At 38.4% G+C, this 132070-nt stretch overlaps 4 protein-coding genes, 4 long non-coding RNA genes and 1 pseudogene across 10 annotated transcripts; 4 read left to right on the forward strand and 5 right to left on the reverse strand.

Moving 5' to 3' along the window:
* Positions 1 to 48351: 48351 nt before the first annotated feature.
* LOC136245619 (uncharacterized) lies at positions 48352 to 49674 on the forward strand. 2 transcript variants are annotated; one of them, XR_010696017.1, is made up of 6 exons: positions 48352 to 48920; positions 48974 to 49010; positions 49061 to 49111; positions 49164 to 49224; positions 49279 to 49419; positions 49476 to 49674. It is a non-coding gene; the product is annotated as an uncharacterized lncRNA (long non-coding RNA). The 2 variants fall into 2 exon arrangements; XR_010696016.1 differs by having other exon boundaries at positions 48356 to 49010.
* Positions 49675 to 54906: 5232 nt separating this feature from the next.
* Positions 54907 to 56167, forward strand: LOC136245620 (uncharacterized). 2 transcript variants are annotated; one of them, XR_010696020.1, is made up of 7 exons: positions 54907 to 54996; positions 55075 to 55433; positions 55496 to 55587; positions 55637 to 55684; positions 55739 to 55789; positions 55839 to 55923; positions 55978 to 56167. It is a non-coding gene; the product is annotated as an uncharacterized lncRNA (long non-coding RNA). The 2 variants fall into 2 exon arrangements; XR_010696019.1 differs by having other exon boundaries at positions 55075 to 55428; positions 55477 to 55587.
* A 7865-nt stretch (positions 56168 to 64032) lies between these two features.
* On the reverse strand, positions 64033 to 65637 carry LOC136245326 (uncharacterized). Its single transcript, XM_066036808.1, has 11 exons — positions 65517 to 65637; positions 65077 to 65145; positions 64963 to 64991; positions 64855 to 64905; positions 64749 to 64802; positions 64595 to 64678; positions 64458 to 64544; positions 64363 to 64401; positions 64228 to 64263; positions 64139 to 64168; positions 64033 to 64080 (listed from the first exon to the last, which is right to left on the reverse strand). Exons 2-11 carry the CDS (start codon positions 65081 to 65083, stop codon positions 64033 to 64035), a joined length of 465 nt encoding a protein of 154 aa, XP_065892880.1. The 5' UTR covers positions 65084 to 65145; positions 65517 to 65637.
* A 247-nt stretch (positions 65638 to 65884) lies between these two features.
* On the reverse strand, positions 65885 to 66998 carry LOC136245327 (uncharacterized). The gene is made up of 3 exons (XM_066036809.1): positions 66698 to 66998; positions 66239 to 66499; positions 65885 to 65982 (listed from the first exon to the last, which is right to left on the reverse strand). The coding sequence occupies exons 1-3, from the start codon at positions 66861 to 66863 to the stop codon at positions 65885 to 65887; spliced, it is 525 nt and encodes a 174-aa protein (XP_065892881.1). The 5' UTR covers positions 66864 to 66998.
* A 174-nt stretch (positions 66999 to 67172) lies between these two features.
* Positions 67173 to 72926, forward strand: LOC136245328 (uncharacterized; annotated as a pseudogene).
* A 6329-nt stretch (positions 72927 to 79255) lies between these two features.
* LOC136245672 (zinc finger MYM-type protein 1-like) lies at positions 79256 to 82154 on the reverse strand. Its single transcript, XM_066037161.1, has one exon. It carries the CDS (start codon positions 82098 to 82100, stop codon positions 79482 to 79484), a length of 2619 nt encoding a protein of 872 aa, XP_065893233.1. The 5' UTR covers positions 82101 to 82154; the 3' UTR covers positions 79256 to 79481.
* Positions 82155 to 83234: 1080 nt separating this feature from the next.
* LOC136246022 (uncharacterized) lies at positions 83235 to 87080 on the reverse strand. Its single transcript, XR_010696212.1, has 4 exons — positions 86813 to 87080; positions 86126 to 86191; positions 84725 to 84851; positions 83235 to 83435 (listed from the first exon to the last, which is right to left on the reverse strand). It is a non-coding gene; the product is annotated as an uncharacterized lncRNA (long non-coding RNA).
* Positions 87081 to 104579: 17499 nt separating this feature from the next.
* On the forward strand, positions 104580 to 105348 carry LOC136246081 (uncharacterized). The gene is made up of 3 exons (XM_066037525.1): positions 104580 to 104609; positions 104664 to 104692; positions 104743 to 105348. Exon 3 carries the CDS (start codon positions 104758 to 104760, stop codon positions 105301 to 105303), a length of 546 nt encoding a protein of 181 aa, XP_065893597.1. The 5' UTR covers positions 104580 to 104609; positions 104664 to 104692; positions 104743 to 104757; the 3' UTR covers positions 105304 to 105348.
* A 4264-nt stretch (positions 105349 to 109612) lies between these two features.
* LOC136246145 (uncharacterized) lies at positions 109613 to 110737 on the reverse strand. Its single transcript, XR_010696259.1, has 2 exons — positions 110499 to 110737; positions 109613 to 110442 (listed from the first exon to the last, which is right to left on the reverse strand). It is a non-coding gene; the product is annotated as an uncharacterized lncRNA (long non-coding RNA).
* Between the last annotated feature and the right edge of the window lie 21333 nt (positions 110738 to 132070).

The following is a 132070-nucleotide window of genomic DNA, read 5'->3' on the forward strand; positions in this document are numbered from 1 at the left end:
TAACCGGTTGCCTTGCACCAATAGGACAAGTGCTTGTGACTTTTGAAGATGATGAAGGAGCTGGTACAATTTCAGCAAACACATGTGGAAGACAAATTTCACTATCAACACATATTGAAGACCAAAGTTTGTTTATAGCTGCCATCAAAGCTTTAATTCAAGACCAAACTTTTACAATGTCATGACCCAGTTGTCACGCTGTTAACACTTTAGGCCACTAATATTTTAATGGGCATGTAAATATACACGTATATGTATGATTACACTGTTGTCATGTACATACTTCAGTGCATAGCTGCAAATTCTCATAAATCAAATCTAATTATCACATACTTGAAATTAATTGTCTGCAATACATATAGTGTTGAACTGCCAAGTCATCAAATGGGGTATCAGTATCAATCATGGATAGGAAGTCTCCTAAATCATCATCAGGAGCGACAATTGTCACTGTACTGGTATCATCTTCTACAATAGGTCCTTCAGGATCTATCCCATAATCAGCCTAAAATATTTTCTTCCGGAATCATACTGTTAAGCATAATTTGATGGGGTGACCAGTTCCTAGCCATTCGCACAGGGTGTAAATTCCATGCCCTAGAAAACTGTCAGTGCTTTGTTAATACATGGCAGGTAAACACAATGTAATACAAACAAATCTATTTCAGATGCAGGGTCAAGAATTCCAGTTGCTTCCATTGAATAAAACAGTTTGTGATAAATAGAGCATACACACTTATACACATCACGCCAGAGACGCTCTATGCACTGGTTGTGCACAGATGAGCTTGCAATATGACTTCCTCTACCTGTGCCCCTTACTGCAATCATGTACTGGAAGACTTGTATGTTCTTACCCCCTTGTCTAATTGAACCCTGTTTGGGATCCATACTGTCCTGTAGCCTGCTTGAACAGTCTGAACTGTGAGAGAATGATTGTTAGTGGCACACTGCAAATAGACTATCATGCGAGAGTATCCATCAGTACCTCCATGCACCTTGGATTAAACTGTGGTGGCCATCGATATGCCATAGACTGTTACCGTGCTGCACAGAATACGTTTGTCTTGTCACAACTTGATGCCAGTGAACATGCCTGTGTATTGGGTCAGTTCTGGCTACAGTTCTGGCTACACACCTCTCAATCTTCTGCGTTGCACTATTACACCTTTTTGCCTCAGATACCACTGTAGTAATTGCTGTCCACAATTGGGGTAATTTATCTGCAGTTCCCTTAAAGTACTATCCAATTCATCATCAGAAATATCAGTAAATCTTTAAATCCCTGCTAACTTGCAGCGAACTTGCAATCTCATCTCATGTATAACCACTACTCCTTAAGAGTTCCACTGTTTCTAAATTCAACAAAATGGTTGGTCTTCCCCTAAAACTGGAATAATGCTGAGTTGTGGATGATGGAATACAGATTGTTGGAATGGTACAATCATTAGACATTTTAAGTCATAAGTATAAATCGGGTCGATTTTTGTCTTTTGGATCCACAGCATGTATGAAAGTTTTGAAACAAAAGGCACACCATACATTTGTACCTTTTATACTGTTTACCAAAATTAAGATTGTGATTGGTGATAGAAGAACAACTTTATCCAAGGCCATGGATTGCCCCTCCAAGAAAGGAAAGCAATCGTCTACAACCAAAGAAAATGCTGAAGGAGACTCTGCCATCGGAGCAATTTACTAAAAGGGGTCTATTAAATGCGAGCAGTACAAAGACTGGATACTACAGATTGGGAATATTTTAACAATAGGTGACGCCACAATTAAAATTAAATGGATGGAGGGTAGTTCCAAAAAGGCAAATAGTCAGCCTGGAAGCATGTAGGCAGGCAAGAATTACCTCGAAGATCAATAATCAGAAGCATCAAATTCAATGCCAACATCGAGTTGCAGGAAACTGACACCCTAAATTAATGCTGACTATGAGGACATTGAATATCTGTTTGTCACTATTTAGGTATGGTAGAGTAGTTGTATTTGAACAAAATGGTTTGTAAGTCAAACCCCTGATCTACTTAGGTTTAGTTATAACCTTTCTCAGTGCTTGTTTTTCCATTCTTGCAACTCTGCATGGTTATTGTCTAGCAAAATTCATTGTCTTTTTAATTTGTGACCGGATCTGCAAGAATCCCATAATGTTCGTGCTCAGCTTTTAGCACAACCCTCAAATTGGTGAATTTCCAGGATCATTATTGGGGCCAAACAAATATCCAAGTCAGTTTAAGTGTCATGCTTTTAGTATTTTCCCATTACCACCAGATTTTAAGTGTATTGTATTTAACACCCACCTGTTAGGTTTTTACATCAGTGACTTGTTTGTAGCTGAACTCTCTAGAGAGTGTAGCCGAACTTTCCAGAGGTCTCTCTCTTAATGGAGTTAAAGACCTCATGATCTGTGGGTTTACATTTTGTGTAAGACACCATGATTTGATTTTATCCAATAGTTATAGATAATTATATAACCCTTTGTTACCTGAATTATTTTTATAAAATTACAAAAAACTGAAACATGTGCAAGTTATTTTTCAATTAACACTCAACATATGGACCATTGAAAGACCTTTCTTTACCCTACTCAAGCATCTAAAAAGTTTCACAGTAGCACACAGAACTCACGCGCTGCAAAACGAAGGAACTCAGCCTGTCTCAGACTGTTTCGTCTTCATCACGCGAAAATAAAAACCAAGCCTGCTATGTGAGATAACATCATACTCTCAGGTGGCTTATTGCTATGTGTGATAACATCGTACTCTATATCAATCAACTCACATTCATGTGAGGACTCTTAATCTTTATTCCAATGGCATACCACCACCAAAACGAAAGTTATCACAGGTATGCATGTTTTATACTTCTTGTGTGTATTCCAAGCAGGGTTGGTTTCCCTGGCTACTTTCTTGGTTTCACACGATATGCCGTTCAAAATGCCTAGGCCCCTAAATAAAATGACAAGTGGTTTCAGCTCTTTAGCCCCCGGATTGAAGGTGCTTTGGATGGATTTCAGTATACATGTGTTCAGAATCGCTAAACTGGCTTTTCCATAACAAAGGGTTAATACACCCCCAACATTTTTCACAAAGGTGCTAACACAGGGCCATTGGTTACAAAATTACTTGGACACCTGCAGTCTCCTTTACAGGGAATTTAACACTTCTTGCAATTTCGTATGAAATGCATAGTGCTCGTGCATATGCATGCACGTTGTTATTGGCGGCAAAGCAACTATTTATAAAGCTACATACTGAAGCTAGCTGTATGATGGCGACTTCTTGTGAACCTAGATGATCCAGTGCTTATCATGAAGATCTTAGATGGAGGATGATATGGCAGAGATTTACCCTGAATCGTACGCTTGCAGAAATTACTACAAACCTTTGTGTCGATCAGGCAAACCATCGATTTATTTGACATGACTATACATTGCCTCTAGATCTTCCCTGCAGCATAGCCACCTCTTCTTGAATTGCTTTCCTGCGTCAAAATACCCAGTACCAAAGTCAATAGTGTCTGGTACTTGCTCACTACACTTCTCCATCAGTAGTACTTTGATCGCTGTTATTGATGTAAACTGTCCACCAAAATTATGGATTTGATGGGTAATGGTGCACTTTTCTTGGGTACCAATTTTGACACAGGATCGGAACAAATCATCAGAAGCCTACAAATATATAAATTTTATATCTGTGGGAACAATAAAACACAAAAAATACATCTACAAATATATATACAACACCCACCTTAAAACCACTATAACATGTTGCTTTATACTTGCTTTCCTCTCTTGTTTATAATGTAAGCAGAGGGCTACATTAATGGTCTGTGTATGGGTAAACTGTTCTCATTGCTGGGAAATGGAAATACAATGACAGGAAATTCCAGTAATACATATAAACTGAAGCCACTCACTAGGGAAAACAGCTATAATTATAACCTGTATGCTGTGCGATAATGAAAATACCTATGTCTCAATAATGAAGACATTTTATCTCGATAAGGAGTGATCTGCACAAAACAATATAACTATACACTTTCATACATTAGTACATAGACCATCAAGGGATAGTTTAGCAGAGCTATACACTAAAAGTAATTTAAAACAGTCTATAGTCATAAATATGTCATCCAAATACTTTAGGAATTTACAAAAACTTAAAGAAGCTCACTATTATCTGGAGAGTAAAAAACTGTTTTCTTTATTGCTATAATAGAAAATCATCTCGATAGGTATATTATATCCCAAACCTAGTATACACTTGACCTTGTCAACATGATTAAATTATAACATACGTGCATGCTGACCTAGCTATATACCATACCAATCCATGCAGTTTTGCCCTGAAACAACATGTTATAAAATTGAAGTAGAGTGTTAGGTTAAAACTAAGGGGAGCTTCTTTTGAAACATGACAGCAATATATACTAATAACTTCTTAGACCCATCTGGCATTCGGTGTGCCAACACAGCACCGATTCCAAAAGCAGACGCATCACATGCCAATATCAATGGAAGTTCTGGGTAGAAATGTAGAGGACACAGGCATGTTCTTTGATTGCTCAAAAGCCTTTTCTTGTGGTCTACTCCATTTCCATTTAATATCTTTCGCAAGGAATTGGTAAAGAGGTTCAAGTTGTGTTGACAAGTTTGGGAGAAACTTCCCATAGTATGTCAACAAGCCCAAATATGATTTCAACTCGGACACATCTGTGGGGGTTGGTGCCGACTTAATGGCTTCTAATTTGTCTGGTAAGGGGTGTAACCCTTCTGCATCAATTTTATGGCCCAAATATGACACAGCTGAAGCCATGAACAAACACTTGCTCTCTGACTCAACCGTTTCAGTACTTCTTCAAGGGACTGTAAATGTTTTTGCTCGTCCCCACCCATCACTAATATGTCATCGAGGTACGGTACAGCTCAACTTTAACTTGACACATGCGGGCTGCATGCACGCACTCAGCTAAATAATCGCCCGCAGGTTTATCAACCTTCGGGTGCGTGTTGCAATACGTAAGCCCATAGCTACGTGTATGACCTGTCATGGGCCTGACCTGCAGTTCTTCACGCGAGCATACCCGCTGCGCTGCGTGTACGATACGTACGTAGCAGAAGTTGTGTGTACGTCCGCAGTTAGCTGTTACAGTATTTACAATGCCTCGTATTGATGTTGAAACGAGACAAAGGGCAGTATTGTTAAGGTGGAGTGGCTATTCTATTGCTCAGATAAGAGAACGACTGAAGGAGGAAAACATCACGATTAGTTCATAGGCACTATTTAACCTAATGAAAAAGTACAACGAAACGGGAAAACTGATGGATTTATATCGAAGAAAGCACCCAAGAAAGCTCACTAATGAAATGAAGTCATTTCTATCACAAGTACTCAACGATAACGACGAGCTCACAGCAAGTAGAGCCCGCTCCATGCTAATCGAGAAGTGGCCCACTCTGAATGTATCACTGCCAACTATCAAGCGAAATTGTCAGAATTAGGATATGTGTGCACTAAACCACACTACTGCCAATTATTACGTGGGGTGAGCATTAAATTGAAACAGCTAATTATGTAATCAATAATTTAGTTACTTCACCATTATTTCACCTAAATATCTCCATAAAATTATGTACTAATTGTATTCCTTTTAGTTGAACAGGAAGAAGAGGCTGCTGTGGTGCAAACAACAACTACAAGCAGAAGAATCATTTGATGATGTATTATTTACAGATGAGTCAACAGTCCAGTTGGAACATCACAGTCGCTTGTGCTTTAGAAAGCGCTTTAACCGTAGGGTGTTAAAACAAAGAGCCAAAGATCCTGTTAAAGTGCATGTTAAGAGAGGGGCAACTAACATCATCATGTTCACTGGGATAATAAATGCAGAACAACTGGCAAGAGTGTTTGAAGTAGGATTATTACCTTTTTTAAGAGAGCAGTATCCAGATGGACATCGCCTGCAGCAAGATAATGACCCTAAGCATGCTAGTGGTCTTATCGACAATTTCTTCAAGGAGCATGGAGTAAATTGGTGGCCCACTCCTCCTGAATCGCCTGACCTTAACCCTATCGAAAACATATGGGGATCCTTGAAAACTTACTTAAGAAATATTTACAAGCCTAAGAATTTGGAAGAGCTTAAACAAGGAATACAGCAATTTTGGGTAACCCTGACACCTGAAGTCTGCACACGTTACATTATGCACCTTAAAAAGGTGATGCCTAAGGTAATAGAGGAGAAGGGAGGACCAAGTGGATATTAACTTAACTATGAACTTTGTTTTAACTACTGTGATGTGTGAGTAAGTACTGTATGTGATGTAAATGCATGGCAAGACTTCTGATTGAGCAAAACAACTTTTTTTAACCATTAACAAAATTGATTTAAAATGAAATATTTTGAGTACCTGAATCAAAGTACAGTTAATCACAAAAGCCAGTCCAGTATCATTAATACATTTCTTCCATTCATCGTCGATGTTTGACAGAGGGCATTCATAGAACTCAAAAATCCTTGTTTTGATGTACCTAATTATGTTCGGATCAAGCCTTTCCTTTCCACGTCCAGTTACGTTAGACCTAAGCCTTGTTGGAACATCAAACAGCCTCTCAACTAGTAACGCAGCAAAGTTGTACCGGTTTCTTGATTTTACATAAATTGGAGTAATTTCTGTGGAAGAAAGCAGCTCCGGACCATTGTATTGTATAGGTTCAGTGTTCCCACAGTTGGTGGCAGAGTGACAGCTAGCACTTTGCTGAAGCTCCATGCTATTATCACTGGAGAACGCATTTTCAAAATCAAAATCAAAATCATTCAGGTCAGCTCCCATAGGATTGGAAATGTTAGGAGTGGTAATCAAGGGACTATTTGGATAATTGGGCATTCTTTGTTGAGCACCTACAAAGTTAGGCGCAATTGGTGGGGGGTTGACTGATGGCAATGAAATCTGTTTATTTGGTGAACTCGACAACTCATATGAGAAACTAGCTGGTGGTGGAATGATTGGTGCCCAACTATTCGACATACTGGCTGGTAGCGGTGACATCATCTGGTACCTCCCTGACACGTGTGAGGCTGCCTCAAGAACTTGAATACGTTGGTTGGCATTCTTCAACATTTTTTTGATTTCTTCAAACTGTTGATCCTAAGATACGAGTATCAGAAACAAAAATTAAACATGTATGTTGCTCCTTTCATCAGGTAATGCAAAATGCAAACAGTACAGTAAACAATAGCCTATGCAATAAACTATAACATTAAATTATCAATAATCATCTAATCCCAAATCATTTTATATAGCATTAAACGAATAGAAGCAAACAATTTTGCTTTATATGTAATGTAGTGTTGTGCAGCCACTAAAGGTGGCAGGTACACTGATAATTTTATCAGTTAAATTAAATTGTCAGCACATTTAGAAAATCATGCTACAGCAAAGACGACTAGTGATGTACCAATAAGAGATATTGCCGATTAACTGAGCTTCGCAAACAAAATTAATGATTGACACACAGAATTATTCACAAGTTAACCTGGTTAGATAGGTGACCTTATTACAGTATATGCACACTTTACATTGTGTATATGTGTGATGTATACATAAGTTCAGACTATGACGTCACTGGTTGGCAAACACCCATATACTAGCCAGAGGGAAAAGAATTTTCACAAAAATTGTCGGCCAATAGGTTAAAGAAATAAGGAAGAACTAAGAACCAAGTTGTTTTGAGACAAAGCTTACGTGCTCAAAGACTTGCCAACTATGTGGCGCGGTGCAGCTCTGCGCTAAGTAGACAGTGTGCACTTATGTATACATGTATGCACATTTAACTGCAGGTTAACTATGGTAGTAGGACGAGTATGCCTGGCTCTGCAAGCCAGGAGGGTACGAAAGAGCCAACCTCTTGCAATCATTCTTAAAATTTGGGCACGCACTTCAAAGCCTGGACTAGCAGCCAGCTTAGTTGCAATAAACAAATTCAATAGTTGCTTTCCCCTCCAACCCACCTTGTTTCTATTAGCCTTCTGGTTAATGTGATATATGTAGTTATGGTTGCTCTTACAGTGGTGTGTGATATGGGGGATCACCTTCAGTAACTCTAGGATCATTTTATTAATGTAGTTGGCTGTACTTACAATTCAATAGGGTTGCACTGTGTTCAGAACTGACTCATTCACTACAGTACATGAACCACAAGAATGGTAAAAGTGTGTAATTGGGCTGGCTATTAGGAATTTGAGCTCTTATTTGGGGATATTGAGCTTTAAAAATTTCATTCCAACATTCCAGTAGTCCATTCCACTGTTTATACACTCCCTCATCACAAACATGCGATTTCAAGGGTACAATAGATGCTAATAAAGTGCTAACTTGTTAACAAGTTGGTTTAGAGGTAGCCACAAACCACACCCCAAGCAGACAGTGATATACAGTAGAAACTGTCTTAATTACCACCTGTATTAAAGACCACCTCTGTATACCAGCCAACTTTAAATTCAATAATTGAGAAACTTATATAGGTTCCACTGTACAATATAGGCATTTACTGTACCTTGAGGTCAAAGTGAAAAGTGCACTTTAAAAAATCCATATTGAATGCATATTGAATGCATTGCTGCACACTTCAAAGGCTGCAGGTGTACTAAATGTGCCTTTGATTCCAGACAGCACATTTCAAACAGTAACAAGCTAACCAAAGGAGTCATTTTATCACATTCCTTTCACCAGACCACTGTCAGACATGCCAACTCTCACGCATTAGGCGTGAGTCTCACTCTTTGGCTAGTAATCTCACGCTCTCACGCCTAACCCTCTGTTTCTCACTCTTTCAGCTTAGTTCTCACGCATTTCTCATGCCTGATCTACTTCGTAATTAGCCCTGTGCTTAAAATTGGGCAGACCTGTGCTTATTTTTGTACTTAGAACATGCGACGACCTTTTTTTTTTTTTTTTGGTCTTCACTACCAAAAATCCTGGAGCTGCACTTGAATCTGTTCCACATTGCCAGTAGTGTTTGAGGTCTCACTCCTAAAATTGTTCAGAGGTTGGCATCTCTGCACTGTACTGTTTATGAAGCCATTCAAGAATCATGACCTACTATTAACACAACACATTGGTATGACCTAAACAAGCACATCAGGGGTGGGCAAATTAACCTAAAAGCTATCCATAGGCTGTATTTTTAAGCAAGCAGGTGGCATTAATCAACAACAATAAGCCAGTTCAAGCGCTGCTATGCTCATGCTGCATGAAAGTTCTACTCGTGTGGTACTAGTTTCTCGCCCACACCTTTCAGATTGCACTGGCTGCGATACTTTAACTTGGAGATACAATACATTCATGTAAATAAGGGGCAGTGTTAAAACCTAGAACAGAACAAAACCAATTGGGCATGCATTGTGTTGTATAAATAACTCTAGCTAAATGTTGCTGCTACATTCTTTATGAAACATTTCTAAGTAATGCCCAATACATGAATATGTAAATGGTATGACATCATGTACCTCAATTATGTAGTAAATATTTTGGATAAACTGAGCTAAATGTAGAAACAAAGAAATTTAGCATACTCGTGTATAGTTAAAGTGTAAAGGTAGGAGAAAACATGATAGGTACACAGAAGTGTTGCGCGAAAACTCGGCTTGATTCTATTCTCTGCAATTTCCGGTTTTACTACTACCACAACTATATTACAGTACTTCCAGTGCCAGACCTAGAATCTGGCATTATCAGCCTAGGAGGAGCTTTTCCAACCCACAGTTCAAAATCCTGTTGACATTTACACCTTATACACCCCCTGTATGAAACTATATTCTCACTTACATACCTTTTTCTTTCCTTTTTTCTGGTGTTTCTTTTTGTCCAACTTCACAGCTTTGTCATTCTCTTTTCCTTTTACATTCCTCTATTGAGTAAAATTATACATGGAAGTATGCAAAACAATCGACACACACATTACCTTTGCTTTTGGCTTCTTTTTGCTGGCAACATCAGCTCCATTTTTTTTCCACCAACTTCCTTTTTCTGATTCTTTTCTTAGTATCGCCTACATAATTCAACTATACTAGAATGATCACATAACTAATCTTTACCTGATTTTGCTTCACCATCACCAGCATCATCCACACATCCTGCAGTGAATGCATAATTATACACTTATAGCAATGTGGGAAGAGGAGCAACATTAAACCAGGCATGCATCCACAGCCGGCCAGCCCCTCATTTCCTGAAATTTGTTTGGGTAAATCATGCATCTGCATACATGCGTGGATGCGTGTGGCCACATCCATGTGAGTAAAAGGTTTTATAGATGCGACTGGATTTGACAAGATCTGGCTTCCACGCACAAAGCATTGTTAGTAGATATGGCAGTTTTAAGTAACCAAGCTATTGCAACTTCCCATTGCCTAAGGGCGTTCGTTAAAACCCGGACTGGACCGGACCAAAGGTCAATTCTTCTGGTAAGCTATTTACCACAATAATACACTACTGTCAGAGGTCAAATTTGGGACCTCTATGGCATACAGTCAGGTTTTCGCTCAGCAGGTCACAATTGTTTTGATATTGGTTGTAAACCTACAGTTTCACAACTCTGGGAAATCCATGTGTGTCATGCTGATACATACCTGACCCAGGTTCCAGGGCTTTCTCAGATTGTTGTAGCCCCTCATTGTCAATATCACTTTCTGGTCCATCAAACTTCTCCTGCTCCTTAGCACAATCATCCATAGACCCTTCAGAGAAAGATAAAGTTGCATTTTAATTGAAACGGCTATTTAAATGTTAATGTGGCAGTAGTACATTTTTGTACCCCATGGCTCATCAACATAATTATGTTGGTCAGGTACATAAATAAACACATTGATACACTAAATTAATAACCACAGCAATACATATTAGCTAAAATCCAACATATACTTGCACAAAATAATACCTGAAAATATGAATTTCCCAGGATACTTCTTGTTATCTGACCATACTATGAAACATGTGGTTCCTATGGACCCATCCACTTTCTTTTCAACCCGCTTTATCGGAACAATTGAAGACCGCTGCTCTTCTTCAAAACGGATCAAAGCGTGGGTATCTATATGAAAAGCACAACAATAACCTCACAATGCTTTTAGTCGGGTGAATGCGTACATTGAAAAACTACGCTGCAAAAAAAATCCGCTTCAGTATATAGCCGGACTACAAAGCCCGCTAATGGTAAAGATAATTATGTCTTCCAACCAGTAAATTCGAGTACCAAGCCTATGCAAACCAAATAAACAATGCCCATTATTGAATTTTTTGCCGCATACACAAAAATAAACAGCATCGTATAATGAAACGAACGTAGTATAACAATACAAAGCAAGGAAATGTTTTACCTTCTTCCCAACGAACAGAAACTGTGCCTGCATGGTCGAATGCCTGAATTCCAGAAGGATGCGAATCCATCTTCAAATGCTGGCGAGCACATGCGCATGAAAGAATAAGAATCTTTGTAAGCACGTGACCACTTTATTGTGTGAATCATTCAGCGTACACGTACAGTAAGTACCGCTCGAAGTAACAAGTTGTGCTTGTTGCATGATATTATTTGATCTACGACGTACGTACGTATATAGTGAAACATTTAGGGCACTGATGGGTGCACACGCCCTCGACAGGCACGCGGGCAAGGCACACTGATATAGAGATCGGACCAGCTACGGATTTCACCCGTGCGGGTACCCGCATTCATTTAACCTGCGGGTTAGTCTGTTACCTTCAACATTTTTGTCTGTGGTCCACGTGCGTGCATCAAGTTAAAGTTGAGCTGTACCGTACACTATGACCCCTGGGATGCCAGCTAATAAACTGTCCATTTCTGTCTGGAAAATTTCAGGAGCTGACGAAATGCCATATGGCAGACAGGTATACTGATACAACCCTTTGTGAGTATTTATCACTTATCACTACATATTTTCTGGAATCTGGGTGTAGGGGCAACTGCTGATAGGCTTGGCTCAAGTCAAGCTTTGTAAATTGCTTCCCTCCCTGAAGGGTAGCAAACAAGTCATCAACCCTTGGGAATGGATGTGGCCACCGGATTAACTGTCATGCGAAAATCACCACACAATCGAACACTTTTACGGCCACTTTTAAGCACAGCCACTACAGGAGCAGCCCAATCAGCATATTCCATGGGTTCTACTATGCCTTCTACAAGCAGTGTCTATCTATCTCTTTCCTCAACCTTGTTCCTCATAGCATAGGGTAATGTGCGGGCCTTACAGAAACGTGGAGTGGCTTGTGGATCAACTTCAATTTTGGCTTGTCGCCCTCTAAAACTACCTAGTTTCTCACTGAACACTTCGTTGTACTTTGCAACCCTGTGCTAGGCATGTAGTGTATTTTACACCAATCTAGTCTAATTGACCCCAGCCAGTTTCTACCCAACAAAGTAGGACCATTCCTTTTACCACAACCAAAGGTAACTTAGCTGTTTGACCCTCATATAACACTTGAACGTCCCTTGTACCCACCACTGGTAAGGGCTCTTTAGAGTATGTTTGTAATTTAACCTGACACATCAAGTTGTGTTGCGGGCCAAACCTTCTGGTGATTAGCCTCTTCTGGTGAGTAGCCTTTGATCACGTAGCTTACAATCAGCTATTTTATTTCCACAGAGTCCACAACTATAGCAACCATATTTTGGCATCGTAAGTGTCCTTGCATTGGTCTGATGACTGTGTCTTGCTTCGGGCCAGCAGCCCCATGTAAACTAACTATGTCACACTCATGTCGTGGTGCCCTCGATTCTTTTCTGCTTCTTCGCAGCCTTGAGCGATCTCTAATCCTTGCTTGTAAGTCAACGTAGGCTCTGCCAATAACTTTTTCTGGATGCCGTCATCATTTATTCCAATAACTAATCTGTCACAGGTAACCCCCTCATATTGTCTGTATTTCCTTGCTGGAGCATCTAAATGTCTTGGCATTATCTGATATCAGAGTCACAGGTAACCCCCGCCTGCCAATGAAACGTCTGAAAGCTGAGAGAAAGTTGTTTACATTCAGGGCACAAGTCAATTCTAAGTGCATTGTACGAGTAGACGCACAAGTAAAGAGACACACATACATTTTACTTAAATTGTCCACACCCTTTTCACTTCTGACATACAACGGACCAGCAAAATCCAGACCAGTATGGGAAAATGGTGGGTCATCAGAAACTCGGAAATCTGGTAATTGCGGCAGTGGCTCAGCTCCATACGCTGGACCTTCTTGCTTTTTACAAACAACACAGGAACGTAGAATAACCTTCACAATTTGCTTTCCTCTTAAAATCCAATACTTTCCACGTAGTGCTGTCAGAGTTACACTGACATAACTTGACGGTGTGAAAACATGACTAGTAACTTGATAAATGGATGTTTGGGAGGTAGAAAAATTGGTTTCTTCTCATTGAAAGATAAGGTGGAGTTATTAACTCTTCCCCTGCATCTCAATAGTTGGTCAGAATCCGAGTACAATCCAAACTGATCAATGTACAAGGGTTTGCTTTGGCCTACTGATTGATTAAATACTTTAACTCCATGGAAAATGACTGATGTTGGATGGAACGCATCCACATAATTTCAGCCCTATTTAGTTCTGTTGCTTCTAGCAAACCACCATGGGAGTCAACACTAAAGACACTCAAGGCTTTGCCACTGACCAATTCAACAAACCGAAGTACTTGTGCTGTCACACGCAGCAAATGATTGAGGTTACTGAAATCCTGGCAATTCATAATGTGGTCTAAGTTAACAGGAGCAGGGTCTACAACTGTAGAAATCACATGAGTCTGAGGGCAAGAAATCCTTGACAGCTCTGAGTACACCACTTCATCGAACGGTGGATCACGAAGCGTGGGCCACTGGTCATTGTTTAGCTTCAAAAATGGAGGTCCTTCCCACCATGCAGTACAATTCACTAATTTCCTTGCGTCCAATCCATGTGAGGGAAAATCAGCTGGGTTGACCGTCTCCGGACAATATCTCCACTGAGAGCCTGCAGACAGTGATCGGATTTCATTTATTCGCCTGGATACATACTGTTTCCAATCACGATCATTCTTTATCCAACACAAAGTGGCAGTAGAATCTAACCAGTAAGTGACAGGAATCTTCACTGGGAATTGCTTAAGGACAGTATCCACAAGACGAGTCAAAATCAAGGCTCCAATAATTCGAGGCGTGGAATGGTTTGCTTCTTAAAAGGAGACACTCTTGTTTTGGAAGTGACTGGGCAAACAGATACACTACCATCATCATAAACAGTACGCAAATATACAACAGCTGAATAAGCATTTTTGGATGCATTACTGAAACCATGGATCTCACTAAAGCTCTGGCACACGTCTTTCTTGAAATAACATCTTGGTATCTTTACTTCATGGAGGATTTTCAATTCTGAAGCCAGTGTTTCAAAAATTCTCCCACTAATGGCTGATCCCATTCTAAGCCCTCACAACACATTAATTGAAAAAGAATCTTTAATCTCATTACAAAGGGGCTAAGAACACCCAAAGGGTCAAATATACTGGCAGTGATTCGCAGTAGAGATCTTCGACTGGCTGGAAGTTTGTCAACCTGCTCCGCCAACTCTGAGGGGTTGAAAGTATCATGGTTACTGTCCCAAACAATACCCAAAAGTTTGAATTGGCCAGTATCATCAATTGCAACAAATGTAGATGAAACTTGAGGTATTGGCTGCTGTGAGCAAGAATTATTCTCATCCTTATGCTGGCACTTTGCCTGGATCATTGTAAGCAATTCTTGTGAATTGGAATGCCATTTTCGTAAGTTGAAACCAGCTTGTTCCATGGTTTGTTTGGCCACAGTATATATGTGAAATGCATGATTTACAAGTAGCACCCCCTTATACTAGATCGTCTACATAAAATTAATTCTTAATTTTGGAAGCCAACTCTCCATATTGGGGTACTTGTCTAAGTGGTTCGAAATGACAGAACTCAAAATTGCTGGTGATGGCTTCAACCCAAAAACTAAGCAAGTGAATTGGAGCTCCAGCACCTCACTTCCAGCATCAAAGGGGTTTTTAAGCCACAAAAATCGCAATTTGTCTCTTTCTCGATATCTGCTTTTAAAGCTACTAAATTCCATCGAAATCTAACTCTAACATCAAAGAGTTCAGGTATCAAATTTGGTCTAGTCTTAAGACAATTATTCAGTGAAATAGGATTGGTTTTTGTCTTAGTTGAGCCATCAAAAACGATGCACACCGACTCTGGAACGATTCCATTCACATCCTGTCGTAATTGCTCTTGTAATACAGCACAATACTCTCGTAAAAGTTCAGGATTCTTTAATAATCATAGGTGAAGAAGCCTCAGCCGGTGCAAACAAATGGTAAAATGATCAGGAACAGCACAGTGACCCTCCTTCCACGGTAAACCCACTTCGTAGTGACCTTGACCAAAGCATAATTTCTCCAAAAAGTCTGCGTTGATTGGTCGTCCCTAGAATCTGGTACTATTCCTATAGATCCAGTGTCCCAAAATTGTCGTAGCATGGTCACAAGTGAGTCGTTAACACTACAAGGCAATTCATTGTTGGCCACTATTGCATTACAATGTGTAGAACGTGAATCTGTAAGGTCACACAATGGCCCAGATACAAGCCAACCCAATTTGCTACTGACGGCTACAAGTCCCGGTTCACTTTCAAGTACCTCCCCCATCACCACAGTCCAATAATAGTCTGATCCAATAAGTAGATCTATTGTGTCATCAGTAACGTCACAATTCCCATCAGCAAGTTCAAGCCCTTCAAGATGCTGATAACGGTCAGAGTTAACTGTGAGCATATCACAGACGATGTGTAAGCGGTAATACAAATCTCCACATCACTAGAGGGCCTTCGGATACGAACACGGACAAAATCACAGGGCCTTGCATCAAAAGATGAACTACCAAGTGTTTAATCGCAGTCGTTCCCGTTTAATTGGTTTCAGTTTCAATTTTGCTTGCAACGTTTTGGTAACGTATGAAAGCTGGCTACCACTATCTAATAGAATACGAATTGTAGCTTGATTACCCTCACCAATTGCAACAGCACGGGAAGTTTGTAGAACACAACCCTTTGTCCAGAATTAGGATTGCTAGTGGTACTGGAAGTAGTGCTAGTAGGGTCCTCAACATGTCCTTGGGGTGATGGCAACTCGGGCTGGACAACTGATTTATGGGGTGAAAATGAATGCTGGCAAAAAGATTGATGTCCTCTGCTTCATTGACCAATTTAGTCACTACTCCTCCTTGGATAGCTCGTAAACGTTCGAGAGACTCATCTGCCATCACGACGTGGTGATCGATTCTACAGTAAGAAAAAACAACAGTGAGTATTGAGCAAATGAGCTTGCCTTTGCTGGTACCGTTTGATGCTTTGCCATGGTACCACGACTGAGCAGTTATTACCAGTAGCAAAGGCTGCCCTGAACATTCGGCAATGAGAGACGTCCTGGGGTAGCTAGCTGGAGCTCTAGGGATCAGCGGATCGATTCGTGAGTCGTTTCCACACTCTAGATGGTAATCGGCCTTGATCAGCAACGTTGCCTGACCACTTTGGTTCTCCTTTCTTGTCCCACGTTGCGCGCCAGTTGTCATGATTTTGTTCAAGCGAATGCTAATCAAGGTGAGAACGTTCACGCCGTTGTTAACAACAGAACAATAGCTGTTACAATCATGTGATATAACTAGTTACATAATTACAAAAAAATACCTAATAGTTTATTACATAGTTTAAATAAAGTTCTAACACTGAGTAATGGCTCAATTAAAACTTGCATAATATTTTCATTGTAATATGTGTAATTTTACCCTTTTTTAAAATTTCATTTTTCTAAATTGCCAACTAGATGTAAACGTTGCTGGAATGGATAATTTAACTGTCGTTTACACAGCACTTAACCGGTTTATGATTTAGGCATACTTGAATAACAATTTTACCACTTAGTAATCCACTTATGCTGTGGCAGATCCAGAAAATTAATTACTTGTGTTTTGTGTATGTGACATCTCTGGTACACAAAAACACTAGTTTATGTATCCGACACTCATAATTAACATACACACACACTGTGATTAACTCTAGCAGTAATCATCTTACTGAAGAATAAAGCAGTATATTACAGGTAGTATAAAAGCCAGAATGGAATGGGGCACCTGCCAAGTGGGAAGAAAAATTTAAATGGATTTTGCACCATTTCCAACTGGCACACAGTGACTAGAATTGTGCTATAGAGTTAGTTTCCTTCTATCTAGAAATCGCACTATCAGAATTTCTCCCACCACGTGTTCTTTCCAATCTATCAAATTCTGTTCAATCCTGATGTAATATTTTCATGTTATAGTTGTGTCCAAGCCAGTGAGGATGGTTTTCTGAAGCACTGGCAACATGTTAGTGGCTGTGAATTATGTGTTCACATTGCTTGATAGCAAAAATGCATTCTTGTAGTGGGCATTAAATAGAACTTCGAGCAAGTGGTATCTGCCATGCATACAAGTAGAAGAAAACAAACTTTAGCATGTTTCTAGTTGGTATGTGATAGTAAGAAACTGTGTACAATCTACAAAAATGATTTATTTTACTTGCAGCGAGCTCCGTTCCATTGTACTACCATATAGTATTGGGTGCCTAGAATTGGAATGAAGTACATATGCTCGAGGGTCTTGTACATCTTCCAAACTTCTATTTAGTGCCCACTAATGCAAAACAGAACATAGGGTTTAGCCTAGTTTTTGTGTGATAATGCATGTTAACTTGTGGTTAAAACAACTGTCAAATATTTGTGACCTAATTTTATAAAACCATCGATAATCGCACAGTTTCAAAATGCATTTTATTTGTTCCAGGGAGAGAGGAATGGACTAAGTTTCAGCTTCAGAAGTTAAGCAGCATTGGAAATACAGCACTAGACAGCCGGACGAGCGAATAATATTAATATGTACAGAAGCTATCGAGAAAAGAATCTACAGGCGCTTACATAAACCATCATAACTTACTGATACAATGGCGTACGGAATAGAATCTTCGCTCATTGTGTTCGCCATGAATTTGTGCATCCACCAAGGTATAGTTTCCCCCCAGGCATGCTTCTATACAATATCATCTTCTGATAGGCCTTGCACATCTGAGGGCATTAATACCCATATGGCATCTGCTAATGCTGGCAGCCTTCATTACAATTTTGAGTCAAATAATGCAGGAGGGTAGCTGGATTACTCATACTGAAATATTTCTGGTAATTGCTCGTTGCTCATGCTGCTGTAACAAGCCACTGGAAGAGCACTTGAGGATCAATATAGCTCATGACTAACTTTGATAGCACTATTTGAGGGCATTGTTACTACTTGATTTGTTTTCTTAAAGGAATACTCTGCTACACATTTGCCAACCATTTCATTTACTATTGCATTTCCAACAGATTTGGCATCCTCAGCATTGATTGTGTTCTCAGCAGTATCTCCTGTGACAGTGTTATGTAAATTGGGATCATCACTGAAAGGATTTCTTTCACCAAAAAATGACAAAAATATCTTGATGTCTTTCAGGTCTCTTTCTTTTCTTGCTCGTGTTGCCTCACAGGATTTCTTTCACCAAGCAATGACAAAAGTGTCTTGATGTCTTTCAGGTCTCTTTCTATTCTTGCTCGTGTTGCCTCTTTGTGTGGTCACTTGTAACTCATGAAGCTTTGTCATATCCTGTAGGTACAAATGCAGTGACTTGGTATTATGACTACTTGCTACCAAATAGGGAAGCATTATCATGTAAGGTTTGTAAATGAAGTTTCAAATTATCTGTTCTTTCTACCTTTAAGAACCTTCTAAGTATGTCCAATATCTCTATATAATTGGATCCACAATTTTGAGTTCTTTGAGGTCATCAAAGAGTCCGAGCTAGCAAAATATCATGGAATTTTTGTAAATCAGATGATGTTTGCAGTTCAGTAGGTGCAAGGTAGCCTTCTGTGATGTCATCATAAATTTCAGCAAGTTTCTTTACATTTCACCTGGCTGTTTCAGTTTCCACTATCATCAAACTCTTGTGGCTGTTCCAGATTGTTGTTCTCTTGTGATCTGACCATCCTGGTCTCTTGGATTGAAGTAAGAGTGACACTTTCCAGAGAGTAGACCTGCATCAAATATGCCAGCATAATAAAAAGCATAATAGGCAAGTAAATAGGCAGATGTGAGGCTTTTCTTCTCCGCTTCTGTTCCACAGGGCCCCCTCAAAGTCCATTCCAGTTATGCTGAAGGGTGGAGCAAGCTGTGTTTGTGACATAGGTAGTGGCGGAGGATCTGGTATTAAATAGGGCTTCCAACATGCCTTCTTACAGGTTACACAGGTTCTAAGAACACTCCTAACATGTCTGCATATTACAGTTCGGTTTACTCCACCATGCAGTTGAGTAATGTGAGTGGCCAATGCAATCAAGGTTGTTAGTGGATGTCGTGATGGCAACAAGTACGGGAACTTAGTGGATTTGTCGACAGGTATATTATGCATTCGTCCACTGCAGCGGAGGTAGCCCCTATCATCAAGAAATAGTTGTAATTGTTGTACTAGTGGTGGGCATTTCTTGTTACGTGAATTAGTTTTCAAGTGTTGAATTTCTTTTGGAAATTGTTGCTGCTTACAGTTGAATATCCACTTGCATTAAGCTGTATTCAATTCTTGCACACTCAGTGGTCCTGTTTGCTTGGTTGTGGAATCTCTCAGGTTATTGATAAATCTCAGTGCATAGCCAGTGATATGTAACAATTTAGTTCGAATTGTTACATTTTAAAGAGGCTAAGCCCCTCAATAATCTCTTTGACAGGGGTTACAGCTGCCCTTGCCCCCCCTTCTTTGCCGCCCCTGCTATAAATGATGCTGTAAAATCCTGTACTTTCCTATACATTAGTGTCTCCCTATGGGGAATTGTATTTCTCGACTTTTGATTAACGTATTTCAGTAAACACTGGATGACTTAATTTGGTAAAGTGCATTATGAAGTACAAAACAGTGGCTACTGCATACTGCAAAATGCAGCTTGTGAAAGGGGTGTAATTTGATTAGTAGAAGAAATTGCTCGGTTGGAAATCTCTAGTATAAGTGTAACTTCTTATTTTTAAAGAGACATAACATGTGACCTGATCTGCAAAAACCCGACACAATCGCGCATTTTTCGAATTCCTTTTTATTACACATATATAATCTACTTAGCCAAGTGTACCATCTGGCAAAGTTTCAGCCTCATATGCCAATAGCTTTAGGAGCTACAGCCCTACAAAGTAGCAGCAACAGAAAAATCGATTTGTACAGCAAGTATACGGAAAATAAATTACAGGTGCCTACAAAAATGGTTGTAACTTACCAACGGATTGAGCTACAGAGCTACAATTTTCACCATCGAGTTTGCCATGAACAGGGGAATCAATTACTGGGTAGGTTTTTCCTTTACTCATCTTTCTTCACTCCATAAAAATGCGGAATCTGTGAAGAAAATTGATCGCGTACGATCACTTGGACATGACATAAACCAACACTCATAACTTCCGTATCCTTGGGTCTACTGCAACAAAATAAAGATTACCAAACTCCTCTTGAGCAGGCGAATAAGATGATATCCAGGGTTTTATTGTTTGTCTTTCACTAAGAAAGAGGCGTTCAAAAAATTTATGGAATTTTTTCTATACTGTGCAAGTATTTCACCCATTGTATTCAATACTTTATACTGTAAATTTAGGCTTGTACGATTGTGTCAGGTTTTTGCAGACCCGGTCACATATTGTTACCATAAGACTGTTATTTGCACATGCATAAAAAATATAAGACTGTTTGTTAGTCAAAAGTTGTTGGGATCCACAGCAGAAATAAGTTGGTTTCTTCAGGTAAATGAAGTCGTTTAATGTTTCGGTGAGAATGAAGCTTCCTGAGAAAAATAGTTGTGAAGCAATGCTTCTAAGTTCTTCAAATTGTGCAATCCCAGGGTTTAATTTGTCCATGAGGTTGATGGTGCTGTATTGCCTCGAATTAAGGCCGGTCTCGTATAAATGCCTGGTCCCATTTAGTTGCCGGGGTATACAGTGTCGTTACAAAAATAAATGCCAGGTCTCCAATAAACGTCTAGTGCAGTCATTATTTTAACCAATTCCAGGCGGTGTTATAAATGATAAGTAGAGAATGTTTTGTAGAGTTTCTGTTAAGCTTGAATCTGAATTATGCTGAGGGAAACATCAAGGAGAGTACAACACCAAGGTATGAAGTTGACTCATGAATGCTGATAACGTATGTAAACGCCGGTGTTGTATAGTCACCTGGTCTCATTTAGTAGCCAGGGTAACAGTTGCTTGAAACAAATAAATGCCCAGGCTGTAATTCCAGACAATACGGTATATGGCAAGTCTGTAAATTGGGAGAATTTTGGATTAGATCCTTAATGCCTTCGCCATCAGTGCTATATGCATTAAGTATGACATGTACAAGGTTACCATCTTAGTCACCAGGAATCGTTGCTCCAGCAGCCTGGTTACAAATTCACCATTACTTGACAGAACATTAATGGAATTAAATTTCCCACTGAAAATGAAGCACCTCAATTGAGAACATGAATTAATCATTACATTTAGATTTTCTTGCATAGATGGCTGTAAAATACAGTGTTCAATGGCTGGAAAATGCTATAGGATTCCCAGTGCAATGGTGTCATTATTTGTAATTTGCAGACTTTTTAAAGTTGTGCAATGTTGATCAAATTCAGTACAATGAGATGAGAACATATGCTCCTCAACAGCAAGATATATATCAAATTCACCCATAATACTGTATAGCTGTTTACTCTTAAAAAATTAACCAAATTCAGTCCTTGCAGGTTGCATTTTTGTGTTATAGTTTTTAATCCTTTTTAAGTTTCCAATATACTCTGTATTTCCAACTGGTGCAAGTTAGAACAATTTGTGGCTAATTGTTCCAGATTGTTTGACTGCAATAATTGATATTGTGATGCATCAAAAGTATGTCACAAAGTTAAAAGAACCTGTAAGATAATCACTGCTAATAATATTATTAGAACTAACTGTGTCCATTACTGCCCTCTGTAGTAGTTTACCACCACCAAACAAACCAATCTTGTTGGGATTAGCAAATGGCAGAGACCACCAAACTGCAACTGAAAGTGTGGTAGAGCCAAAAAAAAGATTCATAGGCATCTTAAAACTCTTATATAGATTCAAAGAATGTTTGCAACTTCCCAGTAAATTGGGATTTAATTGATGCCACTTATCAATCAAGACACACGATAATGTGTCGTGCGGCCCAAGAAGCCGGCGCGCCACACCGTGAGTATATTGACAGGAAGAACGAAAACGTCATTTTCACACCTTTGTATCTCGGTGATCACTTATCTGATTGGAACCAAATTTGCTACACAGTTGCCCGCCAGCCAAGGGAGTCTACATTCCAAATTTGAAGGAAATCGCTCCAGCCATTTCCGAGATACGAGCTGCCAAAGTTTCGTTTTTTTTCTTCTTCGTCTTTTCGCACACTTGCAAAAATTTCTATAACAAGCAAACGCGTACTCCGATCGCCTTGAAATTTGGCACACAGAAAGGGAGTCCAAAGGCGAATCCTAGCATCAAATTTGGTACAAATCCGATGAATGGTTCAGGAGTTATGACCGATTATTCGCGTAAAACAAAATCGATTTGTTGTCACGCCTACAGGGTAAACCGCTTCATGGAATGAGTTGAAAATTGCTATGTAGATGGAGTAACCATCGTAGGAGTGCCTTTTGGTGGTTTGAAAGGAATCGAGATAAAGACCACGGAGATATGACACAAAACCCAACCTGTGTCATAATTACGTGATCGATTTTTATGAATAAAAAAGTATTAGTTTTCACGCCTACTAGGCAAACCGCTTAGAGCAATGAGCTGAAAATCGGTGTATATCTGGAATAATCTTCATAGAAAGTTCTTGCAGTAGTACAGAAGAATCGGATTACAAACCACTGAGTTATGATTCGAAAGCCAACTCCGTGTAGCAAATGCGAGATCGAGATACTCTAATAGAACAGTCACCCTAATAGAGCATTCGGCTAATTTATTTACTCCATTATAGAATTTTATTACATCACAAGTTATTCTGTAGGGAGTTCAGCTGCAAACAGTTAATCTTATAGACAGTTCAGCAAGAAGACAGTCACCATGTGGAGAGTTAAGCAAATATATCACTATAGAGATTCAGAACATTACGAGTCACACTGAAGAAAGTTCAGCTATAAACAAGTCATGCACTGTGTAGAGAATTCAGCCACAATTAAGTCACTCTCTAGAGAATTAAGTTACACAGAATTCAGCTACACACAAGTCACTGTGGAGAGAGTTCAGCTACAAACAAATTACCCTTTAGAGTGATCAGCTACAAACAAAACACTTTGCAGGGGTGTTCAGCTGCAACAAATCAACCTTTAGAACGATCAGCAATGAACAAATCAACACAAATCTACCTGTAGAGAGTTCAGCTACAAAAAAATCACCCTGTAGAGACATCAGCTAGAAACTAGACACAATGTAAGGAGTTCAGCTACAAGCAATCAACCTGTAGAGAGTTCAGCTAAAACAAATCAACCTGCAGAGAGATCAGCTACAAACAAATCACCATTAGAGAGTTCAGCTACAAACAGATTACCTGTAGATAGATCGGCTACAAACAAATCAACCTGCAGAGAGATCAGCTACACACAAATCACCCTGTAGAGAGATCAGCTAGAAACTACACACAATGTAAGGAGTTCAGCTACAAACAAATCACCCTGTAGAGAGATCAGCTACAAACTAGACACAAAGTAAGGAGTTCAGCTACAGGTAAATTACCCTGTAGAGAGTTCATCTACAAACAAATCAACCTGTAGAGCAATCAGCTAGAAACAAATCACCCTGAAGAGAGGTCAGCTACAAAAAATCACCCTGTAGAGAGATCAGCTAGAAACAAATCACCCTGAAGAGAGGTCAGCTACAAATAAATCACCCTGTAGAGAGATCAGCTACAAACAAATTGCCCTGTAGAGAGATCAGCTACAAGCAAAACACCCTGTAGAGAGTTCAGAAACAAAGAAACCACCATGTAGAGAGTTCAGCTACCAACAAATCAACCTGCAGAGAGATCAGCTACACACAAATCAACTTATAGAGAGATCAACTACAAACAAATCACCCTGTAGAGAGATCAGCTAGAAACTACACACAATGTAAGGAGTTCAGCTACAAATAAATCACCCTGTAGAGAGTTCAGCTAAAACAAATCACCCTGTAGAGAGATCAGCTAGAAACAAATCACCCTGAAGAGAGGTCAGCTACAAAAAAATCACCCTGTAGAGAGATCAGCTACAAACAAATTGCCCTGTAGAGAGATCAGCTACAAGCAAAACACCCTGTAGAGAGTTCAGCAACAAAGAAACCACCATGTAGAGAGTTCAGCTACCAACAAATCAACCTGCAGAGAGATCAGCTACACACAAATCAACTTATAGAGAGATCAACTACAAACAAATCACCCTGTAGAGAGATCAGCTAGAAACTACACACAATGTAAGGAGTTCAGCTACAAATAAATCACCCTGTAGAGAGTTCAGCTAAAACAAATCAACCTGTGGAGAGATCAGCTACAAACAAATCACCTTTTAGACAGTTCAGCTACAAATAAATTACCTTGTAGAGAGATCGGCTACAAACAAATCAACCTGCAGAGAGATTAGCTACACACAATTCAACTTGTAGAGAGATCAGCTACAAACAAATCACCCTGTAGAGAGATCAGCTAGAAACTAGACACAATGTAAGGAGTTCAGCTACAAGCAAATCACCGTGTAGAGAGTTCAGCTACAAACAAACCAACCTGTAGAGCGATCAGCTAGAAACAAATCACCCTGAAGAGAGGTCAGCTACAAAAAAATCACCCTGTAGAGAGATCAGCTAGAAACAAATTACCCTATAGAGAGATCGGCTACAAACAAATCAACCTGCAGAGAGATCAGCTACACACAAATCAACTTATAGAGAGATCAACTACAAACAAATCACCCTGTAGAGAGATCAGCTAGAATCTACACACAATGTAAGGAGTTCAGCTACAAATAAATTACCCTGTAGAGAGTTCAGCTAAAACAAATCAACCTGCAGAGAGATCAGCTACAAACAAATCACCTTTTAGACAGTTCAGCTACAAATAAATTACCTTGTAGAGAGATCGGCTACAAACAAATCAACCTGCAGAGAGATTAGCTACACACAATTCAACTTGTAGAGAGATCAGCTACAAACAAATCACCCTGTAGAGAGATCAGCTAGAAACTAGACACAATGTAAGGAGTTCAGCTACAAGCAAATCACCGTGTAGAGAGTTCAGCTACAAACAAACCAACCTGTAGAGCGATCAGCTAGAAACAAATCACCCTGAAGAGAGGTCAGCTACAAAAAATCACCCTGTAGAGATATCAGCTAGAAACAGATCACCCTGAAGAGAGGTCAGCTACAAAAAAATCACCCTGTAGAGAGATCAGCTAGAAACAAATTACCCTATAGAGAGATCGGCTACAAACAAATCAACCTGCAGAGAGATCAGCTACACACAAATCAACTTATAGAGAGATCAGCTACAAACAAATCACCCTGTAGAGAGATCAGCTAGAAACTACACACAATGTAAGGAGTTCAGCTACAAATAAATCACCCTGTAGAGAGCTCAGCTAAAACAAATCAACGTGCAGAGAGATCAGCTACAAACAAATCACCTTTTAGACAGTTCAGCTACAAATAAATTACCTTGTAGAGAGATCGGCTACAAACAAATCAACCTCCAGAGAGATTAGCTACACACAGTTCAACTTGTAGAGAGATCAGCTACAAACAAATCACCCTGTAGAGAGATCAGCTAGAAACAAATCACCCTGAAGAGAGGTCAGCTACAAAAAATCACCCTTTAGAGATATCAGCTAGAAACAAATCACCCTGAAGAGAGGTCAGCTACAAAAAAATCACCCTGTAGAGAGATCAGCTAGAAACAAATCACCCTGAAGAGAGGTCAGCTACAAACAAAACACTTTGCAGAGAATTCAGCTACAAACAAATCAGCTTGTAGAGAGATCAGTTACGCACAAATCAACCTGTAGAGAGATAAGCTAGAAACAAATCACCCTGTAGAGAGTAGCTACAAGCAAAACACCCTGTAGAGAGTTCAGCAACAAAGAAACCACCATGTAGAGAGTTCAGCTGCAAACAAATCACCTTATAGAGAGTTCAGCTACAAAAAAATCACCCTGTAGAGACATCAGCTAGAAACTAGACACAATGTAAGGAGTTCAGCTACAAGCAAATCACCCTTTAGTGAGTTCAGCTACAAACAAATCAACCTGCAGTGAAATCACCTACAAAAAAGCACCTTGTACAGAGTTCAGCTACAAACAAATTACCCTGTAGAGAGATCGGCTACAAACAAATCAACCAGTAGAAAGATCAGCTACACACAAATCAACTTGTAGAGAGATCAGCTACAAACAAATCACCCTGTAGAAAGATCAGCTAGAAACCAGACACAATGTAAGGAGTTCAGCTACAAGTAAATCACCCTGTAGAGAGTTCAGCTAAAACAAATCAACCTGCAGAGAGATCAGCTACAAATAAATCACTTTACAGACAGTTCAGCTACTAACAAATTACCTTGTAGAGAGATCGACTGCAAATTAATCAACCTGCAGAGAGATCAGCTACACACAAATCAACTTGTAGAGAGATCAGCTACAAACAAATCACCCTGTAGAGAGATCAGCTAGAAACTAGATACAATGCAAGGAGTTCAGCTATATACAAGCAAAATCACCCTTTAGTGAGTTCAGCTACAAACAAATCAACCTGCAGTGAGATCACCCACAAAAACGCACTTGTACAGAGTTCAGTTACAAACAAATCACCCTGTAGAGAGATCAGCAACAAAGAAACCACCATGTAGAGAGTTCAGCTGCAAACAAATCACCCAGTAGAAAGATCAGCTAGAAGAAGTTACCTTGTAGAGAGTTCAGTTACAAAGAAACCATCATATAGAGAGTTCAGCTACAAAGAAATTACCCCGTAGAGAGTTCAGCTAGAAGAAGTCACCTTGTAAAGAGTTCAGCTACAAAGAAACCATCATGTACAGAGTTCAGCTACAAAGAAACTACCTGTACAGAATTCAACTACAAACAAATTACCCTGTATAGAGATCAGCTAGAAGAAGTTACCTTGTAGATAGCTCAGCTACAACAATTCATCCTGTAGAAAGATCAGCTAGAAGAAGTCACCTTGTAGAGTGTTCAGTTACAAAGAAACCATCATGTAGAGAGTTCAGCTGCAAACAAATCACTCTGTAGAGAGTTCAGCTACAAAGAAACCGCCATGTAGAGAATTCAACTACAACAAATCACCCTGTAGAGAAGAAGTTACCTTGTAGAGAGTTCAGCTACAAAGAAACCACCTAGTAGAGAGTTTAGCTGCAAACATATCACCTGTAGAGAGTTCAGCTAGAAACAAATCACCCCGTAGAGAGATCAGCTGGACGAAGTCACCTTGTAGAGAGTTCAGCTACAAAGAAACCATCATGTAGAGAGTTCAGCTGCAAACAAATCACCCTACAGAGAGTTCAGCTACAAAAAATCAACCTGTAGAGAGTTCAGCATCTTTTCACAGGAATACTTGGATGATTCTACCATTAATGTTAATTTGTAAGGTGAAGCCATTAGGTGTTGCTCAATTATCCACCCACCTTAGTATAGAGCTCTCCAAAAGATAATCTGTGTATGTTAGTTGTTGAAGTGTGGGACATTTTGTGTTTGCTGGAATATCTTCATCTAATTCATTCATTGGAATAGCCAAATCTGTCAGCACACCACACCATTGTATGATATTCTGAAGTTGATATGGCAAGTCATCTGGAAAAGTTATCTTTGTCATGTACTTGGTACACTGCTTGAAAAAGGTGTTCGCTAACTTATGTTTTCTTGGTATTGGTAAGCCACCTCTTTGGGCCATACAAATTCCTCAACACTGCTTAAATGTCTAATTCAAGCCTTAGTTTGTCATCAGGTATCTAAATATGAGAAGATCTTTTCTTGCAGCTCAGGCAGTAATTCTGAAATGGCAGACAACAGTTTTTCCATGTTGACTTGTGTCTTGGTGCAGAGATCCAGCTCTTTTATATGCAAGTTTCTTGCCAGTTTAACTTGCTGATCATGTAAGTCCTGGTGAAGCCATGTAATTCAATGTGTTTACTGGAACTGCTAACACCTTTAAACTTCTGACTTTGAGAACAAAAAGTTGGTTGTTATGCAGTGGTGGCCTTTCTATAGAGGTGATCACTATAAAAGTATGTGTCACTGCCAAAAATCACATGATGGAATACATAGAATTGCTGGTGCTGTATGACCTATTATCTATGCATTATTTGCTACATATGCTGTTTTTAACAAACAACATGTTTTTCTGTTAGCACTAAATCACCTGTCAAATGCCACCACCTGGTTATAAGGCCATGCTGGTACATCATGCTGGATGCAAAATTATGAAGTTTTGATTCAAATAGTGTGTGCTGAAACATTTGTGCTTGACCACAATATAGGTAAACAAGTTTTAAACACAGTAAAATACACTGTATTCCAGACCCTGCTAAAAGTACATGATCCTGGTGAGGTGTCCTGATCTCAGGGTTACCGGTTACCAAAAAGCCACTTTTCTTACATGCGCAATAAAAGAAGTATAACATCCATGGAGAATATCCAATTAACCATTACTGCCCAGCTGCTTGCCATGGGTTCATGATTCTAATAATCTTTAAATTTAACGAAGTATAGTGAAGTATCAGGCAAAATAAATTGCTTCTATGCTAGACAATGATAGTGACTGGAATGATTCAGATGAAGAAACTGAATGAGATGAAAGACGTGAGGCCAGTGAAGATTATGATAGCTGTGAAGAACACAAGGGCCGCAACTATATTGAGGAGTGTCGGGTATTCTATCGCCTGTGCTTATAAACAAATAATTTCTTTTTTTTAATTCAAACGCAATGCTATGTACCCATAAGTATGCTTGGATTAGTTTCTTATGAAGTTATTTGTACTTCTTTGGCAAGAGAATATGTATATAGTGTAATTCACCATTTATCAAACACATTTCAATAATTGCTTATAATTCCTCACAACACACAGACTTCCGATTTGGACTATTCAACAGAGCAGCCTTTAGTTTCTCTGGATACCAAGTTGTCATGGATTCTGAACAGTGACTATTATTTGTGTGGTAGCCGTATTTGACACTAGAATATTTAAGGTTTGTATTAGGTTAGGAATAATTGTGGGTTTGTATACTGTCAGTGTTGGGAGTAACGCATTACTTATGTAACGCGTTATGTAATATTATTACTTTTGTGGTAACTAAGTAATAACGAAATACGCTATAAAAACAGGTAATATAACTCAGGTTGCTTTACTTACAAATGTAATACATTACCTAAGTAAAATAGTTACTGTAACGAATCTAATAGCTACGTAATATTATTACTACAAATAATGAAGTTACTAACCTCATTAGAAATCCACTGATGAATTCTAATTACACACTTCTGACCAATCAATTTGGACAACCTCACAAGATTGTCAATGCCCTACTGGACATTACCAAGCCAGTAAAAAGATATGTTTCCATGACGTTTCTGTAATGAAACTTAGTTTATCACTAAATTGTCATAATTCATGCACATTTCCTGAAAGGAATTAGGCAAATTCGTGTATATAATTACCGGACGATAAATTAATTATGACAGTTTCTTACAAAATTCCATATACATTTCCTTTAATTCAGGAATTACACACATTCGGGTATTTCTGATTCAAGGAATTGTCATAATTCGTTATGCATGAAACATCAGGAAACATAATTTTTTACACAGTGTTAACTTATTGTCAAGCTTACGCCACTTGCATGACTCTGTAGAAAGTCACATTAGGGGATTGACAGCATTAGCAAATCTGAGGAATCCTATGGTGCTCTATTAGTTCTGATCATATTGGGAAAGCTACCACCGGAAACAAGAAGAAATCTGGCCCAAGCACATGCTAACCTAGAATGGACACTGAAGGAGCTACAGGCAAGTATACTAGTGCTTGAATCAGGTCTGTCAATATAATCGATTAAGGAGCATTCAGCTAGTACTCTCCCACTAATGACGGCTGCATCATTCCACACTGGCTCCAGCAAACAACGGATAACACCTGGAACCATCTCCTGTACATACTGCCAGTCAACATCTCACTCCTCATTTAATTTAATTAATTAACTGCAACAGAGTTTCAGATCAAAAGAAAGGACTTGAATCTGTTCAGAAGGAAAATTTGTGCTTCAACTGTCTGGGTCATCATAGAGCTTCCCAATGTAAGTCAAAATCAAGATGCAAGAAATGTAGAGGTAAACATCACCTAGTTTATGCGACAATCCTGCTGATAATGAGAAATCGGTTAAGCAAGACACTGTACCAGCAGTTTCAAAGGATTCTCAACCAGTGTCATCCACCCAAACAGAATCATCTGCCAACTTGACAATCTCTGCACCAACCACAGCAGACTTACCTCCTACTGTTAAAAACTGCTATCGCAGAAGTATGTGCTGGATCTCACTACTGTAAGGCTCAAATCCTGTTTCATGACAATGGTCTTGTATGACCCAACAATTAGCAAAAGACTTCAACAGCACACCATGTTAATGCCAAAGGATTTACATTTCTGCATTTGGTGGAGAAGCCATACCTAAGGAGTTACAAGTTACCTCTATATCTCTCCAAACAAACAATGGTACAGAAGTGCCCATATCAGTGCTGATTGGCCCAAAGATTGTAGCACCTCTGCAGGATTTGGTACCCATTCCCGGTGATCATTATCCACATCTTCATGGCCTTCCACTTGCTCACCCAGTGAGAAGCGGTGACAACTTTTAGATAACTAATTGGGACAGATTTTTATTGGAACAGTGTCCAAGACAGGATCATTCGTAGGAATGGTCCCACTGCAGTGGAATCCAAGATTGGCTATTGCTTTCGGTCCCACTCTCACAACCCACTCACACCAGTGGCATGGTATACTACATATGTTGGGACCGCTGCAGGTGCAGGTACTCACATTGACAAGTTCTGGGATGTAGAGTTTACTAGCACATTACCCACTGCCAAGTCCACAATTGTTAATGGTCAACAATTGCTTGCAGCATACATGAATTCGTTGGTGAGTCAAGGACCAGACGGATTGTACATTGTCAATTTTCCTTGGAGAGCTGATCATCCCCCCCCCTCCCATCAAATTGTAGTATTTGTGAAAAACGTACGCAGTCACTTGCTCGCAAGTTTGCTCGGGCCCCTGAACTATTCTCCCATCAAATCATAGTATTTGTGGAAAACGTATGCAGTCACTTGCTCGCAAGTTGGCTCGGACCCCTCAACTATTGAAAGTCTATAATATCAGACCAGGAGAAACGAGAATCCGATGTACCGCCAAATTCAAGTTGGATCTGTCAGCTCTCCGTTCATGCTGCATGCAACTATACACTGCCACCTCACAACTGAGCATTCCAACACTGCAAGGGCCATACTAGCAAATCTATGTATACAAAGTTGTTTCAGGATGCCCTACAGAAGCTTGTGCCTTAGAATACTACAAGGAAGCTAGATCTGTGATGTCCAAAGCCAACTTTGGTTGAAGGAGCTGGGTATCAAACAGCCCAAACCTCAGCGCAGTCACATAAAAATACACAGTGGCAGACAAAGAAACAGTGGTGAATGTGTTAGACTTACTGTGGGACACATCACAAGATACTCTACAGCTTGCAGGCAAATCGTATCCATCCCTCAAATTGACACGGCCATCCAAACAGGAGGTGTTACAAGTTCTGTTGAAAACTTTAGACCCCTTAGGAATGCTCACGCCAGTCACTATCTCAGCTAAGCTGTTTATGCAGCAACTTTGGCAACACAAACTTAATTGGGATGAACCAATTTCCTCAAAGTTAACAATTACATGGCACAGTGTTGCAACTAACTTGACACAAACACCTAACCTTGCAGTTCCACGGTTATACCTACAGTTTGATATGGAGTAACCGCTGACCTTACATGTATTTGTGGATGCAAGTACGAAGGCCTATGTCATGGCCAAAGTTTGAGTGGCACCACTTAAACTACACACTCTCCCAAAGCTTGAACTGATAGTAGGCAAGACTATGCCAGTCTGTGCTATCATCACTAGATCAGCTCCACCCCAGATTTAATCATGTGGTCCGACAGCCAAGTGGCACTGCATTGGCTACTCAGCACAAAGAAACGCCATCCCTTTGTTGCTAACCACACACAAGAGATACACGACCTAGTGCCTCACACCACATGGAATTATTGTCTCACACACAGACCTTGTAACCAGAGGAGTTTCCTTCCAAACCTTAAAAGAGTCTTGCTTATGGTAGTTTGGCCCAACTTGGTTAACAGAGGAGTCACAATGGCCCAGATGGGAACAATCAGAAATCCTACTTATCCAGACCAGCCTTGATTATACCAAACAGCCAGCAAATACTGATGACACACCAGTTCACCGCACAGGTACTGGGGAAATCATGGACATTCAATGTTATAGCACTCTATCAAAGCTGCTTCATGTATCGGCCTATGTATTACGGTTCGTCCACAGTTGTAAACAGTCCTCCCCAGATCATAGACATGCTGGCCAACTCAAGTCAAGTGAAATTGATGAATCTGGATTCATCACACTCAACAAACATCATTTCCTATTGAGCTCTCCACTCTGCAGTCAAATGCCAGAAACTGCCACCATTCTCCATTGAGGGTAGTTGGAAAAGGCGGATATGGTCGGACACGGACAATTTCAAAGTAAAATTTTATATCTGCATAGATTTCTTACTTCCTTACCTTCTTTGTACACAGGTCTCCACTTCCAGAACCAGATGACCAGGCGATGTCTCAACATAATGCCTATTAAAATGTATTATATTATAAGAAACGTTTAAAGCGCATGTGAGGAGACATACGCATGTGCGTTATGCTCGACAGTGGTCACCCATGTCTAGAGTAGTGTTCTCCACGAACTGGTAGGGATTAATAAAGTTTGACTAAACCCTGTCGCCCTTTTGTATGAGAAGGGTGGGCCGCAGCCAGATTAGCTAGTAGGGGGCTGCCAACAGTTTCTTTTTAGGCAACTCCAAATAAAGCAGCGATTCATTTTGTGATGGCAACAATTCCTTCATCACAGGATTGAGAAGAGTTTGCCTCTCTGCCCATTGTTTGAATGTGAATACCTTTTCTTGTATTATTGACCAAATAAATATCCCGTTTCCCATCTTGACCTCAGGCATATTTGCATGCGGGCGGGTGGTCCATTTCCGTTGTGAGATTGGCAACTTTTCAAGCGATTATTTGCCTGGCAAAGCTGTGCCAGAAAATAGCTAAAAAAGCTATCCCACAAAAGCATGTTGCAAAAGAACACAAACGTGAAGTTTGTGCCTTGATAGTACTGCTGACACAGTTTCAAGATGGCCTTTACTAAGCCGGTCAGTATGCAAGAATAACCGGAATTAGTGAAAGAATACGGAATATTTAGCTGACAGTAATCAGATGCTGGCGGCGGATGGGAAACAGGTAATTCGTTTGTAATGGCCTTAAACTTTGCCATGCATGCCTACCTATGTTACATGATTATGAATGACTTCCTAAACAATCGCTCATGAGAACACAGTAGTATAGTGATTATCAGAGTATTAACTTGGAGTAAAACACCTGTTCACACATGTACAAGTATTCAAGTAACCAACCAATACAAGAACTATTAAGTGTGCAAAAATATAACTGGCTATATATCAACAGTAGCAAATGCAAAACACTCTTACAATTGTGCAAACTAATACACTTACAAAACCAAGTTTAAATCATTTTTGAGAAGATCCTTGTGTTCAAATTGTAGTTGTGATTTCACATCATCTGGTATTATAACACAGCTGGAATCAAAGTCAGCAAAGTGTAGTAATATACAATTTCCTCTAACATGGTAATAGACATTTCTTTTTACCTTTGATTTTTCATACACCCCAGATCTAGGATTATTGAACACGACAAACTCTTTGACCAAAAATTATATCATTGGGAGGAGGTAGAGGTCTCTTTACCTTTACATCCATTACAACGCGATACATTTTCAAACACAAAACCAATCAAAATGGGGTCTCCACTAATTGACGCTGAATTAATGTGGGTTGACTTGCTGATGAAAACCAATCTCGTTATGTACAGACTTGCTCAACCACAACATTACGTAACACCGGAAACATTACTTGACAGTCCCATGTTCACTGTTGGACACATGCGCGGTAACTCGGCACTGTCTTCTGTTGAAGTCATAACGAATCATACTCATAACAGCTGTGAATTGGACTTTCCAGTGTTTCCAGCTCAGGCGTAGCATCTTAATATTGTTTAGAAACTTCACTCGTGATCGATAGCGACAAAGGACGGCAAAACCCTGGTTAGATTGTTCAATACTGAATGTTGTTAGATATCTACACACAACAACAAAATAACTAGAATAGTTGCTACTTAAATCCTTAATCTATCTGTATTGTCTTCAGTACAGAGGTGTTAACCATGGAAGCTGTAATGCTTGAGCCCCTGGAAATATTGTAACCACGCTGTCATAGTGGTTCCTGTTGCTGTGAACAATTTCAATGTGTTTTACTGTGAATGGGTAAACTGGTATGCTGCATTGTGATTCTGGCACACTTATAGTACAGGGTTTAAACAAAAGCCAGCAGTAATTTCCCCTTGGGTTTAAAAGTCCGACATATACAGAGACACCAAAAAGATCACTGGTAGCCTGTAATTCCACTTGTGTTCCCCCTCCCTATAACAAGACAAAACAAACCTCAAATCTATAATTGACTCTATTGTCATTCACTATTGAGGGCTGTGGTCTGTTTTTGTTTGAGCCAAGGTAGAAGTTTTGGACTATTAGTTCCAACACCTAAACATAGACGGAATAAATACAGTCAGTATTTGTGTGTGAATTATGCTGTGTTTGTTTGTAGCTGAATTCTGTACAGGTGATTTGTTTGCAGCTGAGCTCTTTACAGAATGGTTTCTTTGTAGCTGAACTCTCTACAAGGTAACTTCTTCTAACTAATCTTTCTACAGGGCAATTTGTTTGTGGCTGAATTTTCTACAGAGTGATTTCTTTGCAGCTGAACTCTCTACATGGTGGTTTCTTTGTAGCTGAACTCTCTACAAGGTAACTTCTTCTAGCCGATCTCTCTACAGGGTGATTTGTTTGTAGCTTAACGATCTACAAGGTAACTTCTTCTAGCTGACCTCTCTACAGGGTGATTTGTTTGTAGCTGAAATCTGTACAGGTGATTTGTTTGCAGCTGAGCTCTTTACAGAATGGTTTCTTTGTAGCTGAACTCTCTACAAGGTAACTTCTTCTAACTGATCTTTCTACAGGGCAATTTGTTTTTGGCTGAATTTTCTACAGGGTGATTTCTTTGCAGCTGAACTCTCTACAAGGTAATTTCTTCTTGCTAATCTCTCTACAGGGAGATTTATTTGTAGCTGAATTCTGTACAGGTGATTTGTTTGCAGCTGAGCTCTTTACACAATGGTTTCTTTGTAGCTGAACTCTCTACAAGGTAACTTTTCTAGCTGATGTCTCTACAAGGTCACTAGTTTGTAGCTGAACTCTCTACATGGTGGTGTCTTTGTAACTGAACTTTCTATAAGGTGACTTCTTCTAGCTGATCTTTCTACAGGGTGATTTGTTTGTAGCTGAACTCTCTACAAGGTAACTTCTTCTAGCTGATCTCTCTACCGGGAGATTTGTTTGTAGCTGAACTCTCTACAGGTGATTTGTTTGAAGCTGAACTCTCTAAATGATGGTTTCTTTGTAGCTGAACTCTCCACAAGGTAACTTCTTCTAGCTGATCTCTCTACAGGGTGATTTGTTTGTAGCTGAACTATCTACAAGATAACTTCTCCTAGCTGATCTCTCTACAGGGTGATTTGTTTGTAGCTGAATTCTGTATAGGTGATTTGTTTGCAGCTGAGCTCTTTACAGAATGGTTTCTTAGTAGCTGAACTCTTTACAAGGTAACTTCTTCTAGCTGATGTCTTTACAGGGTCACTAGTTTGTAGCTGAATTCTCTAAATGGTGGTTTCTTTGTAACTGAACTCTTTACAAGGTAACTTCTTCTAGCTGATCTTTCTACAGGGTGATTTGTTTGTAGCTGAATTCTGTACAGGTGATTTGTTTGCAGCTGAGCTCTTTACAGAATAATTTCTTTGTAGCTGAACTCTCTACAAGGTAACTTCTTCTAGCTGATGTCTCTACAAGGTCACTAGTTTGTAGCTGAGCTCTCTACATGGTGGTTTCTTTGTAACTGAACTCTTTACAAGGTAACTTCTTCTAGCTGATCTTTCTACAGGGTGATTTGTTTGTACCTGAATTCTGTACAGGTGATTTGTTTGCAGCTGAGCTCTTTACAGAATAATTTCTTTGTAGCTGAACTCTCTACAACGTAACTTCTTCTAGCTGATGTCTCTACAAGGTCACTAGTTTGTAGCTGAGCTCTCTACATGGTGGTTTCTTTGTAACTGAACTCTCTGCAAGGTAGGTGACTTCTTCTAGCTGATCTTTCTACAGAGTGATTTGTTTGAAGCTGAACTCTCTACAAGGAAACTTCTTCTAACCGATCTCTCTACAAGGAGATTTGTTTGTAGCTGAACTCTCTACAGGTGATTTGTTTGCAGCAGAACTCTCTACATGATGGTTTCTTTGTAGCTGAACTCTCTACAAGGTATCTTCTTCTAGCTGATCTCTGTACAGGGAGATTTGTTTGTAGCTGAACTCTCTGCATGATGGTTTCTTTGTAGCTGAACTCTCTGCAAGGTAACTTCTTCTATTGATCTCTCTACAGGGCGATTTGTTTGTAGCTGAACTCTCTACATGGTGGTTTCTTTGTAGCTGAACTCTACAAGGTGATTTCTTCTAACTGAACTATCTCTTTCCATAGTTGCATGAACTCCCTACAAGGTAACTTCTTCTAGCTGATCTCTCTACAGGGTGAATTGTTTGTAGCTGATCTCTCTACAGGGTGCTCTTTCCTCCACCTACATATATATATATATATCTGATTCTGATAATGCAATCTTTGCCACCTTGTTGTGCATACCTTCTATTCTTAATTAACTCATCTTCAGAGATATCTCATTTATTTTTATTTATTTAAAGGAAAGTAAAGGTGCCCTATATAAACACAACATACAAGAGCAAACAAAACTCGACAAGCATTGTGCAAGCACATCAGTACAAAAACAAGTAAATAGCAAAAATTTATACAACAGATGCTTTGCTACTTAGGAACTTATATCTCACATCTAAAATACAACCTTTTAAATTGATCTAATACTTATTGGTGGTATTGCCATACATGCTACTTGTAATTATGATGAATTTGTATCATCTGTTTAGAACTTATACTAATAAACTAGTGTAGTATAGTGATTTTAATATTATTGTATGTATAACATGATTGTCGTGGTTGCAGTTGCACTGTGTTTACTGTTGTGTGTACACTCTGTTAGGGAAGAACAACTTTTGCTGACTACCAGTAGATTTAACAAAAATGAATTTAAATGAAATGTTTTGTACATGTCAAAATTGTTTTAATTCGGTGTTGTCAGATACCAGTTAAGACCCCTAGCATGTATATGTGTGGCATTGTTTATACATGTCCCATTGTTATAGTAAGTTGTCACTTTGGTGAAGCAGATTGTACTTCTCTGCTTGGCTGTAGTCGTTAAATACTCCAATCTTCTTTGTATATGAATCAAATACACATAAAACATCATGCATACGATCAAGTGATCAAATATTAGCTATAATCTATTATGTATAATCATGTTGTAGTAGCAGTATAGCTACATACACTGATATGCCAAGGTTCACAATCACTTAGGAGTGAGATTTCCCTGACGAGATGTAGATTTACAATTAATGTGCCACAGAGCCCCCATTGTTATCTTAGGAAGGCTCTGCACAAGTTACCATGCACAAAGCAACATACAAGTTAAGCAATAATATAAAAGTGGACCGATACCGATACCAGTGGTATCGGATCGGTATCGGTAATACAAGGTACAGATACCACAGTAGACACTCACCACTTTTATTAAACCATCTCTAGCTAAGTTTCCAGTAGCTAATATAACTTATTTGAGCTAATCAGTAACTTAGTTGAGCTAACAAAGTAACAAAACCCTATCCATTTGGCATGCACAATTGCAACTTCATAAAAGAAGTCTATTGTAAGACTCGATTAGATAATTTATTAAGACTGTAAAATCATACAGCAATCATACAGTTAAGTCTGACTAGTCAAGTCACTGTCCATGAGGTGTCTTGGCGCCAACAACTTTCAGCACGTTCCCCAGACTCCGTAATCTCTGGTTGAGTCTCACGTGACCTCACAACTTCCCCCTCCTTCTTGTGAATAGTCCCTGGGCTATTCATTATGTGAAATCTTGCTGGCTTCTTTACTAAACGTCCATGTCTGGTGACGGTAACATTGTCTGGAGCCCTCTCTTCAGATTGATCCTCTATGGATTGGTTATCAGTGGCTGCTTGCTTGTCTCGCCTATTAAAAACTCGGCGTCTCTTTCTCAGCTTGCCAGAGTGCCCTACCCATGGGGTAGCAGTTGCCATTGCTTGCTCACAACGGGATAGTCGCTGCCTGGACACATTCAATAGTTCTGCAGTGTTGTCATCTTTCAACTGGATCACTGCATTCGTTGAAGTTAGGGACTTCACCACAAATGGTCCCTTAAACAAATGATCTAACTTGATACTAGGTTCTGTCTTCAACATAACTAAATCCCCGACCTACAACTCTACTTCTTTGCTTCTTCGGTCATAATATTTCTTCTGTTCTTTCTGTTTCTTACTAATATTCTGCTTGGCCACACTACGAGCTTGTTTCAACTCCATGGCTAGCTCTTTGCCATACTCTGTCTCCACAACAGGATACCTTGTAACTGGCACTTGAAACTCTAACTGACTTGGTAACTGGGGGTCCCTACCATACAGTAAATAAAATGGTGACATGCCTGATGATGCATGTGGTGTTGCTCTGTTAGCTAGCAACACTGGACCTAACATCATGGCCTCCCTTATTGACTACCTTTGACAGCATCTGCTTCAAGGTCCGATTGAAGCGTTCTACGAGACCATCAGTTTGGGGATGGCCCCCTGATATGGGTAGCTGCCTCACACCTAGAAGTTCAGCAGTCTCTTGTACAACATCAGACAAGAACTCGGCCACTCTGTCATATATGATCTTATTGGGTACTCCATGTCTCCACACCAAGTCCTGTAAGCACTTAGCTACAGTCTCTGCCCGCCTGTTGGATAACGCATACACTTCGGGCCACTTACTAAAATAATCTTGAAACACAAGGGCATACCTTTTGCTACTCTTACTGACATCTAACTCAACAAAGTCCATTCCAATCATGTCAAATGGGCCTCCAACTGGTATACTCACAAGGGGTGGTTTCCCTCTGTTGCCCTGTCCTCTTACTGATGCACAAGTTACACAAGAGGAGCACTTCTTGTACACACCACTTCGTAGTCCACTCCAGTAATAATACTGCTTGATTCGTTGTACCATCTTCTTTGCAGCAAAATGTCCTGCAAATGGCAGATCATGGTGTTCATCCAGTAACTTCTGTCTTAAATGACTTGGTACCACTACACATCTGTGATCACACACTTCAGGACCTTCGTAGTAAAGAATACATCTATCACATAGTATCCCTTCTTGGCTAAACCAACCACAACATTGGCATCGTGAGGATCAGATGGTAATGTCTTGTCAGTAAGGAAATCAATTAGTCTTGCCAGTTCTGGGTCCTTACGCTGATCTGTCTGCACTTATTGCAGAGTTGAATCTGGTTCTGACAACTGTAAAACATCACTTCCTTCTACTGTAACACTGGTACCATCGCTGTCACCCTGACTTGGAGCTCTTGACAAAGCATTTGCCACGACATTAGTAACTCCAGGTTTGTACTCAATCTTCACGTTAGGCAGGAACCTGGCTAGCCGTAAATACCAACGAGCAAGTAAGTCTTTTGTCTGGCTCTTCAAGTGAACTATAAATGCACTTACTAAAGGCTGGTGATCAGTATACACTGTGAATGGTTGTCCGAGCAGGTAGACTTCAAAGTGTTCCACAGCATAAACTAGAGCTACCACTTCCAACTGTATTGGTGCATACTTCTGCTCTGCATTATTGGTTTGCCTACTGGCATAAGCTATGGGGTGCCTTCGACCCTCATCATCAAGCTGTTCAAGCACTGCTCCAAAACCTAACAGGCTGGCATCTGTCCACACAAAGAATTGTCTTGACAAATCTGGTGGGCTCAAAACTGGTCCTGATACTAGCTTCTCCTTCAATTCCCTAAACGCCTGATATGGTGAATCCGAGGTACACAACCTCCTTCCTGTAAAACATACACTTACTGGGCTTGAGACACAGTCCTGCATCCTTAAATCTATCCAATACAAGTCCCACATCTCTCAAGTGGTCCTCAAAGGATGCCGACACTACCAGAATATCATCCAGGTAAACAAATACTGACTCCCATTCCTTGCCACTGAATAGTTTGTTCATTAATCCCCAAATGGCAGGTGAAGGCTGTCTTTGGCTTTGACTGTTCCTCCATCTTCACCTGGTGATAACCTTTCATCAGGTCGAGAGTTGTGAAGTACTTGCCCTCCCTTCTACCAATAGCGTCCACCAGCTCATCCACTCTGGGCATGGGGTATCTATCAGCTACAGTATCCTTATTCACTTGTCTGTAATCAACACACACTCTTAATGTCCCATCTTTCTTACGCACCAGCACCAATCCTGATGCATAAGGACTAGTTGATGGTTCGATACATCCAGTTGTCTCTAACTTGATTAACTCATCTTCAAGTTCCTTCCTGAGAACATATGGCAGACGTCTTGGCGAAGTCTTCACTGGTTTTGCCTCACCAGTATCTATGACATGCTCTACCAGACCTGTCTCTCCAAGCTCTGTGTCTTCTAGAGCAAAACAACTATGCTTACACAACAATAATTGTTTAAACTTGCCACACTTCTCTTCAGAACAGGCACCACCAATTACTAACTGGCTCTCTAGCTCAGCTTTCCTCTGGCTGACCTCATCCTCAGTGAGCTTTACAGCTCTCTCTGCACATTCCCCGGACTCCGTAATCTCTCGTTGAGTCTCGCGTGATCTCACATATACTCATACTTGTGTGCCTACCATAAAACTTACACAATAAAATATAAATATTTGTACATGCGTTAACTCTTTTCCAAGTATTACTCCGTATGTATCCTAATATATTAGAGCACGTGTATCCTTTGTAATTAAATGGTAGTGCAGTTGTTCCTCAAGAAATAAGTTTATGACTACTTGGCTTGCTTTTTCATGAAAAGGTTTGGTTGAAAAGTTGTAACAAACACTGTACAATTATTGGCCTCTCACGCAATTAATTGCCTTATCAATAAGCATACAAGAAAACTACCTCAAATCAAGAAATTAGTACTCCACCATGATGTTTATCATGTTTAGCTGTTACACAATGAATATTTTAACACTTGATTGAACTGAGATCAATCAATTTTAATAGCTAGCTGTGTATCACAACAATGAAATTTCTATAATAAACTTGTCTAGGATCAATGTATAGTATTGATATCGGCCAGCGCACGATTGAACAGTTCCGTATGGGTATTTTGCACACACCCACCTCATAATTATTTGTGCGTCAAGAAATGCATCTTATTCTTTGCATAACTCGATCTGGTCTAGTATCTATGGACGTATGTATACAGAAAGTATAATTGTTTACCGAAGATTGGCTTAGATTTCTCAGAAAGCCAATCAGGTATCCTTGTGTTGTGTTTCTACGTTAGTCATACCACTTGTGGTTTAAGGGCGAGACTATTTCAATGTACGTTTTAGTTGCATGTTCAGACTCCCTGTATTCACAGGCTTCATAGCCTTCTCACAGGTCCCTAGTGGGATAGCATTTAATAATGTATCTACTCAATCTACTAAAGCTATAGGCCAATTTTTTGCTATCCCTCTCACGCAACCTTTTCTCACCAGCCCAATTGACCTTGAAAAGTTGTTCAGTGGGATTTGTAGGGGATTCGTCACCCAAACTCTTCCCCAGGGTAGGGGCATTTGCAACACAAATAGCCGTGTTGATAGTGATTTCCGGGATAAATTAATACGAATTAGTAGGGGATTAGTAACTCGAAGTTGTCCCCAGGAGTCGGGAATTTGTCGTCTAACATTTGCAAATCCCCACCTCTGCCCGACCTGGGGTAGGTGCGGTTTTACATTGATAGGTGCATTACCTTTCTATAAAGCACCTTATGCCAACAATTTGTTTCCCGTACTAATCAGACAAAAAATACCATACTGGCTGGCTGCTAGGGCGTACCAAAATAGTTATTTTTCAAATCAATGATTGAATTATACTACCAACAGAAGAATAGAAGCCAAGTCCATCTGCCACCAGTGTCCATCTGATTTGCAGCATATTATTAATTGTTTGCAGGAGAAAGTGTCTTCCTCCTGGCTCACCTATCTTCCCATTGAGCAGCATGGTTTTGTTTTGCACAAAGGTGCTTTTATTGATGCTCTTTATTTAATATATGGTTGGACACCTCCTAGGTTGCATCTCACTGTGTTTGTGGTAGCGATTTTTCAACCTCTCATGCATTTAGCTGCCCTCATGGAGCATTTCCTACCATCAGACATAATAACATCAGTGATGCTTTTTTGATGTACGTGTTTTTAATTCTTTAGCTCCATCTTATATATCACAAACTTTGAGTACAGCGTATTGTAAGCACGTGCAAGAGAAACGTCATGCTATGAGGAAAGGGTTCGAGAAGTGGAACATAAATGTATTACTCCCTTGGTTTTCTCATCATCTGGTGGGATGGGGAGAGCTGCCACTGTTGTGTATAAGTATTTAACCAATCTTTTGTCTACCCATCAAAATGTTTCTTACCCCTCAGTCTTGGGTTGTCTACGTTGAACATTGAGTTTCTCATTACTTAAGTCCTCTATAATGTGTATCCGTGGCTCCAGATCAAGCTCTGGGCACCCTGTACTCTCTGTTCTAGCTGATCTCATACTTGCCAAGTCCAGGGTGGCCCAAGTACCTCCTAGTAGGTTCCCTTCCCGTCTTTCTTCTACTCTTTTGTTCTGTAGGCTTCTGTTTTATAGTTCTGTAGGTATAGGTATAGGCAAAACCTTTTTATGGAAAGAAGTAAAGTGTGGTGGATGGGCGTGCCTTTAGGGCCGATTCTTCTATTCTTCAAATAAAAAACCAACACGACTTATTGAAGTTATCACAAAGGGTGTCACTCCAATAGCTGCTGTATAATGATCTGCAACAGCAGTCAAAGCTGGTCAAGATCAATTTTCCATCTTGACCATTGACTTAGTCGAAAATTTGTCTTGACCATTGATCTAGTTCCGTTTATTTTCACTATATTTTCATACACTAATACTCACAAAGCATAGACTGTGTTGAGAAAGCAACTTGACCATTGTTCTTCGTGTAAAGTCAACTTTGTCCTTTGACCTGTCGCTTTGACCGTGGTCGCAGATTATAGTACAGTGTCTATGGGAGATACACCACTTTGTATCAATGTAATGCCCCACTAGGAAGGAAACATTGAGGAAAAGGCTTAACTAATGGGGTGAAATAGTGACAAGATGTTTTGGAGGCTGCTAAGAAGCATTCTTGCTTACCACGTAATGTAAGTGGCTTATCGGTCCACGCAGCACAGAGTATCTGCAGTAAATACTGAAGGGATCCGGTTTCATCGAGTCCCAGTATGTTTGGTTACTTTGATACTGTTACGCCTTTGTAATTGTGTACTGCCTGGGGGTATCTATTTGGGAAATCTTACTGAGGATTGTTCAATTATTTAGGCTATGAACCGCAGACTTTTCTTACCAGTGTAGCTCAGGCTGACAAAAAATGCATGTGCACCAACACAATGCATAACACAACAGGTTAGTGATATGTTTCTGTTATCAGTTATTTACACTGTGTAAATACAATTACAATGTATTATGTAACACTTTCACACCTCAGTTCAGAGGAATTCCAGAGGATACATTTGCCATGTATACCTCAACACAGGGAGACATCCAAATGTACACCGGTGTACATTTGAAATGTATCCTGGGAAAGTGGTTGCACTTCAAAACAGCAAGCCACTTTCATCAAAGCAAACATGGCCTTGATGTGGGTGACCACCCTCTGTTTCTTTTATAAGCTCAGACCGTGGTTATCACGAAAAGAGAATTTCACATGTAAAACAAAGTGGCTAACATCACAGAATCATACAAGTAACTATACATATGCAGGCTTACTTGATATCTGCATACCGACGTTAGGTGAGATGACAGGAAAACACTTAAGGGAGTGGTTAAAAAATCTGTACTGTGTATTATGTTGTGTGTGTATTCATACAGAAGTAAGGCTGCATTTCAAACATGTGTGTATACAGAACTTGGGACATTTTATCCAATAATAGTAGGTAGTGGAAGGTCTGTAGGTAAAGGTTAGTGACTGAGTGTGTGTGTGTGTGCTGTGCGTTTGAGTAACTTATCATCGTACTGTACATACTATGGTATGGCAGTAATATTTGCTCCAAGTTTTAAGTAAATCAAACCAACAGGCCTTGAGTTATGAGTAAAACGGTAGTGCCTATAAGATACATAGTTTAGTTTAACCTGAATGCTTGAGACAGTATATTCAATCTCTGTAAAATTTCACAGATTGATATCCAGTATTTGGATATCCCATAGAAACCTCAAAGTGACAGGGTTTCTCCCCAGTAAGTAATTCATTGGAATGTGTGAATTGTTTTAAAATTCATCTTTGGATGAAGTACTGCTGTTTGATAATATGTAATGGTGTTTAAGAAGTGGGAAATGATAGACTGCAGCACTTATCATTCTTAATTACAACATCACAAACTTCGATACTTGACATACTAATAAGCACACGTGACCTTTGCATATCAAAATAGTATTAAAGGTCAACTGAAATGGAAATTTTTTTTTGATAAATAATTTTATTTACTCATGCAGTGCACAGAACAACAATTTTTATAATTCAATTATGTGTAATTATCGAGTTATGACTCCTCAAAATTGTGGACAAAGATTTGCAGTTATTATTGCGGAAGCAACGTCACGTTACATCACCTCGAGTGGAAGTGTACGTGATGACGAACGCAGTAGTACGACTACAAGAGACCTTATCATCACTATCACGTACAATTGTCAAGTATTTAGCTATATATATATGCCTCGACGTTGTGTTGCTGCTGATTGTAAAACTACTAGTGGGATGGGGTACAGTTTGCACTCGTTCCCTACAGACGAGAATGTGCGACGACGGTGGACAAGTGCTGTGAAGCAATACAAAAAAGGCTGGGATGGACCCTCGACAAGCTCCCATTTGTGCTCAAGGCATTTTACTGAAGATTCTTTCGAGACAGAAGGATCTCTGTATCGTGACACCTTTGGAATTCCTGCCCAGAAGTGCCTAAAACCAGACGCTGTACCTACCATCTTTCCAAAAAGCATCGACCAATTGCACACTAGCAGCAGTAAAGTGCCCTAAGCAGCTATCTGATCATTAACATGCATCAGCATAAAATTAATAGCAAGCTAATGGAAATAGCTGTAAGCTATACAAGATGTGTAACTCTTGCGCGTTATCACAGTTCATTCCAAATCACTTTCCATGGCATCCATGCACCAGCATTTCTATTTCAGCAGAATTGTCAGACTGTGGAACCATCTACCTGTAATCTACACATCTCTTTAGTACATCAACTTAAGTAACATTTAGCTATAAACTATATCTCCAGGAAGAATTAACATGTTCCAAATTAAATAAGAAGTCAAAACTTTAAGATGTGGCAAGTTTTCCCTCAAAACACAGTAAATTTTCTGTGATGTACCAAAATTTACCCTTGTGTAAGAAGCATGGTTCCTACACGTGTAGGGCAACATTAAGAAATTTTGTAGGAAATATTCCCGCACTGTTGAATTTTGTAAGAAAGATTCCTACACATGACAAGTTCCTACATTTGTAAGAACAGTCCCTACACTTGTAGAAATTATTCCTACATTGCAAGAAGAAGTCTTACACTTTGTGCCATGTGTAGGAATCTTTCTTGCAAAATTTAACAGAGTCGGAATATTTCCTACAAATTTCTGCAAAAATTCTCAATGAAGCTCTACACATGAAGGAATCATGCTTCCTACACAAATGTAAAATTCCTTCCAGCACTTTACCTCAAAATTATGATTACTTATATAATTTGGAATATGTTAATTCTTAATCTAATTTACCCTGCAACTTTCATACTGTCTAACCCTGTTATCAATGTTCAGCCATTCTAATTTCCCCACTTTTAACACAATTAATTCTGATCAGTGACTCAACACAATTTACTTGTAATTAACTCATGCACAAACTGTATGCAATGCTGAATATAATTCAATTTGTTTTCGTGCAGACTACGCCTGTATAGACCTTCAGCTTTAATGTTGTGAAGTTTTAATAAAAATAAATAGTTTATACTGTGAAATAAACTAACTGTAGGGCGAGAGTTGTACCTCCTGACTGCTCTATTAGAGTGACTGCTCTATTAGAGTGACTGTTCTATTAGAGTATCTCGATCACTTTCTATAAATCAAAAGTAAAGTTTTGTTGGGGGTTGAATAGCTATAACGGATGCTGGTTAATGTAATTGAATGCATATAGCTTTAATATACTGTTTAGTATAGCAGTAATATTTCCATGATAAATTGCTAACACAGCTCAGTCTCTACTAGAATTGCTATAGCTACTCAGCTAAGTTTGAAAGGGATTATGTCAAAACCAAAGAAACCTGTCTAGATTCGCCACTGCATGAAACTATCAGGACTCGAGTAGCTCTGTAGCTAACTAGAGCCAGCTAGCTAGCTAGTTGGTTAACTAGAAGGTTTTAAATCATCTCCTTGGATGAAGGATGTAGCTAATGCGTATATCGATTTAAGCTAGTGACCCATACGCGTACGGGACAGCGTTGAAACAGGGTCGGGTCATCCGGGTCACATTTTCTCCCGGTCATCTGGGTCTGACCCGGACTGGATCACGTGAGAAACGAAATTGTTTGTTTGACGACGTGGAAACTTATAAATGCTATCGTGTAGCTCTTTCGTGAGCCACGCCCACTTATCGCATTACCAACATATGCTCAGCCACGCCCACTTATCGCATTACCAACATACGCTCAGCCACGCCCATTTGTTAGTAAGTGTAGTATGTAGCACGAAACTGAGGGTATCTATGGTGAGGGGTAGCTATTGTCAGTAGATGAAGACCTTTTTTTTTTTTTTTTTTTTTTTTGGTCTTCAACCTACAGCTAGGCTGAAGTTACAATATTTACTCAACACGAATGGAACACTCAAAATGTAGACTCGTTCGCTCGCTCGAGACTAGCTGAAACACGTCTCGGCTTTAATTAATCCGGGTCACATCCGGGTCTGACCCGGATTGCTATCCGGGTCAGTGGGTCATCCGGGTCAGCAGTAGTGACCCGGTTTCAACGTTGGTACGGGATGTCCCATACGCGTATAGTAAGCCCATATAGGTATACGCGTATGGGACATCCCATATGTGTATGGGACAAATACGCATATGGGTCACAACATCGATCTTATTTTGTAATTGTCATTTTTCCAGCAAGAATTTACACTATCGTACAAATATTTAACCTATTATGCTGGCATTATGCTCAATGCTTTTAGGTACCTATTATGCTCAAAATTATGCCAGCATAATCGGTGGGTCCCTACATTTAAATCATATATCTAAGTTAATGTTTAATGTGAAGCAGCAATTGTAACTTATCACATGTTTGGTCAAGAATCGGCTGTTGGTGTTCAAAAGTACATGTACTTGTGCTGGTATAGTATGCACATATGTATCATCAATTGACAAAATATGCTGTATAATAAAAGGGGTAGTCACTTCAATAGGTTAAATCAAACCCACTATACTGTAGGCCTTATGATAGCGACTACCTTTCGAAATGGTTCTTGTAGTTGTTTGCACTTCAACTAACTTGTCGTTAATTTTATTGTCTTTTTTTCAGAGTGGTGCATATATTAAGTCAGCAAGCAACGCTGAGATTGAATTGTCAGTCATCAAGTCAGCAAGCAACACTGTAGCTACCCTGAACTCTAACTGTACATTTTTCTACATTAATTATTGTGCATTTTTTTAACTTAAAAAATGTAGTACGTTTCCGTTTACTGTCATAATTTTTTAGTAAGTTTTAGTCGCCATGGTAGCCCACCAGTTTTTTGCCGTTGAAGTGGAAGAAGTGTTTCTTAATTACACTGCCTGTGAGTTACGCTCCATCAAACATTGTAGACTCTTGTTTCACTAGAACACAGCATTTGTACGAGAGCGATGATCTTTACCTACCGTCGAGCAAGGTCTTCGATTGTACATCTAAGTGGACTCGGCAAAAAGATGTCACGGTGAAGACTCGCCTGTGTTTATGATGCATATACGGAAGGGATAGTTGGCGAAGCGACCTAAACGAGGGTGGATTTTAGTGAACTTGGATAATTTGGCACCAAAATGGGCATCCTTGTCGACGTCATCATGTTGTTGAAGTAAGTGAAGTAATATTTGTGTGCTGCTATTATATCATTTCTTTTAAGTGCAGTCCACCAAGCTGGGTACTTTGGCATGCATCTGAAAAGGTAAGTAATTGTGGTCACCTGGTGCCATTATGTTGTGGTCATGTTTACAGGCCAACAAGGACCTAATTACACTACAGCTGCTTACATAGACTATTGAAATAGTAAGTAGGTGATTGTTTTATTCATCACTGTTTATGCTGGTTTTTTATACAGGATTGACATGTGCTGTTCATCATAATGTGTATAAAATATTGGTTAAAGTGAACTGAATGTGGTGAGTTTACAGCTACTATAATTCACAGGTCATTATATATGTCTATCTTTTTAGGTTGCACCCATTGTGAGATGACATTATAGGCTATGTGTGAAGTTGACTGAATGTGTTGAACTACTATACTACGATGATGATGGCATTAATCCATGTGCAGTGGAGCTACTATAGTGTGTGTGTGTGTAGCATGTAGACCAAGTAAGTATTGTGTTCATGTACAATGTATCTTTACGTGTCATTTGTACATGCAATAGGATCCAGTGAAACAACATTGGAGAAGTACAAATGAGCTGCAGCTGTCATGGTTGGTCTGGAGATTGACAGTTGATCTGGAGACTTCCGAGGGTTTCTCTATGTCCAGCAAGCTGTTAAAGGACCTGTCGAGACATTTGTACACATGTATTATTTTGTATTTACAATAATTATTAGAAAAATATAAATTATGTAGTATAATGTTTACACTATTGGGAGGTATAAATTAAAGGTTATTCTTTTGGGGCTAAATAGAGTAAGGGTTACCCTTGAGAAAGGTATGCCCCATGTGGCCACCCATTTATACCAAATATGGTACAAAGTTTATACTTTTGCAGTGCACACAAGTCACTGTGGAGAGAGTTCATTATAAACAAATTACCCTGTAGAGAGATCAGCTACAAACAAAACACTTTGCAGAGAGTTCAGCTACAAACAAATCAACCTTTAGAGCGATCAGCAACAAACAAATCAACTGTAGAGAGATCAGCTACAAACAAATCAACCTGCAGAGAGATCAGCTACAAACAAATCAGCTTGTAGAGAGATCAGTTACACACAAATCAACCTGTAAAGAGATAAGCTAGAAACAAATCATCCTGTAGAGAGTTCAGCTACAAAAATCACCCTGTAGAGACATCAGCTAGAAACTAGACACAATGTAAGGAGTTCAGCTACAAGCAATCACCCTGTAGAGAGTTCAGTTAAAACAAATCAACCTGCAGAGAGATCAGCTACAAACACAGCAAAAATAGTGTTCCAATACTACATATTCTGACCCCGTCTTTATTCAGTATTGGAACAACTATTTTTAAAAACTCCCTATAACGAGACAAAACGAACCTCAAATCTATAAATGACTCTAATGTTATTCACTATTTGGGGCTGTGGTCTATTTTTGTTTGAGCCTAGGTAGAATTTTTGGACTATTAATTCCAACACCATAACATAGACGGAATAAATACAGTCCGTATTAGTGTATGAAGTATGCTGTGAAACAAATGACCCTGTAGAGAGATCAGCTACACACAAATCAACTTGTAGAGAGATCAGCTACAGGAAATCACCCTGTAGAGAGTTCAGCTACAAACAAATCAACCTGTAGAGCGATCAGCTAGAAACAAATCACCCTGAAGAGAAGTCAGCTACACAAAATCACCTTGTAGAGAGGTCAACTACAAACAAAACACTTTGTAAAGAGTTCAGCTACAAACATTACAAATCAACCTTTAGAGCGATCAGCACCAAACAAATCAACTTGTAGAGAGATCAGCTAGAAACAAATCAACCTGCTAAGAGATCAGCTACAAATAACTCAACCTGCAGAGAGATCAGCTACACACAAATCAACTTGTAGCACAGCAAAAATATTGTTCCAATACTACATATTCTAACCCCGTCTTTATTCAGTATTGGAACAACTATTTTTAAAAACTCCCTATAACAAGATAAAACGAACCTCAAATCTATAAATGACTCTAATGTTATTTACTATTGGGGGCTGTGGTCTATTTTTGTTTGAGCCTAAGTAGCATTTTTAGACTATTAGTTCCAATACCACAACATAGACGGAATAAATACAGTCAGTATTTGTGTATGAATTATGCTGTGTAGAGAGATCAGCTACAAACAAATCACCCTGTAGAGAGATCAGCTAGAAACTAGATACAATGTAAGGAGTTCTGCTACAAGCAAATCACCTTTTAGTGAGTTCAGCAACAAAGAAACCACCATGTAGAGAGTTCAGCTGCAAACAAATCACCCTGTAGAAAATTCAGTTACAAACAAATCGCCCAGTAGAAAGATCAGCTAGAAGAAGTTACCTTGTAGAGAATTCAGCTACAAAGAAACCAATTTGTAATGAATTCAGCTGCAAACAAATCACCTGTACAGAATTCAGCTACAAACAAATTACCCTGTAGAGAGATCAGCTAGAAGAAGTTACGCTGTAGACAGTTCAGCTACCAACAATTCACCCTGTACTGAGATCAGTTAGAAGCAGTTTCCTTGTAAAGAGTTTAACTGCAAACAAATCACCTTGTAGAAAATTCAGTTACAAACAAATCACCCAGTAGAAAGATCAGCTAGAAGAAGTTACCTTGTAGTGTAATAATATTACACTTACTTTATTTTATGGGTAATATGTAACTGTAACTTAATAGTTCAGTTGCAAGTAATATTTAACTAGTTACTTTTACAAAGTAACTTGCCCAACACTGCAAATTGCACCACAAAGTTTGCCACTACACTATATCCTACATTTGTTTTAACAGTGACAAAAAATAGTGCAATTTCATACTTTGTTGTTGTTTTGTATGTAGCATCCATCAAGGAGATTGTGTTTCCATACTTAGATAGCAAATCTTGCTGCCAAGCCTCCTGGTGAACAAAGAGCAAGGTCTGGTTGCTATTGTTCTCTGAGGTGCTGCTGATGTCTTCAGGACTTATGAATGGCCGGTAGGGACCCGCGATTATGTTCATTATTTTACCTATTATGCTATGCTGCACTGCTCAAAATTTTTCCTATTATGCTTAAATTAATGCTCAATATTTACCCATTATGCTCAAATTATGCTTGTTATTTATACCTCAGTTCCCATGTTTTTTAGTAAATTTGTACTTTTTTGGGAAGACAGTAAGTTGCTGAAGCACAAACTCTAAATCCTTGATTGTCAAAATGCACGTCACAGAAAAGATCGATATACTCTAATAGAACAGTCAGCTGTCTGATTCTCTGACTGTTCTATTAGAGTACATCGATCTTTTTCTGTGATATGTATTTTGATAAGCAAGAAATTATGGTAATGCACAAGTGTTGTGCCTATTATGCTAGCATTATGCTCAATGCTTTCAGGTACCTATTATGCTCATTATTATGCCAGCATAATCGGCGGGTCCCTAATGGCCGGTAGAAATACAATGCAGTGGGGTTATCTTGTTTCCAGTGTTCAATTTTAACCCTTTATTATCGAATGGCTAATATATTGCCATAACGAGTGCCCTTTATAAACGGAGCCATAACTCCTTTTTCCTAGGGGCTACGAAGCTGAAATTGTTACCAAACTGCTCAGAAGGACCGGGCGTTTTTAATGAAGTTTACCGTTCGGCGATAGGAAGAAGCATGGGCAAGTTATGGCACTTGGCAATATAAAATAGCGTATACAAAACAATAATACCTGTTTAAAACACCATGTTCGCCTTCTCCCTGCTACTAGGAGGCTTTAGTTGGAATTACTCCTTTCCCCACGTGATAAGGATTCTAAAAATAAATAGTGTGATGTCATCGAGTTGATTAGTAAGATGGCGGCGCCCATCTTTCAATGCCATGGCGATACGGAGAAGATACGCTTTCTTCGCTTCATAGCGCGTGAGTTGTGTGTGTGATCTGTAAGTATTCTAGCTGTGTTGGTAGAAGAGAGAGATGGCTATCAAACGGTATATAGCTTGATGGGTTAATTAATGGGTGGGGTCCACTCGTATCGCCCACAGTTCACACAAGCCATAAAAGTTTTCACACTTGCGGTTTTGTAAAAAAAACTTCGGTAATAAAGGGTTAAGTCTCAAATTTTCCTAGTAAAACTTAGACAGTTGGCATGCACGCTGCGCAAGATAGACATGATTTCTGACATCACTAGTGTTAGGAAAATAAGCTCTGTCTGTAAGATCTCGTCTTTGATGAACATACAAAACATGCAAAACATAGTGCTTGAGATGATTTTTCACCTCTTGTACATTCGTAATACCTTCTGCAACCAGCTCATAGATTTTAGAGTCAAGCTTTGGATGGATTCGTTGGCCATATAAAGCTGGACTATCAATGTCATGAGAGTGTGCCTCCTCATTTGGCAAAATTACAAAATAACAACTTTCTGAGGACACAGTTGATGTGCGTTCTGCTAGGTTATTCTTGATTTCCTGCAATTTCTTTTGCTTAATGTCTTTCACCTTCTTCACTCCAGACATGCCATCAGAAAAGGACAGTTTATATTATATTCTGGAAACAGGGAAATCACATGGACTTCAATGTGAGCAGTACAACCTCTTTTCCGTGTTCTCTGTAGACATGTTTTTTTGCCAGTGCTCTTGTCTTTGTAATAGTGGCTTCCAAACTGGCATTCCATCTTTCTAATTTCAGACACATAAAATGGAGTATTCTCAAAGCATACTTTTTGTCCATTGATAGTGTGTTCCCAAAATATTTGTGTGGATTCCTGTCAAAATAAATGTGATCCTATATGACTATTATAGAAACTATGAAAAGGTCAGTGATTAGAAGTATAATACCGTATAGAAGGAAACTTTAGCAGGGGAAACTTTTACAAATTTGGAAACTTGCTACAAATCTACCAAAGTTTAACCCACCAATTACTCAGATTAGCATCTTTATAGCTAAACATTTTGTCAAAGTTTATGTTGCCAAATGCAGCTGTTCACCACTGCCAAAGTTTCCCTCTATACAGTATACTGCAACCTGCTACTACACTTCTTCATTGCTTGAAATCGTACCAAAATTAATGCTAACTACAGGTGATTATTTATTTAGCTTCAGTTTATAGTACACATACGCATTAGTAAAAGGGATCCATACATTAAAAATGCCATGCATCTGAAAAATCATCAGAGAAAGACTGTTGAGTGGTAAGTGGTGCATGTCTGTCAGACTGATTGCAATAATTAGTAGCATTGGTTGCAACAACGAAAATTTAACTGGCAATGAATTCACTGAAGGACATGGCTGTCTGTCTATGAATATACCCAAGGATTTCCCCTGTGTACATAGTGGTACATGCCATTTATAAAACAGTACTTGACCCATATGTATATATATACTAGTATATTAAAAATTATAAATTTAAAAATGAAGTAGGGTTTCAAGCTATAAAAAGTAGTGAAACAAGATATGAACAATGGACAGCATAGCTCAGTATTAAATCCCTTCTTCACTGTTAAAACAGGGGAGTAACAGTAACTAGGGGAGTGAAATATTTTACTCTGAAAGGGGAGTTTGGATTACTAGGAGAGTAACAGTAACCCACTAAGGGTAAAGAGAACTCCAAGTAAGTGAAGGCACCAAACTGAAGAGTTCCCATTACCAGCTAGCTAGTAGCTAAGGTGAACTCAGTGAGCCAGTATGGCTGAGGCCACATATGAATGAGCCACATGCAGGTTATAGCTGTCTCACTATGTTATTTTCTCCATTAACTAACCTGTTCAATTCTAGCCACTCAATGTAAAAAAGGAAAGTAATTATTTAGGCTTCCTTTTCAATGGCAGCCATTTACTCATGTTTTATTTTACAGGCTAACCAAGACATAGTGAAGGAAACAGAGAGTACGAAAACAGGACGAATTTTTACTCAAGAATATTTTGAAATACGTATGTATAATTATTAAATACAATTTCTATTACAAGCGCATTATTTAGAGTGAAGAGTATTGCCATAGAAACGGCTTCTTTAACAACAGAGCCGTGTTGAGTAGTTGAAAGCGGTTTGCTTCACTGAGGAATTGTAGTGCTTGAAAGGTGATACTAAACTGTTTGCTTGTTTGTGAATAATTACTGGACGTTCACTAGAGTCTATCTCGTTCACTGTTTCTTCAGGTACGTTTGAGCTCATATCTGAGTCGTCTCGTGTGACACACCGGTTTATTAAACTGGCTCCAACAGAAGTCACCACTGCTCGTGAGGGTTTAGGCGCCTTATTGTGATACGGAAGAAATAGTTCAAGACTCAGGGAAAGAGAGAATAAAATTCGGCGGACTCAGTTGTATCCGCACTGACTGGTACGTACAGTATTCAGCCCATTCAAGCTCACCGCTAGCTACTAGTAGTCAGTGTGTAAGAAGTTGAAGACTTGAGGGAGGAGAGGAAAGCCACTTAGCTTAAACATGGCGTACATATCATGTCCGTCTGCCTTCAGTTGACGTTAGCAGCCGGACACAATGATATTGCCTGGTAAGGTCAGTAGCCTGTATCATTGTCTTTTTACATAATTACAAGCAGATTCAATGGAATTAACTAGTAAGATGTATCGTCTGCAGTTAACAAGAATCTTTGATACAATGTACATTGTGTGTCTTCAACTTCATCAACTTTCCAAGTTATTCTTGACCTGTAAGGAGATAATGTTTATAGTTACGTAAGCACATGTTTACTTTTTTAGCATGGATGTCTCAATGTCACTGAGAACATAGAATTTTTACAACATCCAGTAAGTGTGTTAACATACAGTGACTATGCATCAATTTGTAAACATATATTACAGGTGCCACAAGAAATCAGTGAACAAATAGACAAACAAAATGATGAACTCCAGGTAGCAAAAAAGTGCTGTTTTGCATGATAGCAACTGTTTGCCTTTTTAGTTTACACTACCAATGCTGCTGATCTGGAAGAATTGTTTTTACAACTTTGTTGGCAACTGTGTGTGACGTACCTTCAGCCATAAAGGTAACAAGTATATGATTGTTGAATATTTCTTTACTATACTGCCATTTACAACAGCTGATAACATGTCATGTGGCAGGAAGTAACTCCAGTGAAGTGGCAGTGAAGCATCGTTTGCTGATGAAGCCTTGCTACTGGTCTCTTTTTTTCAGAGACTTTCCAATATTATAAAGCTGGATATTGTAAATATTTTGTTACAGTTTTGCTGTATGTCTTTAACATCATTTGAAATTTTATACGGAGTTATTTGCAGAATTTCATGGAGTAACGGAAACGCCTTGCATGCTTATGTAAACTCTCCTAGAGTAACTAGAACTCCCTACAATAGATTTTTCAAAGAGTTCCTGTTACTCCTTTGTGGGGTGTTAGTTACTCTCCACAAAAATATAGGGGTGTTAAATCCTCCCTACACTGGGAACTCCCCTAGGGGAGTAACAGTTACTCCTTATTTTTAACAGTGTTTGGCATGGTATAACAATTATTTTGTGTTCAATGCCAAAGTAGGGATTTCCCACTGAGCTATGCTGTAATAGCTACCATTGTTCATATCTTGTTTCACTACTTTTTATAGCCTGAAACCCTACTTCATTTTTAAATTTATAATTTTTAATATACTAGTTTGTTTAGTTTTTTTGTTAAAGCATACAGCTAGCTATAAACATGTGACTGTTTTATTAGGGTGACTGCTGTATTAGAGTATATCTAGTCAGCCTGCGAAGAAGTGCTTGCCCTAAAAAGGGGTGTGGGCATCATGGTTTCGATCGATTATTAGACTAGAGTATCGAATCAGCCTACCAAGTTGAGGGTGTGTAGTCACAAAGACAGCTAGTGTAAAAGGGGCGTGGTAATCGTGGTCTCGATCGATAGATCGATAATACGTAGAATAAAGAATGGGCGTGACCTTGTGACCTATCGTGGAGTACTGGTACCTCTGTACAGTCGGGGACCATACAGTAGCGTAGTCTAAGCACCTTAAATAATTTTGTGGTGATATGGAAATTTAACGCCTTGGTATGGTTTCGTTGGATGAAGAAGAAGACAAGCAGCCTGATTGAAGATAAAAGAAAAGACAAGGCGCGCAAGGCGTACACTCGTCGGAACCCCAAAAGGCACATCCCACCGGTGAGTTTGCTGTTGTGGCGTAAAATGGGGACCGTGCGTTGCTTCGTTTGGGCTCTAGGCTTGCGACTGTGGTCAGTGAGTGAGACGAAATTTCAAGTTTTGACGATTTTAAAAAAAAATTCTATATCCGGCCATTAGTAAGTGTTTTCTTGTTTTTAATGCTACATTTGATGTTAGATGGACTAGTATTATTCCGTAAAGGTGATTTTTGTCGCGTAAGAAGTTTCTAAGCCAGTTTTTAAAGAGCGTTATTTTTGGTGGCGCGCGTCACTTTCGATGCAAAGCCTACTTAAACAGTACTACCATACTGTTTGATATATATTACTGATACATTACTTGATACAATTTTACAATTTGGTATAGCTAAATACTCCATGCAAGACATGTCCAGGAAACATTATGCATGTCATGGCTAGTTCCATTTGAAAGTGCACCATGATATGCATGCATGTTTTGAATTCATGACTTCCGTAAAGTGAAGACTGTCTGGCATATAGTTTTACTGACATTTCCAGTAGCTGTAGCTAGGCTTTGTCTGAATAATTTTATAGCTTAGCTATGCTGGCTCAAGACACCTATGATACTGTGCATGGAAAGCTATACAAATTCTGTTCAATTTTAAGAGACTACCACATATGCTGTACAATTAATGAGATAATATAGGCACCAGATACAAGTTAGCTATTTAAATTAAACCCACATCCAACTTCTCGTTAATAGACGACCTCGTCAAAACAGCTCTTGGTCTGTTGCTTGTGAGCTTCCAAAGTTTCCTCTAGATTCGTTGCAAGTCCGGTATAATAGTTAGGCCCAGAACTAGCCAGACCATCACTCCACCGGTACATTTCTAAGGAGAAACTGAAACCGCACCAAGATTTGCGCCAAAACGGTATTTGGAAGAACGTGCAGTGCTTTAATTTCTGTGCATTACATCATTTCCGGACTTCAGATCGAGTGAATATATGCGAACCCCCTCTACTGAACGGGTTTCGTTATGTACAGACATCCTACGGATCACGTGATCACTTTTAAACCACAAAAATGACGTTACACCGGAAACGCTGGTAGAGTCCGTAAGCGCCTATAGGCGTTTTTTGCGTTCTTATTACTGTGCACTGTTTAAAGAATAAGAAGCGTCTGAAACTTCTGTCTGACACGGTGAAATGGTTGATTAAGGCAAGGATGAAGGCATATGACAGGTAAACTTTTAAGATATTAAATGTGTGTACTCACACACCAACTACATACACCACTGCAACTTCTACACCTTTGAACAGAGCATGTTCAGCCTTGACATCCTGGTGGCCAACACTGAGGCTTAGCAACTATTAGTGCAATGCCATGTAATACAGAGCGTGCATTGATTTTGGGGTTATGCAATTGGCAATGTTGGGGGCTTTCACGAGTAGTAGGTGGTGTGTATTTGAGAAGTTGTGTGATTTTGTAACAACTGTATATTGTATAGTCTTGTAAATCTAAGATACAATCAAATCAAGCCTCTGGGATGAAGTCATCTCACGCTTGAATTATGCTATGGGTGTGAAAGTATTGCTGATGGTTTATAAATCAGATTTAAAATTGTTAACATTACAGATATTTCTATTAAATATTTGATTGCTCAATAATGACGTACTGTGAAAGATCAGAAGTTACAAACATGATGAAATGCTGTCCAATTTTGTAGAACAGTCAAACTACAGTGGCTGTTTCCTGTGCTAAAGTGACAGTGAATGATTGGATTAGAGGATTAACAAATAAATGCTGCTTTTAAAGTTTCTGTGGGGGCATGCCAACATCAATCTCCTTAGAAATAGTATAGTATGCTTTTTGTATTAACCAGAAAATGCCATTTATCCTTAGCAAATTTTTATTGCCAACGACTGACCAAGCCTGCAAGAATAGAGCATGCCAACACAAACTACATCCAGCATCGGGATAACCCTACATCACAACAATCAGCCTGTAGGGCCCTCCCCCCAAACACATGCACACATTATGACAAGCTACCCCAGACGGCCGAGATATTAGAAACGGTATTAGGCAACATGTCCAATGGTGATCTGCTCCACAAGCCAATCACACCGAATGATGGTTGCCAAGTTGGTACAGGAGCCCCTACTCCCAGCAACCAGCCAACTGTATCTCTGATCAATGCCGCCCATATTACACTACTACAAAATTCAGCTCCAATAAGTATTGAAATATAGACTACCAAAATAATAGAAACTATAGAAGATATACATTTGATAAATTTCAAGTGTCTTGCCGTGCATTACAAATCCAATGCATGGATACAAAAACAACTGTATGAAAATTATCCACGGTATGGACAAGTCACTCTCTGACGACCTCCAACATGTGTGTAAACACCACTCTACCAGCTCATCAATGAGCACTACAAGAAATTAAATACAAACACACATCAAATTGATATGCATACACATCCTCAATACAAACACACAACTAACAAAATTGGGACAACAAATCACTGGACAATCTGACCCATTTTGTACTGACAACACATACCAGAAAAGGAGAATGTAAACACAACATGAGAGTACAAATAATATGTGAGATAGACCCCAGCAACGAAAGGCCACCTTTCATTGCTGGGGTCAAGGAGACCAGACACCTACTCTACCAACAGCACTGATAGCAGCAACCCCTCATCACCACAGAATAATAACTAAAACAAAAAAATATGTGATTACACATGAGCTCATCTGATCCTCAAATATTCCATGAAAAATCCAGAGAATTACCAGTGGGAGGTAATTTATCCCCTCAAACTCAGAAGCATTCAGCTTCCATCAGAATTTGTTGAAGCTGTGTCAAAGATTAATCACTTTGAACTATTTTATACTCGTAACTTGCACTATGATGCAGTTATATCCAGCGAAACTGGTAAAGTGTTTGTAGTCACTCCCAAATTAATTGGTATTCAGGAGTATGTAATGCTTGACTAGTGTAACCAACAATATGCAAAATGTAATAATTTTATTGTGTGTGTCTCATTTTACCTGACAACTATATATGTATATGTAGGGGGGTGAGCTGTAGTAATCCTACCCCAGTGGTTGACGCCAGCATTGACACGCATAGCGAGGAACAATAACATTGAGCTAGTTATCCCATTCAACCTTAAGCACAAGAATAACAACCATTGGAGGAATACAATACAACATGTGACACTGACACACACACAAATACACACACACATATGTACGTACATTCCATTCAAGTAGCTACAGTGTATACCCATGTAGAAATTACAAGGTAGTTACCACTGCTAGATAGTTTGGTTGTAACAACCTGTTTTTGCAGTAGTAACAAGTATGTACATTTTGGTTGTTACTAGGGAATAACATCTTTGTAATTGAAACTGTCATTTGCATGTAACTATGTAACCACAACCTTGTCAACAAGGTTGTCACATGGTAGTTCTTTTTATATGGACTCCCACAAGCAGCTACCCATAATTTCAGTACATATAACCATGATTATTATGATCTAATTGCAAACTGCATGTACACACTGTTTCATTGTTCATTGTTCTTGTCAGGTCCAGATGATTTGGGAGGTTTCCTCTTCCTTATAAAGTTGGCACATTTGTCATTAATCTGATCGATCAAATGACTTCGTGTGGCATTCTCAAACTTTGTTTGAACATAATCTGAAACGTTAAATAATTATTATATTTTGAAATAGTGTATCAAGACACACGATAGTGTGTCGTGCGGCCCAAGAAGCCGGCGCGCCACACCGTGAGTATATTAACAGGAAGAAAGAAAATGCAATTTTCACACCTATGTAGCTCTGTGATCCCTTATCCGATTGGAACCAAATTTTCTAGAGACATGCCGCCCAGTTATGCACCTATCAATGTTAAGCCCCACCACCCCCAGTACGGGAAGGGTGGGGATATAGTGGGGATTTGATCAAGTGGAAAGTCAAATTCCCCTACCTGGGGGTGAATTATCAGGTCAAATCCCCACATAGTCCCACCCTATGAGGTGGGGATAGGAAGGGGATTTGACAACCAACGTGTTGTAAAAACAGAAGCCATAGTGACAAAGTACACGAGGTGCTGCAGTTTTATCACGTGTTCTCTTGCGCTTCACTATCTTATAAAACTACTGTAAAGGATCTATGCTACTATAGAGCGCTTGTTTAAATTCCCCACCCCTAGGGGCAAAATTTAAGTTCAAATCCCCTCCTAACGCCCCACATAGCCCGTACTGGGGGGGGGGGGGGGTGGGGCTTGACATTGATAGGTGCATTAGGGGAGTCCACATACCAAATTTGAAGAAAATCGCTCCAGCCATTTCTGAGATACGAGCGAACAAAATTTCGTTTTAATTTCTTCGTTTTTTTCTTCTACTTCTTCATTTCGCACACTTCGCAAAATCCGCCATAAAACACGAGTGCGTGCTCGGATCGGGCTGAAATTTGGCACACTTAAAGGGCTCATTAAGGCGGATCGGTGTACCAACTTTGGTAGGAATCCGATGAACATTCACGGAGTTATTACCGATTATTTGCGTAAAATAAGGTCGAAGGTCTGTCACGCCTACAGGGTAAACCCCTTGGAGGAATCAGTTGATAATTGATATGTAGATGGAGCAACCATCGTAGGAGTGCCTTTTTGTGGTTTGAAAGGAATCGGAATAGAGACCATGGAGATATGACACAAAACCCAACCTGTGTCAAAATTACGCGATCGATTTTTATGAATAAAAAAACTATTAGTTTTCGTGTCTACCAGGCAAACCGCTTAGAACAACGAGCTGAAAATCAGTATGTAGCTGGAATAATCATCATGGAAAGTTCTTGCAGTAGTACAGAAGAATCGGATTACAAATCACTGAGTTATGATTCGAAAGGCAACTATGTGCAGCAAATGCGAGATTGAGATACTCTAATAGAACAGTCACCCTAATAAAGCATTCAGCTGCATGTATAATTTACTCAGTTATATTACATTGCAAGTTATTCTGTAGGGAATTCAGCTACAAACAAGTCACCCTATAGTCAGATCAGCTAGAAGAAGGTACCTAATAGAGAGTTCAGCTACAAAGAAGCCATCATGTAGAGAGGTCAGCTGAAATAAATCACCCTGTAGAGAATTCAGCTACAAACAAATTGCCCTGTAGAGAGATCAGCTAGAAGAAGTTACCTTGTAGAGAGTTCAGTTACAAAGAAACAATCATGCAAAGAGTTTAGATGCAAACAAATCACCCAGTACTCAGAAAGTTCCGCTATGAACAGATCACACCATAGAGAGTTCAGTTAGAAACAAGTCATCCTGTAGAGAGATCAGCTAGAAGAAGTCACATTGTAGAGAGTTCAGTTACAAAGAAACAATCATGCAAAGAGTTTAGCTGCAAACAAATCACCCAGTAAAAAGTTCCGCTATGGACAGATCACACTCTAGAGAGTTCAGTTAGAAACAAGTCATCTTGTAGAGAGATCAACTAGAAGAAGTTACCTTGTAGAGAGTTCAGTTACAAAGAAACAATCATGCAAAGAGTTCAGCTACAAACAAATCACCCTGTAGAGAGTTCAGTTAGAAACAAGTCACCCTGTAGAGAGTTCAGCTAGAAGAAACTACGTTGTAGAGAGTTCAGCTACAAAGAAACTACCATGTACAGAGTTCAGATGCAAACAAATTGCCCTGTAGAGACAAACAAATCATCCTGTAGAAAGATCAGCTAGAAGAAGTTACCTTGTAGAGAGTTCAGCTACAAACAAATCACCCTGTAGAGGGTTCAACTAAAAACAAGTCACCCTGTAGAGAGTTCAGCTAGAAGAAGTTACATTGTAGAGAGTTCAGCTACAAAGAAACTACCATGTAGAGAGTTCAGCTGCAAACAAATTGCCCTGTAGAGAATTCAGCTACAAACAAACCACCCTGTAGAAAGATCAGCTAGAAGAAGTTGCCTTGTAGAGAATTCAGCTACAAACAAATCACCCTGTAGAGAGTTCAGCATTACACTGTAGAGAGATCAGCTACAAACAAGTCACCCTGTAGAGAGTTCAGCTAGAAGAAGTCACATTGTAGAGAGTTCAGCTACAAAGAAACTACCATGTAGAGAGTTCAGCTGCAAACAAATTGCCTCGTAGAGAATTCAGCTACAAACAAATCACCCTGTAGAAAGATCAGCTAGAAGAAGTTACCTTGTAGAGAGTTCAGCTACAAACAAACCACCCTGTAGAGAGTTCAGCTACAAACAAGTCATCCGGTAGAGAGATCAGCTAGAAGGGTCACCTTGCAGAGGAGTCAGCTACAAAGAAATCACCCTGCTTCATCTTTTCTTCTTCCTGTAGTAAAGAAAAAATGACAGGTTAAAAAGCCCTAAAGCCGGCCATAGGCCGGCTTTGGGGTATACAAATACAAAAATAAGTGAAATCTAATCCAAAACAGCCAAGCTGTAAGAAAAGAGTGCGGCCCTGAGAAAGGCTATGGTGAAAAAGATGTGAAATCCAAGGTGGCGGCCAAGAAATGGCTGTGATGGTAGGTTAATGGTAAAAATTTTAATAACAACAATTCAGGTGAATTTGGTGCCGCTTGGTCTTGGCACAAAATTCACCTGAATTGTCGTTATTAAAATTTTTACCATTAACCTACCATCACAGCCATTTCTTGGCCGCCACCTTGGATTTCACATCTTTTTTCACCATAGCCTTTCTCAGGGCCGCACTCTTTTTTTACAGCTTGGCTGTTTTGGATTAGATATATATATATAATTAACTTACAGATACAAGTTTCAACAATATCTTGGTCCAGACGTGGGTTAACTCTGTTACCACATGCACTGGATACTGCCAATGTCTGTGGAGTAAAAAATACTCCAATCAGATTTCTAATAAGCCGACTGGCTGTAGGAGCATTCATATTGGCCGTTTTGCCAGCTGGACTCCATGTCCTGGCACGAGCTCCACCAACGGTGACTCTGCCTAAAATGTGTCAACTGATCCAACTAGCTATTTTCACTTGCAATTGCTTGCCTTGATAGCTCTTTGATCTTTGCTAGGAGTCTATATAGAAAACATTTGAATGTATCTGAAGTGTACATGCACAACAATATGTAGACACCTTGTATGATTCAACATCTTTGCTGGGAGCCTGTGTGACAAAATGCATATATTTAATGTGGATAAACAGCCAATATCAATTAATAATACCTTCATTATCGCATTATTCTGGTAGTGTTTACCAGTCTGCTTTTGTCAGTCATCATCACCACCCAGACAAAAGTAGATATTGAAGATATACATAAGCTAGATCATGATCAGAGATGTGCCTAATATAATTCTTACCGAATCATAATCTTGGCCTGCAGCACCATTGCTCACAGTCTATAACATTATAAGGAATATGTGGCCAAAAACTGAACATGTATGTACGTGTTTACCTTAACTAAAACATTTTTCTGGTATTGTTTACCAGGTTCGCATCCACTGTTATAGTAGTTGTCATAATCATAATCCAGATCAGAATACTTAAGTAGAGTGAAACATATCAATTCACTGTGATAAAATTAATACAGACCTCAACACTAGACTGGAATGATGTATCGTAATAATCATCATACAAGTTATTGTTGCCACAAAATGTTCCAGTACCATGAGGTTGCTGTAAATATAATTACATTAAATACATAATTATGTATACTGTACAAAAATGCATGACACTAATAGCATACCATAGAGGATACCACATATGGATTGCATTGGTATGTGCTACTCATCTTGAAATGCTATAATGTATAGACATCAACACACTATTTTATGCTTAATTCATGTACGTACCTCATCATTAAAGGAATAGACATGTCTTGTCTGGGAACTGGAAAGTTTGCTCTATATACATACAATGTACACTGTTATAACAAAATTGTAATATGTGCCCTTGTGTACCTCAGCTGAAGATACTCTTGAGGACTGATCTGTGGGCAATGAACAATGGCAAAAAAAAGTGTGTGCAAGCGTACAAGTACATAATAGTATTCCAACAAATAGTCAGGAATGCACCTTTCATTGCAGAATGCTGCTTCTTTAAAGTACGAAGCTCTTCTTCTAGAGCTGCGATAGTTGTCTTGTCTTAATAATTCAGAAAAGAAAACATGAAAGATAATACTTTTCAGAATACTATACAACAAAATCATATTATTATGGTACACGTATAATCACAAAAACTAAAGATGTTGACAATCACAGAAGCATTATGGGTATGCATGAAGGCTGTACTACAGCAACTATAATCCTACAATGGTATTATACTTTTATAGCCATAAATTTTATCTCTGTAGTTATAATAGGTACCAGACATGCATACTTGGTCAATTAAAGAGGCCATAATAATACTTTACACAACTGTACTTTATGTTGCAAGTATAACTTCTGTTCTAGACATACAGAGCACACATACACCACCAAGTGATTGATAATGTCAACAATTGCAGCACAGTTACCCTTTTGGCACTGCTGAGTTAGCTTTTTTAACTCATCTTGTGAAGAATCATCTATGGATAAAATTTAATAGCTAGCTTGCATAGTTGAACATAATTACAAATGCCTACACACCACTGAACATATTTATGCATGCACCAAACACACCCTGCAGCCATACATAACTACAACTATTTAAAACATGCATGACAGCTATTATGTGTTGTGTGCAAAACACTATGTACCCTTCTTCTGTTGCTGCTTTTCTTCTAACATGAATTCAGAATCAACTACAAGAGAAACAACTGTAGTAGACAGGTATATAATAACTGTACAGTGATACCAACACATGCACCACTAAAATGATCACAACTCACCTAACCACTACTCATTAAGTTATTAAAGTATGACAGATGGTGTCTATGGCAAATAGAAAACACTGACCTTCCTGTTGTTGACTCTGACTCGACTCATCTTGTGAAGAATCAACTAAATGAGGATAGCTATATTAACAATTACAGCATATTGTTATGTATCATTTCCCCACACATGTAGGGTTCCGGTTATACAACTTGTTTGTAGCCACACATATGATGTTGACTCTGACTCGACTCATCTTGTGAAGAATCAACTAAATGAGGATAGCTATATTAACAATTACAGCATATTGTTATGTATCATTTCCCCACACATGTAGGGTTCCGGTTATACAACTTGTTTGTAGCCACACATATATATAGTTTACATATTTCCTTGGCTCTCTGCTTGGCTGATTCAATTTTAGACCACACAACATTTGACTTAGGTTTCTTAGCTGGCATCTGAGTTTGCTTGACTGACTTCAATTTTCTTTTTTTTGAAACTTCTTGTTTCTCAGCACTGCAAATTTCTTGTTTCTCAGTGCTGCAACTGGTGACTCTAGCATCATCCAATGTAAGAATGTCTTCTCTAGTGAGTGTCCCAGCCAACAACTTATCTAAGTCACGGTTAAGCTCCTGCCTGTCATCTATATGGGTCAGTCAGTATGAGGCTACTGTGAGGCGTATATCAGTACACATGCATGCATATAGCATAATATAGCTACACTGCGCACTCATACACAATATCATGTACAACATCTACATGGCTATGATAACCCATAAATATCTAGCAATATCCATGCGTGGATTCCTACTTCCTATTGCATATGTATAAGTTCTCTCACCTGACATCTTCAACACCTCTGCCTCATAATACTTTCCTGCCCATTTGAAATCCCCAAGCGCGCCAGTATACACGTTGGTTCCCTTTCTTGCAAAGGAAATTGGCTCGATGCTGAGTTTTTCATCTAAAAGCCATCGCAATAGAACAAAACTATTAGTCTTAGACATCAGTGCCACAGTTATAGGTCAAAGGTGCTCCTGTAAAAGTCTTACGCACGTAGCTATGTAGCTATAACTGTATAGGTAAGGCTGCACACCAACTCAAACAGACGAGACTACTAGAAGGTTGGACTTCCCGCCAAAACAGAGGCTGTCCTTATACTTAGTATTTCCTCGAATATGTCTAATAATGACGTAATCATGTGCACGGTTACAATTTAATTTATGACATAATATGCGGTACACCACCCCCCGCCGAGCAAACTGCTAGGAAGATCATAATGATCATAGTGACTGAGCCTATTCTCTTGTTCCCTAATGGCCGGCAGACGAACATACAACGAACACTTACTCTATTCAGACCCATTTTCAAAATCAGTGGCGAGTAGAACTACTAGGTATCGGAGGAAGAGGGAGCGAAATGCAATGGTGGTGAATGATATAGCTCCAGACGCGACCGAGGCCCCGATTGAACCCTGTGATTATGATGCACCTTGTTCATTTCATGCAGACTTACAGAGCCAAGAGCAAACGATTCGTACCCCTTACATGAACACTATTGGAACAAGTAGAGTTGGCGGAACACTCGGAGTTACAAGACACGGAACACGTAGAGGATCATGAGTCAACGGAGCCGCAGGGATCTAACTTTACTATGATAAATGGGCTACCTGAAGATAGCGATCAAGAACTCCTCACTGAAACAGCATATTTACTAGGAGATTTATATTCAGAAGAGATATCAGATAATGCCATTTCAGAAGAAGATTTCAGCATTGATATTGGGACTGAGGCTGTTATTCCTAGTTCAGTAGATGTTGATAAGCTTTCAAGTGCTCCCACTGACTTAGATACGATAGTGTCCAATAATCCAGTATTATTTAACGGTTGCCCACTTTCTCTGTCAACAAGTATGATACTGATCAAAAAATTTCAAATAAGGCATAAACTTTCACAAGAAGCACTGAGTGACATGTTAGAACTGATGAAATTGCATTTTCCAGTTGCAAATAATTTTCCGGGATCACTATACTTGTTCAATAAAGAATTACCTTTCGATAGCAATGGTTTAGAATTTGTTTATTTTTGCAGCCACTGTTTTAGTGAAATAACAGAGTCAGCTGAATGTTGTATCCACTGTAAACTTCCTTGTGATAAGGGGAGTATTTCTTCATTTATCAAAGTGCCCTTACAATCACAGCTGATTACACTCCTTCAAAGTACGTAATATATAATTAAGCTATATGTAGTAAACAGTGTAGTTGCATATGTATACACATGCGTATACCATACATACTCTATAGTTTTCCAAATTTTTATGTCTGTTGCAATAATATTATAAGAGTAGCTTCGATCATTACATGCATGTACATTCATTTTGTTTCTATTGCAGCTACATACATATATTATGTAAGTTAAGTTTGTACATGCATGTGATATACTTTCTACAGGAAAAGATATATACAAAACAATTGAAAATTTTCCAAGGAAAAGATGCATATTGTGACATAAAGGATGGCTTTGTGTATCAGCAACTGGTTTCCAATGGTTTTTTATCAAAGTCAAATAATATATCTTTTCAGCTGAACACTGATGGGGTTCCTGTGTTTAAATCCTCAGGATGTTCATTTTGGCCAATACATTTACTAATTAATGAATTACCGCCATCTATTAGGTAAGACACACGCATACGTATCTAATAAGTATACACTTATGTATATCCTTAAAATAATAATGTGTATAATTTTATATTATTATTATATAGGTCCCTGAAAGAGAACATTGTATTGTATTGCGATAAAACATATTGCAATATATTGATATATTGTTGCACCCCTAATTATTATAGTATTATGCTACTTAATTTACAAGTGAACAGTGTCACGACCTAAGCTTCCGTACAGTGTGTAGCAAAAAAATAGTGATCATGAGAATGCACAAAATTAATGATACACATTAAACAAGAGATACAACATTCACATAACTCTGCTGTCATGAAGTCTATCTTGTACATTTGTTTAGTAGATAATATGCAGGTGAACCCTATATAAATGAAAAAGAAATGAGCATGTTTGCAATACTGTAATGATATATAATAAATGTAAGAATATGTACTTAAAGCTAATTAGCAAGGACTATGCACTTTCACTGTACTTCTTGGCACTGTGCAAGGTGTATGCTCCAGGTCCCATGGCAAGTGTGTATGTAAGCAGACTAATTATTTTGTGATTACTTGGTAGCAGTACAGGTTTCTTCTTCAGTTTCTCTTTCATAAAGGAAGTTGTCAAGTATAATCATATAAAATGCACTTTATCATCATGCAGGGAAAACTGTGAAGACTGGCCCTAGGGGAAGAGTTCAAGTTTTTCCCTTTGTTTTGGATGATCCAATAGGTCCAGCTAGAACCAGTGAAGAATCTAAAGCTTTTTCCAGAAAAGCTGCTGCTGAAGGAACTTCTGTTAGTTGAGCATTAGCTATATTTTTGTGCTGTTGATTCATGGTGTTAATGCAGTAGGAATATGGAGTTAAAGGGCCATCGTGGCTTTCTGTGGTGCCCAAGTTTGACCTTGTTAAAGGAGTTGCAATAGACTACATGCATTGTATACTGCTTGTAGTAACACGACTATTGTTGCGTTTGTGGTTTCAATCAAGTTATCATAAAGAAGTTTGGTATATTGGATCTAAAGTTAACATAGTGGATGAAAGACTAACTTCTATCCGTCCTACTAAGGAAATTCAAAGGACGCCTAGAAAGGTATCAACCACACTGAAGTACTGGAAAGGTATATAAATAGCACTTTCTTTAAACGTATAATACGTATTTATATTTCATTTAGCACATGAGTTACAAATGTGGCTACTACACTATAGCCCTGTTGTTCTTCATGGAATATTGCCAGATGCATACTATGAACATCACTTATTGTTAGTAGAAGGAACCTTTCTTTTACTTAAGGATTGTGTAAGCGATCAAGATCTTCAATACAGCTTCAGTTTGTTTAAACATTATTGTTATGTTTTCCCTTCATATTATGGTAAAAAATTGTGTAAAGTCACATACGTGTATGTATATTCTTGTGCTTTTCTGAAGGTGAGCATTATTTGACAGTCTGTTTGCATTCTTTGATGCATCTACCAGACTGTGTGCGAAACCTTGGACCTTTATGGTCTCATTCCTGCTTTTTCTTTGAATCTGCAAATGGTGACTTACTCAAGCTATTCAATAGCTCAACAGGAATAGAAAAGCAGGTATAAAAGATACGTAGTCTTACCAGGCCATTCAGTATATAATATGTTTCTACAGATAATAAAGCATATAAGTGAACTACAGAAGATACCAACATATGCTGAAACGTTATTGGCCGATGATAGTCTGGAAATGGACTTCTATCATAAAATGTGCTCCAGTAGTAAAAGGTATATATTAAAATATCTATATGCTAAACTTAGTTTAATGTCACTTCTTAGCAACAAAAACACTGTGTCGATCACCGAATCAATCAGCATACTAGGAAAACCTCAAAGCATATGGTTGGATGATCAGGAGAAAGCTTTATTATTATCATTGAATATAAGTATAAATGGACCAGTGTTGGTGTTTCCACAAATTTTGTTGCATGAAACAACAGAGTGATCATAAAGGATTCAAGGAAAACATTAAGAAATGATGATGGCTCAGTTAATGTAGGGGTTTTACACAAGGTCATTTTAATACATAATGAAAACTGCTTTATCTTCTTCAATCGTCTTTCAACGTCACAAGAACAACTTTGCAATGAGCAGATCTCTTACTTAAATATAGATCATCATATTTATAAATGTTCTTTCAGGTACAGGATAAGTTCATAATTATTCGCAAAATAATAAACATTGTTTCTTTTAGGGGTACCAGTCTTTGTGTAATGAAGCCACAAGATTTGATTGACAAATGTTTGATAATTAATGTCAAAGACTGTACAGACTCTGTGTATGTTAGCATATTTCCAAATTGTAAACCTCTAACATAGCAACTGTTTACATATGCCTTAAATTCATGAATATAGCTGTCGATGATCTTAAGGAAATGGATGTATATATGCCAGTGGTTGAAACAAAACTTATTGGGTTGGGTCAATGATGTCCTTTTTTATACATGCAAAGTATATAGTCACAAAATCACAAGTTGTGCCCTTTTCAAAGTTTATATATAACTCAGTGTATGTAATACTATGCTGTAGTGTTTTTTTTTTATTCATGCAAAGTATATAGTCACAAAATCACAAGTTGTGCCCTTTTCAAAGTTTATATATAACTCAGTGTATGTAATACTATGCTGTAGTGTTGGCACTTACTCAAGTATTTGCAGTTGGTTTCTTGTATGGCTTTTGGTGGTTATGTGAAGAAACTACTATTATCAAAATTAAATTCTCTAATAGGTTACCACAAATTTGTGCTGTAATTATCTTTGCTTGTGTAAACTGAATACATCACTGAAATAGAGAAGAATTAATGCACATGACTTTGATGACAGTTCTTATAGGCAGCAATGGAGATTCTGGGTAATACAACAGAACAAATTCAGAGTTGGCTTGCTATTTTTTACATTGGGTGGGCTAAATTGCTGTAACTAAATCAAAACGTGGTAAAAATCAAGAGCCGCATGGAGTTTAGACTCTTGAGATTGTAATATTTTAAAATGTTACCCAATCACATGCTATAGTCTCACCACCAGACCACTGATTGTGAGACTAATCCTAACTATTATTGCTAAGGTAACTACAATAACAGGGTCTGCACATGCCAGTAACAAAAGCATTCTGCATTCTTAACCATTATAGCTAGTCTTCTGTACTAGAAGATATTGGTGTCCACTACTAGCGTTTGCATGATGTTGCACACATATATTGTATAAGCGCCAGGCTCCAATAAATTCCAAGGGCATTCTTACAAGATCTACAGCATGTGGTGACATGAGAATAAGGCTTCTCTAACATCTATATAAAACTGGCAACAAAATGATGTCAACAACAAACCAATTCATCTGTTGGGAAGCTACATTCATGTCTAGATCTGGTAAACAGGTAGCTAGCTTTAATCTTCAACTAAAATAATTGGTTAGACCATGGCCGGCCCACCCTGGCTTGAGAGTAATTTGAAATGCCTAGAATTAACATTAATCCTTTTGCTAGCTCACAAATGCATTTTAGCAGTTTAAAAATACAACTTTAACAAATATATTGTGAACATGATCATGATGGTCACCATATTATCTTTCATGCAAAACTGTGCTATATAGCTATAATGCATGTTAATTGCCATTATATGGCTACAAAACCAACATAGTGGTTACAGTGTCAAACAAAGTAGTTACAACCTTGAATTAGATCACCAAAAAAATTTAAGGTGGTAATGCAGTGGTAATTTGGTTGTAACAAGGTGAACAGCTGTACAACAATGTAGCCATTAGGTTGTTACAAGCCAATAACAACTATGTAATTTCTGTATGGGTAGACACCATAGGATCAGACCCTAATTTTTAAAGCCACAATTGATACATTTCTGAATAATGCAGAAAAAATTAATAGAAAACTTACAAATTCACTAATGTGCATGTACAAAAAAAATACAAACTGATTTAACTTGTTTTAACTGAGTGTAATGGACAGAGTCAGATCAAGACCAACAGCCAGGATGAGGATGTCTCTGACAACGACATAGCTAGAGGTACAGCCTGTTACAACTGGCACACTATCTGCCACTAACGATCTGATGTCATCATCCCTTGGAGGGAGAAGGTCACTGATACATAATGGTGAAGCCTCTTCATCAGCAGCAGCCATTGTTACTGCTGTCACCAGCCCCACATTGGATACAGCCACTCCTACAACATCATCAAACGGTAGCAGTAGCCAGATGACAAGTGGGAATGGCAGAGATAATGATCATGATCATGACCTATTATTAACACAACTCATCACTGATGAGCAGCCAACAACCAACTCAACATCTGTTGAACAGCTCCGGCTGGAGAAAGAACTAGTGAAAATTAGATTTCAACTAGCCAGGTCAACAAGGCAAAAAGACATACAGTAGTGAGGCAATCAGGATGGCACTGGCCCGTGGCAGTGTACCACCTGGAAAAATTGAGCCAAACATCATGTACAAAGGCAACAGGGAAGTCACCCCCAAGTGGATACAAAAACTGACTACGGCTGAACAAGAACTAGCCGCAACTATCATGGAGCATCTAACCAAACTAATCAAAAATTGTGATAGTCACATCAGGAAGCTCACCAATGAATCCCTGGCCACAATGAAGGGACTTGATCCAGCCAATGCTATCACCCACTTCAGGGAGACACTGACTATGGCCAATGAGGAAAGACTAAAGTAAAACAGAGACATAAAAAAGAGGAAACTACAGTCGAACAGAACAACAGGTGGCACCTCACCCCCAAAAAGCACCTCACCCCCAAAAAGCACAGGCCGGATGAGAAGGCCATCAACATTTTGCACTAATATAATGTATTTGCACAATTAATTTTCACTGTAATGTAATACCTAATGTCCGCACAATTACTTGCTAAATTCATAACTAATAATTATTAATCGTGAACTTCTAAGCACCGGTATATATCCAAAATAATTTGGGACATATCCTCAAATACTTGGAAATACGATGACAGTGGAACTCCATTGGAACATAATTCAAAGGCATCCACATCAGAGAAATGTTAAATACTTACAAAGGTCACAAAAGATTTTATAGCAACCAATCCACACTTTGATGAAAGGACTACTATGTTCAGAGCTTTCCACACTGCTTGAAGGCTCTTAGTTTACTAATTTGTTAAGCTGCTTTACTGTAGTTGTACCCAGTTGTACTGATAGTAAAATGTCAGTAACTTTAAGTATATGGAACATAATTGTCTTACTAAGTTTTAGACGCTCAGTAAAACATCAGTGAATGCGTGTTTACTGAAAAACTACTAAAATAACAAACAATTAACTGTTCCATATACTGGGGATATACCAATCTAGTAAACTAAGAAACTTCAAGCAGTGCCAACCCCCCCCCCTCCCCCAAATCTGTGCTATGGTAACCAAGCCAAGGGTGATTCCAGTGAAAGGCCTATGGAGCAGCTGGTAGTGCTAAAGCATTTCCAAAAAAAATCCCTAATACAACTTATCTTCACCAGGGGATTGCAGGAGGCTATACCATGTCTCACAAGTGAAGGTGTGTGCATGAAGTCCCACCTTGGCCTTCACCTGTATGTGAGGCATGAACGGTTGGTATTTGCTTCCCCAGGTACCCATTGATGTTACAGCTGGGTAGGCTACTTCTCCAGTTGACACCAGGTCCCCTATTATACAGTTGGATATACTGGAGCAATGTGAGTTAACTTTCTTGCTTAAGGAAACAACAACAGAAACTGGGCATAACCAAGCAATGAACCTGCAACCCTTCGATTGTGCGTACACCCTGAACAGCCTGTCAGTTGACAATAGCTGTGTAATGGATCTGAAGAACTGGACCTGGCACAACCATAACCTAACACAGTATCACTGGTGCAGAACGAGATCCCTTGCAATGGAAAAGTCTGCCACACTCGCAGTGGAAGTCCCACACACGCCTAACAGGGGAGTAGGACATGATGTCATAACGCATGTGATTTCAGTGAAAAGTTACATAATTTAATTGAATTCTGATGATAATTATATAATGGAAAACTAATGTACCAAGCTTCTAGCATCATTGTAGATGCCAATGTCGATTACATTAACTCTTAACGGTAACTAGTATAATGAGCAATTACACAAGTCTGAATGATGCGCTATTGCAAAACTCACCATAAGATCACTGGAGCTTCATATGCCTTCATCCTTGCCTTAATCAACCATTTCACCGTGTCAGACAGAAGTTTCAGACCCCTCTTATTCTTTAAACAGTGCACAGTAATACACCCGCTTCGCATACTGATTGTGGGTTATATACCGCCAATAGAACTGTCACTTGTGGTCAATATACCGTCACTTGTGACAAAGGATTTCAGAATTAGCGGGTGTGGGGGGATTTGATAGTACCAGTGTAAATCCTATGAATTCTGGATTGGCGAGGTCCTAGGAAATATCAATAGACTCCAGCAATGAGCTCGAGAGGGTGATTATTTCGAGATTATTTGCTGAAAACACATCCAGGAGTTTCCACCACCCTTGAAGAGTTGGTGAGTCATACAAAGAGGGCCTGTAGATTTGCATTGCACTGTCGACACGACTGTTTATGTGCACACTAAACGTGACCTGCCCATGGCCATGTCTATGGTAAAACAGTAATAAGTAGATCTAGACTAGTCTATCAATATAATATAAACTTACCAGCAACGTAAGAGAAGTGATGCTTTTGTTGAAGTATTCTATTCTCCCACATTATATGAACTCTTGATAATGATGTATAATTAACTATGACAATTTGTGTGTGAGCATTGCCATATCAAGACATTGAGGCTGAAAAAGGAAATATACGATTAGAGCAACTACCTTACAAATAACACTGTGAATTTCACAAACCAACCAGCAGAGTGATTTCTCAATGCTTTTGTTTCTTTGAATCACTAATGTTCTGAGGAATAATGGGTGTCAAGACATCGGAATGCCACTGGAGCATTCCGTTACAAATATCCGCCATTCATTTTGCCATAGAACAAGAAAGTGATTTTCAACCTTGAAATGACGGGTGATATTTCTGCTGAAAACCTTATACTATAAATCGCCATTCACTGCTCTTTCAAAATCTAGCCGTGAATCTGATGTATCTATCATGTATCACGGGTTATTATGCCATATATTACATGACCCCAAATCACCCAATACAAAATGTATAGGGAAAGTTGCTACACTGGGTCGGTTTAGGTCATTTTGACGCACCAAAATTTCTGTGAATTGGAATTCTTATGGCATCATTTAACTCGCAGAGAGTTGCTCTACACGTATCACACCGTGAAAATTGTCAATCGGACTCAAGGTAGGCGGTACACAATAATTTGTTTCATTTTAACCCTTAATCTCCCAAGTATTGCACAATCCTCAACTCCAAAATTACACACCTTATTTCGATGCTTTATAACTTTGACACCCTTGTAACTATCACCATGCAATTTTCAGCACCTTTTCTCTTCACCATAGCGTGTATCTAGCCATAATTACGTAGGCGGAAGACCAATGGAATTATAATTGCAATGTAATTAAAATCATAAATGTTTTTAATCATGTTTGTTAATTTTTTAAAGTAGATTCCTGCATCAATTAACAATACTATGAACTTCAAAAGGTAGTCACAACATCTAGGAACAGGCAGAAATAAATATGATGATGATACATTACTGTATAGTGATATTACAAGAGAAGAAAGACATGCACACATTTACAAATAATAGCCATGAAACATTCAGTATATTATTGACTATACTCTTAATTGTACTATTCTTCTGCATGTCGTTAGTAGGACTCCATCTGACTGTAGATCACCTACTTTCAGAAGTCATTCACAGTTAAAATTGTAAAGGACAGTAATACAATAATTAAATGCATGGATAGGTTGCTGCATGGGCGACTGTTGTAGAGTGATCCACACCACCATGTACTCAGGAGATGAAGAGAACGGTTCCATATTGGAATTGAGTTGTAAGTTTGAGAACTATGGTATGCAAATAAAGTAACAATAGTTACGGAATACATAGAACATAAGGTGTTCGATATCTACATCACAATGCACTTGTAAATATTGTGAGTAGTCATTCATCCGTATGTAAAATTCAAAGGACATTCTAACAATACATATATCTAGGAGAACAGATCACTACATGGAGAATATTTCGGAGATCTGTTTTGGATATCAGGAATGGCATACATGTAATAAAGATACTGGCTCCAAGAATTGCTCCAAAATTACTTTACAGCTGTAGGAGATCACATCAAAACTTTTTGGAGTATTGCACTGACAAATATCATTGTCAAGAATGAACACAAGAAATGGCTTAAACAGTTCCAGACACTTCACAGAAAAGACTTGCAATTTATATTTTGAGTGAAGTTGCTAAAGATATTCTAACAAAATAGCTACGGAATATAGAACATGCACACAGGATTGTTTTGTAGTGTTCCAGTAGTAAATCCCCTCCATGTTAGCAATGGAATAAAAAGAACAGTTCCATAACACTTCCATTCACTACTGGGAGTTGAGTTGTCAGCTTGACAACTGCTTGAATGAATCTGCAACAAAATGGTATGCAAATAAAGTAACAATAGTTATGGAGCACATAGAACATAAGGCGTTGGATATCTACATTACAGTACAACTCACTTGTAAATATTGTGAGGAGTCATCCATATGTAAAATTCAAAGGACATTCTTACAATACGTATATCTAGAACAGATCACTCATGGAGAATACTTTCAGAGAAATCTACCAGGAATGAACACGTAGAATGAATAAAATTGCTCCAGAACTGCTTGGAAATAACTTGCAAATTTTATAATTACTTGAATAAAGCTGCAAAGAATATTCTAATAAAATAACTATGGAATGAATATAGGAGAATTAGTCACTGCATGGAAAATTGATCCTCCAGCAAACATCATCAACATCGTGACCATATCAGCAAACAGTGAATGCATGGAATAAAGATGCTAGATCTAAGAATTGCTCCAAAATTACTCAAGTGAATCTGCAAAAGACATTCTAACGAAATAGCTATGAGAATTCGTCAAATGTTTTGAAGTACTGCATAGCAAATATCACTACCATCACGTCAAGAATAAACACACGAAATGACTAAAATAGTTGCAGGATATTTGAATAGCTATGGAATATAGGAGAACATGCACTCAGGATTGTTTTGGAGTGTTTTAGTAACCCCCTCCACGTTAGCAATGGAATAAAGAGATCACTGATTGTGAGGAGTCATCCATATGTAAAACTGGAAAGGACATTCTAACAATATGTTTATCTAGGAGAACAGATCATTGAATGAAGAATATTTTCAGAGAAATCTACCAGGAATGAACACGTGCAATGAAGAAAATTGTTCCAGAATTGCTCGGAAACAACTTGCAAATTTTATAATCACTTGAGTAAAGCTGCAAAGAATATTCTAATAAAATAGCTATGGAATGAATATACGAAAATTAGTCACTGCATGGAAAATTGATCCTCTGGTAAATATTATCACCAGCATGACCATAACAGGAATTAATGATTGCATGGAAAAAAGATGCTGGCTCTAAGAATTGCTCCAAAATTACTCGAGAAGACATTGTAACAAAATAGCTATGGAATATAAGAGAACACGTCAAATGTTTTGGAGTACTGCAAATGTCATTACTATCATGTCAAGAATGAACACTACAATAGTTGTAGGATGTTTCAGAAATCAAAGTTGCTAAACTGCCTACAGAATTTTACTATAAAGTGTATTATGTAGTAGAGTTCAACAGGTTCCAGAGGTTCCAAAGGTTCCAGAGGTTCCAGAGGTTCCAGAGGTTCCAGGGTTCCAGAGGTTCCAGAGGTTCCAGAGGTTCCAGGGTTCCAGAGGTTCCAGAGGTTCCATGGTTCCAGAGGTTCCAGGGTTCCAGAGGTTCCAGACGTTCCAGGGTTCCATTGTTCGAGAGGTTCCAAGGTTCCAGGGTTCCAGGGTTCCAGAGGTTCCAGGGTTCCAGACATTCCAGAGGTTCCAGTTTCTTTATAGAGGTTCCTGATAAATAACATATATCTAGGTTTTTGATAACAAACTACTGAGATCACTCTAGAATTCAACCTCAAATTACAAAACTTTTACCCAGGAAGCATACCCCTTACACTCTATTGTTTTTTGTGCTATAGTATAGCAATAATAAATAAATAATATAAGTGTGATTACATTGATTAATCTTTCTATACATAATTTAAGTTAGGACCTGCCATCACAAAAAGAACCTATCAATTACGAAATTCTTGGAGTTTCCCATGCCATCAATAGCAGGGCACTGTTTTGTAACAACAACAGTAAATTAATACTGTTACAGTTGGCAGATTGTAAAATTTTTGAACCTGTATATTGAGTTAATATTTTGTGCGTGCTTACATGTGTTAGCTATGATGACATTGGTAATGTTGAGTCACTACAACCAAAAAGGAAGTTCCAAATGACTACTCTATATTTTTAGAGAGAGTAGATTACAGTGGAACTGAGCACCTTGAAACCAGGGGTGGTCAATAAGTATGAAAAATCTGTATCTCTGAAACTGTCAGGGGTGTAGGAAGATTTTGAAACTGTCAGGGGTGTAGGAAGATTTTGAGGGCAAGGGTGCTGAGGCTGGAGGCGACTCACCCGCAGGGGGTCTGGGGGGCGCAGCCCCCCAGACGCTGACGACATTATAGCAAAAATACTGCATAAAATTCATGTAATTAGATTAAACTGAACATGTTACAACATAAAATCAATGGAATTAATACTGACTTGATATATATATGTAGTATAGCTACTGGTATAATGGCATTATGTACATGAGCATTGAGAATGCATGCTGTAAAGGAAAGTTAATACACACAATAAAACTAAGTAGCTACATATTATGAATAGAGTGTTACATTGTTTTACCAAAATAGTTTGTTACATTGTTTTGCCAAAATAGTTCATTCTTCTGGAGTTGACAGATATAAATTCCCTCGCAATTGAAACTAAATCTAATTTATCAGTTCTATGCTGGTGAACATGCATAAGCAACAGGTTGTTCAATTTACAGGCACTAATCGTATTCCGCAAGTAAGTTTTAATTCTACGGAGACTTGAAAATGATCTTTCAGCAGTGGAAGTAGTCACAGGAAATGTGAAATATAGCAAAAGAACTTTATTAACTTCACAGAGCATATTTTGATAAATTTCTGATTGCATCATGGCATCTGCTATAGTTCTAACATTGGTGACTCTTTTGATGGTACCATTGAGTGCAGTTTTTATCGCATCAGGCAGCATGCGCAACTGAACTTTCAAATGCTCGACATCTACATCTCCTTCAAGAAACCTAACTAAAGCCTGAGACAACGAGTCTGTACCAGTACCATTAGCACATGTTAGCAACAGGGTCTCTATATCTCGGATCAATTGGATATCTGATTGATCAAATCGCCTTTTAACTTCTTCTGATACTGTATCAATGGCCTCATAGTAAGTTTGTCGATACATGTCTCTTGTACACGAGTGTTGATGAGGTGCAGAAGACCCATGGTCCAGCCTTCTAGGCAATTTGTGGATTCTAGGCAACTTGGGTTCTGCAGTCAGAGACTGTGACTCATGGATGACACGTTCATAAAAACAATTAAATGTGCTTTCATTTCGTATTGAACGAAGATGAGAAATAAGCACATTGGCAGCCTTCATTGCTTCTTGAACAGTAATGTTAACTGCTTGAATATTGGTGGAGCACTGCTCAGCTGGAGCAAATATCTGGTGAGCCAGTTTTAAGCCAAAAAAAGTATCAAACTGCTCCATCCGATTTAACAGCCCGCTTGCCTTTGCAGCATATTCATCATGCCCTTCCTGTATGGTATCAAGAGCAGTTAACAATACTTTGTAATTCTTTAAAACACTCGCTATAGCCCCATGTCTCACAGTCCATCGAGTTGGACAGAGAGTCCTCAATGAAGGCAGTGTTTCACCTGTGTTCACTGTCACATCGCTTTTTAAAGTTTCAAAAAGGTTTAGCCTTTTAGGAGAAAATTTTATAAGCTGGACCAAGTTATAAATAAAATCCAGGGTGTTTCGGAGAAGCTTGCACTTTTTAGAAACATCTTGTACACATAGATTTAAACTGTGTGCTAAGCAATGAACATAAAGAGCTTTAGGTTCTTCTTGTTTGAATAGTGCCTGGGCCCCATTCCTTATGCCGCTCATGTTGCTAGCTCCATCGTAAGCCTGCCCTCTACACTGAGAAATAGACAACGAACATCTCATCAGCACATCTTTGATTTCATGGTGGATGGTCACGGCTTTAGTATTAGGGAGTTCTTTCAAGCCCAAGAGGTCTTCATGAACTTCATAGCAATTATTAACCCAACGAACTGATACAGATACTTGCTCAGTACCTGAAACATCAGTGGCTTCGTCAGCAATTATAGCATACCATGGGGCACTACTGACTTCACTTATGATGTCTCTGAGAATGCTTTTCCCCATTGATTTTATTAGCTCATCTACAATTGTTGGTGAAATGTACTCACGTTGTCTCAGCCATTCGTTCATGCCTGGGCAATCTTCTGCTTGTAACAGGAGAAGTTGGTACAGATTACCTTGAAAAGCCTCTGCATTTTCATTGTGACCCCTAATAGCCAAACCCTGTTTTCCTAAAAATTTGATTGCCCGTAACAACTTTAGAAGCATGCTCCTGTGAAATTCTTGCTCAGGAGCAGCTCTGGTGTCTAGTATACAGCCAATGTGGATACTAGACTCCCTCAACTGAAGCCGCTCTACTGCTTCACGATGCATATCACTATTTTCATGCATGTGAAATCTTTCAAGGGCTTTGTTCCAATTACCAAATCCATCACCGATAAATGATGAATTTTTAAGCACTGAAGTTGACAATAGTCCGTGTTGCTTTGCTAAGCAACAGATCCTACAGTATATTTTATACCGACCGGTGCAGACAGTAATCCAAGGGTATTTATTATACCAGGATGTTTGTATGGATCTATTGTATTGTTTCTTCTGCCCTAGCTGCCTTTCTTTGCTAAGATGTGATTGCATACATTTTGATTTGGACACATCCAATGGCTGGTTTGGCCTAGTTAAATCACTACAACCAACACAACCACAGCCATCTGATGTGCTACAAACAGTGGCACTGTCAGAAGCTGTGTTCCTTGCTACACTAATACTAATTTCCGGCGTGCCTACAAGATTACTACTTGGAGAGTCCACTTGAGACACCGTTTCTTCGCTTAATTGTTCGCGTGATTGTTGTGTAACAGCACTAACCTGTGGGATCAGCTGTATTTCCTCTTCATTTTCAACGTCTTCATCCGAATCTTCGTCTAACTGTCGAACCGGAACATCAGCGGAAACGGATGAAAACGTGGTCGCTTCAATTGTATCCATTTCTTGACTATCGGAATCTCGATCGGAATCATCGATGATTATAACTTGGGTTGTGCTGTTCGGCCTAGCACCTGTGCTAGCAGCTTTCTTCTTGCTTGCCACAAACTCGACGATACGTCTCTGACACTTGTCCATTACTCGGGTACAATACAAAAAGAATCACGTGATGTACGATCACGTGATATGTGCTAAAATCAAAGGGGTGCACCAGCACCCGGCGCACCTGTGGCTCCTACGCCCCTGACTGTGTATAAAATTAATAACATAAAAATATCATTATTATCATTTACCGTAATAGAACAGTCACCACTCTAATAGAGCATTCATTTCCATAGTTCGGTTAACTGAGAATCTGGATTAGTCTGGTTAAGTGGGGTCCAGTTAACTGAGGTTTCACTGTAATAAATCCTTTATGATAACTTGAATAACGTAACCTGAAATATATAGGCCTGAAAAACAGCATAATCATGATACTATGTGCATTCTTTGTAATTGCTGAAAAGTATGACTTAAAAATTACCTTAAGATTCAAACTTGCAGCACCTAATTTTCAGACATTTCATGCCCCCAAGACCCCCTAGCTGGAGCATGCTTTTTATGCTGAGTGTGTTTCACACACTAGAGTATGTGTATCATTTCATGGTCAAACATAACCACTGCAAGGTCTAGATCTGATTATGCTCATAATTTTACCTATTATGCTATGCTGCACTGCTCAAAAATTCACCTATTATGCTTAAATTAATGCTCAATATTTACCTATTATGCTCGATTACGCTCAATGTTCATGCCTTAGTTCATATGCTTTAATACTAGTTTAACACTATATAGAAAGATAAAAAATGAGTGGCTGGAACACAAATAATAAATTCTTGCTGCATGCCTGCATGTAAGAGACAAGATCGATATACTCTAATAGAACAGTCAGTTTGATGATTGTTCTATTAGAGTTACTGACTGCTCTATTAGAGTATATCGATCTTATTTTGCAATTGTCATTTTTCCAGCAAGAGTTTACACTATCGTACAAATATTTAACCTATTATGCTGGCATTATGCTCAATGCTTTTAGGTACCTATTATGCTCAAAATTATGCCAGCATAATCGGCGGGTCCCTAGATCTGCCTCACCTATTTAAAATTTATACACTTCTGATTAGGCTTGCAAATTATTATTCTTCTGGTGTACTCTTAATAGCAATTACCCCTGTACCATCTTATAACCAGCCACTATGCTGACTCCCCTATGTATGTGTTCTACCTTTATAGATGCCAATATTCTCTGGCAAAAAAACAATTGTACATAAGATCCACTTTCGTAAAATTATTTATATGCATTGTTTCCAGACAGGAATAAATGGCAAAAATAAAACACACAGCTATAATCACAGCACTACAATGTCATCTATTTCTTTAACTTTCTTTTTTTACAAGGCTGCTCCACCAATGATTTACTTCTAGTCTTCTGAGCTGTGTGTAACAAAAGTAATACACAGTTATTACAGTTACAACTATTGAACAGCTAGGTCAGTAAATAGCCCTGTCAAGGAGTACAGTAATGCTGTTGTAGGATCCATTCTAAAATGCTGCATGCCCCTAAAATTTCACCCATGAAATCCTTTTAGAAACATCACAGGGCAAAAAGCACCATAATGTCATTGTGTTTCCAATGTCAAGAAATGATACAGTACTCAAATTTATTGAATTGCTGATGTCCAAACTTTGGCCTGCATGTATACCTATCTGTCAGCCTGGCTGCATTAGAGATCAAATATCTGCTAGTACATCAGCAGGTGTAGGCATTTGCTTGTTTCACTACTTTTATTTTTCTTTGTGATCTCTAATAGAATTTGGATTTTTCCTGCTTACTTACATCAAGAGTTCATAATATATATATACTAAGGAGAGTATCCTACTCTCATATACCCCTGTAGAAAGGCGCGTCGTGAAGTTATGATGTAACACTTCTGAGTTCGCCCGTTTTTCTTTGTATAACTAATGATGTCATTAGTTGAACATGGTATCGATTGAACGCGTGCCTACCAACGTCACTAGCAACCAAATTAACTCCAGCTCTAAGCGTTTCTCACCCAACTACAATCGTTCCTTGATGGGTTAAGACCGCTTCGTAGGCGTTTCTTACTAGGCCATTCGCGAATACGGCTATCCTGAGCGTCGCAAGTGTGAAACGGTGCTAACGATTCTTGCACTTTTATGACTTATGTACGTCACAAACCACAACATCTTGTCGTTACGTCATAACTTCACGATACGCCTTTCTACAGGGGTATATGAGAGTAGGATACTCTCCTTAGTATATATATTATGAACTCTTGCTTACATGTACATATTGTAACATGATTATGACTGTGATGAGTTATGTATGCTACATCAAAAGAAAAAGGGTATCATTTTTGTTTAAATAAGCAGCCCAAATAACATCAATTATGAGAAGTGTCTCTGTTATTAATATGAAAACAAGGGTGATTCACTGTGAAGTCAAAGTGCACCAGTTGAACTGAAGCAACCTATAACAGTGAAAATCAAGCCCATAGCCATACCCATTATTGAGATACACCAGTTTGAAGGCATCAGTCAGTCAGTCAATCAGTCAGTTAGCAGAAAATTCCAGCCTTCCTTTTGGTGCCTTTTGTACATGAGCATCATGAACATTTAAAGTGATAATTTCCACACAATTTGCAATAAACCATAGTATTATTGTCACTAAGTGTACTATTGTGTAATGGCAGGTATTATACCTTTTACTTTATCTGATCGGATAAGAGGATTAGAATGATCAGCTATTCTCTTGGTTGGAAGCCCTATAACAGTTTTGGTGTGCCCTTTTGGTCGCCCTTTTTTTGAGAGGAATTGGTGGTTTCAAACCTGAAAATTACAAACAATTTTATAGTAACACAATTAAAATAATTTGTATTTCTAAACTATATAAACCCCTGTAGCGATTTTCTTTATTTAACATTATTCACACTATTATCCAGTATAGTTCACAAGCTTCCCACAATTTTTTAAAAATAGATACCAAAATTCAACAATTTTGTGACATTTTCACATAATCTTTCACATTATTATTACTAACCTTCACCTACAGGGTATTATAGTGTACAGTGACAACTACAGTAGATAACTGTGGACCATTAAACTGTTCTACAAATGTTATCATTACCACCATTGTTCACAAATACTGTAATCGCTATGCTGTTGTATTCCAGCTACATTGCTGCTGTGATTGGTGTTTATATAGCTAGCTGCAGTCTAATCTCGTAAACTATTTACCTGCCACTAGCCTTGATGAAGTGACTAATATATAATATGACTTCCCATGGGATACTTTGCTTGGTAAACCCCACAAGAATTACATCTTATGGCCATAGCAATAAAGTATAAAAACCTAAACCCACAATACATATTGTGTAAAATGGTGCATTGTGCATTACTGTGTTTATTGTACAATCACACTTCTTACAACAATAATATAATTATGGTGTACAAGTAGGGTTTAGGTGTCTAACAAAGGAGGCTAAATCTGCATCCTTAGGATTACCTAACCTAATTTCAAGGACTTAGACTTCATGACTTATAGCTAATAAGGTGTAACAGAAAAAAGGGCAAAGTAAGGAAAGAAATCCTTATCTCAGTTTGGTCTATTGATAAAGTTCAAAGATAGTTGTAAGAAGGGATGTACCCATGCTTGTATTTTGCATAAGATATTAAACAGCCTTTTAGACTGATTCTTGTTCCAAAAAGTTATTATTTTAAAGTATTTTGCAGATATTTCTCCGTATTTTACTTGTTAATTACTGTCCGATAGTAAATTTTCAAGCGATATTGGTGATACTGATAGTGATACTATCCCAATATTCCGATATGCTGATATGCACATACTATCCCCCAGCCCTAATATATAGAATTTCAATTATAAACTGGAAATGCTTTAGTTCAATTTGCCATCACCAAGTAGCTATACCTGTGAACTCATACAAAAAAGAAGTCAGTTTTAAGGCCACTTATGGGGCCATTTATTGTAAGTGGCCATATTATTGAGGTTTCAGTGTATATAGGCAACCTACATAAATTTGTACATCTGCATGCCATGTTCCTAGCTGTGTGCAACAATACATAACTGTTTGCAATTTACGTACCTAATGATACATTTCTTTTATCTATTTCAGATATTAGTAGATTATTGTCTAGATGTGAAGTATTTCCTGTAATTTTAATTACACAAATACATATAATTAAACCCAAGTTATTTGTGAACAGATGATTCACGGGTACATGAGCTGCTTGTGACTTCAAGGTAAATGGTGGCTTACAACTGAAATTTAATTTGATATCACCACATATACCAATGCATTTATTTTGCCAAATTACATATTTAATTTCATTGTACTATGAACATGTCCTCTCCATGTTACTCTTTTCACTGATCTTGTAAATTAATTCAGTTATGGAATGCCTAACATTGAGATGTAATGTGTTATTTCATGTGTGCTAAAAACAGCCTATTATTTAGGGGCAGCTACACACACGCATTCAGTTAATATAGTGAATGACTCTAGAAAACAAAACATCTAGAAATGCTTTGAAATTTAAATAGTATATACAGATATTTTATTGTGGTAAGAGACCTGTGTCTTACTGAATAAACGTCTTTACTAAATAAAGCACCTATAGCCACAAACTCTGATAAACAAACTGCTTACTTCCTGAATGTTTGTTGGTACCCCTGAGATGTGTACCAGTAATAATCATGCTTAAAATAATTGCTATAATAAGGAACATCATAAGCATGCATAAAATTTAACTCAATAATGCACTTCACTAACCATGTCTGATGATGCTACTCATGCAAACTACACTTTGTTGTCGTACAGGAGCCAGCTCCATTGGTACCACTTCTTGCTGTAAATAGATATCTTCATTCTGTCTTGCAGAGATGATCTCCTCCTTGTCTACAGGGACAGGGACAACCTCCTCCTGTTCTACGGGGACAGGGACAACCTCCTCCTGTTCTACGGGAAAAGGGACAATCTCCTCCTGGTCTACAGGGACAGGGACAACCTCCTCCTGGTCTATAGGGACAGGGACAACCTCCTCCTGTTCTGCAGGGACAAGGACAACCTCCTCCTGATCTACAGTAATTGTCAGAACATTTGTTAACATATATATACACACACATACACACATATATATACATATATATCATGGCACAAAGATTGTGCATCAACAAAACTGTTATATTTCAGCAACAAGTTTCTGTGTATTGCAACATAACACATTGACAGATAGCTATGTTTGACTATATAATTATTATGATGAATGTCAAAAAGGATGGTCCACAACTGTAGTCTGAACAATAAATGAACTACATTAATACATTTGCTGTGATCATTAAACACTCTTATACCTACTTCATATTTATGTATGTGGCTGAGAAAGGGATGTATTTATGCAAACTGTTTACAGTCAGTACACTATATATTCATTTTGTTCAATATAAATTAATAATGATTATTCAAACAGCAACACAACTAGAAAGTTTTCTGCCTTACAATATCATTCAGAGCCCTTGTGAATTTTATTGATTCTTTCATTGTTAGCACATAGTTATCGGTGCAGCTTAGAAATTCTGTTAGTGTAATATATAGTAGCCAGTGGCAATTCTAGACCTGACCTACAGGGGGCTAAGTAGGGAACTGTTGTTGCTTGGATATAATATAAAGTAGAATATCAGGGTATGCAACTCCCAGAAGTTGCAGGATTTTCATTTGCAATTTGAAGGTTGAAAACAGCCTAAAATTTATACTATAAACTCAACATAACAATGCCAATCAATATGCTGCAACTATCCCCCCAATTTTTAAAAAGTTATTTTCAGCAGCTTAGGCCAGGCAAACTTGATTACTTGTTTCTCATCCACAAAAATTCATGAGGGGGAGGTCATTTTTCATTATTAAAGAAAATACTCCAAATCAAGTAAAGGGTTAGCTAAAGCCTTTTAAGAACTAGTTACATTTTACCACTGTTTCTGAGGTGCAAGTGACATTTGCGCCATGCTGTGCTATTAAAATGATAGTCAGCCTTCTTAGCATAACATATATATGTGTGTACGTGATTGATAACAGCAATAATGAAATTAGAGGCAGTGGGTAAAAAGGAGTGTGGCAGGATGAGAAACAATAATCAAGTTTGCCTGACCTTTAGACTTGCCTACAAGGCTAAAAACCATTTCAACCATGTTGTTGTGCTACCTCTGAAACCAGATGTCAAGTAAACTCACCTAAGGTATACTATTTTCAAAATTATGGTGTTACAGATTTGCTATGGTTTTGTATTGTTAATGCATACAGTATGTTATTGCAATTCCATGTATTTCATAATTCATTAATTACCACATAGCTAGGTTGCTAAGGAAGTGTATCCTGAACAAACCGCTTTAAACTACAAACAATGCTCAGCACTATCTTCTTAACTGTTTTATGGTTTGCCTAATGCATTTTCTTATAAAAATTCTTTTCACAAAGCTCTAAGTCTGCTTCATTCATGTATAAGAGGGACATCCCCCAAAGGATACGCAATTTCTGGTAGCCTAGCAGGGCCCCAGTTGCTATTTATCAGTCATCACAACACCCATATAACCTAATAGGAGAGCTGCTCATCTCATGCTATATTTAGAACACAAACACACACACACACACTGCTCGAAGATTCTTAGTTTACTAATTTGTTAAGCTGCTTTGCTGTAGTTGTACCCAGTTGTATTGATAGTAAAATATCAGTAAATTTAAGTATATGGAACATATTGTTTTACTAGGTTTTAAACTCTCAGTAAAACATCAGTGAATGTGGGTTTACTGAAAAACTACTAAAATAAAATAATTACCTGTTCCATATACTGGGGATATATACCACTCTAGTAAACTAAGAAACTTCAAGCAGTGACAACTACACACACACACACACATGCGTGCACACACTGCGCACACACACATGCGCGCACGCGGTGCACACACACGCACACACACACACAAATATGGCACACACATACATATGGCGCACACACACACACAAATATGGCACACACATACATATGGCGCACACACACACACACACACACACATGGCACACACACATGGCACACACACACACACATGGCACATTCACACATGGCACACACACACACACACATGGCACACACACATGGCACACACACACATGGCACACACACAGACACAGACACACACACACACACACACACACACACACACACACACACACATACACACACACACACACACACACACACACACACACACACACATGGCACACACACACACACATATGGCGTGCACACACACGCACACACACATACATTATAAAAGTAATGCATTAAACTTGCCTTAATTTTGGCTTGGCTGAAACATTGATGCATACAGAACAGCTACTTTGTGATGTTAAATTCAAGAAAATTCTTTGAGTTTCTTTATAGTATTCAGATGTCCATCGATTGTCACACAAGGCTAGGGATGAGTCTATTTTGCTTTTTTTCTCACCTATTTTTCTTTCCAGCAATTCTTTTTTTACCTACCTATTTTGCTCAATATTTTGCTTGTCAACAATCTATTTTGCTCCATAGTTGGTGTACAATGTAATAATAATAATTACATGTAATAATCAATAAGCACTGTTTACATACACTATGGTGTTTAGATATTAGTGATTGTATCTTAGCATGATTGATGCCTCCATATAATCCTTTAGTGAATTTCCTTGTAGGTCACCAAATCCTGAATTCAATAGTGAGAACACCCTTTCTGCAGCAGCCGAGGAGGGCTGTATGGTCAAGACCTTCTTTACAGCATTTGACCATAAAGGCAAATCAGTTGCATTGAGCTTCCACCATTCCAGAGCAGCAAGTTCATCACTAATACCATCCGCCTTAGCTACATAAGAAGGAAGTTCAGCCTTCAAATTTTCAAGCTCGTCATCCTTAAAGAAGGGAACAACCTGCAATGCATTTACATGAGAAACATCTGGCTTAAGCATTACTATCTTGTGCGGATTGAAAACTCTCACAGCCTTAAAAACTAAAATTTGCTCCTTTAAGGAAGAATCTAGCAGTTCTTGAAAGTAATCTAGAGCTGGTTGCATACAGCTTCGAGCATAGCTGCGATGCCTCTGCTGTGCAGTTGATTGAGTAGTGATACTGCGAATAACAGCTTCAGTGTTTGGAGTATGAGCTGCCCTGACTGCTGCAACAACAGTCTGTACTATTTCATAAGCTGTGAAACTCAGTGGCCCATCTCCTTCAAGGTTATATGTAGCCTTAACAAACACCTCCCCCCAATCAATAACAGCAGCAAGCTCAAGCTTTAAGTGTTCAAGCTTTTCACGGTCAGTTAAAATAGCTAGTAACTTTGGACGAGATGCAGGGCCTAAGTCTGTATTTTCACTTAGGAATGGTTCGATATCACCAAACTGGAGCATTATTTGCTTAAAAATTTCCCATTTGCTCCACCACCTGGTAGCACTATACGATGCCATTGCCTTTCCTGTTTGTTGTTTCCATAGAAATTTGGCTTTAATGCTATGTGAAAAAAGTGCTAGCCAATTACCAATAAACTCAGTCAGGGTTGGTACTTTGAAGTGCTCTCCAACACGATCAAAAGCATGGCTGAAGCATCCAATATCTATTACATTAGGGTAAACAATCTTCAATGTCCTCATTGCTACACTGTTAACAGATGCTCTATCTCGCATAGCAGCAATAAGATGGCTGGAAGAAATGCTGTAGAACACTGAAAGCACTTGTACCAATTCATGTGCAATTTCTTCCCCAGTGAGAGATTTTGAAAGCAGTTGGATGGCTAGAAGCTGCTGTTGAATTTCAAAACAATCATTTACAAAGCGCACTAAGACTGCTAATGCCTCTCCACTATGAGAGGTACCATCAAAAATGACACTCAAGAACTGACCCTGGAGTGATTGCTTAATACGTGCCTTTTCTTCTTCTAAAATAAAAGGAATAAGGTCAAACATAAATCTGCGATCTGTAAGGCGATAGCCTGTCTCCTCAAAAAGACTACGAAACTGGTCAACCTTACTTAGTGGTACACCCGCTTGAAGAAATGTTTTGACCACTTTGACTCGGAAAACCTGCTGTTGTTCCGGAAGAGTCTCACCTCGCCCATGAGCTTCTGCATTATACCTTTGCAGAGATTGTGCAATGTCTGAGTCTTTAACATTCCTTTGTTGCAGCTTTTTCTTTCCATTAGCATGTTTAGTAGACTTTAAGTGATACTCAATACTGCTCTTTTTGAGGGGTAACTCTTCCCGGCATCCTTGGCAAAAAAGCTTTCCAGTAGCTACAGTAAAGGGTTCCTTGGAATATTCGGTTACTCTTTGCTGGGGCTTGATCGTTTTTGGGTTGCTCTGCGAATTCGAATGTAATGCTCTCTTCCTGCCAGCTGGTGGATTTTTGGCAATTTTTCTCTTACGAGAGAAGTCAGATGCACTTGGTGCCTTTAGCACACTAAGCAAGGACACTCCACTAGACGTTGGCGTCGTTGAGTTGCTGGCACTTCCGGTAGAACGAGTCCTCGAAGTTGTACTAGTCGAAGTTGTTGTAACATCTGACTCGCGAGACGATTCACGGTCATCATCATTACTAACAATGCTAAGACTGTCATCTACTTCACTAACATCGCTTTCAGCACTTGAACTGTAGTCAATGCGTTCTATCACATCCATTGTAGACACTATTTCACACGTGATTATTCGCTAACATGTATTGTGGGTTCGCCTTCGGGTCAAAGTTCAGCTAGAGCCATACTCATTTAACGTACGAGTGTTAAATGTAGCTATGGTAAGTTGTTACTTGTGTTAGTTATGCAGTTACATTCACACTGTCTGAAACAGATCTGAGATTAACAAATTTTGCTTATTTTGCGCCTATTTTGCTCGATTTTGCTCCTATTTTGCTCGATTTTGCTCCTATTTTGCCAGCATTTTGCTTGTTGCTCTTGTATTCCTATTATTCCAATAATTTTGCTGGCGAAATCGACGCATCCCTACACAAGGCTTCATCATAAAGGGGCATTTCAAGATTTTTACGAAGTGCAAATATGTGACGACAAGGTAACATCATTGATTTTCTGAACAAACAGTCACAATCTTCTGTGCTGACATTCTTTATATCTTCAGTTGTTTCCACTGTGTAGATTCCCTGACATTTTGTTAAAGTTTTTTACTTTTTGTATTAGGCTAAGTTGCTTGGTCACATAGGCAGAGGCATATGAAGTCAATAGTTCAGAGTACTGTGTTTCTGGTGAATTCTTGCTAAACAAAGAAACTTTCACTTTTTGAAAGTTGATTGCTGCTTTGTGATCACGTTCTAGTCGTAATGAAGAGAGAGTGAGAAAAAAGTTATCAAAAAAGTCTTTGAGAGAACTATGGTGCTTAATCACTTGCTTCAATTTTGCATTCAGACTTTCTAAGCGATTGTTGGTGGTATTCAAGAAGCTTCCTGCAGCAGCTTTGTAATGTAATACCCATTCATTTCTTATGCAATGCCAGTTAGATTCAAAATAGTCAAAAACTTCCTTGGTTGTATTATCTTTTAGCTCTGAATAAAAAGTATTGTAGTCTTCTTCTGAAGATGCATAAGCCAACTTTTGTAAGAATTCCAGGGTTGTATTTCTTTGTTCAGATATAATTCTACGTTTCTCACAAGTAATCTCTCTGCGAAATGTCCGCAGAACATGAAAGAGACTAATTAAAATTTGTGCATTGGGTAGAGCTTCCTTAATAATATTGCGCTCGTTAATATCTTTATCCGCCATGACCACTCTTGTTCTGTGCCAGTCTGGATTTCTTTTTTAAAATGTTTCAATCATCCAGTTTATACTTTCTTTATCTTCCCACATTAATATGCATCCAAAAACCACTTCACTTTGACCATTAGAATCTTCCGCCAACATCAAGTAAGTTGGCACTCCTATTTGCAGCAGTTTATAGGTAGCATCTATAAAGACTATCTCAGGGTATGATTTGAAAGACTGCATCATCTGTACATCTTGAAAAAACAATCCTTTGAAATTCTTTAGTTCATCACTGAAAATATCTTCATTAGACCCTGTGAAGTACATTTTTTGAGTTTTACTTGCATATTATATCAATAGATATTCATATAAAACTATTTATATTATGCATTCTACAGTTGAGTGTTTTACTATTGAACAACATGAAAGAATCAATTGCAACATCACTGAGCCCATCTATTTAAAGAGGAAATGAAACATGTGCTATTGTTTATCTATCACTGAAATTGTCAAAATAATATCATATCATTAAGAACCATATTTAGGATGGTCAATGGTAAGGGGAGACGAGATTAGATGAAAAGAGGAGGGAAGGCAAAGAATCCTCTAGTAAAATGTAAGGTACTAGTGTACCATACTATTTGCAAACTTGTTCTCAGTAAAAAACAAGTAGTCATATTGACAATACAGTCTTTTCAAACTACATGGTTGTGTTTCTATTTTCCCATGCAATAATTATTGCAATAATAGCATTACACGTAACAATTTTATTTTTGTCCAACTCTACTGTGGCATGCCAAAAGGCACCCGTCTAGATAAAGCAATGTCCAGTAGTAAAAAGATTAAGCCTGCAGTGTTAGCCATTATTGATTTATGCTTGTCTGAAGGGATCAAGCAGTAATTCAGTCAGTCAGTTAGCAGAAACTTCCACTGTTAAATAAAATTCCATGGCAACCAGTTCTGAAGATATTTTTGGGATTGATTTTACCTGACCAATATTACCAAGACATCATGAAGGAATTGGAAGACTGTTTTTTTTTGTGAAAAGGTGCAAAATGCAGTGATCCCTAACACACGATATCCCCTATCGTGTGTCGTGCGGCCCAAGAAGCTGGCGCGCCACACCGTGAGTATATTGACAGGAAGAAAAAAACGTCATTTTCACACATTTGTATCTCGGTGATACCTCATCCGATTGGAACCAAATTTGCTGCAGAGTTGCCCGCCAGCTAGGGGAGTCTACAGTCCAAATTTGAAGGAAATCACTCAAGCGATTTCCGAGATACGAGTGGCCCAAGTTTCATTTTTTTTCTTCGTTTTTTTTTCTTCTTCGTCTTTTCGCACACTTGCAAAAATTGCTATAACAAGCAAACGCGTACTCCGATCGCCTTGAAATTTGGCACACAGAAAGGGAGTCCAACGGCAAATCCTAGCATCAACTTTGGTACAAATCCGATGAATGGTTCAGGAGTTATGACCAATTATTCGCGTAAAACAAGATCGATTTGTTGTCACGCCTACAGGGTAAACCGCTTCATGGAATGAGTTGAAAATTGCTATGTAGATGGAGTAACCATCGTAGGAGTGCCTTTTGGTGGTTTGAAAGGAATCGAGATAAAGACCACGGAGATATGACACAAAACCCAACCTGTGTCACAATTACGCGATCGATTTTTAGGAATAAAAAAGTACTAGTTTTCATGCCTACTAGGCAAACCGCTTAGAGCAATGAGCTGAAAATCGGTGTATAGCTGGAAAAAGTACTTGCAGTAGTACAGAAGAATCGGATTACAAACCACTGAGTTATGATTCGAAAGCCAACTCCGTGTAGCAAATGCGAGATCGAGATACTCTAATAGAACAGTCACCCTAATAGAGCATTCGGCTAATTTATTTACTCCATTATAGAATTTTATTACATCACAAGTTATTCTGTAGGGAGTTCAGCTGCAAACAGTTAATCTTATAGACAGTTCAGCAAGAAGACAGAGTTAAGCAAATATATCACTATAGAGATTCAGAACATTACAAGTCACACTGAAGAAAGTTCACCTATAAACAAGTCATGTACTGTGTAGAGAATTCAGCTACAATTAAGTCACTCTCTAGAGAATTCAGCTACACAGAATTCAGCTACACACAAGTCACTGTGGAGAGAGTTCAGCTACAAACAAATTACCCTTTAGAGTGATCAGCAATGAACAAATCAACACAAATCTACCTGTAGAGAGATAAGCTAGAAACAAATCATCCTGTAGAGAGTTCAGCTACAAAAAATCACCCTGTAGAGACATCAGCTAGAAACTAGACACAATGTAAGGAGTTCAGCTACAAGCAATCACCCTGTAGAGAGTTCAGCTAAAACAAATCAACCTGCAGAGAGATCAGCTACAAACAAATCACCTTATAGAGAGTTCAGCTACAAACAAATTACCCTGTAGAGAGATCGGCTGCAAACAAATCAACCTGCAGAGAGATCAGCTACACACAAATCAACTTGTAGAGAGATCAGCTACAAACAAATCACCCTGTAGAGAGATCAGCTACAAACTACACACAATGTAAGGAGTTCAGCTACAAATAAATCACCCTGTAGAGAGTTCAGCTAAAACAAATCAACCTGCAGAGAGATCAGCTACAAACAAATCACCTTATAGACATTTCAGCTACTAACAAATTACCTTGTAGAGAGATCGGCTACAAACAAATCAACCTGCAGAGAGATCAGCTACAAACTAGACACAATGTAAGGAGTTCAGCTACAAGCAAATCACCCTGTAGAGAGTTCAGCTACAAACAAACCAACCTGTAGAGAGTTCAGCTAGAAACAAATCACCCCATAGAGAGATCAGCTGGACGAAGTCACCTTGTAGAGAGTTCAGCTACAAAGGAACCATCATGTAGAGAGTTCAGCTGCAAACAAATCACCCTGTAGAGAGTTCAGCTACAAAAAAAATCACTCTGTAGAGAGTTCAGCTAGACGAAGTCACCTTATAGAGAGTTCAGCTACAAAGAAACCATCATGTAGAGAGTTCAGCTACAAACAAACCACCATGTAGAGAGTTTAGCTGCAAACAAATCGCCTGTAGAGAGTTCAGCTAGAAACAAATCACCCTGTAGAGAGACCAGCTAGAAGAGGTCACCTTGTAGAGAGTTCAGCTACAAAGAAACCATCCTGTATATAGTTCAGCTACATTTCAAGTCACCCAGTAGAGAGATCAACTGCAAAAAAATATCCTGTGGGGAATAATGGGCATGTAATAAATATATGTATATAATTTGTATAATTACTAATAAAAACAATTGAAGCATTAAAAATCTTCTTTAAGTTCTTTTCTTCTTCCTGTGGTAAAGAAAAAAACACATGGGTTAAAAAAGCCCCAAAGCCAGCCATAGGCCGGCTTTGCAGTATACAAATACAAAAAGAAGTGATATCTAATCAAAAACAGCCAAGCTGTAAAAAAAGGTGGCGGCCAAGAAATGGCTGTGATGGTAGGTTAATGGCTACATTTTAATAACTACAATTCAGGTGAATTTTGTGCCGCTTGGTCTTGGCAACAAATTCACCTGAATTGTCGTTATTAAAATGTAACCATTAACCTACCATCACAGCCATTTCTTGGCCGCCACCTTGGATTTCACATCTTTTTTCACCATGGCCTTTTTGGGGGCCGCACCTTTTTTTACAGCTTGGCTGTTTTTGATTAGATTATAGTATACTACTGCACTGTGTGATACGTATATGATGCGTATACAATATTTGTGAGATTGTACACCTACAGGTACATGCATTTGTGACCAGGTCTATGACAATAGGGCATATGGGCATAGTTATTTTTCAAAAACACTTTAACTCATAAATTTATGTCATTTTGCTATACCCTACTTTATAATACTAGCCATATAATGGAAATGTTCCATTTTAGTACAGAGATTGATCTACCCTATTTTAGCATGCTAGTGATTTTTGCTGGCCTGGTCACATTAAATTTATATGCATACCAAACTTTTCCAGTACATCCTTGACAACATAATCTAGATCATTGTAATGAGAATCATTAGAGGCTTTGGAGTAAATATTTGACAAATCTTTAAGTAGAATGACCTTTCCTGTTTTAGCTATCATGTTTTGCTGCACTTTCTTCCTTGTTGGCACTTAAATTTAGCAGGTGAGCTGCTTCCTGTCTTCTATCGATTGGCAATCTCCTTTGATTTGGGTAGTTTATAAAATTCCTATATATATTTTAGAGCAACTTTAATTAGCAGTATACAGTACATATACATGTAGAAAACATAATAACCTTATTTTTAACATCTTTTGTGGACATCACTTTATGCAAAGCTACTACTTTTACTACAGAGAGACCATGCATCATTGGGATGTTTAAAATCACACAAATACAAACACTTCGGACTCATATAACTATACGTACACAGGCATGGTAAGGAAACTACAAAAAACCAGCACATAAACATTACAAGGACATGACATAACCAGGTTATAATCAAGTGTTCCATTCAGGGCAATCGCACAAAATAATATGTTGTGAAGAACTGATAGCTTTCTGAGCAGCTTTGCTCAAGGTGGAAATAGAGTTGCTACAGACTAGTTGTAGCTTGCAGAGCTCTGTTGAAGTGAGTAAGAAAATGGCCCAAGCAGCCTATTTCAATTGTTGACTATGGAGTGCTATAGCTCAAATGATCCAGCTTTGAAAGAAATTATTGATAGTCAGGTTTACTATAAGCCTTGTTTATGCACTGCAACTTATTTATTATGCAACACATTGGTACTTATTATTTACAACTATAAATTGTAGCATACATATTCTAATACTGCTGATTTTACATCCTAGGCAATCCAGCTGTGCTGCCTGCCTAGTAATCAATAATAGAAATAAAGCGTTTTGGCTATACAGTAATGTATTTAGCGTGTTGTGGTATTATTTATTAATGTGTCGATAAGCACCAGCAATTGTGAACTGATTGTAACGAAAGTAAAATAATTGCACTCAGGCACTGAGATAGCTATGATTGTTTTGTGTAAAGCATCACAGTGTAGTTGGTTCACACTTTATAATACCCATGGCCGATTAAAATCATCGTGATAGCTGGTGTATAAAGAAATGGCTAGCTAACTAGCCAAATTGGCCTTTGTCATCGAAAGTTGGTACAGTGTTCACACTGGCAACTTTAATTATAAAGATTCTTATCTGCACAAGTGCAAGTGTGGACATGACAAAGGTATAAACATTGTACAAACTTAATAATATAATATACAACACACAAGACAATTTCAGTAAAACTTTTGGCTAGCTGTGAGCATGTAGCTGGTTAAAAATATCAACAGGTTGTAAGTAAATATAAACATGTGAACTTTCACAAAATAAGATGATCTACAAGCCACCACAAGGTTAAAAAAACTAGAGTGATACTTTTGGATCGAAACTTAAAAATTTTTGAAAATTTTAACCTCATGCATGATCACTACTGTCAGCACTACACATGTACATGCTTTCTGTATGATGATGTCTTAGCTGCATACTATCAACATAATAAATTGTCCTTTTGATAACATCAACTGACCTTTGAGACGTCATGATTGTGCTCTAAATTAACACTTTGTATTTCCAGAGAAGTTCCTTGTTTGTCTGCTAATAGAGAGATGTGCATTAGACAGTTCTTCTTGTAGGTCCTTTTGTAAAAAGTATGTATCATAGTCATAACATTTAGGTCTTACAGTATTAGAATATATATATATATATATATATATATATACAGGGGAGGATCTAGGATTTATAAAAGTGGGGGGGGGGGCTAACTCAAGGTATTAACCTCTTGGGTAGAGGTGTGCAAAGCACACTTCCCCTAGGGGGGTCTGGAGGCATGCCCCCCCAGGAAATTTTTGAAAAATAGATGCTAAAATACTGCAATTTGGAGACATTTCCACATAAAATTCATAATATTTCTGCCTTTAGATATTTTATATACTGCCTTTAGATTATAGGTATAGCTATCTGAAGCATTTTGTTAACGGAGAAGTTTGGGTAGGTACAGACAACCAAGTACATGATGCACCCTATCACAATTACACAACACTGAATAGGTGCATGGTAGAATAATAATGTTGAAAGTGGAAAATTTTCAAGATTGAATCTGAGAGCATTTTCAATGGAAATTGTCTACTTGAATTAAGTATTGCCATACATATTAACTACACAAGTAGATGAATGAAGCCCTTTAAACAGACCAATGTACTTCATTGTATGTATAGGTGCAGGCAGATTTGGAAAAATTCCATAACAGAACCAACTATATTCCAGTGTATGTTCTATTAGAGTAGTTAGTTGACTGCTCTATTAGAGTATCTCGATCTTGCACACCTCCAATGCTGATCCGGGTCCTTGTTGCATAACCTTTAGCATAAATCCACTGATATATAATACCTTGGAAAGATGTTTATAAGGTGGTTTATGAGTATTTGTATTATTAGTCGTCATATAATTATGCTAAGACAAAATTTCATTATAATACTCAGCATATTGATCAAGTAAAGCCTAAAAGTGAAGGGAGCGGGGATCCACCCCTGATATATATATGAATATATATTTGTAGAAATCACAACAAAATGTGGTAGTAGTAGAATTATTGTCTTCATATGAATCATACAGTAGGGTATAGTAAGTAGTTAGTTAAATAGGAAATGTTTGAAATTTTATAGAAAGGGTTTGGAGTCATTCTGAATGGGCTTGTCAATGAATAACCAATACTGCCAAGCTGTTGGGAAGAAAATGTGAGATTATTTATGATGAAAAAAATTGAAGACACGAAGAATTTAAGGAACAGTAACAAGCAGAAAACTGGTAGCTACATTGGTTCAAATCTAACTCATGTGTTTTTCAAAGTGTCTTGTGCTCACAAACTTAGGGTTTAACTACAAAGTAAATTGACACAAATAGAGTGAAAATTGTATTAATAGTTTAAATGGCTTCTATAATGTGATACATGTTGAAACAAAGAATAAGCCTATCAGTTAGAGAGATAGTTGCCTAATGTATCTGCATTCAGTCCTATAAAGCAAAGTGAACATACAAACTTTAGTCCTATTCTGTTACTACATAATTATAGTTTGTTCAGGTTTCATATCATACAATATGGTAATACTTTATAATAGGGATGATGAATGATGAACATTGGGTTTTCTTGCCCAACAATATTATTACACCAAAATCAGCCTCACATTTCCTTCCTAACAAAGTGGCTGTATTTGTTAGGAAATGTCATCAGAGTGACTTCAAACCCTCTATGAAATTTTTATTTAACCAATTTCTACTATCCAACTAACAATTAAGCAAAGCATATTTTGACTATGGATAGGACTGTGGACTTGATATTTGTATACTATTTTGTAGTAGTACTATTACATCAGCATTACTAGATACTATAAAATAAACTTCTAGCTATTTATTATCTAATTGCAATTCTGAGGCTACTGTAAAGTGGTCTATTGAACCTCAAAATTATTGTAATTAAGGTATACTGTGCAATATAAGGTTTACTATTATAACTTTACATCTAAAGAACTTTTGATTGGTGTTGCAATTAAATAATGTTGTCTGAACATACGATGCATACTGCTGCTTAATGTAATGTGTGCACCATCAGTTTCTGTCACTATAATTTCTTCCATTTTAGGAGCTGCCTCTACAGCCACCCCTAGCTTACTGAGAGCAGTGGTGTATCCAGCCCTTCATGAGTACCTGGGCTGACTGGGACTTTCAGTTGTCACCCTGGTGTGGCTATGTCACTCAATTTGAGCTATAGCTAAGATGGGCCTGGACACCAAATATTAATTGTCATGAAATTTTGATTGGTTATACGTAATACAAGTTAAATTTCTTCCCTGCTACAAAGGTACAGCTGCTCAAAGAAACTGAATCCACTGTATCATTGCTGAAATCAATTGTACCTTGACTATTCCCTGGATCCATATTTATTAGACCTAGTTAATCAACTACTGACTGGCTGCAGGCAGTGGAATAATGAAGATTGGCCACATTATCCCATGCATTGTCCATGTCATGCCACATGTTAATAACTGTTTATAGCTTATACCATTTAATCAGCATCTAAGAATGCTGAATCACTCCTGTTAATGGATAGTCAGAGACAGATATTTAAGCTGATGATAACCAGATGACCTTTCTCATAACACTATAACAAATCAGCAGTGTTGTGATGATAACTCATAATATTATTTGGACAACATGTATACATAAATTACAGGAGTTTCAGGGGCTACACTCAGGGGTATACATGAGTTATACTATGTATTAACTGGAGCCTTAGCAAGGCATTACATACAAAAAAAACACACACACACTCACAAATACACAACAAAACACAAAGATAAGTCCAGCAGTTCGGTTCATTGATGTCCCATGATGTCGACAGTCTAGAATTCAAAAAGTATGAACAAGAGGTTGCAACTTTATAGGTGCTTGCTCAGATCGAGCGGACAGACCTTTTTGGTAGATGGCAAATTTCACTTAATTTAGATACTGTAGCTGGCATTTAATGGCCTAAACATTTAACTTCACTAGTCACAAGCTCAACAGATAGCATAGTACGTTGAAGGTCTTACAACAGAGGACCATAGCAATCTTGTTTCCTGTGGCTGGCAGCAGTAAAATGATGCTTAGTAGCTATTTGTAACAACTGAGAGCTCTAGTAATATGATGGAATCAGAGGAAATCAAAACTGCTTAATGGTGATGAGAGATACTTTGTGGACTAACACTATTAGCTATATTGTGCAGCCATATCAAACCACAATCAGCAAAATTTAATATGTTTAGTCAGTGTGTGTAAGTCTTCGATCTCAAACCGTACAGAAGCCATGCAAATCCAGCTATAGAAGTGCAACATTTAAGTTCAGCCTGCCGAGTGACGACGCAAGGTCGCGGATCTGGACACTCTCCTATTCGCTATCATCTTGAGTTCCTCGGTGAGCCAGCCGTGATGTACTGATAATTATAGACTCGGCAGTGACTAGTATAGCGATATCTAAAAGTCGGAACTCTCTCCTGATCAATAGCTATGTATATAATGCCATGCCTGTTTTTCTTTAGACCCAGCTCTGTATTGGTAAACCAGCTGAGTTACTGAGCTATACCAAACCAGACAGGCGACAGCTAAGGAAACAACTACTACTATATCTACTGACTACTCGATTGCCTGAAAATCAGCCCGGACTGAGCCGCCGGCCACAGACAAGGATCACCGTACCGAATAGCTACGTAGCAACCAAGGCTGCACTTCACCATGGTTTCCCAGAGCGAGGGAAGTTGTGAGTCAAGCTTCAGTTCAACCCCAGGATTGATTGAAGAAGGCCAAGAGTGTATTGCTAACCCTTACCAGTATTGCGATCGGCCAGCTTCGTTTGGCTTTGAAAAGAAGGGTAAGTTCTAACCTAAAAGTGATTTCGGGATGGAACTCATTAGCTATGTGGAGGCAGGTCATCTCACCGGGTACTACTGCGATGTAACTCATGAGATCTCTGGAGAAACCAGGTAGGTACATCAAGGCACTTCTCGTTATGACCACACACCTCTTAACGTTAGCTATCAAATTAGTTGCATGTTTCTGACTCTAAGCCTTCTCACAGGTCCCTAGTGGGATAGAATTCACAGAATAGAACAAAGAATGTATATACTTTTTTGGGCTCATTTGTAACCAGTTGCTTAGTTCAAGCTAGCTATGTAACTTGGTAATTTTAAAGCTGAAAACCAGGTGACATGCAGCTATACCTGGATTTATTAATTTATTTTTTGCACACTGCTATAATTATTATTATTAACACTATATGTTAGCTGTTGGTTTTTGACCACATATAATAGTCTCACTTGATGTGGCCAGACCTCTATTTCTAGCAGAGGGGCTTATGGATTATGCCCATGCTAAAAAGGCACAAGTACTTATAATTTCTAATTGATAAGCTCCTGCACTGAATCTGGCCTTGCGAGACTAAGCATAACTATAATGTGACTGTTTCAGACTTATCTAAAGGCTCTCTACAACACTATGGACAGAAGACTACTGAAGGTGTATGAGATATTATTTCACCTTGCATCTAGCAAGACTGTTCAGTTACTGCAACCCTTTATAGTTTTGTGCATAGGTCGTGTAATGTTCAATCACAAAAAATTAACAAGGGTTGCAATTTGTATTATCATTGTATGATTGGATGTGGTTACTGCATACATTATAAGTCTGCATTATTTTTGGCTTATAGGAATACATGGATTTATTACATTCCGTTTATATACAGGAGGTGCTACTTTACAACTGCAGCTGTACACAAGAGAATAGAATTTATAACACAGCTGAATACTACCTTTGGTAGTGGTGGCCTTATCTGTTCCTTCACAGAGTTTGATCTTGCCCAATTCATCCAGTGGAAATGTAAAATATTTCATCACAACAATGGTGTAGAGGCTAAGAAAGGGACATTGAAGCTTGGTATGCAGCCATGTGGAAAAATATGGGTCTTTTCTGACAAAATGTTTATTGATGTCAATGGACTCATTATAGTATCTCATCATTACGTGTGGCTATCTAGAGGTACCCGTGCTTCCATTATGTCACAAAAAGAGGTGTCATTAGATGATATCACTTGCAGCATAAAGGAGCCATGCTGTCAGTTACACCATTCAAACAGCTTTTACTGAAGCTTAATAATTGCTTAAAACACAATTATCTAAGCTCTATTCTACTAATGGGAGGAGCAGTAATGGCATTTCATTACACATCTTTACAAGAAATTTTTGGATCATGCCCTCAGGTAAGAATTATGTGTGTTTAAAGTGCAGACATAGGTACTAATAATATACTGAGGAGAGGGTGGAACAGAGTACAGAGCCTCTATAAAAATATTTCAGTGATTCTCTCAATACTCTCTAGGTGAAGATTGTTTGAATCACATTTTTTTTATGATCTCGTTGATCTGTTAGTGTGTGATCATAACATTTCCATGTTCTGTTAGTGTCTACATTTTGCTTACAGCAATTCCCTTGATTCAGCTTTGTACTGCATTGGACACTCTCCTCTCTATTTGTATTGACTCTTGATGCTATGGTAAAGCATGCAAAATTGCTGCAAAACAATATTTAGCATCTAGTTATAAAATCCCTTGCCAAAGTATTAAGCATCATGCTCTTGAGTTAATCATCTAATATGTAAGTACCATAATACTTACATGTAGTTATGTACGTATATCATACAATACAATAGTACTGTATAGTAGGGACGGTGAAGGTGTGGGCGCGGCCCATGATAAAATATCCAAAAAACCTGCCTCGATTCTCCTCACAATGACATGAAAGCAGCAAGGCAACGCACCAGAGTGAAGTATGCTGTGGATGTAAGTATATGATATACCCTAGAACTATACAGTAATTGTTGTTGGTGTTGTTTTAGAAATCTGGTATCCACATGCAAGTTTTTAGGTCTGCTGCAAAGCATTTGCCAGTTGTCTCTAAACATGAAGGCACAAGTCAAATAACAGAAAATAGAAAAGCTGGTATGTAAACACTTCCTGCAATAATTGTATGTGTCTGTTCATGGTTATCATGCAGGTGTCAAAAGGACAAGATGTGATTGTGTCGGATGTGCAAGAAAGGATTGTGAGGATTGCAGTCATTGTAAAGATATGAAGAAATACGGTGGACCGGGTATAAAAGAGAAACGTTGCATTCACCGCCAATGTGAACGCCAATGTGAAAGGTCATGTGTTCCAACAAGTAAAGGTACAGTACAGAAGTCACTATTTTCATTACTGTATGATTTCATAATCCTTGTAGGTGACAAGTCAGTGGACAATCTACCTAAGGTTAGTCTAGAATACATCAACATACTGTAATTGTTATATTTTGCCAATAGCAAGAACTACAGCGTATGGATAAATTCCTAAGTAAAGTTAACAGGAGAGTGGTAGCCATGCAGCCTGGTGGCAATTGTTACTATAGAACCATTTCTTATCAACTATTTGGAATTCAGGAACAACACCACACAGTACGTGGTGTTATTTCAAAGATGGTAAACCTAAACAAACACATCTTTGCAACCTTTCTTGATCCAACAGAAAATATCAAGGAGCACTGTACCACTTTAGACATCCCAGGTACTTGGGCTACTCAGGTTGAAGTGGTAGCAACTGTTACAATATTTAGAGCTCCTGTGTATTTTTTTATGGCAAGGCCAGGTTGTGTACCCAGTTGGAATGTGATCCATTCACTAAGTGAATCGAAATGGGACCTACAATATCCAGTGTTGCCAGAGCTAGATAAATCCATTTGTTTACTAAAACCCAACCACTTTGAATTATTATACTATGAAAACTCTCATTATGATGCCATTGTATCATGCATCAGTGGAAAAGTGTGTCATCGCACACCAATGCTATCAGGTGATCACAGTGAATTGATTGACTTAACTGATTAGATCTATACTGACTGATGCATAACAAAACTCACTGTGTGCTTTATACTGTACTTCATATTGAATGTATTTCTTCTAACAAAAGTTTAAACCTTAACTATATAGAAATATTTACCAGATTGTCAATACATAGATCCTGTCAATTGGACCTGTGAAGCCTCGTTAATAGGGCTACCTTTTGGACCCACAATAAGTGGCCCTATTACTAAAAACTTCATTAATCCAGCCATAAACAAAGTGGCCTTATTATCAAGGTTTTCAACAAATCAAAACCTGGCTATAGTTGCTGTAACAGCTAATAGGTATTCTACAGGTGTCATCGTATACTACAGGTTTCATCATAACACACAGATAGGATTATGAGGCACAATGGCTGCTAAAGCATGAAGCACACTGCTAAAACTATTAACATAGCTTTTGGCAGGTACTCAGGAGCTGTGACACCTTGACTGTCTGTTCAGCTGGCCCCTTTATTAAGAGAATATTGTGTTAGTTTTACCAGTTTGGTCCTGCAGTATGTGGCCACTGGCCTTATTAACAAGGTGGACCTATTAACGAAAATTAAATCAATGGATCTGGAATAGTGTGGAAGATACATCTGGACTTTCTGGACCTGGCCACTATAACAATGTGGCCTTATTACTGAGGTGGCCATTAAGTGAGGTTTCACTGTATAATAATCAAGACCATGTTGGGATTTGATACCAGTTCAAACAAAGCAACTAACTCTTAGCAAACAGCAAGCAACTATAGTACAAAGCACATACAAATAGTAACAGTTATAATAATAACACTTCACACCTGCAGCTGGCTGTTCAAAAAAATGTTCAAAAAAAAAAAAAGGATTACCAAATGCATGAAAACTTACAAGTAATAACCAGACTGTACAATTGCTAAAAGGTGTGTCCAAAATGAAATTAGGTTAGGTAATCCTAAGGCTGCAGCACATGTTGCTGTCAGACCTTCAGTGCTGATCACTGTAAAACATTAATAATAATAAAATAATATACAATATAGCTTGTCACACATACGTACAGTGTACAAAACTAGAAGGGTATTTACTACTCCATTAGAGAGACTGAAAGGTAATTCTGGTGTAATAACTATATTCCGTGTATGAGAATGAAGATCATATGTATGGTTGTACAGTCACACATATGATTAGTCACCACCATTGTAGACCACCTATAAAAAAGATGCAGGCATATACAGTAAATGCAACCACACTACGAATTTCGAATGAAATTGCAAGATGATTATGTATGTAAATTTCTGTTCAGCAAAATCTGTCTAAATTGGCTATTGTTATTCCTGAATGGAGTACTGTTCCCTGACATGGGTTGTATATGTACCAACAAATTACTTTTGAATGCGAATTACCATATGTACAGTACGATAGTTGAGCATATTGATAAACATACAATGTGTTCTTTACCATGCACCAGTGAAGGTTATTCATCAATAGTAGATGGAGCTTCCATCTACAGGTGTACACGTTACACAACATTATGTAATAACGTATTGGGTACCGTGTGACACATGTAGATGTTGCAGTGCTGAGTGAGCTGTCCAACATTTTCTCAAGAAATATAGCTACACATGCAAAGAGAATGTATCGTAAGAGATAAGTGTGTTTGTTTTCAGCAAGGCTATTCATCATGAACTGGGTCATTCATCAAGTGCCCAAAATAAACCCATGCTATCAAGCAAGAAGGCTGTTCAAGCTTAGAAATGGTAAAAACAATTATAATTTTACTGCAACGTAAACAAACACAAACTCACATTTGCTTTCATGCTTCAGAAGTAAAACAAAGATATTCTTACTCTCCATGGAGAGGAAAATTCATTGGTACATTAGATATTTCAATTCGAGTTTTCCTTCACTATTTACTGAAATAATTAAAATGTGCACAAAATTATTTATGTAGCATGTAGCATTTATCTCAAAAATACAATTATGGAAAAGTCTGGGATTCACTCAGAGGGTCACGTTTAGCCATGCTACACATAACAAGGCATTACTTTCAGCATTTTATTCTTATTTGTACAGTTGCCTCAGTTATTTAAAACCACCTATCTTGAGTATGCCCTATAAAGTACTACATGCTTTTTCATACTACTACTATGGACTATTATAGAGTCATCTGAACACTTAAGTGTTCCTAACTTCCTGGAGTTTGAGTTCCCATTATACAAATACATAAAAAATACATACAAAACCTCAAACCCACAAGCCAAGAACACTCTGCCACACATGTTACTCTCGAGACAGCTGTATTTGTGAATGGCCCAGCAATAAATGTCTAAGCAGTAATCCACGACATGAATTTATAGTTTGGTGAGAATCACTAGTTAGTTTGGTATCTAGTGACATCACAGGCATGCGTACAATCAACATTGTGTACATTATTAATTATATAACAACAAATTCAGAAGTGTTGCACCATCACTTTATGTTATATGTCTTTCTACAGGGGTAGACTACTCTCCTCAGTAAACCACTACATATAATATGGGTCCCCATAATAATACATGTTATATGGAAAGTATTAGCACTAGCTAGCACTATCGGGAACCACCAGCTAGAGTACAATTAAGTGGTCTTGATAATATGCTATGTTTGGGAATTAATCACTACAATAGAGTGATCTAAGGTAAAAAAGTACCTTCCACCACTTTAAGACTACCCTATACAAAGACCACCACTTTACAAAGACCACATTGTAATAGAGGACATGTTTTCAAACAAAATAGCAAAAACGTTGATGGTGAACGACTGTCAGTAAATCCCATGTAAAATTAGGGGTAGTGAAAACTAATCAGCCTTTTACTTATCATGGTGATATGTGAGCTGCTTATCTTGCCAGCTATACTGTTTTCTAGATAGATAAGATCTACTGCTCCTGCCATAGGCCACAACACATTTGTTCACCATTGTGAACGCGTGAAAAAATCACGTTTTCATTATCAGTTATAGTCTATAGTGAATATGTCAAGTAGTTCGACTCCATCATACTCACTAAGCAAGGTTGCGTTCTAGCCTACAGCTATGACCCGACATTTCCTAGAATTTCATCAGGTAGTCGGTATATCTGCCACCACCATCAAACTCTTGACTAGCCAAAATTCTCCCTTGACCTTAGCAGCTTTCCTAATGTGAATTGTGACTTGCACCTTTCAATTGTGGTTTTCATATTGGGATCCCTTTCATATTTTCATCCTTGATTGTTGATTTATATACTGTAGCAAAAATTGCCTTGACCTGTGACTTTCACGCAGTTGCGATCTACCTACTATACAGTGATTGCACTTCCCCTTCCCTCTTAACTGTACACAAAATTAATACTGCCATGCTGTCAGTACATTCAACTGAAGACGGCAAACTGGCCATTACATCGTGTGGGTACCCCCATTACACCTAATACTTGTGTGTTGTGCGTATCCACTTACAAGGTAAATACTCTTCCATCTCGAGTCTGGATCACTGACCGAAGTCCAACACAGGCCGAGGTGGCTGAGGTAAAACCATAACCACAGACATTAACAAATGTGCACTCTAATGACTAGGCGCTTATAAAGTAAAGTTATTATTTTGAGGCGCCACATCCCAAGTGGGGTGTACCCGGTGAATATAGCGTTACCCGATTGGGGTCTCGGTCGTATGGAACGCCGTTTGTAACAAAAATATACCTGACTCCAGCTACCTTATTATCGCCAATAATAAAACACCATCCTTATTATCGCCGATAATAAGACCTCGCCTTATTATCGCCGATAATAAGACCTCACCTTATTATCGCCGATGATAAGACTACAGCTTTATTATCGCCGATGATAAGACTACAGCTTATTGTCGCCGATGATAAGGACTCTAACTTATTATCGCCGATAATAAGACAGCGCTTATTTTCCTAGGATATAATTAAGACAGCGCTTAAATTATGTCCTCAGGCGTGTATATAGTTCTATTAGCTTTTATTATTAATAATAATGTTAGCTAGCCAAGTCATGGCTGCTTCAGTGAATCATGGCATCATCAGTGACCAGCTGCAGTATGGAGTTGAACAAGGTCGTAGGCAGACACCAGCTGATCTAGTCAAAAATGATTATTTCGAGGGGCAAATTTTTCGAGGTTGAGCATTGTTGCTAAAAACTTTTTTCACGGATTTTCAAACACTCTCAAAATGTATTAGCTATATGGAGGTCTAGAATAAACTTCTCGCTGATAACTACCCCCATGCAAAACCGCGAAAACTACTGATTTTCCCCTCAAAGTATTTGGTACAATACCTAACACATGCATCATACGCAATTATCGAAATCATCAATGTTTATTAACAGATCATGTTATAAATGGTAGCTACATAACACACATGCAAAAATCATTAAAGTAATATACACAGCGTCCTGGCTACAACTGGTGTACTGACAGTCAACAAGCATTCATGTCCCAAGCACAGTTATCGATCAGCTAAAACTGATGGCATTGAACTCTTTCTCAAACTCAAGATAGCTGAGATAGGTTGAAGGCAGTTCCAATTCACACCCACATGTATGGGCAGTAGGTCGCCAGGCGAATCCTGATAAGCTGTTAAAGCCAACAGTTGTATGTTGACCAATCAACACTAAACTCCCTGTGGTATACCTCAAGAAACACCTAGCCTCTTCATTCTTCATGTTCCCAACATAAAGCTCTAAATAGCCAAAAACAGTTGCTTGGGTAGAATTCTCCTCAATGGGTTCATCTAGTATAGCCAAAACCTTTTCTGGAGTCGCACTAAGTGAATCATACAGAGAATATAGTTCCTCAACAGTGAAACTATCCCAAAACTGCTTCTCATTAGAAGGGACTCCACAGCCAATGCTAGCCATTTGCATGCAGACATGGAATAAGCAGGTTTGATCCTTAAAAAAAGTGGAAATAAGCAAATGCAGAAAACATATCATGACACACTCCACCACAGTCTATTGCCTGCTCATTTGCAAATTGAATTTTGAGAGGAAACTCTTTAAACACTTTATCTTTGCTCAAAAGTTCCATGGTATCTCGAAACACTTCTTTTCATCGTATCACATGAGCAGTCAGAATTGGAGGTGTCACTGGACAAATTTGGTTCACAAACTCCAAACGTTTGTCTTCCGCTACAACATACAAAGCTATATAGTAACATTTTGTAAATTAATACCATATCACATACCTCTCTCAATAATTTTTCTGTCTTCTGGGAAGAGTTCAATGCCATTTTAGCTGATGATGACTATGCTTGGGACATGAATGCTCTTTGACTGTCAGTACACCAGTTGTCAAGTCATTAGGTCTAAGTCCCTGAAATTAGGTTAGGTAATCCTAAGGCTGCAGCACATGTTGCTGTCAGACCTTCAGTGCTGGTCACTGTAAAGTGCTAACAATAATAAATAAAAATAATAATAAACATTGATAATTTTGGATAGTTGCATATGATGCATGTGTTAGGTACTGTACCAAATACTTTGAGGGGAAAATCAGTAGTTTTCGCGGTTTTGCATGGGGATAGTTATCAGCGAGAAGTTTATTCTAGACCTCCATATAGCTAATACATTTTGGGAGTGTTTGCAAATCCGTGAAAAAAGTTTTTAGCAACAATGCTCAACCTCGAAAAATTTGCCCCTCGAAATAAACATTTTTGACTAGATCAGCTGGTGTCTGCCTACGACCTTGGTCAACTCCATACTGCAGCTGGTCACTGATGATGCCATGATTCACTGAAGCAGCCATGACTTGCCTAGCTAACATTATTATTAATAATAAAAGCTAATAGAACTATATACGCGCCCGAGGACATAATTTAAGCGCTGTCTTAATTATATCCTAGGAAAATAAGCGCTGTCTTATTATCGGCGATAATAAGTTAGAGTCCTTATCATCGGCGACAATAAGCTGTAGTCTTATCATCGGCGATAATAAAGCTGTAGTCTTATCATCGGCGATAATAAGGTGAGGTCTTATTATCGGCGATAATAAGTGTTATTATCGGCGATAATAAGGATGGTGTTTTATTATTGGCGATAATAAGGTAGCTGGAGTCAGGTATATTTTTGTTACAAACGGCGTTCCATACGGTCGGGCGTACGGTCGCACGAGACTAGTTTCCTTGTGACAGTTGGGTCGGCTGCTCGCTTGGTTAGTTTATAAGGAAGTGTTCTTTGGTAGATGGGAGACGCACGCGGCCGGACTTTCGAACCACAGTAGATTCGGACCGGAAGTTCCACTATGGTTAGTTTAACTATAGATAACAGCAGTGTTGGGCAAGTTACTTTGTAAAAGTAACTAGTTACATATTACATATTACTTGCAACAGAACTATTTAGTTACAGTTACATATTACCCATAAAATAAAGTAACTGTAATAATATTACATATTATATTACTTTGTGTCCATAGCCTTAAGCTGTCACGTGTGAAACTACCACCTTATCACGTGACATGATTGCGTTGTTGGACAATGTGCAAACCTTGGTTATAAGTAAGAAGCTAGTGAATAAGCTTCATTCAGTAGGCCTCGTTACTTCGTTGTGGTTAGGCGGGGGCTATAACTAATAACACTTGTAAAAGACAAACACAATTAGCATGTTACAACTATTAATTCCTTCCCTATCATACTACAAAGATAACAAAAAGGAGAGCAGAGTGAGGGCTAGCCAAACATAAAATAAGCTGAAAAAAAAATTCAGAGCCATCCAGCCTCAGGATAGCTCTTGGGAAAACCTGGTGGATTCTTTTTTTTTTTTTTCCACTCAGGAAAAAACCAAAAATGACTCACTCTGCTATGTATGCATACAATGTCATTCAAGTCCTGAAGCTGCTGCAGGTCACTCATCTACAACATCATTAAGGAGAAAAAATCTAATGGGATGGGAGGGTTGGGAGCCAACCTGATCACACTCGTGGCCTAGAATGAATTTAATACACACCACACATCCTTATATACCATGCATCACGTGACACTACTAACATATTCATGTGGCTTATTTTCTTGCTAATTCACTTTGTTCAAACGCCAGAAAATACACTGGTCTGGCCACATGAGACTACTGTTATGTCTGTTGATAGAAAAGTAACCCAAATGCAGTGATGTTATTTGGATTGCTGAGCTATAGTGTGGTGTGTACTGTTACCAGTCGAACCTGTTCAACTGGAATATATCACCCCCTAATAAGGGGTGTTTGTGGTTACCAAGAAGTGGCAGGGCGTTTAGATTCATTGCTTTCACTATTACTATGGGATATAAGTATATTCAACACTACACATTCCACTTTTATCCACAGTGATATTCAACACCATATATGTTCATGTTGAATCCTGTTAGTACAATCTTTATAGGGTGGATTGTTTATGAAAACATAACCTGTACTAGCTGTGTAATTCTCCTTTTAGTTAAGGGAATTGAAAAAAATGATTCTTCAGATCTTTGTGATTATGTTTGTTACAGTCTTTGACATCCTCCATGACTGCTTGGATAGATGCATGTCCATTTTTTGGTCAGCATACTGACCTGAGATGTCTGTCCTCTTATTGTTTCAGGCTCCAGCATTTCCTGGAAATAATGCATCAATTTTTTTACCCTCTGCATTTTAGGGATCACCCACCTGATCTCTACTAAGACATAAAATAAGGACTAGAGGTGTACCAATAATTGAATAGGATAAAATATTGGCTGAGATTTTTTACCAATATAGGTTTCGGTGCAGAACAGTAAGAGGACCGATATCACTACCAATATTTATACACTGCAATAGTTTGTACATTAACGGATTACTGTATACATTGGTTTTCTACATTATCCAAGTGACTGTTTAGTGCCAGTGGCTTCTTATTCACTCTACAACTTGGTAATACACATGCGCATATTATACCTCACATGTACCATAAATATTTATTTGAAATATATTCTCAAAGAGGCATCTGGTACATGGTAGTTGTATTGGTAACTAAAGAATGGTAATTTTTGATGTTTGTGATTTGTTTTTGACACAGTGTACAATAAGTAAATGACATTGCGAGGGTAAACTTTGGTGAATAGCCAGCTAAATTGCGTTTGGCGAAATAAACTTTGGTGAATCCGATTTGTTTTTTTTTTAACTATGAAGATACCAATCTCAGCTGCTACAAGTAATTGGCGAATTTGTTGCGAATCGCCAAATTCACCAAAGTTTTCTCCCACCAATGTTTCCCTCTATACTGTATTTCGAAGTAGCATGATAAGATAAATTACCTCTGCTGACAATTGTTAACATCATAACCTCAAAGCATGTGTAAATATGTGATTGTAATAACTGTTATTGCAAGACAGGATGTTGATGGTCACTTTGATACCACCCTAAACTGTCCAGCAGGCTTGCTGAGTACATATAGAGGATTGCAGAATCTTTGCAATACAGGAAGTCACCAGAAATGATGGATCATGTTTTTCGGTTGGCGCTTTATGGTTTTGTTGCAAACTTTCCGCAAACCTCTGTATTATGTCAGCCAATATACACACAAACCATTTAATTGGTTATTGCCAATTATTGGTAGGCAATTAACTGGTGACAAATTTTTGTAGGTGTACAGCACTACCGTACGCAAGGAAATTTTGATGTCAAATAATTTGACAAATCAGTTTAATTCGTCAAATTTAAATTCGTCAAATGTTTATAAGTGCCCTTAAAAGTACAGGTTTTGCCTACAATTTCTTCATTTTTGTCAACATTTTATTCGTCAAATCTGCTGAAGTCTGAATTCGTCAAATTTTTTTGACATCAAAATTTCATCATTGCATGTATGTTTCACCTGGACATTGCATATTTATCGATCTTCAGAGCTTGTTTTAGCATAATTATTTGTGAATTCTCCACTCTATTTAATGGCATATAGTGCTCCAACATTTTAGTAATTATTTGGTTAGAAAGCATTTAATTCTCCAGGGTATAGTAATAGTATGTAATTGCTCTGACATCATACTTTGCTGGTACTTTGTGTTTGATCAGCCATATCACTACTACAAATTGACACCTTGCACTATTCGTGAAAAGAAATGGGGCACAGAGGTAGGTCCATGATGCATGCATTTATGTACTGCGGTAGGAACGATTCGATGCCTAACAATAGCAAAAGAATCAAGCCCATACACTGTAGCATCCTAGGAGTGATGATCAGAAAAACAGAAGTTACACTCTTCTGGATTTTCCACTCTGTAGAATTGGTATAATAAGGGTGTCAGCTCCCATGTCAGTATACTACCAAGTCAGCACAAATTCACCTCTGTATTATTCCTGTAACTTAAATTACCAAGTTACGAGCTTGACCATACTTTATATGGTTTGCTATGAATCCCTGCCTGCACGCATGCAAATATTTCCAAATGCAGGGTGGGAAACAGAGATATTTATTTGGAGTGGCCTAAAAATAGACCGGTACATGTATAGTTTCTCCATCTAGACTACTGTTATATTCAGTAGTCAGGCCTTCATGTAGGAAATGACTAAGGAGGGAGGCTATATACAGTAGTAATGTATGCATCTCTGTGCTTACTTTTATGTGCACAGAATCAAGGGGCCATGCCCACTAGACTGTCAGATTACTTCTGGTGCATTCTCAGGTACAGTGTCTGGGAATAACATTCCACTCCATAAAATTTTTGCATTTTGGACTCTCATAGATTGCTTCTGGTGCATTCTCAGTACATTTTAGACTTGCTTTTGGTGTGTTCTCGGGTACCTGAGCATGTCATGTGCTGCTCCAGAAATCTTAGATTGCTTCTGATGCTTTCTAAGGTACTTGAGAACAACCACTCCAGGAAAGTTTTGCGTTTTAGACTCTTGTAGGTTGCTTCTGTCAAATTTCATGGATAAGATAGCTATGAAATCCATGAGAATTTCTTGCCTTGTAACAATGCTATCACAACACGTGCCTACTTGTATGTACTTGTCACCTATAAAAGAAAAATGTATTTACAACCTGTTTTCCAGTGTTATCTTTGACTTGCAGAATGCATGAAACTTCATTTTAGTAGCTAGAGTACATTGTTATAACATTGTTAAACTACTTTTGGCAAAAACTGAAAACTGGTACCAGTACATTTTGTTTTACCAGGACAAAATCTGATAGTTTGACAGTACACTAAAAAAATTGTTAGGAGCTCTTAAATTACACTACTTTGCTGTGTTGGGTTAAATACTATATAAAAGGTTATTTTTTGAAGGAGTTTAATTTTCAAATTATTCAAAGGAAGCAGCTTCTACAAAAATTTAACTCTTCTTCGAATATAGTGAATTGATAGTTACTAATATGTTACTAATCTAAAAATTGTCCTATTTTGTATTGCTCTAGCCTTCTGGTGCCAGTCTCCAGATTTTTATTCCCATGGTGGTGTTTATTTTTCTTCGAAATGCTGTTGCAACAGCCTTCGAAATTTTAGTGTAGATAAATTGAATTCTTCTGTTTTGTTTGTCTCTTGCATACACATTGTCTCTAGTACATGTTGCCATCATCTGGTCCAGCCATACTCCAAAATTGTATATACTGCCAACCATTATAGGACCTGAAAATGAGAGCACAACCATGTAATTTTTTGTAAATGTACCAGTTAGTATGATTTGTGTTGTTGGTTCAGTGTTGTTGGACACACAAATCACTAAAAGCGATAAAACAAAAACAACTAACACTAACGAACAAGAAAAAGGCCAAAGGTGTAAAAAAAGTTTATTTATTTTTATAAATCAATAATGGCAATATAAAGATAAAAACACATACAGTCAGTCAGTTACTTAAAGCCTGGCCTCGCTAACTGCCAGTGAAATATCACCAGCAGCCAGCTGTGGTTTGCCAGACGAAGAACGTGCACATGATTAAGGATCGTAGGAGTGAAAAACTTAAACTGCAACAAAGCCAGCAGATTGTATGACTGGTTCGACTTATCTAACAGCAGAAAAGCTAAACGTTTATAGAAAGCTGTGGCGATTGGCCCCATGCCACCAGCAGCAGAAAAAAACAAGTTTTGTAAACATACCATATTCAATGTTTCAGACACGCTCATAGTATGCTCTTTTCTTCTCATTCTTACAATAGCACCTAGGTAAAGATTGATTGAAGTGGCTCTTAACCAGGACCGCCCACAGGGGGGGCAACTGGGGCATTTTTCCCCGGGCCCCAGCCTGAATGGGGCCCCAGGAGGCCCCATGAAGGGCCCCCTGAATACCTGTTTAAAAGATTGATATACTCTAATAGAGCAGTCAGATCTAAATACTCTAATAGAGTAGTCACAGTATTCTTCAGAGGAGCAGTGTAGCAAGCTTATAGATAAGGAGATATGGTTGGTGATGGGTAGTTATTGTCATTGCCAGCAGGTTGTGACCTTTTTTTTTTTTTTTTTTTGGTCTTCACCTTACAACTTGGGTCAAGGGCCCCACTTTAACTCTTTGTCCTGGGCCCCTTAATTTCTCTGGGCGGCCCTGCTCTTAACCAGGGGGTTGAATACTCTCACATCGACAAAAGCTTGCTCATGACACAGCATAACTCATACACAAATACTGACTGTATTTATTCCGTCTATGTTTTGGTGTTGGAACTAATAGTCCAAAATTCTACATTGGCTCAAACAAAAACAGACCACAGCCCCCAATAGTGAATAACATTAGAGTCGTTTATAGATTTGAGGCTTGTTTTGTCTCGTTATAAGGAGTTTTTAAAAATAGTTGCTCCAATACTGAATAAAGACGGGGTTAGAATATGTAGTATTGGAAGACTATTTTTGCTGTGTGAGAAGTATTCCAAAAACCTCCTGCAGATATATCCAATCTGGCATGATCATCAGAGTTGGAAGTATGGTGGGACAACGTTTCATCAGAGAGTGGTTGAAGCTGTGGTTCAACCTGTACATTTGAGCAGACTTGAGAAAGAAGGTCAGCAGTAACATCACGGAGCTCATTGTGTCTGATAGTAGGGTAACCACCAAAGGAGCAACTTAAAGCATGTTCGCCAGTAAAGGTTTTCCACAAACACAATTGGTGGGGAGATGAGCTGGTCTCCACCCATATCAGAAGCATATTGCATCAATAAATGCTAGCTTGTGTAGAGCGTAACCATGCTTCTGAATAGGGAGAGCAGTAAGCCAAGAAGAGGCACCCTTCTGACAAGCTATATCTACACATTTCTTCAAAGAGTTGGTCAATTATTTATAATTATCATCAAATTTATCCCTCACAACTTAACGATTGGATTGGCAAACATCCTGCTTAACAGCCATCATTTCATCATGAGCTTCCAAAACTGTAATTGGAAGATTTATGAGTTAAAATGGAGACCAAGGGGGTAGTAACTTTAACAGAATTCAAATAATGATAGTTATCAACTTTGGATGGCTCCACCAATCCTAAACCTCCTTCCCGAATAGGCAAACTCAGTACTTGCTGGAACAAATTGTTAGTAGGTGTCTGATCAGTTAAGGTTGGAAGGAAACTTGCATTGATCAGAGTGTCCAATGCTTCAAACAGGTGAGAAATGGAAGGGGTAGTACAGCACAAGAACGTCCACTTGCTTACAAAGCCATGGATATATGAGAGAAAAACGGCATGAGGTTGAGACCTCACAATGTCAGTAAGTAATGTCAGATCATCACGCCAAGTCTGCACCGGATTAAACACAAAAGATTTGACAAAATCATCAGTACCAATAGCAGAGCCCAAATATCACTGACTGTCACTGCAAACATTAACACCAGTACCTTGAAAGCATGTAGAACCTGCAACTGAGCTATTCTTCAGGAGTAGAAAACATTTAGATGTATTAATGAAGTATCCATAATCAGCACCACGTGACAGCAAATCATCCCGCCATTGACAGAGATCTTGAAGAGAGCTACAGACACAAGCATCTCAGCATACCAGATCTGGGTAATGGAATGAGTGTTCAACTTATGAATTAAAGGCATAACTCCTAGAGCATACATTGGCATACCCATAGGGTCCCCCTGAGTAGTACCCTCAGTAGAAAAAATGGATTCACCATCAACAAAGAGTTCCACAGGACTTCAGGACTTCAGGACTTCAGGAGTTCCACAGGACTTCAGTATGTATTAATTAATGGTATGGAAAAGGGGGCGAGGCACAATTCTTGATTGTTCAGAAGGGCTGTGTACCTTGCTGAGAGTTGAAAGCATTGGAGGCATCAATGAGAAGAATGGTTTCAGTGTCAGGATGATTGAACAATTCGTGAACAGCATGAATGGCAGAGCCACAACCTGAGTCTTGTCCTGCACACAATTGGGATGATCCTGCTGCTTGTAATATATCAAACTTGAGCACTGAAAGAATTGCCTTGCTCATAATCTTTCAAATAGTTTCACCAATGCCTATAGGATGAACCCCAGGGCAATCAGTCTGCATGCTACAAAGGCAGATAGACAACTTGGATCAATATAAGATACACACAATCGACGAGTAGCAGCTGCAATAGCAGAACACATCATTAGAGGCTGTCCCTAAAGATGTACTCCGTTGTTCCCATTCAGATGCAGCTAAACCATACGGGCCATGAGTACCCATACACTTGAGAACCATCTTCTGAATTAATACAGCATCAATTTCTTGAAAAATGATTGGTGTGTCAAGTTCTAGTGTTGGGCGATATTGCATTTTTAGTAATCTAGATATTTGAAGCCAGATAATCTAGATTTTCGATTTAATCTCGATATTTGTAACATTGTGTAAGTGATAGTTGTAGCATGGTAAATAAGTAGCTAAAAAGGCTAACATGTTGACCTTTTCAGGGTTTAGCCAAGGATCATATATTGGTAAAAATGTTTTCTGAAACACTAAATGAACAGTCTCAGGCTTCTATAGATCCTTGGGTATACTACACTGTACCACCACCAGGAACAAAACCAAAACAAGACCAGGCAGGTAATAGTGTTCCCTGGCTTTAAAATCAAATTAACAGCATTATTCATACAGTAGCACTGGCCATTTCACCTGCCACAAACTTATTGCTGGTTATTTCAGCTGCCATGCCCCCTTGTTCCTGATGCGTGACCTTTACACCTGCCACACGCTGACCACCAGCCATTACTCCTGCCAGCCATTACACCTGCCAAGTGCACAACACACCAGCACATATTGAAACAATTTGAAAGCCACTTGTAGACAATTGGCGCCCCAGCTGCACAAATTTAAAAATCGATGTTTGCTACATGACAAAATGTAATAATCGATTAATTAATCGCCCAACACTAGTGTCAACTCACAGAGATGTGGATGATAAAACAGCGTCTGCAGCAACTGGCTGGTTAGTTGGATGTTTTTCTCGGAGAACTTCTCTCACTGATTTATCTGAAGGCAACAAATTATCTAAGGAAAGTGGTTTGACAGTAGTAGCAGAGTTACTGAGTAAACGGAGGGCAGCCTTAACCTTGCCACTGAACATTAGACGTGGAAAAGTTTGAGAGAGCTGTGAATGGTTTGGCTTAGCATGAAAAGAGAGATGTGTCTGGATAGTACGCCCCTCAATCATCAGAGAATCAAAATCACCGGCTGCCAATAAACCCAAACAACGCTGAATGTGAGCATAGACCACTTTGCTCTTTAGTTTACCAGTTGGCTTCTGAAGAATCAGGATTGGAAAGAGCATAGCAGCAGTCAAGAATATCAACTCCATAGAGGATCCTTCAGCAAAAGCATTGAACAGTCTGGTCAGTTGAAAAGTAAAAACTCTACTACGATTATTTGAGGGTAAGTCAAATAAACTTCTCTTCCAGCGAACAGCCTCTCTGTAACAATCAACAAGCTTCTTACAAACTGCGGGTCCATCCAAATCACCCCAAGTTAGGTTCATGTGCATGGGTAAAAGCCTGAAGAGCCCTTGGAGCTGGCTTACTAATGCAGGAAGACTCTTCACTGATACCGGTGCAACATCGTTCTGCTGAGAAGTCATAAGTGATGGTTTAGACGAAACAGAGGGGCACAAATTCTGTTCAGGCATAACAAAATGCCATTGTTTCTTTCCATCAGGAGTCTCATATAATTCAATATGACTTGATAAAGGGTTTCCACAACAGCGAATTGACGATTTCCAGTTTCTATAGGCAGATTTTCCAGTATGGTGCTCAAATTTACAAGGTGTGAAAACCTTTCCACCGAAAAAAATACAGCAGCTAGAGCCACAAGACAGGTTCTTGGTTTCTAACTTTGCACACAAAGTACCGCAAACAGTGTCCACTTCACTCCTTTCGGATTGAAAACTCGGCGAGGCCATGCCACTCCAAACCTACATTCGAATCATTCGGTTTGTTCAAAGGTGTAAAATCATAGCCATTTTTATAAGGATTCGCTGTAGATGCAAGTACGTGTGCTTTGTATCCCGTTCTATTTAATGGCCAACTAGCTGTATTTCTAGGAAACCAGACCTAACAAGCCAGTTTATTTCTTGATGTCTTGTAGGAGTGTACTACTACCTTACATATAGCATTGTGTGCAACACTTCCAGTTGTAGCCACTGTGCTTCCTTGCAATGATTTGACTCGAGACTCAAAGATGAAACTTGTCTTAGATATACTGCACTCTGTAATAGAGAATAAGAACTTTCTCATGCCGTCTGTACATACAGACAATCGCCAAGGAATTGGCTAGAGAAATTCTATGCTGGTAGAGTACTGTATCTATGGTTATGCTCTATAAGTAGTGCTGACTTAATGGGCGTGAGTTACCGCCAAACATGCTTTTTTTGTATTATAGGGACCTGTAAAAAGAAAGCCAGTGGGTCATGTAAAGCTTGAACATGTAAGCTGGCAGGATATGACTTCTTAGACCGAATATCATTACTGAAGACACTTTATGCATAACAGCCGGGAATCAGGTTTGTTTATTAAATTAAGCACTACTTGTCCAGCATACCAATCAAGTAGTGATGGGCGGTATCTGGAATTTTCAAAATCAATAAGGTATAAAGTATATTATTGCAGTTATTTTTTTTTTTTTAGAAATTTATTTAATGCAAAACTGATAAAAAAAGTCTAACTGTAGCTAACATACACTGATGTTAAATAATGGAACTAAAAAGTTGAAGTTTTGGCTGGCAAAAAAACCTAAATTACAAACAAGTTTGCTGAAAAAAAATTTTTTTGCTGATGATAAATTGAGCACCTGATAGCTAGGAAGTCATTAGGAAGTTAAAGATTAGCTGATAAGAATACCAGTAGATTTACATTTTCTGGTAGTAAACGGTTTATATATTTGTTACAGGTGTATCCAGATTTAGAGAAGATTCTTTCTGAAGGTACACTTGTTGCACGCACACACACACACACAAGTAATGTTTAGCTAGGTGGGCCAATGCAGGGTAACGACTTTGCCTCTGTAGTCACCACTTACGGTCATCAGTATCTATTGGCATTACTGCCTCATCACAATACTCTTTCACCTGGTGTTTTACATGTTCTGTAGGACTGAGAGAAGGCTAGCCTTCACAAGAGAAGGAACATCACCAGCAATGTGGTCCAATACAGCTCTCAAGCCCTTCAATTTTTTTGTTGGTATAATTGTTTTTGTTTGGTTCTTCCACCACAGGACTACAATGAACCAAAGCTTCTTCTTGTATCATTTCAACTGTGTCATCATAGTTATATACACATTTCTCTAACCTTGGATCAAGAAAGGCAGCTTTGTCCAATAGTTTCTGGATCCTGTCATCATTATATCTCTTGCTTATATCATTGTTTATCTTCTGCTTAATCTCTTTGGTAAACCTCCAATCTGTGTCTTTATCCACTGTCAGAACATCAGCTATGTGCTTCATAACTGGACGAATTGCTGACACCTAACAGTTTTCTCAGCAGAAAGAGCATCTGCCAAGTAGGAAAAGGGTTCAAATTTCAACAAGTGCCTGACATTTCTTAATAGCTATCTCCACCCTGTATATCTGTAGACCCTTACAGATAGCAAGGTCCAGACTATGACCGAAGCATGACAGTCGTAATATATCTTGATCAGAGAAGACTACAATGAAGTTTGGTCCGTTATCAGAGGTGACACAAGTTAACTTGTCCAAAGGTAAGTTCCAGTTTTCTAAAATATCGGTAAGTGCCTCATATAAATATTTATTCTTGGAACATTGGCGTTGTTTCTAGGTTGATTGATTTCAAATTCCACCCATGATCAATATGATTTAGAGTCAAACTCAGGTAAGGATCATGCGATGCACTTGTCCAAAAGTCAGTTGTAATAGAAAAGTGTGAAACTCCATCTATCTGTGGCTTGATCTTTGTGTCTCGCACATGGGCATACAACTGAGGTAACTCTCTTACTCTGAAAAGTGCTTTCTGGAAAGACAATTATATCTGGGATTAAGTTTATACATTAGACTACGAAAACCTGTTTCCTCAACGGTAGATATTGGATGCATTCCCATGGCTAAGAAATGACAAGCTGCCTTGTTTATTTCTTGTACTTGAGATGAGATGGGGTCCTTTTCTTGAATGCTCTAAGTCGAAAAGGTTGATGACTGTGATGTACCTTGCTGTTGCTCTCGGGGAAAGTAAGAAAGACGCTTCCGTATACAAACGAGAATGGTGATCACGTAAATGTGTGAACAAGTTGCTGGTGTTTCCATTCTTCGCCGAAGCACTCTGTTTGCATGTTCTACAAACAGGCCTGTCTTCTAAGTCTTTTCTTATATATCCATTTTCATTGAGCTTTAGGCCAAAATAGTTCCAGATAACACTTCTCGAGTTAATCTTCTTTCCAAGCGTGTCTTCCTCCATTTTTCACCACGCACGCGCTTGAGATACTGTGTGGTATGCCGCAGTATTTCAATTATCACAAGGTTTTAATTACGTTTCACTTTATGTTAGTACCGTAATTATATTGAAATATTGATTTACCACCCAACACTACAATCACGCACTTCTTGAACGGTTCATGGTTGCATCTGAACATGCAAGCAGTGAAGTTGTGGTGCCAGAGCTAACTGTAGATGAATTGACAGCATTGGGTTATGCCAAAATCGTTCAATTTTTTACTCAAGATTTAGAAGTAATTACCAGGAAACATTTGACAGCCATCCTGAAAAAGCAAGCTATAAACAAGATGGAAATGATAGAAAATATTATCAACAATGAAGATATGCTGTATAGCTAGACATTCCTTATTACTACTGGTGATGCTACAGAAGATTTAATAAATGAGCTTCTCACTCATGTAGTTGAATGATTGTGGCTTACAATACCTGGAAACTTGTGTGCTGGGTACAGGATGGAATACTATAAACAAACGAAACAAGAATTTATAAAGTAAAGCCTTTGAAAAGTATTGAAGAGAGGGAAATCCTCTGTTGAAAAATGATAGGCAGTACTGCGTATCACATTTAATGAAACAGAATGTTTTCAAGTAACATAATTACAGTTCAATAAATGCAGTCAAGTTTACAGATTGATTAAAGTCTGTTTCTGTCTTTTACACTTTGGTAGTGACACATTGTCCATGGTATAAGAGGATTCCTTTTCTCACCTCTCCTGCAGTCTTCTCTCACAGGATTTTTAGTTATTGAGACTTGAATTCTGATGGATACACTGCCTTTAAAATCAAATTTACTGTAGGGTTGTCACAATAGCTATTTCGCATTCATTGCTTTCCAAAGAAGCTCTCAAATGGGTCTTGTCACAATCTCTCACTCAAAATATACTTTAGTCCAGGAACAAATATTCTACCAACTCAACAAATGAAAGTGCTAGATGTGCACAAAAATTATTATCCCCAGAAGTAATCATCATCACTTATTAGTCATTTGCATCCCTTCTATGTTTTTCCTACTTAAACACAGTCTCTGCTTACCTTTTGTTGGTACAGTAGGTCAGATTGTTGTGCTGGAGCCTCTTTCCTCCAGTTGTTCAAGTACAGAAGAAATTCATCCTTAAGCCACTGTATAAAAAAGATATCATTTTGTAAAAAGTACATATTATTATTATGGGTTATATTGTTTACTTTGAGACGTTCATCACCTCTTGATTGGTATGGACTGACATCTCTATTTCTCTTGTTGATATATTCTTTCATGCTTTGTGTGTTCTGGCAGTCAAAGAACTTATTGTACATCGAGCAAAACTTAGTTATCTCTTTTGTAGCTGGTGATTCACTCAGCTCTTTAGCGACAGTGTTACTCAACACCCGTAAAATACTTATAGCCACAATGCTTACGTGGGTGGGTACACACTATTATGATCCTGATTTATATGTCCTTGATTATGTGGTCATGAAGTACATCTTAGCTGGGATTAAGGAAATAAGGAGGTATTTTAATTGTAATTAAGGAAATGGCTGCTATGTGATACTTCACAAACTTAGTGTGTAACAGCCTAGGACATTACCATCATACCAATTAATCACTTAGAGAAGATCTGAATGTTCGAAGCAACCCAAATACAGCTTGTCAACCCAACGTTTTAAATGCCCTCACTATGACCAACTGTTAGCAGAAGAGACAACAGCTCTATTTAACCAGTGATAGGTTGTGTATCACATCTGATCACATCAGATCACATGACAGGTTTTCCTGGCTCTTAATCCTCAAAAGGTTATATTTTGTATTTGTCTTATTTGCAAAAGTACATATTGATCAGTGCATGCAGGCAAGCTAAGAGTGCATATTTAATAATCACCTTAGGGTTATAGCTAGCTGATTTGCTATGTCCAGGTCTGCTATGTCAGTGCGAGTGCATGGCAATGTAGCTACTTGGTAAATTAATATACTTTAAGGATACGGGCAATATGTCTGATATTATTAACAAGGAGGACTGTGGGACTACTCCATGTTCACTCACGATGGCTATGAATTTGACTCCACAGAGAAACACAGCTGCTTTGCTAGGGTGTGTCCACACAGTATGCAGAAGAAAATCACTGGCCACAAGTCAGTATAGTTTAGCAATATAGACAAGTTCACTAAAGCACATGCCATGAGCCTTACCTCCTCAAACAAATCGTTACCTAGTTTCAACACATGATATCAGGCTGTTCCTACAGATGTTTATTGAGATTACTCATGACCTGGATGATAAGATTGGATGATTAGAACTGTGAAGGGTGTTTGCTCATCACTGTAATATTCCAGCTGATGAGAAGTACCTTAATGTGTTATTGGGACATTTCTTGTCTGTGTTCAGAGAAGAAATGTGGGAACATTTTGTGTCAAAGAAGAAACAAAAGATTGAGTACAAAAGGATGTATGGAAACACTACACTTAGCGTAATAATGTTCTCAACAAGATGTTTGTAAGTGTGTCACCATTTCACATTATTGGCTGGAATTTGAACAACCATGATCTGCCTACAAAGTGGGGCCAATCCTTTTTGTAATGATTTTTTTTGTTACATTTTTTTTATAGATCATAAATAATATAGTTATTATTTTATTGATCTATGTCCAGGTAGGCCTGTCAGAAACTACAGAAAGGCAGTAGCAAATTTGAGGCTTACAAGGAACAAGCGAAGGGCAATTGCTGGAAACATACTGTATCTTACCATTGGTGAAACTTGTAGCACTATTAGTCAAAGTCCTCAGCAAAGATCAGCAATTGCATTTACCAATAGTCACTAGTTCAGTATGGCACATCATTCATATGAGTTTACGGAAGACATGTCAAATGTTTCTTACTCTGATTCCAGCTGGAATGCTGCTCCGCTTACTATCTCCATTGCTGAGAAAATCTTTCTCATTTTTTCCAACTAGCTGTATTCTCTTTTCTGATTTTCTTACTTCTCTGCTAAAGCATTGATGGTGATATTGCTTTTCTTATTGTAAGTCACAAGTACTGGCTTTTGTTGGCTGTAGAGCTTGTATACATAACTGCATGTTCTAATCTATTTAAATCTGGGAGTCAAAAGCCCCAGAGGGGGGATATAAATCCTTCTGTTTAGTCTGTGCTGGGGATTACAAGTGATAGTTGCATAGATTCGGTAAGTACATGTGCAGCAGTAACCACTTGGTCTAAGCATTACACTACTGAAGACTGTGTAGGATGGTTTTCCTATAAAAAGATGAACTTGTTATTTATACTGTGTGTTTACATTACGAATTCTATTCTATAGTCAATGCTGCAGATAACAAGCAGTGGTGCCTGGAGATGAATGTAATAGAAATAACAATACAATAAAGCCGTAAGCACTAGGTATATCTATGATCTTTATATTTATTGTTTTAATGTGTCAGGGAAGACAACTTAATTCAAATATGGAACAATAGGAACGGTATCCCCGTAGAAATGCGCAAATAAGAAAAGGTTTATCTGCCTGCATTAATAAAGTTAGGAGCCCATATTGATAGTTGTTGGATTTCTCTGTCCCTTTTTGCCTCTCCGGGAAATATATCTGAGTCGGTGTGTTTCTTGTCCAGTTATCATTTGGAGTATATACCATAGCCACTACCAGCCTTTCTCTCCTCTGACTTACTGATGTTACGTATATTGACATTAGGCTACTGCTTGGTGTTGACAAACATGTTGAAATTATCCAGTTTGGTGTATATATGTATACATTGTACACTGGAGTAGTGATGATTTATTACTCTGGGATAATATCGGCTAGCTGTATGTTCGAATTAATCAATGGTTTTAAAAATGCATTTATATACTATGTAATTGTAATTGTATAAGAAAATGCCCTTCCTCCTCTTCACTCTCTTCATCACTGCCCTCATCGAGGATACTGAACAACACTTCTTTTGCACAACAGACGAGCAGCCTAGCTGCAGCCTTCTTTGCAACAGCCTCCTCGCTGATGTCCTCATACTCTGCATACAGCTGTTTAAGCTCCGCAATGTCTGCAACACCTGCCATGTATTTTCCCAAAAATACTTGCCAAACCTGTTGTCACTCGAGACTTGATAGCCATATCATAAGCCCTGCTTCAGCTACCCAGTCCCCAAACTCAGCATTTGCTTCATCAACCGCACTTGTGAAAGTAGGGGTCTTGAATTCATCACGATTCTGATCCACTACATGATGCACTTGTCAGTGTGGCATAAGTAGTATGCAGCACTCACATGTACAGCAACACCTTTCCCTTTCACCTTTGTCATGGCGCTGTTCATTTTGAGAATCACGCTGATCCCAAGCATTGTACACAGCGCAGCTATCCTTTGGCATGCTTCCAATGTAACATAGATCTTCCTGACCCAGCAGGGATCTGCCCCATCCTAACTTTCAGGAACTCATCAGCAGCACTCTTGGCAGGATTGGGCACACCAGGAATCCCATGTCACAATCAAACAAGGCAGTTCTGGTCTAAGAGAACAAGGAGGTTTTTGACACCTGGTGTGCCACAGCATAGAGCGTCTGAGTCGTGGTGCACCTCTTTTTAGTGAATGCAGTCCTTGGCTGTGATAAGGTCAATTGGGAAATTTTTTTCTACTGGTACATGACCAACACAATAGGTATCCTTGTCAAGCAGGTCTCCCAACAACTTAATGCTTGTGTAAAAATTGTCTATGAATAGACAGTGGTTCTTGAACAAGTATGATTGCATCAAGTCCATGACAACACGATGGCCCAAGCCTTTTCCTTGGTTTTGGTGTCACTACCAGTGTATATCTGGAAGTTCAGAAAATAGCCTGATTTTGCCTCAGTATTAACCCTCACCTTGATGCCAAATTTAGTTGGCTTCTTAGGTAAGTATTGTAAAAAAAAAATACGGCATCTAGTGCTAACCATCATTTCATCAATACTGAGATACCATGATGGATAATAATACTGTGCATACACAGCAATTAAATGGTCTATTTTTACCTTGAATAATGGGTCATATCCTGATAATCCTGTCTCACCTTATTGTTTTTGTGATTTTGAATCAGCTAAATGCAAGTAGCTTAGTACCGTGTAAAAACGGTCCCTAGACGTTATTCCTGGAAACCAAGGTGTTGCCAAAATAACATTGGTTGACCAAAAGTTCTTCACTTGCGGGAGGTGCAGCATTCCCATTGCGATATTAATACTGACGAAGGCCATAAGTTCTGAATTACAAAACTCAAGTGTTTTACCTTTCTGGGATGTAAATTCTTTGGTCTCTGTCGAATTGCAGCTTAAAATCGCCAATGTAAAAAACAGCTGAAATACATCCAACAGTGTTTTCGCTACTTTAGTCCTTGGTGACGTCCCCTGGACACGCAAAAATTCTGGCAACTCTTTAGCTTTTGGTTGACTTTCAACGCTAGACACTAGTGGTTCCATTTTCCATTTTATGTAGTTATCCCCACTCTCTTTTCTATATCAAAAATAATACCAAGATGCAAATGGCACATATTATCACTTTTTGTATTATAGTTAGGAATCAGGGCATTTAGGTTTTCTCACACAAAAGTATTGCTCAGAAATCAACCTCACAATAACTTTGTGATGCCTTAGCAGTACTGAATCAAGCACAAAACTGTCTTCAGAGTAGCTAATAACACTTTTAATAAGTTGCTACGAATTAAATTTAGCAATATTATTTAACAGAATTTTCTGCTGAATGACTAACTAGCTAATTAACTTACTAACTGCCTGATGCTTTTAGACTAGCGTAACTTGACTAAGGCTATGGGCCTGCATTTGTTTTCACTTTTTGCCACTGCTTCACCCTGATGGGTGCCTTTGGCATTCCGCAATAGGTACAATGCATCTTTCTAGAAATCATCAGATTTCTCCAATATAACAGTGTGCTGTCTATTTCTTTACATAAAAAAAATCAGCTTGAAATCGATTGTGGGAGTTGTTATTGCTGACATGATGAAGCACCAGTGCTCTGCATGAATACTGCACAGATGTGCAGTAATTCCAGTGCACAAGGCCACCAACATTATAAATAGATGCTAGTGCCACACACAGTTGAGGAAATTATGTGTGCACATCAGTAGCTATGTGTAATCATGTCTTTGTTGGTATGTCATTAGTAATATTCAAATTTAAGTGTATTCACACACACAATAGGACATAACAATTGTCTTAGTACCACATTTTGCGCAGGCACTACTAGTTAAAAGTAATAATACATAAAAATGTATTTTATTATTATATATATATATATATATATATATATATAATACAATTATTGTTGTGCACGCAAGATATGGAAATTCTCATTTGGTACTGTTGCTATAGAAACAAATGTTATATACAATCACTCACTCTAAATAATACCCACCTTTCATGTTTGATAGCTGCAAGTATCTTTTCTTTATGATTGGAAACTGTAGCAACATTGGTTACCTACATAGTGGTAAAATAGTTACTCACTGATGCACTTCTTATATTGATGGATTTTCAGTATTAATAAAATAACAGTGATTGTCAATATACTATTATGAGTATCACAGCACAACCACCAGCAGCATAAAAAATCCACATGGTTGTTGAGTCTTCATTGCTGTTATCAGTGCTTGATGTTAACAATGTCAGATCTGTATCAAAGATTTAACAATGCTATTAATGAACAAATGGAGTAGCTAGTCTGGTTACTATGTAGCTAATAGACTACATTCATACTCTATTTATTAAACAAAATTAATGATCAATTAGCGTTGATTAGCTAGCAGCAGCATACCCAAGTGAAATTCCCAAACAGTGTGCCTTAGAATTTGTGACTGTGACAACTATCATTAATCCCATACAGCATATGCAGCTCGAGTTATAACCCTCCATGCCAAACTATGGTGAAATACGTGTGAGTTACTTTGTTGAACTAGTTCGTGTGCGTTAAGGCTGCTAACACGTGTTAATTACGAGTCCTAGTGTATGGTGAAGCTACATGACTAGAAAGTTCCATAAATCATTTAAAGCATAGCCTTGCTCGTGCTATATGAAAAATAAAGTACGAGGCGTGTGGCCGAGATGCTAATAAAGCATGAGGTGAAGCTGAGTGCTTTATTAACATCGAGGCCAAGCGCCTCCTACTTGCAGCTATGCTTTAACATATACGTAAAGGATTCTGTGTTCTACCAAAAGGTTGCTTGCACAGCAATTTTGTCCTCACAGTTTAATATCTTTATAATCTTAAGTAGACTGATGTAATTGTGTTGCCATAGAAGTGGTTTGAAAGTTGCAGTGCTTTATTTAGGATGCACATGTTTTCAAAATTTCGAACCATTTGTGGGTATAAGGGTTACGTTGTTTGCATTTGTTACATAATTGATGGATGCCTTGCATAACTGTCTGTACCAAGTTAACCATTGTGCACAGTAGAGATATTCACTTCTTATTGTTTTACAGTATCTTTCTTATACTTGTATGTGAACTTTTTTTGTTCATGACCACTATTAAAAGCTTTTTACCTACCATATCATATGTAATGCAATTCTAGCTTCAATCAATATTATTAATGTAGTGAGATTGTGAACTGTAACTATCACAGGTAAAAGAGGTAGTTGAATTGAACTTTCTGTAATATAGAATGCTATTTACATTCAGGTAACATAATTACAGTTCAATAAATGCAGTCAAGTTAACAGAGTGATCAAAGTCTGTTTCTGTCTTTTACACTTTGGTAGTTACACATTGTCCATGGGTGTAAGAGGATTCCTTTTCTCACCTCTCCTGCAGTTTCCTCTCACAGGATTTTTAGTTATTGAGACTTGAATTCTGATGGATACACTGCCTTAAAAACAAATTTACTGTAGGGTTGTCACAATACAGTGGTCCTTCGATTATCCGAACTCGTTGGGCCCTGGGTGTGTTCAGATAATCGAAAAGTTCGGATAATCAAGACTTGTTCATTTATATACAGAGCCTTGCTCAATTACTCTAATAGAACACACACCTTATATAAATACTCTAATAGAGCAGTCATTGCTAGTTTGGATAACAGAAAGCTCAATTAATCAATGGCTGAATAATTGAGGGACCACTGTAGCTATTTCGCATTCATTGCTTTCTAAAGAAGCTCTCAAGTGGGTCTTGTCACAATCTCTCACTCAAAATGTACAGGAACAAATATTCTACCAACTCAACAAATGAAAGTGCTAGATGTGCAAAAAAATTATTATCCCTAGAAGTAATCATCATCACTTAATAGTCATTTGCAGCCCTTCTATTTTTTCCTACTTAAACACAGTCTCTGCTTATCTTTTGGTGGTAGGTCAGATTGTGCTGCAGCCTATTTCCTCCAGTTGTTCAAGTACAGAAGAAATTCATCCTTAAGCCACTGTATAAAAAAGATATCATTTTGTAAAAAGTACATATTATTAGTATTATGGGTTATATTGCTTACTTTGAGATGTTCATCACCTCTTGATTGGTATGGACTGACATCTCTAATTTTCTCTTGTTGATATATTCTTTCATGCTTTGTGTGTTCCGGTAGTCAAAGAACTTATGGAACATTGAGCAAAACTTAGTTATCTCTTTTGTAGCTGGTGATTCACTCAGCTCTTTAGCGACAGAGTTGCCCTTCATATGAAAATTGATCTTGGCAATGCACCTTGATTCAGGAAGCAACAAAAGACTACTATCCACATGGTTGTGTTGACCTTGCTCAGTACAGCTGATAAACTTGAATACCCATACTCAATACTGTACTGCATACATGCAATAAGTCAACATCACAATACCATGACTAGGGTGTAGAAATGAATCTACAATTCAGTTACTCAATTGACTACATAAATACACAAAATCTATGTGACAAAAGCAAGTTGAATTAGAACATAGGTCGATGTGGCGATGCACCAACTATTGGTATACTGATCCTCATACCATACTCAGACACTTTGTTAGTTCATGCAACATCATGGTCAAAATGAA

Source organism: Dysidea avara, chromosome 15 (genome assembly GCF_963678975.1).
Source record: "Dysidea avara chromosome 15, odDysAvar1.4, whole genome shotgun sequence".
Taxonomy (NCBI): Eukaryota; Metazoa; Porifera; class Demospongiae; order Dictyoceratida; family Dysideidae; genus Dysidea; species Dysidea avara.

Coding starts and splice junctions, on each gene's coding strand:
- LOC136245327 (XM_066036809.1), bottom strand. CDS start 66,863: ATGTCTAAGACTAATAGTTTTGTTCTATTGCGATGGCTTTTAGATGAA. Junction 66,500..66,697: donor AGAGGTGTTGAAGATGTCAG/GTGAGAGAACTT, acceptor TGACCCATATAG/ATGACAGGCAGGAGCTTAAC. Junction 65,983..66,238: donor GCAGAGAGCCAAGGAAATAT/GTAAACTATATA, acceptor ATCCTCATTTAG/TTGATTCTTCACAAGATGAG.
- LOC136245326 (XM_066036808.1), bottom strand. Junction 64,545..64,594: donor CATTCCAGTCTAGTGTTGAG/GTCTGTATTAAT, acceptor ACTCTACTTAAG/TATTCTGATCTGGATTATGA. Junction 64,081..64,138: donor AAGATGTTGAATCATACAAG/GTGTCTACATAT, acceptor TTTTCTATATAG/ACTCCTAGCAAAGATCAAAG.
- LOC136246081 (XM_066037525.1), top strand. CDS start 104,758: ATGGATAAATTCCTAAGTAAAGTTAACAGGAGAGTGGTAGCCATGCAG.
- LOC136245672 (XM_066037161.1), bottom strand. CDS start 82,100: ATGGACAAGTGTCAGAGACGTATCGTCGAGTTTGTGGCAAGCAAGAAG.